The sequence below is a fragment of the Pseudopodoces humilis genome, chromosome 6 (assembly GCF_049639895.1).
Source record: "Pseudopodoces humilis isolate 2021_Gansu_Grassland_sample_001 chromosome 6, ASM4963989v1, whole genome shotgun sequence".
NCBI lineage: Eukaryota > Metazoa > Chordata > Aves > Passeriformes > Paridae > Pseudopodoces > Pseudopodoces humilis.
The window spans coordinates 46,826,658-46,938,849 of record NC_142205.1 but is presented as its reverse complement, the minus strand read 5'-3'; the positions used below and the strand labels follow the sequence as shown (position 1 = coordinate 46,938,849).

Sequence of the window (112,192 nt, the reverse complement as noted above, 5' to 3'; positions counted from 1 at the left end):
AAAAGGAGGCAAAAAACTAGGAGAGAAGATATATACCTGGCAGGAAAGTTTTTCTGAAATTTCTATCTGTAAAATGTCTCAGTAAAAATGAATCATTACTTCATGAGCACTGTGATCATGTGTCCTTATCACAAATCTTTCTTTCTTGTAATATTTTTCTGCCCTAAACAGTTCTAATCATCTAATCTAATCTAATCAAGCTTCCTGCCAATATCAAATGGTTTATTTAATATAGAATCCAATCAGATAAGTTGTATGACTGTTAAAAATTGTTATGAATATACTGTGTCTATGTGGAACACATTTGTACTCTTGTAGCTGCTATAAGGATTAGAGTGTTATCTCTAAGGATAACTGTGTTATCTCAAAATATTGATTGCAAGACCATATGTCATTTTTATACCTGCATTTTGAAGCACAATTCCAAAGGAAGTTTGCCTAAGATTGTAACATTTCAAGTATTACCTTTTATAAAAGGTGATACTTGTTTCACAGTGCACCCTTTCTGGTCTGCAGCAGGAGAAAAGACTGGGGTATTTAAGCTATGAATTACCTGGTTATCTAAGGTGATGGCTAAGATAAAGAAGTCTTTTGGAAGAGGAGATGAGAACTTAAAGAATATTAAGAACTAACCTATGCAGGCATTTTCACCCAAAGCAGGTAGTGAAATTGTAGGAGGAAGTCCTGTCAAATTGATCAGATAGACTTCTAATAATTTGAAATTTAAAAGTGAATTGCATTTATATACTGGTTTTTAATCAATAAATGTGCTACCTTGTAAATAAATAGAGTTCATATTTTAGTTCTTTTGCAGCTCACTAAGTCTTTACCTTCATGTCTATGTGTCCCCAAAGAACTGAAACATAGCCCCAAATGTTAAATTCTTCTTGAAAGTGCACTTAAACAGCAACAACAAAAAGCCTGAAGAGCCAACAACATGCACAGGAGTCAGATTGTTGAACTGTATGTTCAGTTTCAGAGGGGACCACTAAAGTTTGTACCTCACAATGCAAACACAAATGAAGCACCTGGACTCTTCAGACTCCAGAAGCTTAACACATACCAGGCCCAGTGGACAGGGAGCAAACAGATCAATCTGGTAAGTGTCCAAAAGACAGACTGACCTGGTTTGTGGCAGCATGAACTGCTGTGTTACATTGTGTCTCATTTGGTCATGACAGGTGAGCCTGCAGTTTTTTCAACACTTCCAAATCTTTATAAAGGTGATGTCTGTATATGGCCTATGAAATCCACAGTTCAATATGTATTCACTTACAAGTTAATTCCCACAAAGGACTCCGGTAATGTTCAACAGAATGCCTAATAGTAATTAGAGAAATCTTACGAGATTTATTTACTGTAGTGAATAATTTATCATATTAACATTATTACCCAGAGTTGGCTTTAATGACATAAAATACACTCATGCAGGAAAAAGAATATTTCAACAGTGTGCTTTTGTTCTCTAGAAAACTGCGCTGCAGAACAATTTTTCAAGATGTTACAGGAGAATGAAAAAAAAAAGCTCACAGTAATTTGAAAAAAAGAGAACATTTGAATAGGAGGAATATTTGAATGGGAAGCAAAATGGAAGAAGTTAAATAAGTAGAAAACAAAGAAAGCTTTGAATTCGTAAAGCAAGATGTACCTCTGGCAGAATCATATCTGTATTCATATCCAAATTTTCCTTTATACAAAGCCTCCCATCTTGTTAGTCTGTAAATAAAAGCAGATGATCAATATTAAATTACTTGAAATACAGGCATTCATATACAGTCATCCTTTCAAGAAAATTGTTCTTCCTGAGCTAATTTTAGAGACAAACATCAGTGCTCCATAAACATCACCTCAACACTTCCAGTGTTTACATATTCACTGATGATTAAACATCCTAGTTGTTTTGGCTAGGAAAAACGGTTACATCAAGGTTTAGCTTGCCACATGTAAACACTGTCTATATATCTCAATTAGCAGTTAGTAGAGTGCTACCTAAATTCAATCTACTGTACAGAGTGGCAGAAGCATGAGGATTAGTTGGTTAGGTTCTAAGCCAAAAGGCTTCTATGTAGACTTTTGATTTCCATAACTTACCTGAATAATTACACCCTGAAGTAAGGCAGCGTTAAAATCTTTCTCTGTAGGAACTGGTCAACAGAGTGTAGAGGATGATCTTACTAGAACAAGGCAGAGCATTGCCACAGAATTGTTTTATGCATATTTCAACAAACTTTTTAGTTAGTGGGGGGGAAGGTTTGAAGAATTTTGTCGCAGAAAGGTAACTTGCAATGATCAGGGGAAGGATCATGATGGGAAATACACATTTCTTGTTTATGTTACTGTTTATGATTTCAGTCTCCTCCAATTAACCAAAAATATAGCTCGGGCAGAGACGAGACTTAGATTTCTAACTGAATCATTCTAATTTTGCTTAATAAGCTTTTCTTTATCCTCTAGAGCATCTTTACTGCTTTATTAAAATTCTTTTATTTAAGAATAAATAGTATCTTCCCAGCAAACTTGTTAGACTTAGTTTTAACTCACATTGATTGTAGTTGCTTAGCTTGGTAAAGTTCTTACTTGACTTCATCCAGAACATGATTTCAAAGCTGGCTACCTGCTGTGGGGGAGGCTCCATTTGATCCTTAGCCTTTCTGCTCAGTCCCTTTGATCTGGTCAAACTGACCTGTCCCATAAAATTAATTAAATTCTTGCTGCTACTCAACATTCACCTTACCTAATGTGCCAGTAACCATCTCCATTCCATTGCATTATAAATATTTGTCTATACATACAGCTTTGCAATAGAGTTAGAACGACCAGTCCCCACTGTGGGGAGACAGGATTGACCAGCAGAAGTTCTTGTTTCTGAGCCTGGTTTACATAGTGGATGTTCAGTCCTGTTGGTTTGGTTTTTTTCTGTTTTGAATTGGTAGAGCTAAAAATGAATGAGGGGGCCTTTGTGGAACCTGTCATTATGGCACTCAGTGAAAATTACACCAGATGAAAGCCCAGAGTAACTATTACAGGAAACCACTTAAGAACTACTCTGTGTATATTTACACAGCAGTCTATAAAATTTTATTCAGATCTGAAATATGAGTATGACTTTCATAATCTTCCTGTATAATTTGAAAGCATAGAAGTACAGTTTAATGTATCTTTTTTAGCTCAGAAAACACATCCTTTTCAGAGAAGTTTTTAGCTTTCTTGGGACATTTCCCAGAGTTATTACTAAGGAGGTATGGGTTAACCTGTCAAAAACAGAAGAGAAGAAAGGAAAAAGCATGGATAAGCAACTTACAAACCTGTCTTTAAACAACTGTGTCTGGGTATATCAGGGAACTGTAGAATCTGAACTTTGCATTAAACCAAACTATATAACCAGTCATTTCTTTTTACACTGTGTAGTGAGAGGGCTCAAACCAAAAGGTTGGCTGAAAAATCTTTCCTAAAGAAGAATAATTTGTTCGACATGTAGAACACAAACTTCTCACAGACTTTCCCCTGCACTTTAAACAATGCAAGCTTTTCAGGTTATTTATTCTGAAAAATATAGTTGAGTTCCATCAGGTGGTTTTTCATGGCCTCACACCACATAAGCTTCACAGCTCAAAGAACAAAACGAGCAAGCATATTGTAGCAAGATGATACAGTAATGTATCTTCCGACTGAAGTAAAACATGAGATCCATGGTCTCCATACACTGTAACCCACACCCTCCTCCCACAATCCATGCTCCTTAGAGTCTATACAGTTTGGCAGACTGGGATAATGTCCTTTACTCCCCACTTCAGGCTCACCCTTTCCATCTAAGACTATAATTTTCAGGCCACTGGCTTGAAAGGCTCTTTTGTAGACCTAACATTTATAGTAACTCGCGTGATCCATCTATACAAGCCAGTCCTCTATTCAGAATCTGTAATCTCTCACTTCATATTTGAAGCCCTTGATTCACTGTGATTGAAAATGAAACTTTGAAGCAAAGTGCATTCTTTGGCAATGAGGAAATCCACAGGCTTCGGGCCCTTTTGATCCATCTGACTGGTGCCTAGCAAAGCAGAGGCCTTCTTCCATCTTAATAGCTATGTACCTGAAATAGCAGACATGGTACCCACTGACCTCCTATTTACATTTCAGGACATTAACCAAAGAAACCAACCATCAGGAGACATGGTGTTCAAAGATGTAGAATAAGCTTCTGCATCTCCTTGAATATGAGAAAAGAAGGCATCAGACCAGGAGAGCTTCCTTTTCATATTCTCTGGCTTCAGGAGAGACAGCTCCCCATCTCTGGCTAAGGTTTGTACCAATCATGTTAACAGGGTAAGACAAAGTAAGGCAAATATATGAGAGTCAGAACCTAGTAGAAAATATTAAGGCCTTCCATATTACCAGATAATGGTCAAAATTTAAACACATGATTTTTAGAAATTCTAACTTGACATGCTTTCTTTACTAAGCACAAATCAGATTTCTTTGGAGTCATCACTGGGAATGCTAAGTGGCATCATTTACAGTGGGAATCACAAAGAAAAATCCAGTTCTCTATGCAAGGAGCAGAAGTTTGGATTCATTCTTGAAAATTTTGCAGCTCTCCCTTTTTCATTCCTTTCTACAGCATAAGGCAAACAATGAAATCATTGTTTCATCCTAGAATAGCATGTTTATATTAGTTTGAGATATATGTTGTAAGAATCTAAATGAAAAGTTTTACTGTTAAAATAGGCAGTTTCAGATGTCTGAGCTCTGCAGTGGTCTGTCAACACAGCAGAATTTAATTTTAAATATCTGCTATGGAGTAAGATTTGTACCATATGTACTTCAGCTGATGAGAATACCCTAATCTTCACTTTCACTCATGCTCTTTGGAAATTCTGACAAGATTCTCCAGAATGCTGGTCAGTCAGAACACTGCACGTCTTTCCTGTTTTGGTGTAGATACAGGAAAAAATATTGCATGTTAATTACGAAATGTTTTTGAGAAGGTTAAGATAATATAAACAACGGAAAAAAGTATTACTTTTTAAGAGCATAGCATATGATAGTGAAGAATGACTCAGACCAAACTAGTAATTGTCAGGGTAAATCACAGTGACTTCTAGTAACAACGACTAGGAAAACCAGGCATTTCAGCAATTAAGTGAGATACAGTTATGGCAAGGCTCCTCCTTCTACTCCCCAGTTTAGCTACAACCCCTGTGAATTTGCTGACCACTAGGCACACAGACAAGTGAGCTCTGTATAGTTGCTTCAGGCACCCCAGCTCTGCTCCTACTGGCATATTACTCCTTACAAAGCTTATTTTTGTAATGACAAAAATTTTTATGAATCTGTTTCTTTGCCTGAAATGCTGACCTGAATAGCAGCTAAGTGAATGAGGTAATTATTGCATCATATTACTAAAGATTAGCAAATGTAGTATGGAAGAGGAGAGGAACTAAATAAACTATAACCCTAATAAGATGACTTTAATATTATGAAGGGTTTAAAAACACACAGCATGGGAAAAAACAATTAACACATCCATGTAAATGGAAATTTGAAACAGTGAAGGATAAAAAATCACTTTCTGACAAACAGACTATGAGAGATCTTGGCCTTCTACCAGATAAAAACAATTCCTTTTTTTCCAGTTTACCTTATTAAACCATTTATACATTAGCCCATCAAAAATTAGCCCACAGTGGGAGAAAAGCTTTACTGTGAGAGAAAATAATAATTTAGAGGAAGGAAATTAACTGAAATCATATCAAAATTACAGAGAAAACCACAAATTCCTCAGTGTTTGACTGACTCTATTTTCACAAAGATTCAATCTCTTGCATTGAAAGGGAAAGTGCATGTTCAGAGGAAAGTTACCAACAGAATTTTCTAGGATTAGCTTGGAGACTAAAAATAGCAGATAGTATCATGGCTAATTTTGGTACAGTGTAAGTGTGTGCTTATGACATTTTCTGATGACAAAGTCTGGAGACAGTGTCAAACTAGAAAAGGCTTGGAATATCATGCAGGTCATTGAACTTCAGTTACTGAAAGGAGATGAGGTTAGAGTGTACAAAGTTCACGGTTGTGGACTTGGAATTAATAACAGGAATTTTCTTTTACCAGATGATAGTTCATAGTTTAGAAAAGATAATTATGTAAAAAACCTAGCATATACATCTGTTGCAGCAAAACTATATACTACAAGGGAGATGAAGCTATGAAACCCACCTCTATAAAGGATTTATCTTAGTTTATAACCTTATTTCATTTATCTTGTTACCTTCATTTCATTACATTATTCAGGTTATTTAATGAAAATCTGTGAAAATGTGTATTATTTCTCTCCAGTTATACTGGGTTAGATAAAGGAGGGTAAGAGAAACCCTGAAAGGAAAGATACTTGAAGTATCACTTTGCCAGCATGAAACCATCTGAGGAAATTGCCATGAAAATTCATCACAGAGATTAAAAAAGTTTCCAATTAAGCGCTGCAACAGCTTCCCAACAGGAGTATGGGGGCAAAAACCCCAAATCTTTTTCAAGACAAAAGCTTGGTAAATTTACAAATGAGACTGTATGACCTGTTTAACTGCTGCAGGGAAGGAACTAGGCTCCATCGTCCATGAAATATTTTCTGATCCTGTGTTCTGTTTAGAAATGAAGCAGATGAGAAGGCTTAAGCAACGGAGGAAGCACAAGGAAAAAAAAAAAAACAAAAAAACCCAAACAAAATAAAAAACCAGTCCAAACAGAAAGGAACAAAATTTAAATGAAATGCAGCTGTGATCTGATCACCTGGACCTAGGTTAGTTGGCAAAAAGGCAAACTCTCTTACTTGGAATTTTGGAAAATGTTCCTATTCTGCTTCTTTCACAGCATAACCTGCTACTCTTCCAACTATAGTTCTGGGATGTTTCCAAAGCTGTTAAGAGAGATACATTTTTGTCTTCTCTTAGCAGTTCTACTTTTGTTTCAGACACAGCCAATGAGGACCTGTTTTCACTATACTGATAGTGCAGAGCCAAAACCTACTCGGTGAGTGTCTTGTATACCTCGAACTCCCCCAGTCTGCTCCCCAGGGATATTCCCTATGTAGCAACAGTTTGCAAGTCCTATACCAAGCCTGCGTGGCAGCACGGAGAGGAGATCCTGTAATTTATGTACCCATTACATCTTTCCACAGCTGCACAAGTCTGAAGGTTTTGTTTGCCCCAAAGCTTAGTTTTTTTTGCCAAGAAGTGCAGATAGTCCAATAAAATGTAATTTATAAACCTTGCCTTGTGCACTGAGTAAACAACAGGGCAAAGTCGAGACCTAAAAGCAGTTCTCAAATACACCCCTTTTTTAACAGAAGCAATTTTCAGGTAATTCCTGGCAAAATTTTCACCCTCGGCCTTGGGCTCTGAATTTTGGTGCCCTTATTTGCCTGGGTGCTCGCCGCTGGCTGCGGTGCTGGCAGCTGGCACAGTTGCGCTGCCAGTTGCGCTGGATTCATCCCCTTCCAACAGCCATGCCCTCACAGGAGTGACTTCCCCTCGGACGGCCTTTCCTCCGTCTTCCCAGTCCAAGATACGCAGAACTCCTTTGGGTCGGTGCCTGGCTCGGGCAGCGGCTCAGAGGGCACAGCTCTGGCCGAACTCGGGGCTCGGCGGCCTCCCCTCGCTGCGCTGCCGGCCCGATCCCATCGCCCCCGGCCCCCTTTGGGCGGCCCCGCGGCGGCTGCTGCGGCAGGGCCGGGCAGAGGGACTGGGGCTCTGCCGGGGCCGCAGCCTGTGTCCTGCCCTTCCCGGGGCTCCGCCGGGGCCGCAGCCTGTGTCCTGCCCTTCCCGGGGCTCCGCCGGGGCCGCGGCCTGTGCCCTGCCCTGCCCTGGCACCAGCGGGGCCGCGGCCTGTGCCCGGCCCTGCCCGGGGAGGCCTGCGCTGCTGAACGAGAGTGAGTGGCAATGCCAGCGCCTCAGGAATGAGAACCTTCCCCCTCCCCTCTAATCGCTAGTTAAACCCTCCAACTCAAAGCTGAGTTACTCGTTCTCCCCTCGAAAGATCGGCTAGTTTATCCACAACTCCTCTCTGTGTGTTCCTGCAACTTGTGCTTTTCCACAAAACTATTTCACTGCAAGGTCATGGCTTATAAACTCTTCGGGTGGTCTCCTCAGGCAGCCAAATGCGCAGGCCGCACATTTATTTTAAGGAGAAATGGGAAAAGCATTTGATTACAAAGGATGCTCAAGCTGGCCTCTTTAATTTTGATTCCTTCCCACTTGAAGCTATAAATACAGCTGAAGATTACAAAGGGTTATAAAGTAAATACCAAAAGACAACATTTACAATTTTACACACAGCTACACCCTAAACCCATAATATAAGGAAATCTGTCCAAAACTTTGAAGTGCTGTTATAGTTTGTTATATGACAAAACAGTGGAATTTCTATGTATTTATTTAGCCACCTGCCACTCCCTCACCAAGTTTTCAAATCCATTTGTCTGCTATATAGCTAAACAGTATTAAGGGGAATTGTATTTTCAAGTTATTTGGATTACAAAAACAGTAACCAAAAGCAAATTCATACTAATGAGTATTTTTGACTTGTACTTGCATGAAAAAATTAAAATACGCTTGTAATCTAATTTTTTTTTTTTTTTTTTTTTTGGTGGGGAGAGAGAAAGCTTTGGTCTGATACATCTATTTTCTCCCTTTCTCCTTTTCTCCTCACACAGAATGTTATTCCTATGACTCTAGAAAAAAAAAAATAAAGTAATTTAGACCTCAGGTCCCATTGAATAAACAAATCAAGACACAAACAAGACAGACTAGTAGTACTTCTGCTCATTTGGGAGCACATTGAAGGCAGCAGTTGATACAGATGATCTAATTTAACCAAATGATACAATAAAGCAAAACTGAAGATTAGGAAGATTCCTTTCCTTTCCTTTTTTCTTTCCTTTTTCATTTTCTTTCCTTTTTTCTTTCCTTTTTCATTTTCTTTCCTTTTTCCTTTCCTTTCCTTTCCTTTCCTTTCCTTTCCTTTCCTTTCCTTTCCTTTCCTTTCCTTTCCTTTCCTTTCCTTTCCTTTCCTTTCCTTTCCTTTTCCCTTTCCTTTCCTTTCCTTTTCCTTCCCTTCCCTTCCTTCCCTTCCCTTCCCTTCCCTTCCTTCCCTTCCCTTCCCCTTCCCTTCCCTTCCCTTCCCTTCCCTTCCCTTCCCTTCCCTTCCCTTCCCTTCCCTTCCCTTCCCTTCCCTTCCCTTCCCTTCCCTTCCCTTCCCTCCTTCCCTTCCCTTCCCTTCCCTTCCCTTCCCTTCCCTTCCCTTCCCTTCCCTTCCCTTCCCTTCCCTTCCCTTCCCTTCCCTTCCCTTCCCTTCCCTTCCCTTCCCTTCCCTTCCCTTCCCTTCCCTTCCCTTCCTTCCCTTCCCTTCCCTTCCCTTCCCTTCCCTTCCCTTCCCTTCCCTTCCCTTCCCTTCCCTTTCCCCTTCCTTCCCTTCCCTTCCCTTCCCTTCCCTTCCCTTCCCTTCCCTTCCCTTCCCTTCCCTTCCCTTCCCTTCCCTTCCCTTCCCTTCCCTTCCCTTCCCTTCCCTTCCCTTCCCTTCCCTTCCCTTCCCTTCCCTTCCCTTCCCTTCCCTTCCCTTCCCTTCCCTTCCCTTCCCTTCCCTTCCCTTCCCTTCCCTTCCCTTCCCTTCCCTTCCCTTCCCTTCCCTTCCCTTCCCTTCCCTTCCCTTCCCTTCCCTTCCCTTCCCTTCCCTTCCCTTCCCTTCCCTTCCCTTCCCTTCCCTTCCCTTCCCTTCCCTTCCCTTCCCTTCCCTTCCCTTCCCTTCCCTTCCCTTCCCTTCCCTTCCCTTCTTTCCTTTCCTCTCCCAGACTGTACCATATAATGTCTTCCAAAACCAGATGCTAGTAATGCAGCTGATAGGATTATATTAGCAGACCAGATTTCTGTTGTTGCTGTGTTAGGAAATTGTCGGGTTGCCTACTTTTGTGTTTTAATCTGTTTTTTTCCACAGTGTATCTCATTTGCAGTTCTCTGTGATGTTCCCAACCTAAGCAGAGTTGCACTCTTGGTTAAGATAAACATCCTACATTGTGACTTCACTTTAGCACATTATCAGCATATTTACCTCAATATGAGGTAAATCTTAGAGCTCTTCCAGTGTACTTTGGTCTACTGAAGTTTATGGAAACACCTTAATGAATCTGAATTATCTCAGCAAGGTGCTGGCTGAAGGATGCCTGTTTCTCATACAAATGGTAAAGTTTTCCAGCAGGAGAGAACTTGATATTTACTGTGTGACACAGCTTTTCTTCTTTGCTACATTTATAAGAAAACTTTTCGGTTTATTATGGAAAGCTTGAGTAGAATCCACTGAAGTCATGTGTAGCTTGGCTGCTAAGGATTTGAGGAAAGCTAAAAGGAAAGTTTGGCTTAAACACTGGATTGCAGTGGTGTGTTCTTGGAACAAGAACAAAAATATTTTGCTATTAAATGAAAATATTTTAATTACAGGAGAAACCACACTGAGTTTTTGATGCCTGTTTGAAGGCTTGTGTCTACAGAAATGCACTTACAGTAAAATTCAAATGTTTCCATCAGAAGGTTACTATGGATGTAAAGGAATTCTTAGTGCAAATAATTCTACTGTATTATATGAATTCTTCCTAATATTAGTAGAAGCCGTGTTGTTGCATTTCAAACAGTTCAGAGAATTACTCTCTTTTCTCTGCAGGTAAACTTTGTACTATGAATCTAAAAATTACTAAAATCTTAGTGCAATGTGCATAGGTATGTGGCACCATTGATAGACATGTCCTGCAGACATCCCCGTATGTCATGGGATTTTTTAAAAAGGAGGTATTTATAGGCAAGGTAACCTGAATTTTAGTGTTTCTGCAGTGGAAAATTGCAGCTCATGAAAAGCACACGAATTGTCTCTTCTTCAGTTTTAGAAAAGAAGGGAGCAATACTAAATCAGTTTAAACCACTAAACTAACTGCAATTACTCAAATAATTTACTGAGATTATTCACGAGCCTGAGTGTGGGTGCTTGTGAATGTGCCCTAGGATGTACCATACCTATCAGGAATTCCCAACTCTCAGTTGCCAAGGAAGAGAGTAGAATTTTCCAATAGTATGGCTCTCTCTATACCATGAATATATTAAACTCAACACTGAATTAATGGAATTGTGGCATGCTACTAATACTGCATATCAGATCACCATCTAAAATCATTGAGAATATTTGAGTTTTAATAAATGTAACTATGAAGATGAAACAAAGATGGCCCTCTATGGAGCTCAAAGAAAGACTTCAGGAACAATACTGTCCTTATGTCTTGCAATGTTCCTTATTAGATGCCTGAAGAAGGTATTTTTGGAATGTAATATTCCTCCAAATACTGAGCCTGCCTAAAAACTTCTCAGCTTGGTAATCGGTGTAGCTAAAATATTATTTATGTGCACACTGAACCACTTTAAAAACAGCCAAGAGAAATGTTTTGTGTTGAAAAACACCACTGACAGCAATCCAGATCCTAAGAGCCCCCTCTCAATACCAAAAATTTAGTGGGTGCTACGGACTATGAGGAAAATGTAGGACTGAATTCAAAATGAGAGACTGTTTGCTACTAATTTCAGTGCCAGATTATTTTAATTTGAAGCTGTTCCTCATTGCCTCTTTCAGGACAAAGAAAATAAACTACTTTTGACATGTTCTTCAGAAAACCCAGATCTGTCTGATAGGGTAAGTTTCATCTCATTTAACTTTGCTTGGGAATATATCAGAACTAAGCTAGTTGCCTGCTCTTCTGCTATAGTTATAAGAAAGAGAAGAGAAATTATTTATCTGAGTTGCTTTTGAATGGCATGTGTTAATTTCAGTCTTTTTACATTGGGTAGGAAAAGCCTTACAGTAAATACCAACATTTTCGGAAGCCAGACCAGACAAGATAAATTTCACATTCTGCAATATGGCTGCATCTCCTTCATATGAAGAATAATAATTTTGGAACACAGCTTTAATCCTTCAAGAGTTAGCTGCATGAATGTCTGTATATATATATATAAATATTTAAAATAAATAACAAATATTTAATAACTATATATTTAGGAGTTTATAATGAAGAATATGTAGAACCAGGCAATCCAAGGGAAGTTTGCAATAGGGCATTCAAGTCAAATAATAAACCATAATAATTTGAACAAGGTTGATCTATTTTTATCTTTATAATTGTGATCTGTCTAAAGGCAAGTTACATAGGAGTTTATGAAGTAACTGAAAAATAGGGGGCTTTGTATTGTAATAATTAACATAAATTTTATTAGTCTCTTTCTTCCTTGCAGGTCTTTCCAGACATGCTTCACTAAAATGGAGGGTGAGTAAAAACAGCTGGGTTTCGTACAGAGTAGTGAATGAAAATCAAGCACTCTATGTCCAGTATGTAATCCATTCACTAGTTGAACGGTGCAGCTTTAATTATAGTAAAAATTAATTATAGTAACAATTCATAATTATATGAATTGTATGTTAAAGCAGTAGAGAGGGTTGTGTTATTGCTCCACAATACCTAACAGGAAAGTAAAGAAAAAACAACAAACCTCCAAAAGAATGGAACAGTACAGGCTATGCTTGCAAAGTCTAAAAACTAAAAGACTCTCCATAGCACAAATTGAAATCCTGAGAAGTTAATGGTGTTAAGACATTTTGAGAAACACTATTAAATTCAGCTGGTTTTACAGCTTTATCACGTAATCCCTTTACCATTGTCACAGAGTAGTAGTGTTTTATAAGTAAGATTATGTGATACATTTAACTTAATTCTAATACAATGTTTTACATGCTGTAGAAAGTGAACAGAAAAATTTGCATATTGGTAACTAAGGTCACAAACTTTGAAGAGATCTGGAGAGATATCTGCAGTTTTAAAGAGAAACTCAAACTAGATTGAAATGAACTAGCTCAGCTACTGGAAACAGCGTAGCCATGGCAGCAAGCAGTTCATGTCAGCTGTAAAAGCTGCCTATAAAGGTAGGTAAATATTTGGACAACTTGTTGGCACAGTCTTCTTGTGCTACAACAGCTACACTGCTTTGGCTATTTTATGTGCCACTCAGGATGACCTCAGCATACGGAAACGGCATCATTATACCTGCTGGCAGCTCAATACCTTGCTCAATAGGCTTGGAAACACTCATGAAAAGAACAACAGATTTAAAACTCTACCAGTTCTTTATGAGTATCTGTGTAGCAATCTCTTCATCAAGAGAGACTAACAGATGCTTTTTCCTAGTCTTGAGCTGTCAGTGCCTTTTTCCTCTCCAGTACTCAAGTATCTGCCATTATAAAGTGATAACAATTACCAGGGTATTCAAATAATATTACCAGTTCTTGTATCTGTTTCCTATAAACAATTAATTTTACATATTCATTTCATTGTTCAGATGAACTCTTCACAAACTTTTTTTTGTTTCTGCACTGTTAAACCGAGGAGCCCCAGAATGTTGGCTTTGGCCAGTACTGTTTCAGAGTGCCCATTGAAAGCTTGATTCCATTTCTTTCAAAAATTTCAAACCTGAATCATTTCATTGAGTTGCATTACAGTACAGCCCCTGTTCAGGGGAATATACAGGTGGTAAGATATCCTCCAATGTGTTGAAGGGTGTTAATCTCAAGGCTCTAGGACTAGTCATTTATTATCCACATGTTTTTTTTTCCTGCCCTGAGAGGACATAACTTCTGAGACAAAGGCATAGACCATTAAGGTACCTTCTGAGCCCTGTCATCTAAACTTATTTTGCACCACTGCTTTTATATTCAGTGGCTGAGGGTAGTTTTTACATGGTGACTGAGATATTACTAGCAACTAAATGATTGTTAGAAGTCACTATAGTTAAGCCAGCTGACCTCACAATTCTACTGCCCTTAAAATGGATTTCACTAAAGGTATTTTTCTAGAATCTGATTTGGTTTAGACATGAATAATTTAAAGAGCTCTTTTACAAGACACCACAGAAGATCAATACAGATATAAACATACCCACTGCTGCATATGCCAGCTACTGCACAATGCCATAGTGTTCCTTTTGCAGAACAAATTCCAAACATTTGCACCAATTCAATACAGATTATTTTCTTTAAATCATACAAGTTATCCATTAATTAAATAGTTAACATTGAATTTTTTCTTTTCTTTTTCTTCTAATTATAACGTTAGATAGAAGAAGAAAAGAAAAAGTTGCTTTTCAATGCTCTGCTTAGGAAAAAAATAATGGTATCCTTTTTTCGGGGTTTATTTCTATTTTAAGTCTCTGTAAATATGCTACTAGTTAAAACCTATATTTTCATAGTGAGGGTAGCAAGACGCTTGACACATACTTTGTCATATTTATGCTTTCATGTACTTATGCACAAGAGAAAATTGAACATGAGGAAATGTGGTTATTTAGATGGCCTACACTTACTTGGCTCAAATGGCTTATTTGGTTACAAACAGGCAGCAAAATGCATAGGAAAGCCTTTGTCTGTTAATAACCAAGTTCTACAAAGTACATTGATTAGTCTTTATACTTTGTGATTAGACTTCAAAAATTAATGTTGGTAGAAAGATTATAGATGGCTCTGTCTAGAATTATTTGGATCTGAAGTTCTACATATGAGATTTAAGTTTTATAACTTAAGCAACTCACCTAAGCAGAATACAGTGATGCCCTGGTATTTAACCAGAAAATTTAATTGACATTAATAGCTAACTGGAATCTAACTAATTGATCTTAAAAAATGGGCAGAAACCAGTGTAAATGGTTAGGTGCCATTAACAGCAACATCTTAAGATTGATTACATTTACCACACACATTCATGTTTTTTACTGTGAAACCTCACAATCTGTTTCTAGAACATGTATATGCAGTTTACCACCCATCACTACAAACTAATATCATAGGAATGATTTGCCTTGTTCCAGAAATAGCATGTAGATATATTTTTAAATGTTTAAAAGTTCAGAGAAAAAAAATATTTGACTAGTCCAGCTTTGACAGTGGGTTGGATTGCATGACCTCCAGAGATGCCTTTTAACCTCTGCTACAATTAAAAGAGAGCTCTGTGGCCTAAATTACCTTATGGCTCAATCATGCAGAAAGATGAAAACACCTTAGGCCGGAAAATTTATAAGAGAAATGAATACTCCATACAAATTTATGTTTTTGTTACCATGTGTACTATTTTAAAATCTGTTCTCCAGACTAACTTGTTTAAAATATATTCTCTAATCTGTCTGTAGCTGAGCTGCTCTGTATTAATTCTAAAAAAAGCATTTCTCATGGAAAGCTTGACCCAGAGTTAATTTTAGAGGTGCTAGCAAATGCTGCTGTTATAAAGCCTTTTTTCCTGTTTATGGTAAGAATGATCTCCTCTTTTTCTCGTACTTATTATCTTGCCAAAACCAGAGGTCATTAACAAGGTGAATCACTGTTTTTTCAGTGCTGCTGTCAATGTAATTTTTAGAAATATCCACAACTGCTGTACAATACAAGTTTTTAGACGGAAAGAAGCATTATTTTAATCCATGGGTTTTTTTCCATTACTGTTATTGATGTTTGTACTTGGTGTAAGGGATGTCAAGGTGTTTTTTAAATTTTTATATATTTATTTATAAACCATACAGAGATATTGTTGAAACACAGAGGTCCCTACAGTTTCCCTTATACAGTTAATTTCTGTAAACTGAGAAAGGGTTTCTAAAAGCTGTAATGATTGAAACTCATGCACAAGTGTCCATCCATTAGGGCTTAGGATACTATTGTCCCATGTCTTATATCATGCCATGTTCCGTGGCCCATGTCTTAGCTGAACTAACATTAGCACTACTTACAACACAAGTAATATACTTGTATATTATAAAAACTCTTTAGTATATGCTTATTAATGGCCTGGGAAGTCAAAAAATATATAAACTTTATTCTCCTAGTCAGAAATACAAGTACAGACATACAGCCAGTTTTCCAGATCTTCACTTCTAGATAATTTTAAATTATTAAAATACTCAAAAGTATTTTAAAAAATGGACAGATCAATGGGAAGAAAAATTAGGGGGCAGGTCCTCCCCAAAAAATATGTATAAACTTATTTGAGAGTTTCAAAATACAGTCACAACTGATCAAAATCTTTGATAGAGGAGGCTGGTCACAGGTCCCTGGTAACTGGGCTGTCAAAAACCAGTGAAAATACATAAAAGCTATAATTAGAAGCAGCTTGCCAGACATTGCAAAGCAGACCTAGAAATAGAATTCCAGTCTTACATTTAAAAATCCTAAGACAAATACTAGATTTCTAGTGTTGCCTATCTTCTATGAAGTTTGGGATTTTATTTTTTTGGCAGGCTAAAAAAGTTTAGCATTTAGCACTGTGGGCTTGTGTGGCCTTCTTTCCTTCCGTAATATTCTTGGAATAATATTATAATATAGTCACGTTAATAGGATTACTCCAGCACTTGGTGATTCTGAAGTTTCTTCTCATACTTTAAATACCAGAGGCATGATCTGTCTCACACCTGTGCTAGCACACACACAGACACTCCCGCTATCCCAGTATGTTTTCATTCTGAGCTTATTTCATGTTTCCAAGATTTATTTATTCTAGATGCACTAGATTTCCCACTGATAAAAATTAGTGTGATGTTTGCTTGTGGTATATAGATGAATGAGCTGAAGTCAAGAAAACCTCATCCTCTTTCTGATATGCAGCTGAATGTTGGAGAAGTCAATACTGTACAATCCCATTTTTATCTAGTTACTGGGAAAATCACACATACTTACTTTCCTTTTACTTGAAGAGACCACGGGTACTGCAGGTTTTCCAGTGGGGCTAGAAAAGTCCTTGGCTGGAGTTATTTCTATGAGATGATCAACATAGCTGCTTTTGGTTCAGGCAAACACGTTAAAAAGCTTCATCTTTTCATTAATTACATTTGGTCATTAACTTACTAGGGATGTTATTGTCAGGGCAGTAGCTGCCACCATTTTCTCATTGTTATTTGATCAGAAAGAAGTACTACTCTCCAGTCAGAGTACAATACATGCTTTGCTTTTCTTTGTACTCTGAAAGGAAGCTAAGGATCCTCATATTTCTGGTTTCAGTATAGTTCCTTCTTCAAAGCCTATTACACTGTGGATTTTTAATGCTTTGATACTTTTTATGCCTATCCTGAACTGGCACAACAATGCTAAATCAGCTTGGTGCATAATTAATCAGTATCAATTATATTCATACTAGATACAAGATTCCCATCAACATCATATTGCTGAATATAGTTCCATTTCCATCTTACTTTCTATTGCCTTTCCTAGTGTGTGCAAACTTGGAGACATCTATATTTACAACTCTTTGTGATTTATTTATAAGAGCAGAACAAGAATCTAGACTCTTAACAATGAAGATATCACAGAGGTCTGCCTGTGTATAAACACCTAAAGTCAAGACTGTGCTATTGTGTCTTCCATTGAGACATTTCATTGAAAACTATCAGCCTCCTCATCTGTTCTGAGATCTGCCCCTCTTCTCAAGCTAGACACTTGAGAAGATGCTTCATCCTTTTTCTTATCAGATAGGAAGGACCCTTCTCCCTGTATTATAACTCACTCTTTCTGCATCTTCCTCCAAATCAACTTAAAAACATGAATCAAAGGAAAAGACACTTTAGAACATGCTTTTATGACAGTAAATGTACATTTGGCAGGACATAACAATACCTGGATCCCTTGGCTTCATGCCGTCAGAAGCCATCTAATCATATCTGTGTGATGATACGTAGAAACTGGCAGAAAAGCTTGTACTTTTCAGTCTAAAAAAATCATCCATTAAACAACATTTTCTCAACTGTGGCCTTTGCGCTGAATCTCTTGGCCACCACTTTAATAACTGACACCAGGGCATTTTGCTTCCAAGTAAGAATAAGCACCAAATTACTTTTGAATACATTTCAAATACAGTGGAACAAAAGTATACATATGTCTTTTTACTAAACTCATTTATCTTTTTGGTCCAGTGAAAAAGAAGACATGTTAAAGCCCTGCTAATACACAGCATGTCAAAGAAGCATGTCATATTTGAAATTCAGAATTGATATATGAGTCAGTTCTGTCTTTTGCTTCTTTACCTTTGAGGTTCATGACTCATTCACTTACTTGAAGTAAAGTTCACTTAAATGATAGCTGTCAGAATGTCTTTAGCCATTATTTCACAGTCAGACTTTATTCTACAGTCTTACACAAAATAATAGCAGAATTTCTTTTGAGGCTATTTTGTCCACCTTTTGGTATTTTTCCTCAAACTTTTTTAAAGCCTTAGAGAAATAGGCATAGGATTGTATTAAGGTCTTACATAATTGAGGAGCATCACATCTTCTGCGCAAGAAAAATGCACCAAAAGCAGCAATCTTTTGGTTTTAAGTGCATAACTTCATTAAAATTTACTTGTTGGTTGTTGGTCTTTTTACTTAAAAGGAGAAAATGCATATCCTGTTATGCTAGGCAGAAAGGAAACAAAAGGAAACGTCCTCAGGTTGCACCAGAGGAGGTTTAGCTTAGATATTAGAAAAAAAAAAAAATAATGGAAAGGGTTGTAAAGCATTGGAAAAGACTTCCCAGGAAAATGGTGGAGGCATCATCCCTGGAAGTGTTCCAAAAATGTGTGGATGTGGTGCTTGAGGACATGGTTTAATGGTCAACATGGTGGTGGTGCTGGGTGGACGATTGGACTTGATGATCTTAGAGGTCTTTTCCAAATTTAATGATTCTGTTCTTCTCCTTTGGAAGGTAAGTTGATAAGCAGCTAAGACAGAAGGATGCTTTGCTCCTCTCTGTCCTTTTCCCAGCTTTTACTGATATTGCCTCTGTGCCTCTCTTGAAGCTTCTTGCATTGCCTGCTATCAGAGCCAGGACAGAAGATTAGACAGGAGGTTACCATATTATGTTAGAGCTATCCATGTGTTTCATACTGAATTCATCTGAATTCATCTGAATTCATCTGAATTTACATTCAGATGATGACAGCAGTCACTTTTTTTTTAAAGTAGGCCACCTGTCCCTCATGCAATTGTGTCAGCTGCTTAGGTTTAAAAATAATTTTTGCTAAAAAAGAAGTCCTCATATTAATAGAATCTTCAAATGTAAGATAATGATACAAAAATTATATTGCTCCTAAGCTTCAATGGGGAGGGGGGTAGATCTTAGCAGTTTTGTATTGCTCATTCATGTTCCAGTCTTACTTCCTTTTCCCTCTACTTTTTTTCTCCTTTTCCAGATGAATCAGATAAAAAATTTCCATCATAGAAAAAGCACACACAGAGAGACAGAGATAATCTATTGATCTGTTCAGCTACTGTTCAGTTTATATTAAAATTTATGGGTTTCTGTTTTGTATTACTGGGGAAAAGCCCTATAAATTTTTGTTGAAGAGGATGTCTAGTAGTCAGAGGCTTAGCCCAACTCTTCAGAATATGGGCCTGCTGCAAAAAAAAAGTCCCAAGGATGAGAAATTAATAGAAAGTTACATGGGAAAGATGGGATCAGAGGAGTTAGAGAGGAAAGCTATTCAGGAGCATGAAGAGAAGATACAGTAGATAAGACTGAGTAGCAAAAAAAATGGGATAATTCACCTGTCAGTTGACTTTGTGACAGTTGTTACAGCGCAGCAGTCTTGTCTTATTTTTCATGCATTTATTATCATATCCAGAAATCCTTGTGATGTTACAGAAAAGCTTTAATAAGCCTTTTTAGCTGCCTAGCATCATTCTTCTGATCTTCTAGTTGTTTCCAAAAGTGTTACTTCTTTTCCGAAGTAGACTGAGAATATTTCCCATACTTCTGCTTGATGCAGCTTCATAGAATCATAGAATGGTTTGACTTGGAAGGAGATCTTGAAGATCCCTGTGGACAGGGACACTTTCAATTAGACCAGGTTGCTCAGAGCCCCATCCAACCTGGTCTTGAACACCTCCAGGGATGGGGCATCCACATCTTCCCTGGGAAACCTGTTCCAGTGCTTCACCACCCTCACAGTACAGATTTCTTTTCCTAATATCTAAATTAAACATACTCTGTTTCAATTTAAACCCATTCACCCTTGTCCTTTCACTACATGCACTTGTAAATAATCTTGCCTCATCTTTTCTGTAAGTTTCTTTCAGGTACTGGAAGGCAACAATTAGGTCATTGTCACTCTGAAAACTCAGTTTTTCGATCTTGTTGACATAGTTTCTAAAAACTTTCCCAGAACAGTGACTGTAAACATAGATATGTATACATTCTTTCTGATACACATCTTCTGATGGACATCTCTCACGGCCAGTGTGGTTGGGAAGGTGTTAACCTGACTATCCAATCCCTGGCTGTGGTCAGAAGCTTATAAATACTGAGGGAAAAAATAAAGTGCACTCCTTCTTCCAGCACACCTCGGGCTGCATCCATGTGACTCATTTCGTGTCCAACAGCAACAGGTCATCTCTAAGCCTTCTCATTTCCAGACTGAAGAATCCCAGTTCTCTCAGCCTTTCCTTGCTGGAGAGGTGCTCCATTCCTCTGATAACTTAGTGGCCTCATCAGGACTCACTCCAAACACTCCATATCCTTCCTGTGCTGGGAACCCCAGAGCTGGTGGAGCCCTGCAGGTGGGGTCTCACCAGAGCAGAGCAGAGGGGCAGAATCTCCTCCCTGGCCCTGCTGCCCACGCTGCTCTGGATGCAGCTCAGGACAGGTTTGGCTCTCTGGGCTGGGAGTGCCCATGGCTGGATCGTGTCCATCCTGCACCCACCAGCACCCCCAGGTCCTTCTCAGCAGGGCTGCTCTCTGTCTGTCCATCCCCAGCCTGTGCTGGTACCAGGGGTTGTCCCAACCCAGCACATGGTCTTGTTAAATCTCATGAGATTCCCACAGGCCCACTTCTGGATCCTGTCTAGGTCCCTCTGGTTGGTATCCTATCCTTCAGGCGTGTCAGCAGCATCACTCAGTGTCATCCACTTTCCTAGAATCACCTTGCATGCATATAGAGATGATAAATTAGAATTTATTTTCCCATTTCCTCCCTACAGCCTCTGTCAAGGAAGTACCTCCACTCTTCCTATTTCTGCCAAAGCCTTGCTTCATACAAGAAAAGCATTTATTGAAATGCCACAGTGGTGTATAGAAACCTCTCTGAAGCTGGAGACAGTAATTTTAGAGGCACGTATTTTAGACAGAAAATCAATTTTTTGCTTCAGTTTTTAAAGAAACTGAACCAAGATCTCTTATTTCACAGCTTCTAAGGCATGTCTGATTTAATACAGTTTGAATACTTAAAGAATTACCAAAATCAAACAAGAAAACACCCCCGTCTTTCTCCTGCTCTGTCCCATTCCTAGCTATGTTAGGAAAAAAATTCTTCCCTGTGAGGGTGGTAAAACACTGAACAAGTTGCCCAGGGAAGCTGTGGATGCCCCATCCCTGGGTGGGGCTTTGAGCAACCTGGTCTAGTGGAAGGTGTCCCTGGCCACAGCAGGGGTGTTGGACCTTGATCTTTAAGGTCCCTTCCAACCCCAAACCATTCTATGATTTTATGATTCTATGATCCCACAATATATCCAAAATAAAAAAATAGGATAACTTTGAGGTACAGATTTTCTGCTTATGAAAGCGAAATAGTGAGGGAAAGTAAAAAGTTTCTTTTAACTTACTGCTTTGTTAAAAAAATCTGTAGTCTAAATCAGTTTGGGTTTTTTTCCCCACAAGCTCTTTAGCAGGGAGAATAATTCCACAAAGCTTCTTTTTTTTTTTTTTTTTTTTCCTCTGAAACTATCCAGGGACGTTCTCAATAACACATAAGCCCTTGAAAAAATAGTTTAAAAAGCTAAATATCTCTGCCTAGCTGGTGGTTATGAAAACAGCTAATATAGCAATTTTTGAGGAATGTAAACTGTGTAAAGCACCAAGGTTAGGCAAACGGGAGACAATAATCACGGATTTGTAAGTCTCGGGGACGCGAAAGAGAGTGGCTGGAGGAAGAAGCATCTGCTGTCTCCCGAGCCGCCTCCACGCTGGACTCCGCTGGGAGCGGAGCAGGAGGCGGCGGCGGGCGCTGCGTGCCGAGCCCAGGCGGGCACCTGCGGGGCGGGCGGGCTCCCGCTGCCATTGGCCTGGCGCCGCTTCCCGCCTCCTTTGAAAGCTCGGGAAGGGCGGGCGGCAGCCGTGCCTCGGCAGTGGGGCAGCGGGGCCGGGCCGGGCCGGGCCAGGCGGGCACGGGAGCGCTGGGCCGGCGCAGGAGGCCGCAGGTAACCCCGGGCGGCCGGCGGGGAGCGCTTCCCCCGGCTTTTCCCTCGTGGGGACTGGGCTGAGCGAGCGTCTGTGGGCTTTCTTTGCTTGAGGGCTCTTCGTGCAAGCTGGTAGCGCTAAAGCGATGTCTGTGTGCTTAGTATGGCAGTGCTTGGCTTGGCAAGCACTGTGCTTTATAGTAAGTAGTAGTCTTCCTTTTTTATTTGGTTTTGTTTTTAATTATTTTTGAGGGGTTGACCTGTTAAGGTAGGCTTTAAGCAGCTGAGCTTGTGCTTGATCCATCTGTGGCAATTTATAAACTTGTTTCTTAAGGCTCCAGCCTCTCCAGTAGTAGGGCAGGACTGTGTACTTTGGAACTGGTGCTTATAAAGGAGTGATGGAAAAACTTGTCTTATGATTTCTATAGTGGCTTATCTTTTCATCCACTTCTTCGGTTCCCAAAAAATAGTGACATTAATGGTGAGCTTACAAAGTAAGATTTCTCCTTGTTCTAAAGCCCTTGATGATGAAAAATAACTAGTGAATGAATCAAAAATAATAATCTGGAGGCCTAGAATTCATGTCATTGCTGAAATGCATCTAATTCAAAAACTGCGGAACTTATTTTTGTTAGGGGGTGTTTAAAGATTGATGAAGAATGTCTTCATGGTATAATCTACTTACATTGGGCTTTAGTGTTTTACTCTTTCATAATTGGGTGGGAATAATAAATCATTCTGGAGTTACTCCATCTGTTTTAAGGTAGAAGTATCAACTAGCACCTTCACAGATATAATGGGGCTGCCATGAGAACCAGGTTACAGAACAGAATGTTAGACCTGAATAGGAGGAGTTTACAGGATTATCCTAATTTATATGCTACCTGAAGAAAAGGCAAGGAAGAATTATAAGTGACTATAATTATACTGAAGTGTGTCATACACTCACATAAAATATGTATGTTTTCATCTGCTCTTAACACAGCTGCAATAAAGGCTACAAATGTACGTGAGCTCCTTAGAACATGTGTGCTCATACCCTTAATTAGTTCTGAAACTACTTAGGCTGAGCACAGGTACATAGTTTTTGCCTATCAAGTTTCTGCACAGAATTCTGCTATGGCTTGACTACACACAAAAAAACGCTTGCTTTTTTTTTTTTTTTTGTAGTAGTACTGTTTTTTCTGTCTATAAACTGCCAAGTCAGCTTGAACTAGAAATTTCTGTATGGTTCTTGGTTCTCCCCACTACAAACCCAATCTTGCAGCTTCAGTTCTCCCATGGTAGAATTAAGCAGGATTCTGGTGGTAGCTGCTTCTGAAAACTGCTAGAGTGTCTCTTTGGAAATAGTCAGAATTTTAATGCACAAGCTGGCTGTGTTTGTTTATAGAATTACTGTTTCCAATAATATCCCTGCTGATCTCATGAAAGGGGGGAAAAAAGTAAACAGTAATGAAAAAGATGCTGGGTTTGTTCCAAGTGAAAGGAACAGTAATTTTTTTTCCCCCTCAAAACTCTGTTTCTGTACTCTCCCTCTCGTCTGCCTCCCTGGGAGGTGAAGGGGAATGGGACTTGTATGTGAGTCTCACCATGGAATTCTCGTCTGTGTGTGCAAGGTTTCTTTTTCCTCAAAATAACTTATCATTTTGTAAGTCTTCTTGTCTCTCACATAATTCCTGTCTGAAAATAATCTTCTGAAGTTAGTTTAGTTTAAAGTAAAGATCAAGAGATGTGCTGCTATTTCCTCTGGCAAGTTTTGTGACTTCACAAATTTGCTGCTTGCTTTCACAAGGTTTGTTGTTATGCAGGACTTGCAAACAGTTCTTATCAGATTAAAGACCCTCTCCTGCAAGCTGTTCCTCACAGATCCACCTCTGAGCTCTACGCTTCAACCTTTCCTCTGCATGGATGGGCTTGTGGGGTTGGGTGTGAAGTGTAGCCTTGAACAGTCAGAAAATGTACTGCTATTTTTTACTGACTCAAATGCAGTGCTTCAGAGATTATTATTTAAGAGTAATGCTAGTGTTTCAGTTTACTGATCTATCTAAATAATTTGGAAAAATGCCAGTAAAGTTTCCAGTCTTTGCTCTTAACCTTTCTTCAGTGGCTTTTTTTTAGTATGGAAAACTAGGGGAGGCCTCTGTTTAGCCTTTGCTGTACCTATATGTATTTTTGCCTGTAGTTACTTTTTTTTTACACTTGCATTGCTATTTCTACTCTTGATCTGTTACTCTGTCTGTTATCCTCTCTGCATAACAGGTTGAAGTATGATATGATTCTGCAAAGGCATGCATGTGATTGTGTATGCAATAAGGCATAGGTAGGTATCTTTGTAATCAGTTAAAAACAAATTCCCTTCCCATGTTACCTTTTTTTTTAACCTTCAGATTTTATTTTAAAGGATGCATTACTCACTTAGGAGAATTGGAGGGAGGGATCACAGTGGCAGGAAAGAGAGCTGTGGGGTTCCAGCAGCTGTCTTTGGCTCAGCACTACAGGTGTGTATTTGCATTCACCTAGCAACAGGAATAGCAGTACCCTTGCTGAATTGTTTATCTTGTTATAAGAGACTGTTTGCATTAAGCCTGCAGGAGATAAAACTTGGAAATCCTGGCATTCTGTCTGTAGCAGTGCCCTGGCTGTCACTATTGGACCAGGGTAGTTTCTCTGTCCCACAGAAATCTGAGAGTGCGGAAAATTTTTCCACTCTGTGCTGGAATAAAGCAGATTCTCTCTTCCCTTCCCCCAAGCTTTTGTGGAAAAAAACAAAGTGTGAGCAACCCAAGCAGAATAGCCAATAGCTGGGTGAAGGGGGCTTTCCAGGGGTGTGACGAACAGAGGGTCAGGTGCCTTCCTCGAACCCGGGGTTGTGTGCCGGGCCGGCGCTGTCATGTGCCCGCTGGGCGCTGCAGCCGGGTGAGTGTGGCAGGACAGGTGTGTATCGGCCAGAGCGAGTTTCGGTGAGGATGAGTAGACACCTTCTTCCCCCTCCCTTCCTCCCCCGCCAATCACGTGTTTCTTACACTGGAAAACTCCCAACAAAATCTGGCTGCTACGTAATGATGGGGGAACTCTTCTGAAAACAAAAGAGGGAGGGGGGCGAAAAAATACCCCTCCACCCACCGCAAAAAAAAAAAAAAAAAAAATAAAGCCAAACAAAGCCCCACCAAAAAAAACCAAAACCCCGGGGAAAGGCAGGTCTAGAGGAAGGGACTTGAGAAGCAGGGGCTTTCAGTGACAGTCATCCGTCATGTGAGCAGTTGGGGAAATCAAATCCCCCGGCAAAACCGGGAAGCCCGTCGCTGCGGAGGGCGGCGGCTCTCGGCTGTGGCCTGGCTGCGGGGGCGGCCCCGGCACCTGTCCCCGTGCTGGCTGCCGGGGCGGGCGGTGCCCTTCCCGTAGCAGGCGTTCCAGTGGGGCAGGGGAACCCTCCTTTCCCGGACTAACGTGGCCCTTGCCCGGCGGTGAGCCGTGCGAGGGAAGGAGCAGGCGGGCTCGGGGCGGGGGGAGCCCGGCCCCGCCGAGTCCCCGCGGCCCCGGCAGAGGCGCGCGCCGGGGCGGTGCGGGCGCGCGGCCCCGCCGGGAGGGGGCGGCGGGCGGCGCGCGCGCAGAGGCGCGCGTCGGTGGGGCCGCGCGGGCGGGCGGGCCCGGCACCTTGCGCGGCGGGCGGGGGCTCCGAGAGGTCCGGCCGGTCCGGCCGGCCCTGCCCCGGACAGCGGCGGCAGCGCCGGGGTGAGTCACGGCTTGGAAATGGAGTGGGCGGGCGTGCGCGTAGCAGAATGAATGATGTCAGGGAGAACCGCGGCGGGCATGAGGCTCGCGGCAAACACGGCGGCGGCCGCAACCCCGAACGAACGCTGCCCCCGGCGCCCCCCGGCCCGGAGCCGCCCTCCAGCGGGAGAGCCCTTCCAGCTGCGGCACTGCTGAGGCAGGAAACCTCCGCGAGAAGTGTCGCCTCCGCCGACGCCCTTAACGCCCGTCCCTTTCGCCGGGAAGGAGAAGACGCTGAGGTTGGGAGAGGAGAAAATTGCAGGGGAAGGTAGAGGTTGTGGCAAACTTTCTAGCTGCTTCTGCGTGCTGCTGCCTCACTGGTGGGAGTGTCTGCCCATTGGAACTGCAGAGCCCAAACCTAAGAGCCCTCAGGCTCCAAAAAAGACTTCCAGCCGCCTTTGGAGGAGGAACTGCCAGCAGTGCAAGCTTTTGCATATACAGCAGAGTAGGTAAGTTGGGAACGGCATAGGTGGATTAAAACCGTGGCATACCACAGGTACCGGCTTGGAGAGCCTCTTTTTCGCAGAAGACCTATGTGTGTCAGCTGGATAGAGACTGGGAAGAGCAATTCTGCACTTGTGGTCTCTTCCATTTCTAGACTTTGAGACCCCTCTAGCTAGGGAGGGCACCTGCTGTTTTGATTTCTCTTGCCAATAGGTGATTTACAGAATATACCTAGTTTGCGAGTAAAAATCTATAGTTTTGGTGTGGGCAATGTGTACATACCCCTTAGAGCGGTACCACATACCTAGCTGCTCAGGAGGGGACTTCAAAATGTGGGATTTCTCAGGAAGATAGAGTATTATAAGACTCGTAAGGGTGTTGTAAAGGTGTTTTGTTATAGGTGTTTTTTTTTTCCTTGTTGCATGTCTGATCTGTTCAAGCCACTCTTAAACTTCCTGAAGTGCTGCTGAACTAAACTTCTTGACTTAGTGGCAGGTTGCATTTCTTTTAATGTTGTATGGTTTCTGGAGTAAATTTAGCTTAAAATTCCTGTGAAAAGTAGTTAATGCATAATCTTCTGGCAGGGTGATAAAACTAGGATACAATGTAGAACAGCTGTTGATCAGTTTAGTCAATTTCTAAACAAATTATTTTGTTTGATTTGAATACCTTAGGAAGGCAGGTGATCTGTCCTCACACCACTTGACAGCTATTAATTTATGCAATATTAATTATACAAGTGAATGGTTCTGTAGAACTATTAGTATAAACTGAGGAGGTGCATGGTACTTCCTCCGAGACAGCAGGCCTTACAGGCGTTTTGGCAGGCTTCACTTTAAACCACATTTATTAAATGGTTTGTCTAAAATCAATTTCCTTTTTTCATTATGTTTAGTGTAGTTGCTTAGGTGTATTATTATTTGACAAGGCAGGTTTTTTGAGGCTCTATAGCCTTAAATACTTAATTGCTGTGAAACCAGTAACTTTTATTCCTTGTTTTGCCCTAACTTAAATAATCTAGTGCTTAATTTGCTAGAAAGGTCAATGTGCTTGCTCCCATATTTCTTTCCTTTTAGGCTGTTTGTTCAAAATCAGACATGGATTATCACTTTCTACTGAAAACCATGTACTTGTTTCTGTCCTTTAGAAAAATACTCCAGTGTACCCTGTTTAGTATGTCAGTCTTAGAGGGTGTTAGACAAATCAAGTGGTGATCGGGAGAAACTTCAGGTGAAAATGTAAAGAGACAATGATAGTAAGCTGATAAAGGCCCTTAATAAGGTAGATTTCTATGCTGTCCTTGAAGCAAATTTATACAATGGAGAAATAACAACTTGAAGAAAGCAGGTTTTTTTGGGGTTTTATAAATCTCAATATAGAATGCCTCTACCTCCAAATTTTAAATATTGAGCCGTGGATGGCATGTTGTTAAGCACTTACTTTTCAGCATTGTAAAAGTGTGTTTTAGTTGTAATACTGTAAGATGAAACATTAAGTTCTGAATTAATTTCTAAGTAGAGATCAGAAATGTTATATCAGGGATACAGTATAGTGAAAAACTGAAGATGCCCTTATCAATGCAGAAAACTCAGTCCACACACAAACCTCCCTGTCTCTGGAAGAGCTGAATAAGAGACTTAATCTTGGGGATTTTTAATTCTGAAAACTGGAGTTCTTTATTTACATTATATGAGTATAACATAATAAAGGTATGAAGACTAAAAAGTAGTGTATTGATTTTAACGGATTAACAGAATAAGTATTTAAACAAATGATGGATTTAAAAGATGAGTAGCCCTTTTTAAGGAGCAGAAAATGTAGGGTTTTTTTTAAGAAATGGCTCTTTACACTGTAGTCTCCTGGAACAGAAGTAGACTTTGAAGATACAGACATCTGTAATAAAATTGCCTGCATCTTCTGTTTGGATTTTTTTTTTCTGATTTTGGTGGGTTGTTGGCCTACGATGTTATTTGATACTGTTTGTGGCGAGTGGACAATACAGATGTTGTGACATATTATTTAGTATGGCTATGGTATTGCACTACTCCGGATAGATGCTGTGAAGATTAATGTAACACTAGGTCCACTGTCTTCAGCGATCTCTCCCTGCTGGGAGAATTGTTTGTACCATGGACACCACTGTCCCCAAAGATGCTGCGCACACTAAGAATGTCAGGCATCCAGGCACCACTGTCCCAGCAGATGCTGAAGACCTTAAGAGCTGCTAATGGGAAAGTTTTATGTAACACAGATAGCTCTGTCTTATCTTTCAAACAGAAAGCCTATTCTGGATATTTCTTAACTATCCTGAAATCCAGCTGTTCTGGCGAGGCTCCAGAATGTTAATAACCACAAGTGACTCCTGTATGAGGATGCTTGCTTAAGTTAACACTAACAGTTTTCACTGTTTTTCTTCCCAGAACAGATCTTGTGGGGATATGGGTGATGCAGAGAATGAAGCACTTCTTACCAATATAATTGGTTTTGGAAGTTTGTGGCTGTTGATAAGAATTTTAATAGAACTAAAATATATAGTAAAAGTTGAAGCAGCCTTAGGGAAATATGGTACTTACCCTCTAGCTAACATACTTGCAGTATCTGTAAAACAAGGGGACTACTGTGCCTTGAGGTCATGCTTGTGGTTGCTGAGTACAACTTCCTGATTTACCATGTGTCAGGTGGGTCCTGCTTGCAATCTGATGGCATTTAAAAATGTTAGAGTCTAATCTTTTGTACAAATGAAGAAACAGTTTGTCAGAGTATCTGAGGCTGTTGAGGTGGTCATTGCAAGTAGAATGGTTCTTAATGAACCAGTGTTTGGGTCTAGATCCTCGGAGAAAATAATGAGCATCATTAATCAGGAGAACTTCACTGCATTCATTCTGATGAGAATTTTATAGCAAAAAAGCATGTGTTCAAGATTTGACTACTTATTTTTTCCATAAAAAATAGTTTCTCCAAAATGTAACTCTAGAATGGGAGAACGTCCTATTAATTTGAACAAAAAGTCAGGTGTCACTTGCCCTTGCTGTCACTTACCCTCCCCAGTTGATAGAGGTTAGCTTTCAACTGCCATGTATAAATTTCAAGGACATCTCACTTATTCTTGATAAAGTTTGTGTACAAAATGAAGTTGCTGATATTAGTAGACCTGTAAGAATTCCAGAGTTTGAGTTTTGCAGTCACACATTGCAATGTCTTCCTGTTCCTGGCTTTTCACCTGGCCTATAGAGTTCATATCTTTCTGCTCTGTCCTGTAGTCTTCTGTTTCTTTTTCTTTATATGAAGAGATTTTCGCAGGCGGAATCTTACTAGGATCCTTTGCCACGTAGTAAGCTTTGTATTAAACTTTGCAGTGTTGTTATGTCTGTGGTTACTGATGTAAATTAGGATTAGGGTTGTACACCTGTTCTTCCTTGGGGAACTGCTGAGCCTCTTGGGCACAGCACTGAATGTTTTCAAAAGTTGCATCAGCTTAATTTGGTTGATTTAAGCTGAACTGGTGCAGAGCACTTAGGAATATGTTTGCTTAAGAATGGCTAAATTTAAAATAAATTCCCTCTGGATTATTTTTTATTTAGCTGTAATCTAAAATCTTAAATGGAACATATAGAGTTGGATTCAGTTTTTCAGATAAGATGTAAGCATATAATGGCTGAAACTAGGTAAAAAGTTTGAAGTACAAATGATGATTAACTGTATCTTCAATCACACTAATATTACTCTGATGGTGGAAGAGATGGATATCACAAAAGAAATCAATGGAAGTGAACAAAAAGCCCCGGGGAGCTATTTATATTTAAGGTGTTTTTTCTAATTCCCCATCTGAGAATTTGCAAACTGCCTGCATCAGTTTATGATCACTGGTTTTCAAGGGTCCCCAGGCAATTGGTCATGCTCTTAGTGAAATGTTTCAGAGGCCGGTTTACCTGTTAGCTGTCATAAACCAGTATGGCCCATGTAAAATTTCGTAACATCCTTGTGTTTGGGAAAGATCTTTTTACCTAGACTGCCTATTGATATCTTAGGCCTGTGTCAGTCCTTGCTGCTACTGTAAGCTTAAGCTTTCGCTTTCACAGAGTGAAGTTTTAAGTACTAATATGGACTAAATCCATAGAAGTAAAAAAGCCCGCTATTAGTACATTTATTCTGACTAATTATTATATTATTTCTGTCTTCATGCAAGTTCTGATAGTAAAGAGTTTTTAACTGGAGTTTGTGTTTGTAGTGTGTAACTTAGAGAAGAGTGGGTTTCTTGTTTTGCTTGATCATACATCTAGGATCATAGTTCATGCCTCTAATGCTAGAACTTAAATTTGTTAATTTGTTGGGGTTTTTTTGGTTGGTTGCTTTTGGTTGTGGTTTGTTTTGTTGTTTTTTAAAACCTGTGTTAACTATAAAATAAATATGAGGCTTTAGTCCTATCAGAGTGCAGAAGTCTGTCCAGCCTCAAAGAACAGGCCTCTTGGATCTTGTAAGACCTAGCTTAAAGCCCAAAGCAAATGGTAATTTTTTCCATTTACTGAAGTATTATTACAAGTATTTCGGCATATGTTACCTCCCCAGAAAATCTTTAATAGAACACTTGTGTCTGTAAAAGTCCTTTATTAAGAAGTCACCTGCTCTCACTACTTGTTTTGTTGTGTTGAAATATGTTTGCATATTCTAATTTTTCTCTTTTTAGAGTGTGTATTTTGCTTAGCCTCCTCAGATCTTAGATTGTTGTGTGGTGAGTGCCGAATGACTCCTCACAGTTCATTTCAGCCGTGTGAAATGTACATAACAGTGACAAAATGTTTACTTATGCACACACCCAAGTTCCTGCTTATGTTCACTCTAGTGCTGGACAGTTGGTTAGTGGAGCAGAGCTAAATAAAGAGGCAGTCTCCAGACTTTTTTTTCCAGTTTCAGCTATGCTATGCTTATGTCGTATCCAAGAAATGGAATTCAACTCTGCATGCTCCATTTAATATTCCAGACTACTGCTAAATCAGAAATAATGAGACAGTCTCCTTATTAAGGTGACATAATTTGCTGGAGAGAAGCAGCAGTAGAGAAGGTCATGCCTCATAGTCATTAATTCTCTCTTTTATCTGGAGGGCACGATATAATCCTTTAGCTTGTTGATAGCTCTAGTGTGCTTCTACAGTAATTAGTTTATTTGATTATTTTAACTTCTTTTTTACTTCCCCACATCAACCTTGTAAATGGGAAACTGAACTTGCTGTCTGTAGTTGCTTTATGCCAAATATCACTGCCCATGTCTTGGTTTGAGACTGAACACAGGCTCTACTGGAACAAAGTGTTCCCATCACTGCAGTCACTTAAAAAGGACGTCTTAAAACCTGTGATGCTGTGTTACTGTATTAACAGTGCTAAAACAACACTTAATGTAGAATTGTTTCATTTTCTGATAGGTATTCTGGTTCAGATTTATATACTACAATTTCAGTAAAATATCAAAAGCATTTAAACTGAAATTCTGAAAGCCCTGTTTTGTTTTGGTGGGATTTTTTTTTTGTGTAATACTGAGAGGTACTACTTCTAATGACTCCAATTTGGATTTGTTCATAGGTGCTGTTTTTTTTTCTGGTAACTTTTTCAGGAGTGTATAGAAACTATCAATATGTTGTAGCTTAAAAAGTTAACTTGTGTTACTTTTAGTTCCTGTGTATTAGGAGCCTGACAGAAGTCCTACCACAGCTTGGGGTTTCTTCTGTTTTCATAATACTATACTAATCTGTAAGGATGCAAGGTAATAGTTCCTTACAATACCAACCAGTCTCAGAACCACAAGCTTGTCTTAATTTGATTTTACTCAGATTTTCTATGTTAGTTTGAGTGTCACTTGTCAAGAGTTCATTCTTGTCTTCTGGCATATCATCTTGGTCTTTTAGAGGCTAAAACTTGTCTCTAATTTATAAGTAAAAATTAATACACTTGATTAAGCTGCTGTTACTGAAATGCAGATGCTTTTTTTCACGGAATTGTTTGCAAATTGCTTTGAAAGCATGTGTATGCTTTGCGTGCAGCTATGGGGAATGATCTTGACATTTTTGGGGGGAAAAAAAAAAATCAGCTCCATCTGGAAAATGTGCCAGAAAGCTAAAGGCTGTCCTCCAAAGTGAAATTGTTTATTTCCATTCTGAGACAGCACATTAGCTGAAATGGTTTGAGTCCTGCTATTGACTATTAAAAGTGCTCATGCACTAACATAGAAAAACAACACTCTGATGTTTTTGTTTTCCTAGAAATTTAGCTTTCATGGTGGACTTGAGTCTTGAGAGGAAGGGCTGTGGCATCCTGTTTGGCATTGGAGCAAGAAGTATTAAAGGCATTGTTCCTTCCAAGGTGCCATAGTTAACTTAGAAGTTAATTTGGAAGTTAATGCAACTTGTTAAAAAGTTTAGCATTATGAGTTTAAACTTCTGTCCACTGCTGTGATAGTATCCTGAATTTTCAGATTATTTAGAATTCATCTTTTTAGAAATAACTATGACTTGGAAACTGAATACTACACTTGCTACACAGTTGAATGGCAAGTGTTTTCCAATGAGAAAAGCATTCTTTTTGGCCTTTTTGTTTTCTGAAGTATGGGCATTAGCTTCTTCCATGCGGGTCTTAAATAAATGGCTCAGCTATTTCCATATGTGCAAACAGGCAAAAGTGTGAAGATACGCAACATTTCTTTGTTGTTCTGTTTGGAACAAACTGTATAAAGTAGGGTGGACTAATATGTATCTCTCTGGTAAAGTCAGTAACATGTGCTGATTTTTAAAAGTTAAGATGGATGAAATAAACCTCAGCTGACCAAAACCATCACAAGGCACAGTACCTCAAATAGCAATGCTCAGATAGTTGGGCTAAATAATTATGCTTCTTGCTCTAAAAATATTCTCCTTGATATTAAGTGTTTGGGGTTATTTTAAAGCATAATTTTACATATTGCAGGTAGTTTATGCTTTCTTGTGTACATTACTTCCTAGTCACTGGACAATCTGAAAAAGGTGCATGGTTTTGTTTTACTATGCAGAATGAATGTTTCCATAAAAAGTTTCTTATTTGGGGTTTTTTTCCCCTTAATTTGTACTAAGATAAAGTTTAATATAAACTCTTAAACATCATAGTTTGACTAATCTGTTTGCTTGTCTGACATTTGAAAAGCTCAGAACTGAATGACTGGATTTAAAATGGGGTACTATTCCCCTTCAAAGGTCTGTAGGGCAGAGAAGGGTGTCAGGAAAGCAGAAGCTCTCTGTTCTGTTATGCTGTAGTAAGGGCAAACACTAGAACGACGTTATTTTACCTTACCTGTTACTCGTTCTGAGTGTGCATGCATATGTACTTTCTTCCTGTTCTCCCTCTGCCTCCCATAATAGTAGAATCAGGAACAAAGCTTTTAGCACTGCAAGCCTTTCTAGAACGTGTGACAGAGGCAACACAGCTTAGTCAAAATTTGACTGTGATGTGTGCAACATGCAGATCAAGTTTGTTCTTACCAAAGTCTCTATTGCAGTTACAAGGACAGCTACTAGAGGAATATTGTATTTAGGCTTCCATAATTTGCTTGGAGAACCCTTACCTTGATTAATTTTCCATAGATCTATTCTGAAGGTGCTTCTGATTTTAATGGTTTGTATTGCTTAGCAGGTTTTAGACTGATACTGTATAGCTTATGATTTGGTCATGCATTGATGAGAATGTGGTATGAAAAATGTCCTGACACATGCGTTTATAGTGATATTCTGTAGTGTTTCCAGTTAGAATCGGAGCAGAAGGCTTTCTCCTTTCATCAAAAGCCTTATAAACTGCAGGATGGTATTTTTAGTGTTATGTATTTGTCATAGTGTGATTTGGAGTAAAAGACAATATTAGTGGACAGAAAATGTATTGTTATTTAGGATGACGTTTTTATCTTGTCACTATTATGACTGTTTTATAACACTGTTTCTACACCTCTCATTTCTTTTTGTGGGTCCTGTAGATGTAAGATAGCTAAGAAGTCTGAGAGGACCTTGGTGTCTGTTTACCTCTTAGCCAGGCAGCACCCACAGAGTGATTGCCCATGAGATACATTTGTGGATAACCAAGCTGTTTGTCAAATAGATTTTTATGCTGGTACATATCAAAGAGCATGTAGCTTTTTACCTAACAGTTACTAAGAGTCTGTGGGTGTCTGAGCCCCTTGTCTTGTGTTTTTCTATCTCCTGTATATGTTAAGAAAGTGGTTTGTATAGTTAGACTGAATAGTACCTGTTCCAGTAAGGTTTTTTATTTGGTGCTTATTGGAAGGTTTGTTTTGTTTGTTTTTTCAATTGCCTGCTGTGAAGTAGCTCAAATGTTGAGGCTTAGTGGCAGTTCAAGTTCTTCTTGGAAAGTGTCTCAGTATGTGTCTGTGAATATTCAGTGTTCTGGTGTCTGAATATGCCAAAGGAATTTTACTTCAAGTTTTTATCCTGGACAGTTCAGATGATTGCCCTGACTGCCTCCTTGCAAAATAAGAGATCAGTTTGTGCTCTTGCCCCATAGAAGGAGAATTGAACAAGTGTCAGTTCTGTCTAAATCTGCTTTTTCGATCTTACTGTCAGACATGAGGGAACTTTGGGAAGCCAAGAGCTTTCTCTGAGCAGTCCTTTTTAGATTAGGGTAGTTACTCATGCTGTTGGAATGAAACTATTAAACTTCAATATTTAACTTGTTTGAGTGTGTTCTGTAAAGCTGTCCCAGGAATATAGGAAAATGTAGGCTTTGGCAGGTGTCTTCATTCTAAAGATGTGGCATTTCTCTTCTGCATAAGACCCGTACATCTGAGTATTCAATACTTAAGGCAGCTCACAGTGTGCATTATCTGAAAAGGCAATCAGATTTGTTCGAAGGTTGGACTTATTTTTTTGGTTGATTTGTTTAGGCTTTGCTGGACTACAACACTTTTGTGTATAAAACTTGTTTTTCTTGTGTTCTTTGGCTTGCATGAGATATGGAGCTCATCTGGAAAGTTTCAAGGAATAATATATCTGCTGTAGGGCATAGATTCTCTTCTGAAGGCCTTAAACTGAAGTTCTAACTCAATTTGTGTCTTATGCTAGAACAGTATTTTGCATTCCTTGTGTTAAAAGACTTCTTTAAAACAGTTGTTTTACTTTTTTTCTAGTTAAAGTATTGGGAAGGAGAGAAAACAGATCTGCTCTGGGATTTCAGATAAATTTCTTCTGTTCTTTACCAACAAAACTTACCAATGTATGAGTAACTTATGATCCATTATTTCTGTTTATACATATGTACAGTCCGGATAACTGCACTTCATGTGGTTCAATGAAATTAATGCTGACCTGTCATATAAGTTAAACATGCATGGCCTAGACTGTTTGCATGAATTTAAATAATTACTTCTTCTGCACTGGGAGTGGAACAGCTTAACATTGACTGGAATGTGCTAGTATCCCCACCTGACTTTTGCTTCCAGATAAATAAAATACACCTTTCTGGGTGCCAGCTTTTATAGCCTGTCCAGAACCATCCCCATCTTTGTACGTTGTCTTGATAAAGCAGTGTTAAGAGCTGGGATTGGTATGGAATGTTTCAGGCTATCTTGGTCCAGCTGTCACTAACATCCTAGCACACCTCATGTGTTATGGTTGTCGCCTAATGAAAAGTGGATTTTTTGATTTCTTCCTAATTTGCTTGCATGAGTCTAGAAGGCTGCTGCCTCTCTCCTCTGCAGACCTGTAATTGCTTCTGTGGGGGTGTTTCTTGTTCTACAGTGTCTGTCATGCAAGGTGTGGCATTCATGTGTTTAATATTGCCCTTGTCATGTGAGTGTTTTGTGCTTCAGTTGTGCACCTTTGAAATGGTGAAGTTACCCACCTTTTAAAGTACCGCTCAAGTGCAACTGGTGTGGGGACCTTCTAGGATAAATCCCTATGAGACTTCATTTCCTTTGCTGTATCTCTAGAATAGATACAGGGTATGAATTTAGGGTATTCTTGGTGCCACTGATACTTGGATATGCCGACCTACTCCTGGCAAGATGATACTCACCCAGAGGATTGTTGAGAGCAAAGACACCTGCAGTGGCTCTAGCTGCAAAATGGCCATGCAGGAGCAGTTCTGCAACAGCTGATTTTAGTAGAGGCTGTGTTGTGCAAGCCCTTGTCCTGGCCTGCATATTTAACTCGGTAAATACCTTAAAAAGTGGCCTGGCTTGCTGTAGTGCTATGTTAATGAAAGCTCTTGAAATCCAAGCCACTATTGTCTTGATTTTAAGCTGTGCTCTAGACAATTTTTTCAGATCATGCCCATTTGTCCTAAACTTAGGAGGTTACTTATGAAGCCAGTATGTGATCTGTCCTTGCTGATAGATGCAGATCTCTTGACATATTTGGTATTTTGGAGGAAAACTTGTGCAGGAACACAGCAGAAATAGTAATATGTAATAAGATAGTGTCCTCCTTCATGGAAAAAGACAGTTGGTAGACCAGAATAATAGTTTTTACTGTGCCCTAATTTTGCCAAGTTCTTCATTCTCTGCTTTTAAAACTGGTTGACACTATTTCCATTTGAACACTTAATTCTGTCCTTAGATTTTTGTTACCAATTGTGTGGAATTAGTTGATTCAGCACTTACTTACTGTGACCATGTATATGTATATATATACTGTAGACCATGGCTACTTAGCACACATTCACACCATCACTAGTCTCAGGAGGTCTAGGGATGACTGACTTTTTCCTGAACAGTTTTGTCAGCTGCAGTTCTGACTTGGAAACAGTTTACAGAATCTTTTTGGCCCTCCATTTTCAGCCAGTCTACATGGCACCTCTTTGGCCTCCCTTTTCCCAAATCAATGTGTTTGTAGACATCTGCTGGAAATTGGGGTAAGAATGCCATAAAATGCTTTTTGGATAATTTTTAGAAAATACTTTCTATTTTAAAGTGAGCTGTACAGCTCTAGAACCTTACATGAAAATGTGACCAAGAATTATGATGCATGTTTGTAAATCACTTTTTCCAAATGTCCTTCCTGAAATGTCTTTCTTGATCACAAGTTCTATATTTCCCCTGGCCCAACATTTTTCATGGACAGTAAGACAGAGGTGAGAAGTGGTCCTAGTTACCAGCCTGTGGGATTTTTTTCCTGTGGAAATAATATCTTGACTCAAAATTTAAAGTGACAGTAATGTTACTTAAAGAAATGAAAAATAAATGATGCTCAGTGCAGCACACTGTGCTGCTGGTATGAATACCATTTAGCAGGCAGTTTGATTGGCCAGCTTGTATTTCCACTTGACATTCAGTCTTGATTGGTTTGAGTGATCATTTGCTTGCCTTTGCTTCTGAAGATAACAGGTTCAGTGATGACCAGAAGCCTTCCCTGAGTACAATACATGGCTTAAGGCGTGGAAGTTGCTACTTGAGGTACATGGATACAGTGTAATATAAATCATTCTGTGTAGATTGAGAGTCACCTCACTACTTTCACACCAGATTTTACCAACTGGTAGTATAAGATCAATGTAATTTCAGTCATTAATTTAATTTGTACCTTTTTAGTTATGCTGTGTGTGCATGGGCAAGATGTAGGTTTTCCAAAGCAGTTGGGTGACATTACAATGAAAGACTCTAATGATGACTTTTTAGGAGCAATGCTGAAGATGCTATTCAGCTGTTTTCTTGCAAAAATAGTTTTACTCTTATATTTTTAGTAAGTGGGAATTTGAACATCACCAACTTCCTTATTTAAATCCTTTCTGACTAAGTTGGTTCTTTAAATCCTTTTTAAAAGCTTTTAAAAAAGCAATAGAATTCTCAAACTATTAGGGCAAGATGGGGAAGACAAATAAATTAAAGTACTCATGTGAACCGTAAAAGCCTCTGCTGAGTCTCATGAGCAGCTTGGCATAAAGGAATTTCATTACTGTCCTGGTGTTCAGTACAGGATTGTTCTTACCAAAGGCTGCAGTTCAGCAGGGAATAATGAAGAGAGGTTTGAATTATTTTGGAGATGTTTAGATAGGTTCTTAAATAGTAGCTCTGTGAGGGGCAGTAAAAACACATTAATAGGATTCTTGGCCTCTTTTTCTGACCTCTAGGGTGAGGCTGAAATGGAGATTGTGAAAGGTATTACAGAAAGGTTTTAGATTATAGTTGTTACTATTTTCCACTGCTGCCCACTGTTACCATCCTTTCAGAAAATTTATTTAACAATGATAGCCTGTGTTGTGGGGAGATAGCTTGCCAGGCAGGAGAAGTGATTATCCTAAGGAAACAAGTGTTCTGTTCGTCAGTTTGTGGCAGAAACAAAAATTAAGAAGGAAGTGTTGAAGTGCATAGTACTTAAGTGCTTAGTATTTGAAGTTAAACAGTGTATTTTCTGAATTAAATAATATAAAAAGGAAATGTTTTTTCTTGCCAGTATAATGTGGAAAGTATTTTCTTCTATTAATAGAAAGCTTTGAGCTAATGGAATACTTGTTCAAGTTTAAAGAAAACCATGGGACTGCATTGGAAGCTTAGATTGTGATGCCTTTTTTTAAGTATGTAGTGCTTCAGGTTGGTGCATGAACTTCAGTGAGAAACCCAGTTACATATAGAAAGCTTGATATAATTTTGGTTAGTGCAAACTGGACGCTAGTATATTATGGAAAAGTTACTTTCTGCTGTTCTAATCCCGTAAGTAAACACTGTGGTAATTGCTGAAATTGCTCAGTAATCTTAACTTCTTGGTGTTAGAATTAAATTTACTGGGTTTTAATTCTGAAAGTGTGTCAACAAAAGCTGATGTGGGGGGAAGTGGGAAGGAAGCATCTAGTATGTGAGCTGGATGTAGGTTTGGATGTCTGAGCCTGTAAACAAACAGCTTGAATGAGGGGTCTGTGTATTCCCCATCTCTATTTGACTGGGGGTGCTGATTGTGATGCATTAGCCTTAGGCAGTTGCTGCTTGGTGGTAGGCCTGGCAAGAAGGTAAAGGGGAAGACCAAAATAGGGACTACATCATGTTTCCTGGTGAGTTTTAGTCACTCTGTTTACTGTGAGTGGTAGATGATGTATTATGTCACCATCATCCCTCTTAACTAATATTCATAAAGCTTTCCAGGCAACTACATCAACAACAACAGTTGAGCAAGCTGAAAACTGTTCATAGAGAAGAGAGGAGAAGCAAGTCATTGATTCTTTCCTGACCAGTTTTAACAGTGTGGTGTGCTAGACTTGTATTGTTGGCATAAAGAGTAAAACATTGGTCAGAATACCATCAGACAAAGGGGTGTGGGTGTGCAGATATTGCTGTTTTTGAAAGGGGATGTTTTTGCTGCTTGAGCCTCTGAACACAGCAAGTGTTGCTGCTGTGTCCTGAGTCACAATTTGTAATGTGCCACATGAACTGAGGGATATGTGAAACCAGCTTATGGTATAATACTAATTAGTTTTAAATATGCCCCGTCCTAAGAACTCATGTGGGGTGAGGATTACAGTCCTATGCTTTGCAAGGATATTGTCTGTTTCGGTCTTTTTAAAAATGTGAGCTATGAGGTAGGAGCCTCTGTACACCTCAGTGCTAAAGTAGCTTTTCTCTGGATTGTGTAACTTTTATATGTATTGCTGCTGATACTGTAAAACGCTCTGCAGATTTAAGCAACTACTGTCCTCTCACTTTAAACTTCCAGGAGGAGGGTTCTTGCTGCAGAAAATGAACAGATGTTCTCATAAATGTTCTCTTATTTTGGAGTTGGTATGGCTGCTTTTTGGAAGTAACAGGGGAAAGATTTGACAGGCATTATCTGTTTAATAATTATTCAAATACTCTTAGGGTATATCACTGATAAATTTACAAAGTGTGTAGCTTCCTCTTCTAGCTGCCCGATGGCTGATAAGCTGTAGCACAGTCACTTTAAAGCACACATTAGTCACTGTGACTCCTCACCGCCCTTTACTGAAAGTGGTGACTAATCTCTGGGTCTGACTTTCCATTATGAAGTGCAACCTTTACCCTCAGTAACTAGGTGGAAGATTTCACAAAATAGTCTAAAGCATTCCTGCCTCCTGTGCTGGTCCCTCATACCTCACAGCCAGTGTTTGCAACTTCTGTGTCAGCTAGAAAAGATTTGAGGCATCAGATGAGCTGCTGGGCTCTTAACAAATCCTTAGACTTTGCTGTCTCTTTAGAGAAGAATCTTGCTCTGGGTAGTGGCTCTTTAGCAGTATCTGTGAAGCTCTAGCAGAATGAAAGGAGTTAGCAATGAGAAGCCAGCCTGCACATAAAAGCCTGATCCAGAGGCTTATTTTAGCACTCGTTTTTGGCATTATTTTGTCTGATGAGACTGAGGTAGTACAGTGACTTCCATACTTTGTACAGTGTTTATAGTGGTCTTTTCTAATGAATGAAGGTTATGAGCCAAATGTTTTTTGCAATGTTACAAAATATGCAGTGATAGAGAACCCTTTTTGCCTTTATTCAAAAGTAGCTGATTCAGAGCTTAAATATCACTTCAGGTTAACAGACCTTTCTGGGCAGATCTGAAATACTGAAACAGTCTCATTTTGGAGAGTATGGGTTAAGCAGGAAGAAGCCTTAATCTTGTATTTCTGGTATAAAGAAGTTGCAAAGGAGTCTTTAGGCTTTAGACTTTAATGTTGGAATGTTAATACTTCTTTTGGCTCTGTTGAAAAGGGATTTAGCAGTGTGCATTGACAGTGAAGGCAGCCAACACTGTCCTGAGCTGTATTTAATAGGAGCATAGGAAGCAAATTGTTATTTGTAGGGAAATGATTGTTCCTTTCTGCTCAGTACTACTTAGCTGTGTCTAGAATACTGTATCTGGTTTTTGGTCCTTGATCCAGGCAAAACATGAACTGGTAGCAAGCCCAGCAGAAGGACCATCAGGGTGGTGAGGAGGCTGGAGCACAGGCCTGGGAGGGGAGCCTGGGGGAGCCTGGGTTGCTTCAGCATGAAGAAGAGAAGTCTCAGAGGCACCCGACTGCAGCAGCCCCTTCATGCCTACAAGGATGTCATCAGGAACACTGGGGCCAGGCTCTTCACAGCAGTGGGAAGATGAGATACAAAGGCTGTAGCTTTTAATAAGAAGTAGATACAAAGCCACTAGGTTTAACAATTAAAAAATAAACAAGACACCAAAACAACAAAAATAACAGTCCAGCTTTCACTATGAGAACAACCATGCAGTGAAACAGGCTGCATGGGGAGGTTGTGCATCTTTGAGGCATTAAAAGTACAGCTGGATTGAAACCCTGAGTCATTGCTGATCCTGGCCAGAGGCCCAGAGACCTCCTGAGGTTTCTTCGAACCTGAATGATTCTGTTCATTCTGCTGGTTCTACAGATGTATGACTGACCATTCTCAAAACTCTTTTTTTTTTTTTTTTAGGAAAGACTGTTAACCTGCAAACAAAACTGACCTTGTCATGTAGGTGTGGATTATTTCTGGAATGAGTTACAGTAGCACTAAAAGATAAGAAATATTTGACAGCTATTGTGATCTTGTTTCTTGAAAGATAATGGTAATAATAATCACAAAGAAAATCTAGCCACGTCATGGTGTCACCTTCAAAGGACATCAGCCTCTTAATTACCAAATACAGTCCTTTGGAGCCTGGGGACCAAACATTTCAAGAGTTTGAAGATGCCTTCATGCAGTTAACGCAAACCTACTCAGCAGTGTTCAAAATGTAAAAGAGCTTAAAGATACTTTTTTCCTTGCTTGCTTAGTTACTGGCAACAGGTTGGATGGGGCTTTGAGGACTTGGTCTAGTGGAATGCATCCCTGCTCAAGGCGGGAGGGTTGGAACTAGATGATCTTTAAGGTAGCTTTCAACCCAAACCATTCTGCAGTGCTACAGATGGAGGTTTTTTTGTGCTTTTTGGGACATAGTGTTTCAGAAACATGACACTGCTGCATTGACACACCAGATAATGAATTACTAGGAAAACAGAACCTAACAAACACTTTACTATTAAGAGGTATGAAGAAACAGAATTCCAGAGGACTGGTAAAACTTGGTTTGTATAAATGGATAATTTGTAACTCTGAAGCTTTTGCCCTCTATTTAGGGAAGTGTAGGGACTTAGTTCTTAAAGACGTTTTCTGTTCATATATTAGTAATTACAAATGAGGGACTTGCAAGGTAGAGGGAGTAACTGTTCTGTTTCTACTGCTGGTAAGAATTTTATATGGCATAAGTAGTTAACTTTTTATAAAAAGCATTAACATTTATTGCAAGTGATAATGTGATGATAATGAATGGATTAATTCTGTAATCCAGCTTTGTTTTACTTGCAGTTCTTTACCATCACAGCAGTTGTCTTTTGGAGGTTTTCAGTGGTGATGGGTTTCTTTTTTCTCCCTTCTAGCAGTCCACATGCTGTCAGATGTACATAATAGCCTGGAAGAAGGGATACTATACAAATTAACTGAGACCTGGAATGCTTTTAAAAATAAAAATTAAAGAGAAATCCCTAAAAGCAAGTTTTTATTCACTGCTGTCTAGATAACATCAGTAACCTTGCTTCTTTTTTAGTTCTAGTTCCACAGGTAGTCCTGAAAATTTAACTGACCAAAATGCAAGGTATCTAACAATTTTTTCCCAGTAACTGTGATAAAATATATTAAAATGTTCTCTCATGTTACTTCAAATTGTACTTTGTTTACAGACCCTTTTTCTGCAGCAACCAAATACAAGAATACAGCTGTATCAAATGTTTGAGACAGCCTTAACAAAAGTGTATTATGCTTCAAAATAGTACTGTCAGAAATCTTTTCCATTTTGTATATGAAGGTATAGTTTCTCTTAATGTCAGAATAGATCAGTTTCAATGGTATGGATGCTCTTGTTCAAATAGTATTGAAACAGCAGGTTAAAAGCTGCTTATTTTAAAACCTTTGCAAATTGTATAGTGCAAACTATTCAGTCCTTCATAAATTATAGAAATGAAAATATTATGAGAAATGTTGAAGTTCCAATACTGGATGAGAAATACCAGTTGGGAGCTAACTTTATGTGAAAGTGACCTTTAGATGAAAATCGGATGACTAACAAGCTAAATAAAACTCCATGTTATTCTTAAGTTCTAGCATAAAGAGCCAAATGCAGACATGCTTTCTGATGCTTGCCTCAAAGCCGTGCCCCCCCATCAACTATTTTCTTTCAAAAGACAGTCAAGTGGGGATGCAGAAAACTAAGGGAGCTGTTTGCATGGGAACAGGCAGGAGCTCAGGATAAAATATTAGGATCATCTTCTTTTAGAGTCTTTTTACTTAAGATTTTCTTTGAAATATGTTGTTCCTTGAGACAGCTGTGATTTCTGCTGTGAAGCTGCTGGTTAAGAAGCTCTGCTTCTTCATGAGGTAACATTTATTTTTAGAAGGTATAGAAGTGGTTCCAAAAAAAAAACTTGTTCCTAAAACTTGTAGGTATCCCTTATAAGAATTTTATTTATCCTTTTGGGTTATTTGGCCAGTTTTTTGTGAGTTTGAGACCTCCCCAGTAGCTGGTCTTTCATATCTAGGTGTTGGCAAGATGGCCAGATCTAAGAATTGCTGCCTAGATGCTGAAGAATTCTAAGGCCTTCTACCAGGCAGTTTGTGGGCATCTTCTGGTTTTGATATGAGGATGTTTTGGATTTGACAACAAAATCAAACGGATATTTATCTAAAGGATCGTAAGGACAACATGAAGCTAAAAGGAACTACACCCCTTATGGGTATGTGAATGGATATTTGAATTGGGGACAGGAACTTGGCAGAAGAACCTGTGTACTTCTGAGGAGTTCCTTTTACAGCTAGTAGCAGAGTATGATGAGGCTGTTGGTGCTCTGTATCTGTCACTTCTCTGGCCAGTCAGATTGGCAGCAAGTGACTGAGAGCTTCAAGAGGGACTTTTGTCTTTTTCATCAATAGGGTTGCTAATTTCTTTTAGAATATGGGAGAAAGAGGTTGAAAAGGTACTATAAAAGGAAGCACTTACCTTCTTACAGATCACTCATCTGATGATATGTAGCACCTTTAATTATCAATGTAAACAAACTTTTGGCCACAGTAAGCACTCTGCTTGAAATAATCTTGATGAGCCATCAGAAGTGGTAGATCAATATGCTTTACAATCCATACTTTTAAGTACCAGGAAGGAACACAACTTTCTTCTGCAAGCTGTAGCTATAATTGTTTTGCTTAATAAGTTAATATGAGAACATGAGCACCACTCTGCTTTTTAGGTTCTTAGGTTATTGTTCATCTGTACTTCAGATACTTTTTTATCTTTAAGGCTTACTTGGATGTCATTAATCATCTGAAAGTAAGATCTTTCACTTATATAACCAGGCACACTAGGTTAGGTGTTTGTGGGGAAGAGAAGGAAATACCAAAGGTAGTTTGCTCTCAGTAAATGCTTAATTCTAATAATGTTTCAACTGCACAGGATGTAAAATTTACCAGGTTTTGCTGATTGCTGCCTCAGTGACTGCTATATGTAACATAATGGTGAGAAGTGAAGTCTTGACTTAGTAGATGAATGTTAGGTATATGCATTCCCAAACATAAGCAATTAGGTTCAGATTTTTTTCTCTACTGTCACTAAAATGTTCTGTCTTATGCTTAACTTTAGTAGGCAGGAGGAATAGAAGTGTGTGTGTGTGTGTTAAGAAGAAGACTTGTGAAAGCTAAAATATTATTCTGGTATAGTTTTGAGTAAGGCTGTTGCTTTTGTAGATGCTCTAAAAGGGTATTTTTAGTTGTAGGAAGCATCAGAGAAGTTGCTGCCTGGCTGATGGGTTAAACATGCCCTTTTCTTAGAGATGCAGAGATCACAATATGATTGGTAAGAGGGAGAAAAAGCATCAAAAATCACCACTTGTTTTCTTGGGTGTTTGTTGTTTGTGTGTGTTGTGTGTGGATAGTTATAATACGCTTGTTGACCAGGTATTTAGAAAAGGTCAACCAATGACAATGGATTTCAGAAGCACTGCTGGGGGATAAATTTAGAAATGCTTCTCAGCTATTTCAGTATTATTTGTATGAATCTCATTTTTCACATCTGAACTTTTATCTCTTCTCTTTTTTGGTGGTTGGAGCAGCACCCAGAAAATCAATTGGATTTATGTGCTGACTGTGTTAAATGTCTTCTCTGTTTGGGTGGGATGAGGCTGGAGGGACCAAAATACAATCACTTGACTTTCCAGGCTCTTTTTGATTTAGATTGTCCTCTAAGCAGGTTGCATGTTCTTAAGCCAAGTCCTGTGGTGTATGGTTAGGGAGACTGTCAGCTCTAGCTGCCATCATGATGACTTAATTGTACGCAAAGCATGGCAGACTGGCAGCCTGTGTTGGCATGCAGAGACTTGAGGGGGCTGCAGTACTGAATTCCTCTTGCATGAACCACTAAAATAAAAGAGAATCACAATTTACTGTAGATGGGGAGCAATTTATACATGGTAATACTATTTTTGCCATAGGAGCCAAACAGAAAAATAGGTTACCTGGGTTTTTTTTTTAGCTTACAAAACTTTTATGAATTAGCAAATGCAGCCTGAAATAAATCCTGAGTAATAATGACTCTTTCTATTTGTTCCTGCTTAAAAACCATCAAAATAGATTTTTTTCTCAAAGTAGCTAAAGGACAAGCACAGGTTCATTTGTCGTCTGTTCTGTGTGTAGTGTACCAAAACTAAGAATTGAATCCTAGGGGTATATGTCTCAGTTATCTGAAATTTCAGACATTTAATGGGTATTACAGTGGCTATGTAAATGCATTTTTGACTTGATGGAATACTCATTTAGATCTAATATTTAATGTAGCTATCTATTGAGTAGATTTTCTAGATGAATCTAAATTAATTTATGCCCTACAAAATCAAATCCTGTACTGCCCTTCTGTTTTTTGTCCTGTCACCTGAACTGACAAGATTTGTCTGATCTATATGGACAACCAATATTATCTGTAGCAACCCTATGGTCAAAACCAGGATATTTTGCATGGAATATCTCTAAGTAGTAAAATTCAATGTTGCTGCAAGTATGGATTAGCCTTATTTCTGATAACTAATAAAGCAAGTGATGTCATGATCATTAAAGTCTGTGGATCTTGTCCTTTAAAAAAAACCCTAAGCCTAAGCTGGTACTAGTTCTTAAACTGGTATGAGATTTTTTGAGTAGGAGTCAGCTTGAATTATTTCACAGTGATTTGCCTTTTGACTGTGTTTGTAAGTAGACTTGGATGGAATTTAAATACTTAAAATTGCGTATTCTGAGAATATTTTGTTCCCTGTCACATTACTAGTTAATGAAGGTTCTCAGTATCTGTTTTGGGGTTTTTTTGCAGATGATTCAGCTCTAGAAGAAAGATTTGTCTTCACAAATTCCTTTGGAAGCACAATGGATGCATTTTAGAGTTCTACAAAAGTCATCTAGGAACAAGAACATTGGACTTTAAGGAATAACGGTTCAGAGAGCCCAGAAATTGGTCAAAAATAAAGCCTCTTTGGCCATACAGCTTGGAAATGAATACCATTGAGACAGCAAAGCTTGAGGAGCATATGGAGGGTCAGCCAAATGAGACTTCTAGTGGCTACTCTCGACCTACTCTCTCAGTCAGTGAAGAGAACAAAAATGGCACTAGCAAACCAAAGGGCTTGTCTAATGGCTTGCGAAAAACATCGAAGAAGTATCCCGATTACATCCAGATTGCTATGCCTGCTGAATCTAGGAACAAATTTCCTCTGGAATGGTGGAAAACAGGCATTGCCTTTGTCTATGCTCTCTTCAACTTGATTTTAACAACTGTCATGATCACTGTGGTCCATGAGAGAGTACCTCCAAAGGAGCTAAGCCCTCCCTTGCCTGACAAATTTTTTGATTACATTGATCGTGTGAAATGGGCTTTTTCTGTATCAGAAATTAATGGAATGATACTACTTGGATTATGGATATTCCAGTGGTTGTTTCTTAGATACAAGTAAGTTAGCAATGTTTTTTTTTCTCTGCTGTATGTTTATGTTGGTCAGTTTGAATAGAAGAAATTCTACGGTAAGATCCGTAACAATATTGTAGAATAGGACTGGCAGGAAAATAGCAAGGGATGCCTTGTTTACAGAATGTTCTAGTGTCCATGCCAGGTATGAAAATACTAGTTTTCTGATTATTGAATGTTTTTGAATTCTGGATTTCTGGCAATTATATTGTAGTAGTCAAATTTATTCTGAGGTTGGGCTTTTCAAAGTGTGTTTACTGACCTGGGGATGTTTAAACTGAGGAAGTTGTGATGATGTAAGAAAATCTCATCCAAATCTGGGGAAGAACCCACTGTCCTCTACAGCTAAATAGAAGTGTGTCTTTATTTGCTTAAATTCTCCTGTGTCTTTATTTGCTTAAACTATATATATTTAAGTCAAGAATGCAGTTATACTATGGGACTATAAAGAAAAGGTCAGAGTTAAGGAAAACTGCCTGACCCCACCTGTAAGTTAAACTGAAGCCATATTAAATTGGTGGGAGTTTCACACTATAAGAAGCTAACAAGACTAAAAGCTGAAGAGGGGTGTTTTAATATTTGATTCAGAGAAGTGTATGGTGAATAGCTGGGATGAAGCTGCTCTTTCATTTTAAGGATTTAACTATCTAATGAAGCTAGAGCTCTGTAACTGTTGAATATCCTGCATGTAAACTTTGCACTCTGTTTCCTCCCTTTCCTTACTTTCAGATCTATAGTGGGACGCAGGTTCTTTTTTATAATAGGAACTTTGTATCTATACCGCTGTATTACCATGTACGTTACCACCTTACCTGTGCCTGGAATGCATTTTCAGTGTGCGCCAAAGGTAAGAGTCTTTGCCTCTTGCTTCTTGCCTTAGTCTCTGCATCAGTCCTGATGGCTCCTTAGAACAAATAGAAGATAATGTATCAGGTATTACTGAATACACAAATTACTTTCAGTTGATGTCTTCAGAAACATAGGTAGTGGTAAACCAAAACTCATGTGATAATAGAGCCTCAAGTTGCTAATACAGTTGCGTGCTCCCTTTCAGAGCATCTTAGGTTGAAATAGTGCTGCTACTAAATCAATCAACCTGCTTCTGAGGCTCAAGCTAATCACTCTTACTACGGTAGCAATATTTTTTCTTATATAGTAGGATACCCAAGGTCAATATTGTAATTGATAGGCTGATATGCAAGCTTGTGTTGATGTATCCCTTTAAGAACACACACTGTTATGTGCTTTGCCTGGTTTCTCACACGATTAGGTCAAGAGCTATTGCAATACCTGAAGTCAGCTGCCTGTCTCTGCTTCCAGCCTGCAAAATGTACAGGAATGTGACTTAAACAAGTTCAGCTGAGTAAATGAACGGATACATACAGAAACATGGATATGCTGATAGTTTTATAAAAATATTTTTAAAATTTAATGACACCAGTTAAGTGGTGACATAAAGGAGCTGTTACTCCCACTTAAGATTACTAATAAAAAGCTAAAATTCCTCAGAATAAACTCTGTTGTGTTGGCTGTACTGAAAAAAAAGTACTGCCAACTTAGTGGGGGGATAATTTGTCACCTCTTGGATAAGATTTCCAGTCTTGAGTTACAGCATCATGGCTGTTGTCTTCTATGTTGAGACAACTTAGGGATATAGTGGATGAATTACTTCTCTTATGAATCAGTGTCTATTTGAAAATGCCTTAACTGCTGCTATTGTAAAGATTTAATGGTTTTGTTCTAATAGCTTGGGGAATGACTATGTAGTAGAATATAGTACTGAGGAATGAGAAAAGGTAATCAAAGGAAAATGTAAATCTCTCTGCTGAAAGTGCATTTTGCTAGCATTAAACCAGGATGAATTGCTTGAACTCTGAAAAAACACTTGATGGTAACATTTCTGGATTTTTTTTGTCATATATGAATATTTTTCTGATTATGGAACATAGTTATATATACAGTTATCTATTTTTCTTGGGGTTTTTTCCTAGACAATTTAAAACAGCTAGATAAAACTGCCTAGTATCTATGAGAAATCAAAAGCTGGTCCTAATACATGCTTTGAAAATGTGCATCCTCCAAATATGAGTTAAGTCCTGACTGAGTTTGTAACTAAATCTAAAATGAAGTGAGTTGGAGGTTTTTATTCAGTGGAAATACTGGTCAGCTCTGAACAGAATAACAGAATAATTGTTAATGCAAGGTTTTTAATGGGTTTTGTTCATTCTGTCAACTGCTGTCATGAGAGATCTGACCTTAAAAACTTTTAATGTTTACCTCTCAGTATATTCTGCATCTCCTTCTCATATGATGCATATTTTAAAATAGCCTGGGAAAGCATAGACAGAATGCTAGTGTTACCAAACTGATCTTTGTCATTTGTCAACTTTGAAATGTGTGTTTATTTGTTTAAGAGTAAACTGTAAATAATTTCTCCTTTTATCCCTTGCTCTCTGACTCTACATGTTTTTGGGAAAGAAGTTTACTTGAGTCATGGTATATCTCAAAATTTATTTTCTACTTCTTTCTGGTGTTACAGTTGAATGGGGACTCTCAGGCAAAGGTTCAGAGAATCCTGCGACTGATTTCTGGTGGTGGTCTATCCATAACTGGATCACACATCCTGTGTGGAGACTTCCTGTTTAGTGGACACACTGTAGTATTAACGCTGGTCTATCTGTTCATCAAAGAGTGTAAGTGATTGTATTTCAATGCACTTTCTTGTTCACATTCATTGTACTGTGAAAAAAAATTACAAAAGTACATGTAGAACTACTGCCCTCCAAAAATTACTAGTCAGTTCTATGCAGACTGTATTTATATGGATTTGAAACACAAATTGAGTGGAAATGGAACTGTGGCTGTAGTCAAATCAAAATGATTAAGGTTGGAAGGGACCACTGTAGGTTATCTAAGCACAACCTTTCTGCTCAGAGTTCCATAGAGGACATTGCACAGGATTGTGTCCAGACAGATCTTGAATATTTCCACTGAAGGAGACTTCACAGCCTCTCTGGGCAATCTATTCCAGTGCATGGTCACCTGCACAATAAACAAGTTCTTCCCACATTTAGATAGAACTTCCTGTGCTTCATTTCCTGCTTGATGCCTCTTGTCCTATTGCTTGGCACCAATGAGAAGGGTCTGATTCTGTTCTCTGGACACCTTCCATTCAGATATTTAGACACACTGATAAGGTTTCCTCTCACACTTCTCCAGTCTAAGCAGGCCTGTTTTCCTCTCTTCTTCCTCATAAGAGAGGTGCCCAGTTTCCTAATCATCCTCATAGTCCTCCACTGGACTTGCTCCACATCTGTCTTGTACAGGGAGCCTGGAACTCCAGATGTGCCTCACTGGGCTGAGTAGAGTGTCAGGACTACCTCTGTGAAGCTGCTGGCAATGATCTTATGTATACACCAGGCTGCACTGCCCTTCTTGGCTATGAGGGCACTGCCTATGGACAGCTTGGCCACCAGGAGCCCCAGGTTCTTCTCAGCAGAGCTGCTTTACAGCAGGTTGGCCCCCATCCTGTATTGGTGCACCAAGTTTTTAGTTTGCAAGTGCAGGACCCTGAACTTGCCCTTGCTGAGTTTCTGAGAAGGTTCTGCTCTGCCCATCCCTTCAGTGTGTGAGTTCTTCTGAAGGGCAGCACAGTGCCACTCCTCTGAGCTTTGCATCCTCAGCAGACTTGCTGAGGATGAACTCTATTCCTTCATCTAAGTTGTTGATGAGTAAGTTAAACAATACTGGGCCCAATATGAACCTTTGAGTTGCACTAAACTGTGACACTGGTTAAAAACCCTTCAAGCCCTGCCATTCAGCCAGTTCTCAGTCCACCCTCACTAACTGTCCAGCCTTGCCTGTGAGGTTATCATGGGAGACAGTGTCAGAAGTCTTGCTTGAAGTTCACATAGACAACATCGGTTGTCTCATGTTATCTATCCAGCCAGTTGTCCACATTTTAAAGGCAATTAGGCTGGTTAAGCATGACTTCCCTATGGTGAATCCATGCTGACTACTCCTGATCACTCTCTTGTCTTCCACATGCTTAGTGATGGCCTCAAGGGTGAGCTGTTGCATCACCTTCCTAGAGATTGTGATAAGGCTAAGTGTGTTGTGGGCTTTAATTAAGGGCCAAATGTGGCTAAATATGTCACCTCTATCTTTATGTAAGTGTTTATTGCTTGATTGAAACAAGATAGCTTTTCATCATTTGTTGACAGGTTATTTAAATTTTGGATGGAACAGGCTGTAATAATTGTGCACACTAGCTCTGTGCAGGTTAGCTGCAGGGGTTGTAGGGAATTTTGTGGCTTGAACACAGCATCATTGCACACTTATACTTCATTCAGAAGCAAAATTACTTTTCTCAGGTGTATTGCTTATTAGTTCCTGTGAGCAATGGAAAGCTAATTCATGCTCTTTGGATGTCTTGTGCTCAAGTCTCCTACATAATGCTTCTTGTAGTTGATGAGAATTTGACAGTCATGCAGAAGATGATGGTTATGGTTTCCCCATTGGCTTTATATTGCTGTGGGGCATGGGAGGAAAAAAAACTGTGCTGCACCCAAAGCATCTATTGAAGTGTTAGAGAATTTAGCACTGACTTCTAAATCTAATATATGGTAAGCAGTGCTTCTATCCTGGGAGATTGGACACTCATGAATATGTAGTGGGGAGTTCCCTTCTCAGTTCAGGTGTTTGGAGTTGGAATCTTGCCTCCTGTTGTTGTATCTCAAATTATACAAATGCTAGCTTGGCTTATGGGAACGTGTAATTCTCACTGAAACAAAAATAAGACTAACCAGCATTAGTTTGATGCCTTCCATTTTTTTAAAATGATGAGGGAACAAGGTGCTGCAGTACTGCATTCTGCCTTACACAAAAACCGAAGTATAAAAGGACCTCTTGAATAGTCCTTGATAGACTGCAAATTGCAGATTTGAGATGTTCTTTGAACAGAAATTTAAGATGCTGATTATAGTCTGATGGTTCTTAGACCTAGTTCTTCCCTGTGATGTGAATATTACTAAAGGAATGGCATTTGTAACTCATCAAAATTACCAGAGCAATATTAAAAAAGTAGTCTAATAACAGAGCTATTGTTTGCCTTGTTTTGTCCCTTACCTTGTATTTTAATGCTATTCACCTACTCAATTGTTCCAGGACAGATGAAGACAACCCAGTATTTTCTGGGCTAGTTTCTTCTGTACTTTATACTATAAGGGATTGGAGCAATTTTATCATACAAATTTTTGTAATAAGCTCTTTGACTGCTGCCTAATTGTTAGGCATATATTTCTCTGATATTGTGCTCTATAAGTGAGAAATGTATAGCTTTCCTTTTTTTCACCTCCCATATGATGATCAAAATGTTGTCTGAACTAGGGCATAAGCCCTAAAATTGCTCTGAATTAGAGGCTGCTTATGGCAGTCTTTTTTGCTCTTTTGTTAACATCTTTGGTATAAGATTCTGAGGTTTTTATGCTTAGTGGAGTTTTTGCTCTGCTCTTCTCTTCCTTTCATACTCTGCCATTTTTTCACTTATTCTCTGCACACCACATTTTTCACCGGAATAGTTATTGATATTTTTAGTACTTTTAGCCGTGGTATGTCTGTCTTGCTCACTGCTGTTTTCATCAATTTCTTGAGATTGCTTGGCTTCTTATCTTAAAAAAAAAAAAAAAAAAAAAAATCAGTAGGTGGATATCTGTCTTCAGTGTTTTGGGGAAAGTTAAGAGGATTTATTGTTTTGACACACCAAAAAGTGACGACCCTACAGTTATTATTACAGCCTCTGAGATCCTACTGGGTAGGCTTGTTGAGATCAGTAACATTTCTGCTGGTATTGTGTGTAAGTAAAGGCTGATCATTGCCCCACAAGGCAAGAGATGCCAAAACCTCCTACTTTGAGTGAAAAGAAGCCAGTTAGGCTGTCAGAAGTTATGAATGGTCACTGTGACACTCAGGGCGTTTTTTCAATGGGGAAAGAAGTACAGGAGAACTTTTCCACTGAAGTGACTGAAATGCATTGAGTGGCTTCGCTCCCATTTGTTAAATCTTTCATTAAAGAGTATAAATTCACATAATTCCTTTTCTGTACAATGTATTTTGTTTCACAGAACTGAGGCTTCATGCAAATTAATTAAAACCTAAGAATTAAAATTAGTGTCTTTTTCTGTTTAATTTGTGATCTCCGCTCAGGTTGTATCAGAGACTTGAGCTTACTTGAATATAGACTGTGAAAAGAAAAAATTAAATACACGCAAGTTAATGAACCAAAGTGTATGTTTTACCTCAATTTTTCACTGCACCCCAAATTCCTAGAACTTGTTTAACTGGAAGACTTAATCAGATTAGAAAATGGCTGGCAGTGTTGTCTAACCCATCTTGTGCTCACTTTAAAGTAAGAAGACCTCAGTAAATTTGTATAATTAATTACGTAGATTCATCAAAGTCAATCAGGAGGTCTGTACCAGTGTGATATGAGTTATGTTTTCAAATTTAGTAGCCTTAAATTAATTTCATCTTTTCCCCTTCATTTTGTGGAATGTTAGAGTAATAGAGATAACTTTTTGCTGTGCTTCTTCCCTGTCACCTCCCTGTCTCACAGATTCACCGCGTCATTTCTGGTGGTATCACTTAATCTGCTGGCTGATGAGTGCTGCTGGCATCATTTGTATCCTGGTAGCTCACGAACACTATACCGTAGATGTCATCATTGCCTACTATATCACCACGCGGCTCTTCTGGTGGTACCACTCAATGGCTAATGAAAAGGTAAGTGGCAAATACCTTCACAATCAATGTGTAGCCTGCATTTGTTAAAATTGCCTAAAGGTAAAAGTTAGTTCTTAATTTCAGAATAAAAATAGATGTTCCATATTGAAGTTTAAACAGAATTGGCAAGGAGTTTCACTTCATTGTTATTTAAGAAATCAATATTTATTTGTCTTAAAAATATTTTTTTAGCTTTTGAGGTTTTAATGTTGTAGTTGATGTATAGAATATCCCTTCTTTGTCTCAGCTTATGAATAAACAGTAGTTGAGTAATAAAATTTCTGGCCAACTGAAATTAACTAGACAGTCCTACAGTTCTAGTGACAATTCTTGTGTAAATGTCATTAAGAGTACACTGTTCAGAAGGCTGCTGCTGCTGTTGTTTCAACAGCACTTTCAAGTAGAAACATAGCTCTTAAGCCCATTTAATCTAATTCTCAACTGTTATTCATCAGTATAAACACAACATGCCTGAAAGCATTCATATTAAAAATGGCTTGAGTGCTTTGTTGCCCCAAATTTTGCACAGCAACAAAGTATCCCTTTGTGGTCAAGATGCTCAGTTTGTAGTATGCATTTGGACTATAATGTCTATCTGAATTCTGTGTTTTCTAGGCTAAATATTCAGTCTCTGCAGAAATGCATGCAAATGCATTGCATTTTTGTTGTTGTCTTGACTCAATATAATTGAGTGTAAGCCTTTAAACTGACAGTTGCCTTTTCCTCTTTACATGCTTGCACCAATACAGACTCTAAAGGTGTCTTCGCAGACGAATTTTCTCTCTCGAGCATGGTGGTATCCAATATTTTATTTCTTCGAGAAGAATGTGCAAGGCTCTGTTCCTTGCAGTTTTTCCTGGCCAATATCTTGGCCTCCCAGCTGCTTCAAATCTTCATGCAAAAAGTATTCACGGGTTCAGAAGACAGGAGAGGACAATGAAAAATCTACCTGAAGAAAAAAAGGAAAGCATCTGCTCTGTTTTTTTCATTTTTGGTCTGTTTTTTATTTTTTTTTTACCAAAACATTAATGCTGTAACCAAAGTTCTTAAGAAGACTGTAACTGAAGAAGTGGACCAAGTTTCTGTGCAATTGATGGAAAGACAATTGTAGATATGTATTTCATTTCAGAGGTTTTCCTCTCATCAGGCTGTACAGACCTATTCTACTCTTCAGTGCTAATGAAATACACCACTGATGGGATTTTTTAATTAAAGAAAAAATGGAGCAGGACTTTGCTTTATTAACGAGATAGAGGTGCCAAAGACCACAGTAACACTTCCATTACTATCACTCATCCACAGAAGCACCCAAAAGTCTCATCTTCAGAGCTCTGGAGTGCGTAAGGGCAAAAACATGCTAAAATGTAAAGGCACGATATTGGTGTACTGAGGTTTATAAAAAAATAACACAATTGTGGGAAGTGGTTTGTTGCATTATTCTTGCTAATGAAGGTAAGGCCTTTGTGTGACTGGTACAGCTGTGAAAGCAAGTCTGACTTCTTTTACACACTGTGGGTATGAATATCTTATGACCCTAAAATACTACTTACCACCATTAACTCCCATGTATTCTACTAAATACCAATTTTTACATTTTTATTAGTAATTTTATATTTAAATAGTTGTGCTACCTGATGAAATTGTGAATTAGAAAAAGCTGCTAACATCAGAGCTCAAGGAGCCTAAAATTTTATTTTTAGTAAGGGGACACAGTTTCAACATCTAAATTTTGAATTGCAGCTGGCCTCATGTATATAGCTATACAGTGCCTGGCAGTGTGTATAGATGCATATATACACAAAAGCACACATCTTAAACTAAACTATTTACTGGGAAGAGTGATCATAGAGTTGATGCAGGCAAAAGTTGTACAGCTCTCACCTGCTTGAGGAATGCAAGGCCAGGTCCAAAATGGGGCTATGTTTAAAATAAACATTTTAATTTTAGTAGCAATCTTATGCTGAAGCTATGTAGCAGGTTTGCTTGTGAGCCATAGTTCTCCATTGAATTTCTTTTTTTTTTTTTCTTTTACCTCTTGACACATGTTTCTGTGACTTACTTTAAAAAAAGCAAACAACCAAACAAAAAAGTGCTAAGGTGAAATATCTACAACAGCAGCATTTCTTCAATTGCAACCTAAAATAATTTCATATTAAATGACACTGTGGTGGAACTTAAATGTAGATTCCCTTTTTTCCAAGGGTTTCAGTCCAGCTAAAATGGCTATTTAAACAAGTTGGCTGATAATGGGGAAAATTACCATGAGGTGAACATTTAACAAAACCACAGATTAACAGCTACCTGTTTCTTGTTGGTTTATGTTGTTTTGTATTGTTGTAAAAGCAAAGTAGAAAATTAGCACACCATGTTTAGCCTTTTATATTCTGTATTAATTTCTGCAGTTAACTCAATATTCAGATCTTCACTAAAACCTAATGAAAATACAAAACTGCATTAAGTGTTGAGGTGGTACTAATATAAATGAAATGCTGCATATTTTAAGAATGTCTTGAACTGAGTGACAAGTGTGAACACAATTTAATAGTGACAACTTATTTTTAAAAAGTCCAGTTAAAGTTGTAAAATTAAATACAGAGTATTCAAGTATAATAACTTTCAGTTAAGGGGATCATTGCTCTGAGTTGTACATGAGACTATTTTTGAAGTGCATTTCAAATATTTTTGTGCATTATCAAAATAATACAATAAAAAGTGTTCCTTTCAATACATTTTTGGAAAAACTTAGTTATAAAAGAAATTCTGATGTTTGGTTTTGTTATTTCAAATGAGCTCAGTAGACTCTGATAATGTGCCCCTGAAGTTGTGTGTGTATGGACAGATCTGTGCTTTCATTTGCTTGCTTCTAGCAGACCATGAAGAGCTAAAAAGCCAGTATCAAAAAACTTTTGAATCTTTTTTCTCTGTCATATAAATGAATGTGTTCCAACACCAGTCAGATCTCCCAAGATACCTGTTATATCAGTACTACTTCATAGATAATTTTTTCAGCTAAAATCTAAGCTTTGTGATACCTTAAATATGGTCATGTTAATCCACTTGTAGTAATATCTTTTAGGAGTTATGAATGGATTTCATTAGTGGTCAGCGTGCCTTGGAAATAGCATGATGAAAAGCATTACCTCAGGAGCTTAAGCAGTGTTTTTCATCTGGTGGCTGCAAAATAAACACTTTGATAGTCTAGATATATCTAATTGTCTGCATAACCACCACCATGCCTCGGTGGGATTTCTGTAATAGATCTGCAAAGCAAGCTTTCTTCACGCAGGACAAGGTGTTTGGAGTTTTTTACTTGTTCTTGCTTCTGAAAGAAAAAAATGTGAAAATTTATAAAATAGAGCCAAGTAAAGACTGCTTATGTTGGCCTGTGTGAGCTTTCATTTTACTGCTGAATTTGATAGAGACTTCTATTGTAATACAGAAGGAAAGTCTAAGTAGCAGCTCTAGCTCAAAATACTTGATTCCTGTTCTGGCTCAGTCCTCCCTTAAGTGCTTAATATTTATCCATTGTATGAATGCTCTCAAAGGGGTATGTGTGTGTTTGTTTAATTAGCAGAAAACCCCAGTTCTCTACACAAAATAGCTTTTAATTGCTTTTAAAAACTTAGATGGTAAAACTGTATTTGATGACTCTTTAGACCTATATGTAAGGTGATAAAAAGGGGTAAGTAATGGTATATTCTAGTTCTTACTGCTATGGTAGTTTATCCAATACAACACACAACTTCTACATAAAAATTACTAAATTTAACATCTTGGTGATCATAGTACACAAACAGCATGAAGCTTAAAGTATAGTTTCATCCTATGAGGCAAGAGATTGTAGGCCTGAGCAAAGTCCAGGTTTCTCCTTTTTACCTACTGCCATCAAGTGATTCTGTGTTATTTGGTCAGTATGTGCCCAATACTTTCCAGTGGGTCACTATTTTTTCCTAGTTACAGTAATATTTCTCAGATGCCACATGAGCTGCCCTTTTACTGTGTCTATAACATGCTCCTCTCGACTGAAGAGCATTTACATGTTGAACTTACAGATGCTTAATGAAAAAATCCACTACATTTGTACACCTGACCTATCAGTATGACTTAAATGTTGTGATGGGCTTTCTTAAAATGCCGAATGTAAATTTAAATCTGGATTTAAAACGCTACCTTGAGCATTTAAAGAAATGTGCTAAGCGGTCATGCTACCGATGCTTAGTTCTAGTGCCAGAAATTACTAATGTCTACTTGGAAAGCGCTGTAAATGGACTCCTTTTTCGGTACGTGCTTAGCACTCCCTCGTGGACATGAATGGTACTAACTGTTAGTCATCCTTCGCTGCTGCTTTCTTGAAAAGATCGCCACAGGCGGCGTAGTAGCAAAAATAGCTGTGCTAAACATTGCTATGAGCCCTAGTACTGGATTTGCTGCCCTCCTTAAAATAAACAGTTGGGAGAGAAGGAAACTACAAAAAAAAATTATGTTAAAATACACTGCCATCATGTAATAGAGAAATAAAGCTCAGCAACAGAGACAGAACTGGGAAGTCTTTAAAAGACATGAGAGACCATTCTCTTTATTGGATTATTGCAAATCCACTTACCAGGGTCTTAAATCAGAATCTGTTCAATCTCTGGCTTTCTCCTATCAGTAGTATGTGGCTAGACAGTTTATGCTAAGTTATTTGGTACTAACCCAAATTCTTTTTCTCATTTCATTAGATGGGATTTACTGTTCTAGAGACAGATCCATTAACTTCAGTGCAAGGTGAAGCCTTTCCATTAACTTTAAATGAACTTTCCCATAGCTGCTTGTTGGTTTTTATATTTGTTTGTGGGAATTTTTTTCTTTGTTAGTGGGCTTTTTATTTTTTGTGGGGTTTTTTTTAATCCATAAACCTTGGATCTTAAAGATGGGGTAATTTTGAAAATGGGTCCAAGCTGCCAGATGGACTGCAACCGTTTTGCCTTACTGGCAGATCTAATAGCTGTCAAGCTCCGTTGTTATCTTGATATTTTTACAATACATGTGTTTTGGACTTACTTAGAACTCTTATATGTGCATACAAAATTAGTGATGCTATAAGACTGAACACTTCTGTATTGAAGTGTTCTGTTCCAGGCATTGTAAAATCAATGTCTTAAATTCAGTTACTGAGAATAGGGATCTTAAAAGTAAATACTCCTATTAGGCTTCATTCAAATATTGGCTGTTTAAGTGCACATGAGAAAAATATCCTAGTATGCCATTAAAGTAACTTTGCTTATAAGTAAGCCTTCGTGTGCCACTTTATAAAGCTTCTTAGAATCCAGGCAGAAGTGCTGTGAAACAGAGAATAGAGACATGGGCATTTGTTGTAGTATTTGTAAGGAAAAGGAAGGAGGATGAAAATGCTGAAGTAGATGGTGATGATATATTGCTTTTTGCATGAAATTTAGCTAAAACTACACCTAACTTCTAAGAAGTGTAGATTTAAATTGTGTAACAGTTCTGCAAAAAAAACCCCAGACCTATAAGGAAGCATCAGTATTAAGCACATCATTCTATGGTACAGCTGTGTATCTGTGCTGGCTCTCATCTGTAAGTTAAACTACAAGAACAAAACCTAACTCAGTGAGAGATGCTTGGAGATTAAAATACTTAAATATTATTAGCACTTTTTTATAAGTTGTTGCTACATGCTGCTACTAATAGTTTCTAAAACAAGAACAAAGTACTGCAATGCTTAAACCATACTGAAGCTTTTTTTCTAGCTGGCTTCAGTTTCCATGGATTTAACCATATGATTAAATCTTATTAACCTAGAAAGCAGCACATGAGAATCTCAGGCCAGATACAAGTAGCTCATTTATTGCAGGGAAACTTTCCAGTTCTGAACTCATCTTTCCTAACTAAACACTCAATGCCTGAATGATCTTTAAAGATGAAGGAGCAATACTGTGCAGTCTCTAATGTGTATATGAAATACTGGTGTTGAGGATTCCTTCTTTCTGCTATAAACCAGTGATTAAAAACCCACGTAAGTTTGACTTGCTTTCAGTGAAATTTTTTTTAATTTCTAAGGACTTGCAGTTGAGCAAATAGCTAGCTAGTTTTCTGTGGCTCTTGGCTGTGTACTAACCTTTAAGATGCAAGCTAGGGAGGAGAGGGCAGACCACTTCTTACTAGGTGGAACAGTATGTGACTTTTTGAATTAAAACTGTGTTGTCTGCATGTTACATGCAGTCTTATTTGTACTACAGTTGACAAAAGTTGCTGTATTATGCTATTATAGTTACTGTTTGAACTTCTTCAAATGATTCTGTAGTGGCTGACCCAGTTCTTCTGGATGAAAAGTGATTGTTTTTGTCCTTTACTTGCTGTCTGTATGGTTAAACATAACTGAGTTTAGTTCTGGTAAATGTCAATGGAAAAATTGCAGATCCCTTGGAATATAGTACCTAAGGTGTTTTAAGGTATCTGTGCATGGGTTTCTTCTAGGAAAAATACTCTTTTTTCAAGCTGTGCCTAAATAATAATGTCAGCTCTTGCATTTTCTCTCAGCATATGGTCTTTAGGAGGTTAGCACTGGGGGACATTGCAAAGAATTACTACAGAATAATCTCCGTTGTGCCAACTGAGATCAATTTTCAGAAAGTATCTTTGCTGAAATATGTTTGAAGATGACTTTTGGGGATTTTTTTTGTTTGTTTTTTTAATTAAGAGGAAAAGTGGTCAGAAATGAGTCCGAAATAAAAGCATCTCAAGCAGTTGGGGCCAGGCACCATGCAGGCACATGGGTGTGGAAAGAGGTTTCTCTGGCATAAGCAATATTGGATTCAGTACACAGTGGCTTCCCTTGGAAGGCAAACCAGGTTGTACCTGTACAGTACAGACGGCTGTGAGCCATTTTTACCTATCCTTTTGAGCTTCTTTTGGACTGACAGTGCAGTACTAAAGGTGGCAGTAGCTAAAAAATGAAGATCACTTGAATTCAAAACTATAAATGGGGCTGAAAAGGCATATCTCTGTAAAACCAATCATCAGAGAACTGCATTCCAACTCAATGGAGAATACAGTTGGGTGTTACTTCAGCTGTGTGAGTTGCTTTCTAAATGTGCTGTTTGCTTTCTTATTTTTTTTATTCATTGAAGATGGCAGGTGGGTTGAGAATACCAAGAGGAAATTTATCTCCCTGCTTACTTTTACTTCTACCATTGAAGTGTTTGTGTATGAATCTTAAACAATATTACTGAACTTCAACCCCTCTTATATTTTGAGAAACTTAGCAGTGCTTTGTGACTTCTGTAAAATCTGGGCTTGCATTCTACTTTTTTTCAGTTTGTTGCCACTCAAAATGCTGCTTATGCTGAAGCCTGTGCTGCTTTAGACTCCTGTCTAACTACATCTGATTCTACTAATTGTCTTTTCTAAATGGCTCAATACAGAAGAGTAAGATATACATTTGAGAAAGCCTCATAATTAAGCCGAAAGGCATTCTTGTCAGACAAATCTTTGCACAATTAGTACTTGAAAATAATTTCAGGTTTCAAAACCTAACATGCTAGGGCATACTTATTTTGCCTCAGGAATCAATTCTTGCATCTTAAATGTTTAGCACACTTGTTTGTGTTTATTTTTGTGAATCAGAGAGATGTGTGAGATGTGAAAAAGGTTCTGCTAGCTTTTGAGGTCAGGGTTATACTTTCAGGAACCTGAAAGTAAAAGCAGCAATAATGTTATGATGGCTGTGGTTCTCATGCTTTCCATGTGACTTTGAAAACACTCAAGACTTCCCTAAAAACAGTGCAGGACCTCACTTTGTCTGCAACATGGTTTCATCTTTGTCAGCTGACAGCTTTTCTTGCATGACTTCTCCTAGGTTGGATCCTGTGTATCCATAGTTCTGTATGTTAGTTGGAGCTGTATATCCAACCTTGGAAAAACTAAGCAAGATAAAGACATTGTCTGCTGGGGAGCCCTACATGGTAATATATGAATGCTGTAAAATGTGTACTATAAGAAGCTGATAGATAAGATGGCATTGTTCAGTAGCTTTAGGGTCCAGTTTTGCAAACACCACGCAGCAGACTACTGCAATACCAAATCGAGAAACCTTTGGTAGTGTAGTTTCTACTGATCTTTGCAAACTGGGTGTCATTTTTATATGAATTCTTCACAATTAGAGTAGGCTTTTACGTTGTAAAACTTTCAGGCTGAGACTTTATAGCTGATACTTTGTTAGGTAACTGAGTGTTATGGTTTGCTGTATGTGTGCAAGAGATACTAGAGCTAGAGTTGTGATTTGTGCTGCAGTTTGTTCACTGTGTTAAACCCAAACCAAAACCAACTATTGCACTAGCTGTACTTTAAAAAAAGCAATAACAGGAGCATCTTGTAGCTTTTCTCTCCAGAGGTGCTGTCTGTCATGATCACTTCACTGTCAACTGTGAATTTGGTAAAAACATGCTTAAAGAAATTATCCTATGTGGTTTATTTGGCACATACAAGTTGACGTTTTTTATGGTCAGCCTGTGTACTGATGAATACAGCTGGACTATTTACATAACCACCCACATCTTTAAAAATCAAAAATGTTATATCCATTTATGGTGCTAATGATCTCCAATATTATAAAGAGCTGGTATTCTCTTATTACACATGAACACTAAGGAAAGCTGTTGTGACACCTTTTCAATAAACAAAATTTCTCTACATTTTAAGCCTGTTCCAAATGCTTTTTTATATACATAAATGACTTTTCTATTTTTTTTATATAAAAACTACAAAAAAGTTAGTATTTTAATGCAGGAAAATACTCAGCATGTATATTGTTCTAAATTACATGTCCAATTCTAAATTTTCTGTCCAATTTAAACATTTTAGGGTAGCTAGTCTTCTGAAACTCAGATTAAAATGAAGGAATTGTACTAAGGATTAAGGGACAGACTAGTAGTTTAAAGAAAATCATTCTCTGGTTTCATCATCAGTGTTGAAGCCTTGGAGACAGAGGTGGAGGATGTGAGATGGACAAAGATGTATTAGGAGGACACTGATTATGCAGTGTAGATGCATATTATGCTGAAACTTTAAAAAAACTCAACTTGTGATGGACATGACCATGTAACTACCTAAAGAACAGAGGTAAAACAACGTAATTGTCAAAGCAGTTCACAGTAGGACATTATAATAACAGGTGAAAGAACCTTAAACTAGATTGTTTAGATTGTGAAACAACAGTAATTTTCTAGCTTTGTTTAAAAGCTTCACAAGCAATTTTTTCTGAAGATGAAAAACTATCTTGTGCCTTCTGTTGCAGAAGCTATTGTTGCCTTACCCCATCCCCGCCTTTGGTTGTGATTTTATTGTATATAATGGACAGTGCACTTCCAGATGTTTCAGAGAGGCATTTTTGGGCAGCAGTAACTTACACTTTCTATCCACAGAGAATACGGAGCCTTTGATTCTTATTAAAGGCCCCTTACTTGGGAGCTTACACTTGTGAAAGTACCTGCCTGTGACAGGTGTGTCAATCCTGCTGTAGTCAGCTCTTAAATGAGCATGATGCCCTTAATTCATCTGGACACGTGACTGTGCGGAGCGGGTGACATGTCCAGGTGCACTGGTGGCACTGCAGCATACTCCTCTGCTCTGAAGTGGTTGTACCCTAAGTTGCTGTCCTTCATATAATAAATTCTCTTAAATCACTTCCACCTAGTACTTCAAGTAAATGGCCTTCTCTAAGATCTATTTGATGGAACTTCAGTGTCAGTGCGAAGAATATTCCATGTTTAGAGTAACTTAATTTGAAGCAGAAACAAGCCTACCATCTAGGATGGAACCAGGGCTAGGTGGGGATTTTGTTGTGTGAAGGTAGATAGTCTAATAACAGTAGTCTGGATTGTCTTCCTACTTGTCTCAGTGCCTGCTTTAATAGTAGGACACTTGGAAAAGCCAAAGATTGAACAAAGTCACCCATAATAGTCAGAAGCCACATTGAAATATAACTTTCCTATCTTAATTACTAGATGCTTCAGAGAAAATGGACTATATTTTTTTTTAATTTACAAAAAAAGGTGCAATACTTCCAGAAATGTTAGGAGGCAAATGGCTGCGTGTTTCAGTACCCTGCAAAAACAAAACTGTGAGCATGTGACATGCACTTGGCCAAAAGTGGGTTTTTTTAGCTTTAGCTGCTGTGTTACAGAAACATGTTTCAGTGCACTAGTGTAACTCAGAACTTTCAAATATTTTCAATGTGCTTTTGATGAGGAGAATGTTTTTTATGAATAAAGTGCCTGTGGAAATAAAAATACAAAAGTTGCCTGCAAGCTCAAATAAACCATATAAAACCACAACCTGTAGTTGAAGAGAATGGGTGTTAAGTTAGAAGCTGCAGAGAACAACTGGTCAACAGTCCTAAGCATTGATAAGATTCAAAGATTGAGAGAATATGTTGCTTTTGAGAGTTTACTGTGTTTATTAAACTTCCAATGCTTCTGCTTGGGCCTTAATGCTGTAACTTGGTTATCTTTAAGGAAAAATTATTTCCTTTTAACTATTTTACTTTTAATGCTTGCTTTCATGATAGTCTTTACTCTGATGGGGACTTTTGTTTGCTTGTTACATAGAGCTATTTTTTGACCTGTTAAAAGTAGAGTCACTAAATGCTTTGATTCTTCAGTTAGGGGTAGAAGAATTTGAAGAAAGGTTCTTCCTTAAGTGCAGAATTAAAGGGGGTGTGGTTTTTATTACACTGATAGAACTGAAGAGAGGATTTTAATGGAAAGTTCTATAGTGCTAAAACTTATATATGTACTTACCTGGAGTATGCAGAATATTATTAAAATACTTGGATATGTTTTGCCTTTAATTTCATGCTTTAAAAAGAGGCTATTTGGTTCTAATTTAAATAGGATAAAAATCTGATTTTAATGTTGCAAAAACTATTATTTTAACTTGAAATATCCACTTATGTACTGGTCTGTTAGGGCCAAAATAAAATTTTGAAATTAATCTCATTTTTATCAAAACTAATGTGCAATTTAATCTCTGGACACCCTAGAATTTGCCATATGCCACTGAAACGAATCTTTCAACTGCATACATAGGGAAGGAAGGCATTATTTTTTTTTATCTAGTTTAGCTTCTTGACTAGACCAGGAAGGAAGTGAGGCTCGATTACTGTTGTACAAAGAAAATAGGCAAAAAACAGTAATGTGTTTCAGCTGTGCTGAATACCTTAGCTTCTTATTTTCCCACTACAGAACCTAAACTTTTCTGGAGACTCAGATTTAAAAAAATCTTTAGTTCAGCTAAATTTTCACCTGTTTTTACATGTTTTTTCTAGTAGATGCATTTTATTGGTATACATTGTAATTAGCCACTGAATTTCTGCCAAATATAGATGAAATAAAAGCTGAATTCTGTTTTGCCAGTATAAATTTGTTCTTAGTTTTTCTCTTTTGTTTAATCCATTGCTGGTAAAATGTCCACTTGTTGTTTATATTAAAGAGACAGTTGCCTTAATTGCTCAGAGGAAAACTGACCTTGACCATTTAAAGCTTTATGTATTTCTGAAATTGCTGTAACTTCTGTATAATTGCAATAAAATCTTTTTAATACAGTTCAGCCACTATTTTTATGAGCAGCTTGTCGCAATCTCTACTAAATGTACAACTGTTTAAAAAAAAAATTTAACAACACCCTTTTTAGTGGATAAGCACCCTTTATTCTGTGCATTTTTTATTTTGGGGGGATCACTTTAAAGAAGGAGCACTGTGGGAAAAACATGAATACTTTTCTCTGGTAGTGACGTGATATCAAGAGCACTTACAAAACCCACTGGTGCTGCAGCAAATTATTGGGAATACCAGACAGTGGCATTTTTCAATGTCTAATAACCTCTCTGGGAGTTAATTTTTACATTGCTGATCAGCTGGGAAATGTGCACCGAAGTGTGTACTGGAGGGAGAGGGAAATTACCCTAAAAACCAGTTCTGGGTGGGTTTGGGGAATGGGGGTGTTTGTGTGTGTTTTGGGTTTTTGTGTGTGTTTGAGGATTTTTATTGCCATTTCTATTTGAGGGAAGAGAGGAGAGCTCCACACCTTTTTCCTCTAAAATTTATGTGCCCCTCTTCAAAGCCTCTCTGTGCTGTTCTGTATTTTGCCAAGGAGGGGAACCTAGAGCTGTGACATAGTTCCAGGTTCGGCCTTGGCTCTGGAACCAGAGGAAAAAGGATCGTCTCAATTTCCCTTCTCAACCGCTAAAAAAAATAGATATTTTTGTAAGGAGCGCTTGAAAGCAAGTCCTGTGGGGGAGTGGAGTCTTGTTGTTTTTACACGAGGAGGACATGTGGGCTAATGTTTAATCCTTTATGAACTTGGGCTCTGTCACTCTTGTCGGGGCCCGGCCCCGCTCCCGCCCACAGGCCCGGCGGGACGGGGTCAGGGCTCCGCCGGCCTCGCCTCCCGCCCGCCCCCGCCATCTTAAACCGCTACGCGCCGGCAGCGAGGCCGGGCCGGCGGCGCCGCTGCCCGGGGAGATGGCGGGGCCGAGCGCGGAACCTTGGACGTGGCTGCTGCGGCCGCCCACGGCCACCGAGCTGCTGCTGGTGGCCCTGTGCTGGCTCGGCTGCTACTGGCTGCTGCGGCGGTGGCCGCGGGCGCTGTCGGGGCTGCCGCCGGGCCCCGCTCCCTGGCCGCTCGTGGGTAACTTCGGCTTCGCCCTTCTGCCGCCTCCGCTGCTGCGCAGGTGGGCGGTGGATGTGAAGGGCGAGCGGCTCTCCCCTGCCTTCTCGCCCCACGTCTTCCTCACCGGCCTCACCAAGACGTACGGCAGCGTCTTCCGGCTCTTCGTGGGCAGCCGCCCATTAATCATCCTCAACACCTTCGGGGCGGTGCGGGAGGCGCTGGTGCAGAAGGCGGAGGTGTTCAGCGACCGGCCCTCCGTGCCCATCGTCCTCATGATCACCCACCACAAGGGTAAGCGCCCGGGGGCCCCCGGGTCCCGCTCGGGGCGCTGCCGCACGGCCCGTGACGGCCAGGGTGATGATGCTTAGGAGCGATACCGAGCGGGAGTTGCTCGGGACCGTGGCTGCTCTGCCGAAATTTATAAATAACTCCCACGAATTGCGGACTGAACTATTTACTTGCTTTTTGCTCCCCGCCTGTGCCTCTCGCCCCGCTGCTGACAGTAAGCACTCAGAGAGAAACTCGCCCTGCCTTGAGGTGCAGCATCCCTGGGAAGCTGGCAGTGCTGCGCCGAGCATCTCTGGGTGACCGAAATGCCTGGTCCCTTTAGCTCGGTGTACAGTAAAGGGACCTGAGGAGCTGCTGAGCAAGCTGGGGTGGTTTAGACTGGGGAAGAGGAGGCTCAGGGGAGACCTTATCTCTCTCTCCAGCTGCCTGAAAGGGGCTTATAGCCGGCGTCGGTCTCCTGGGTAATAAAGGAAAGGACAAGAGGAAATGGCCTCAAGTTGTGCCAGAGGAAGTTTAGGTTGGGCATTAGGAGGAATTTCTTCACGGGAAGGGTGGTTAGTAGAACGGACCGCACAGGGAGATGGTGGAATCACCGTCCCTGGAGGTGTTTATGGAAAGGCTGGATGTGGCACTCAGTGCCATGGTCCCTTTGGTGTGTTCAGTCAAGGGTTAGAATCAATATCAGAGGTCTTTTCCACCCTCCTTGTTTCTGTAAGTGGCATTTGTGCAGGGGGTTAGGGCACAGCTGGTCACCAGGGGCTTTCTGATTTTGGCTTTGTGAGGGGAAGAAATTTTGAGTACTTGGCCAGTGGTAGGAAACTGAGCACTCCCCCAGTTCTTACCAAGGTAGCGGTCGGTGGCAGAGATCAGGCTTCTGTAGAGTCCCATGGCTGCTGCACTGCCTGCGTGCAAGCTGCTGTTGCTGAGATACTTGCAAATGTGTTGTTCTGCTTGTCAAAACCTACTGAGTATATTTGGGTTTGGTTCTCTTTTTTTTTTAGGAATCCAAAGGAGAGTTACTAGCTTTTGCAGGAAAAAGGCATGAAGAGTTTAAACACATGCTGGCAATACTGCAGATAGAATTTGTTCATGTTTAGTTTTTAGGTCATTACTGATCTCAGTGTTTATGGAAATATACTTACCCTTTTTTGGTGTAGGAAGTGTACCCCAGAAGGCTTGTTAATGTGGCAGCCTGTTGTGAAACTTACCTTTTTTATTATTTTTTCCAAGGCTAGGGATATGTGTTTTTTGAGTGCATGAAACATTTATCTCTTTTTTTTTTTTTTTTTTCTTTCCCTATACCAGAATTGCTCTGGTAAAAAAAAGAAGTGAGGGACCAAGATCATATTTATTAAAATGCTATCATGTGCCATTGCTGAAATCAGTTTAAAGAATAAAAAAATAAATGATGAATTGTGTTGGTTTAATGATATTGTTCCAAGACAGATCCTACTGGCACGTTGTTATCACATGTGAGTATTTTTAGGTACAGTACTTCAGTGAGAACTGGAGGAGGAAAGGGGAAGTGAAGTTAGATAATTTTAGCAGTGCTGTAAAACCTCATGTTCAGGCTCATGGCAGATTTGTTTCTCCTTGAATGCTGTGAATTTCATATGTTTCTTGTTCTCTGTCAGGCTTTTTTGAATATGGTGAAGCAAAGAGTAGCTAGGGCAATTGGTAGCTTCCACCAGTGGGTGCTCCAGGAGAGCTGGAGGTACCAGGAGCCTGTTGTCCATAGCCAGACCATGCTGCAGCCAAGCCCAGGGACGGTGCCTGTCTGTGTTGTGCTGTGGCAGGGACATTGTGTTGCTCTAGGTTTGGTTTTATCTGGAAGATGACCATAGCTGTGCTCAGGCATGAGGACTGCAGCGTCAGGACTGCCTGGTGGTCCATAAAACATCCCCAGCTGTTCCACAGTGCTCATGTTAGCAGCACACTGAATTGCCACACATGTGGGAGCACTGTAGAGTGAAGCTCAGGGCTGGTGTGTTCTGAGTGCACAGAGGGAGAAGTCAGTGAATATGGGTGGTGGGGCCACTGCCCCCCACAAGCTGGCTTTCCAACTCCAGTGGAAGTTACAGATGCTGTCCCTCTCTGGCTTGGGTTTAGTTGTGGCATGAGGAGATGACTGAGCCTCTGGGATGCTGCATTTATGCTAACAAGTGTTGCTTTTTTCGTGTCTGGTTCATGGGGGAGGTAGGTGGGTTACAGCACTCACACTGGAGGCCTCTTAAGATTGGTTTGGGAGATAATTTCAGGAGTTCATGGGTGCGATGTGGCTGCAGGTCAGGGCAGTGGCAACTGTGTTAGTATGTACTAGGAAAGGAAACAATAAAGGCAGGATGATGGGTAACTTCAGATCTACCACTCAAAATTTGAGTTCTACTGCTCTGGGAGCTTTAGTGTCCATTTTGGGTTCCTGCATGTCCTTGGGTTCTTTGGAGTCCTTTGTTCAGTAAGTGAGCTATTGTGGTATGAACTTACAGAGCTGTTTTCTTGTAAGCTACATTTGCTGGTGTAGTTTTGTCTCTACCTTGAGTTGCCCTGCCAGGTATGGTATGGAAGAAAGAGGGGCTTATTTCAGCTGTGTGGCTCTATTGCATGTAAGATGCAAATAAAATAATTGTGCTGGGGGGAGAGCAGATAGAAGTATCAGAAATGGCAAATACTACATTTTAGCAAGTTGATTAGCAAGTGAGGGAGTATCCTTCTTGGCTGGATAGAAAGTGCCATAAGAACTTAAGAGAGAAGGTAGTAGTCATTTCTTAATTCTTAATTAATCATCACATATGTCTGCAGAAAGAGAAATAGTAGACTGTTGAGAAACAAGGCATTTCCGAAGTCTAATTTTAGTATTTTAGTTTTTTGTATTCTATAGCTGCAAGACGTAGCAAAGTACATGGAGTCAGAGTGGTTGTCTGCCTTTATAGCCCTGCCCTGTGCATATCCACATGTGGACATCTGATAATACAGAAGTTGAATGTTATTAAATGTCATGACTGCTGTGTTCCTGGTATTGTAGCAGCACTAGAGCTAGCAGTAAGAAATGGGGGGGATGGAGGAGAGTAAGTAAGCCTTTGCCAGAACTTGCTTCTTGTGAGGATTTGAATTTTTTTTCATGTAAAAGTGGGGAATAAAATGAACTCTTGGGTTTTGTGAGTTTGTTGGTTGTATTGAAAGGATTTCATTATCAGCTTATAGAAATCAGACCTCTGTAGTGAGCATGAAGTCCTGGTTATTGCTGCTTCAGAATTTATTACTGTGTGTCATTCAGGTTGTTTTTGTTGTTGTTATTTGTTTTGTTTGCTTTAATTTGTTTGCAGGGGAGGTTGTTTTTGTTGTTTGGGTTTTTGGGTTTTTTTTTTGAGAGTAGAGATGTCTGTGCTGAGTAATTTGGCTTTTTAGGGCAGACAGATTTTCTTTAAAATCATCAAAGGACTATTCCATATTTGTAGTTTGGTAGGGATGCAGTTGAGAGTTTGCTTTCTTCTCTTACCTCTGTTGTTCTATCTTTATGCTCCTCATCTTCCTTAATCTGTCTCCTATGTCATTCTTTCCCAAGTTACAAATCATTTATTGGTATTCTGCAGCATTTTGGGGTTCAGGGGACATCGGAAAACACCCATGCCCTCTGCAGGACTGCTGGAGAGGCTCACTGGATGTGGGGAGGTGGGTTGTTGGTGTTAGCTTTTTCTAGGCACGTATCTTCTACATTCAAGACAATAGGACTGTTTTCTTTTATGAAAGTATTTGGATCCGAAAACTAATTTTCCGAACAATAAAAAAGGGATGAGTCTGTGGATGAATAGCTTGTTTTGGAGATATTTATTGTGGAATAGAAAAAAGTGATAACTTGGTTTTCTTCCAAGAAATCCATGTTTCATTCACAACCCAGCCACAAACCCTGGAAACCAAAGTTGGTTCTTGGCCAAATTCAGCCCCAAATAGTCCTGTTTTTTCACCTAACCTACTTGAGGACACCAGTGCTAACAGGAAACAGTTGAGAGAGGAAATCTGGAAAGTTTTTGGTTCTGTTTTTCAAGGGCCAGGAAGTGAGCATTTGAATAGATTGTCTGAGGAATGTCTTCATGTAGAGAAGATGAAATTCAGCTGATTCTGAACTTTTCCTGACTCTTCCTAATGTTCTTGTTTAGGATGTCTGAAGCTAGGTCATGTGTTTGGATTCTCTTAGAATTAAGAGCTAGGAACATCAACTTGTAATAGAAATGTAAGTAGTGTTAAGTGTTGAAACATGGTGCATCTTCTAGTACTTACGTACTGTTTCTATTTTCTTATGGCCACTTCTCCTTTTAACTTCAACCTTAAGGTTTGCAGCTGACAGAAGAATTGATGATGCCTTTACAAAGGAACTTTCTGTTTTCAGGAAAGAAAAAAAAAAGTGGTGTGAACTAGGTCACATTTGATGACTAAACTTCCTCAGGTTAACCACGGACTGCATTAGAAGTCACTGGTTGTGTATTTGTTACCCTGTGGTGTCTTTGGTGTGGTCTTTCAAATCAATTTAAGAGATGTTTCTGTTTGAAAGTGAGTAATAGGGATTTAATTTAAATGGTGTTTCATAATGACACAATCATGCAGAACAAGTGCCTAGGGGCATGAAAACTGTTGAGATGCAAATCAAGCAGGGTTTTGCCAAGTGTCTCTGAACTTGTCTTCACCTTCCCAGTTTTCTTGCACTGAGTATCCTGTATTTTTATTATAACTTAAAGATAAAGCTCGCTTGTAATAGGCACACTTGCAAAAAGTATTGAGAATTTTGTGTAGCACAAAGGGGAAAAAATGCAAATCTGTGTTTTAATGTCTTCTGTTATGCCTTGCTGAGAAGTTCATGTCTCAGGACACTGGGGAGAAAAGGTTGTATCTAACATATGGCCCAGATTAACTGTTCCCTCTTCTCCATCTATTTGTGTCTTGCAAAGTCTAATGAAACTAGTGATGTAACTTGAATATTCATTTCAGTGATGAGGAACAGGAGGGACAGGATTTCCAAAAGCTATAATGAAGAACCTTGTGGTTTTCCTTTAGCTCCTAGACAGGTGTGTGGGAGAGACTTGCTGTGTATCATTTTATTCTCTTTTGGCTCTTGGGTGGCAGGCATATTTAATTATTTCTAATTGAAAATTGGGCATTTTTGTTTCAGTCTCCCTTTTTCTTTCAGGTGTTATTTTTGCACCTTATGGCCCTGTCTGGAAGCAACAGAGGAAATTCTCTCTCTCAACACTGCGTCATTTTGGAGTAGGGAGACACAGCTTAGAGCCTAAAATCATTGAGGAGCTGAACTTTATAAAGGAGGAAATGCTGAAGCATGGAAAGGAGTCATTTAATCCCTTCCCAATCATTCGCAACGCAGTGTCCAACGTTATCTGTTCCATGGCCTTTGGCAAGCGTTTTAACTACGAAGATGATGAGTTCAAGATGATGCTGAAGAACATGGCCCGCGCCCTGGAGCTGAGTGTGAACAGCTACATGATCCTGGTCAACATCTGCCCTTGGCTCTACTACCTTCCCTTTGGGCCTTTCCGGGAACTGCGGCAAACTGAGTTAGACATTACTGCTTTCCTGAAGAGAATTATTGCCCAACACAGGGATACACTGGATGCAGCAAATCCCAGGGACTTCATTGATATGTACTTCATCCATGCGGAAGAAGAGAAGAACAACAAGGAGAGCAGTTTTAATGACGATTACCTGTTTTTTATCATTGGTGATCTCTTCATTGCAGGCACAGATACTACTTCCAACACATTGCTGTGGTGCCTGCTCTACATGTCTCTTTACCCTGAAGTACAAGGTAAGATTGCTTTTATTCTAGCTTATTTATTCCAGACTATAAAGCTCCAGATGGATGCTCAGAAACAGAAGCCAGCAGCGACAGTGAAAAAATCATTTGGGTTGCCAGTGGGTTGTGTTGTATGTATGATTTGAAAGGCTGGTATGTAATCAGGCATTGTCTATCCTGCTGTTTGGTGATGATTTCTGGGTTAGTGCTATATATATAAAGTGCTAAATGGCCCTTTGATCCATGAATTTCTTCTGGTTTGGGACAACTTTATTTTTCCCAAGCGATTCCAGAGAACTTTAGCATGTTTGAAAAACTTGGGCAGTTGTGACATTCCAGGCATATAGTAGTGATATGAGATGTGTGAAGACCATAGTGCTAAGGTCTGCTTTTATGGCTCTCTGGGCAGGCAGGTTCTTGGGCCTGGGAACAGAGTCTGGGGAAGTGAAACACTACCAACTGTAGAGGAAGATCAAATCAGAGACAGCTTAAGCAAGCTGGACTTTCACAAATGCACAGCACTAGCTGCCCATGTCATTAGAGGGCCTCTTCTCATCAGTCTTGACTGCTCTTGGCAGTCGGGTGAGTTGCTGATGGTCAGGGGTAGGGGGAACAAAACCAGAGGCAGAACAGATTGGTCTTGTTCAGTGTTAGGGAAGGAGACTGAGGGGAAACCTTATGCTCTACAGCTATCTGATCAAAAGGTGCTAAGAAGATGGAGGTGTGCAGTGGAAGGAAAGGAAGCAGTGGAAACAACCTACAGCAATAAAATTCTGATCAGATGCTAGAAAAAGAAATTGCCCTGTGAACATGGCAAAGGAGTGACATGGATTGCCAGAGTTAACAGAATATCTGGGTTTGCAATTTTTCAAAACTAAGTGGGTCATGACTGGTAGTAGTCTCATCTACCCTGAGTTGGATCTGTTTGGAAAAATCTCTTTAAATAGGTCAGGATCATAGCTTATTGCACAAAGTCAACCAAACTGTTGACCAAAGATTGCAAAATAGGGCACCAGTTCAGTACATGGGAGAGAGAGTTCACTGGAGACAAATCTAAAGTAAACCTTTATTGCATAGGTTTATTGTTCTGTTTTTAATTCCGTGTGTTATCACTGCTTGACTTGATATGCAATTACATGGATTAGATATATTCTTAATTACACAAATGGAATCTAGAAGAGTTTTGTGTTTGTTTTTTGAACCTCTTTTCCTTCTGCCTGGTACTGTATGTGTATACTGCTGATCTCTAACAGTTTTATTACCTCTCTCTCTGATTCCCCCTTACACTGTGGCTCTTGTCAAGTAATCTAAATATGCTCAGTAGTCCAGACTGTATCTGGATTTTAGTATCTCATTCCTTATATCCTGATTGCCTTGGAGTTATGTATGGGCCTCTTTTTTTTTATTATTCCTGGTAATACGTTTCTTTTCAATGTATTTCCTCCTTAGAGAAAGTACCTGAATTGTGTATCTTTTACAAGTAGCAAAAGTTACTTGCAGGCATGGAAAGGCAAACTGAGGGCTATCAGAGTACTTTTCTCCTTAGAAAATGGTTTTGCTTTTTACAGGGAAATAGAGAATGATGTGGATGGACAACATGTCGTTCTAATTAGGAACGGCGAAAAGAACGACATAGACTCTCAAGGGAGTCAGAACAAGAGAATTCTCTAGTTTATTACTTCAGGCCTGTTTTATAGACAGATACGTGGAAAGTACAGAAAGGAAACTCTTATTGGTTAGCAAATCAACACATCACCATCATTGGTCAGTGGGTTACAACACCCCCTGACCTTCTCTTGCAAGGAAAACAAGAGGACAGACAAACAGCACCTGGCAGTTGTTTTCTGTCTCTGAGGATTGTTTTGAAATCCTCCTATGAATTTCCCAGGCTAGCTCTCAGGCAGGACTGAGACCCCATGGGGCCTGCAGCCTGCTCCAAAGCTAGCATCCACAACAACATGGTGAAGCCATGGGGATTATTTGGTGTGTTCTGTTCCCTGACTTTGTTTTGGTCCTTGACTTCTGAAGATCTGTGAGATTTTTAAATATATGAAAAGTAGTGGAGCACTTCAAATAACATGCTGTTGCAGAGACTGCTGAAATTTACATTTTGCAGCTGGTAATGTGAGCAGCAGTTTGGCTGCTCTCTGTATAGTTCCTCATGTTTTTAGAATGAATAAATGAGTTGTTCACAATGAAGCATTAGTGTGATGTTTGGTACGAGACAGTCTCCTTAATTTGTAAATTTTTTTCTTTATATATTGAAAACTTTATGTGGTTAGATTACTGTGGACATGCATGCCTGGATATAGGGCTATGATATGTCCCTAGTAAAAGTAGCAAAGCTCCACAAAGAAGGTCCTGGAGAGCCCCGCCGTCAGCACATCTGCTGTACTTTTTGTGTTCTTTAACGTTCCTCATGCATGAGTTTTTCTTCTGGAACAAACCCAGTAGGTGGCAGCAGCGGCTCGTTACACACAATTCAAGCAGCACTTTGGGTTGCTGCTCGGGAAACTGGGACAGTTTTTTTACATTGAACTTTTTCTTGTATCACTGCTAAGGAGAGAAAAGAGCAAAAAGTCATTCTATAAGCATCCTGGTTGGAAAAGGCAAGCAGGACAACCACGAAGCATGCAGGATATAAAGGGTAAAAAATGAAAACTGGCTTTTATTATTTTTGAAAGTTAAAAAGTTTTAAAAGTTAGTTTTGAAGTCTCCTCTTTAAGGATTGTCTTTTGTTGTGTAGCCAGATTGCAAGTTACCTGCAAGAAAAGGCACATCATCCTTTATGTATGTAGATGAAGCAAATCCTGAATCTTAGAAACTTCTATGAAGAGAATTACTTGTATGCTGAGCCTTCAGTGAAATGAAAGGAGCAAACAACTTGATGTTTTTTGCTTCCCATGAATGAGAAAGTAGATAATATCATGACCTTTTTTCTCTTTTTCTCTTTTTTGCAATTTTTTTTTCTTTGCAGAAGGGCTGTGTGGGAAAGGAGCATCTGCTGTTGCCTTTGGGGGAAATGGGAAATAGCTGAGTTTAGGTTCTGTGAGTAGAAAGTCAGAAATGGCAAGAACGAGTTAAATGGCTTCAATGCTTGCAGTAACAGCTCCAGAATTCCTGCTCCAGAATGAAGTATCTAAAGCAGCTGCATGAAAAGCTTTCCCGTTTTCATGCTCAGGCACACACTATACGCAGTTCTCTTACTGTTAAAGTTTTTAATTGCAGAACAGAAGCTTGATATTTTCGTCATTCAAATTACCGTATAATTAAACCCCTAAAGTAAGATTATGGATATGTTTGGAGTAGCAACAGGAATTCTCCTGTACTTTTCCAGTACTGAAGTGCTAGCAATGTCTGTCATCTTTACTCTTTAGTAGCTTTACTCTTGACTGTTGTCGAGATTGTGCTTGGTCATTTTCTTCTTAGCTGAGTCTGTTCCTAAGGCTAATGTTGGCATACCTATTTCAGCTAGGAATCACATCTTGAAGTGATTTTTGAGAAATCTATGTAAACAGTGAAGCAAGTCCTGTCAGATAAAATTTAAATTATGTCTTCTCATGTATTATGTCTTTTGACTTCTTTATTTCTCTTGCTCCCTTGTAACAGAGAAAGTTCATGCAGAAATCGAAGCAGTTCTAGGACGTGACAAAGTTCCCTCTCTTGCTTACAAGGCTCAGATGCCCTTCACAGAGGCAACCATTATGGAAGTGCAGAGGATGACTGCGGTCGTTCCCCTTTCTATTCCTCGAATGGCCTCAGAAACAGCTGGTAAGCATTTCTAGAGACTTGTTACTACAGCTTTCCTCTGGGGCTGGAGATCTGATGGGACATCTAGTGATAATTTAAAAAAACCTCACTTACTCATTTACAAAGACCTGTAAAATAAATATATAAAATGTCCTTTACAGGGAGCAGGAGGCCTTGACATAGTTCTCTATGTAAGCAGCATGTCTGGCCTGACGTCCAGCAGTTTTTCTAATCTCAAGTGATTTCCTCTCTGTACAATTCCTCAATACAGCTTATATTGACTAATGTGCTTAGTCAGAGTTGGCAGCTGAGACTCCACCTTCGTACCTGAAACAACAGAGCTGGTCTTGGCATTCTGAAACAGAGGTCTGAAAACATCAGTTCAGAGTAATTGGTTTGCTAAAGGCTTATACCGTAGACTTCCACAAGTACAGAAAACATTCAGAAATACCCGCTTCCAATTCATCTAAGTGTTTTTGTAAACATAGCAGAGCACTGGTCCAAGTCAGTGTGAGAGAGCAATACTTGGCTTTTAAACCTGTTATTGAACTGATCTGCCTTTTTAAATGCTCTGATTTGCAGGAGAGTGAGGTGCAACAAGCTGAAATGAGACTAGTAATTTCAAAATCCTCATGCCACAACAGTTCAAAATCCATCCTTTGACTGTGGTGGGGCTCTGTGACAGCACAGGAGCAGGAGGAAAGTGGGTTACAGCATTTGGGGTGCTGCAGAGTGCATTTCTGACAATTGCTGCTTCCTTCTCTTTGTAGAAGCTGTTGGTGTAGATTGGTGTCTTTCCAGCTGCTCAGGCTTATGGGATTCTGACTCAAGCAGGGTAGCTGAGATCACCTTTGCCTTCAGCTTTTGCTACATTTGCAGCCCACAGCTAGGGATTGATATAATTTTTTGTGATGTTCTCTTGTTGTCTTTTTACTGGTGTTTTTCCCATGTTTCCTTCTAGCAACTTACCATATCTCTGTCTCTGTTTTTGTTTAAAGTGCTTCAGGGATATACTATTCCTAAGGGTAGTGTGATTGTGCCCAACCTGTGGTCAGTACACAGAGATCCTAACATTTGGGAGAAGCCAGATGAATTTCAACCATCAAGATTTCTGGATGAAAATGGCCATCTAATAAAAAAAGAGTCATTCATTCCTTTTGGAATGGGTAAGATTATCCACATGAAGTCATTAGCTGGATGGGTGGGTGGTGGTGTTTCAAGTGTAGGGCCTTGGGGGAGAGAGATGTAAAAGTTGCACATAGGACCAATTATAGAAGTAGATTTATTGTCACAGCAAAATGCTGCAAAATGGTTTGGGTTCCTAAATAGGCAGTCACCAGACAGAAATTATGAATTGTCCTTTGATACTACTTTTGCTGTGGATGTAAATATTGATTATATGAACTCGTAGAGCTGAGCAAGGCTTAGACTCAAATACAGGAGGCCAAAACTTCAGAGTTCATAGCTTAGTAGTAGCTGGAGCCTTTTTTGGACTATGGTAGTGCAGGAATTATGTGTGTGCTAACAAATAGGTCAACTGTATAAAGCCAATAATACCTCTCTTCTAACTGTTCTTTAGGTAAACGTGTGTGCATGGGAGAGCAATTGGCAAAAATGGAGCTGTTCTTGATTTTTTCAAGTCTTATGCAAAGTTTTACCTTTATGTACCCGGAAAATGCTGCAAAACCATCCATGGAGGGAAGGTTTGGTCTAACTTTAGCTCCATGTCCATTCAACATAATAGCTTTGAAGAAGTGATACAGTGTCAAAAAAAAAAGATTAAGTAAAGAAATACTGCACTTTTAAAATACAGCTTTTTTATTATTATTATTATTTTCAGCTTATTTTGTTACTTCCTTTCCAGAAAAAAACCAAACAACCCAATTGTGTAGGCTTTCCTAGTCAGTGAGAATGATCCATTTAGACTTCTGGAAAGAGATTTTTTTGTCCATTGTTGCATTCCACAAATGAACTGACAGCATAGTTTTTAATTTGATATTAAAACTTGGTGAGCTTAACCTCTGTCTATTACTGTCTGTTAGTCAAATGTTGATTATGGGAGAATGGTCCAAAACATTTGTTACTGTTCTTGCAAATAGTAATTGTAAAAAATCGTGAAAGCAGCACATAAACATTTCATTTACCAAAGGAGTGAAGCACATCATGTAATATTAGAAGTATTAATGAATGAGAGATTGTTAGCATTTTCTGTGAAAAAAAAGATTGTAACTGAGCTTAAATAAGTGTGTATATTTTTTGGAAATTACCAAATGACATTACTTTTAACCTTGGAGGATTCTTTTTTGCAAGTAACTTATAGGTGTAGTAGATTGGATCCAAAAATCCTTGAGATTCAGGGCTCACTATAAAAGAGCAGGTACCAAGTCTTAAAAACCACAGTTTGAGGCCAAATGAATCCTTGAATATGCCATATTCTCAACATGAAATGAATCTGCAGCATCTGGATGCAGAATGTTTTCTCTCAGAATACAAATGAGAGTGGAATTCTCTAACAAGAAACATCAGATGCTTTTCTTTCTGGTGCCAAACATATTCAAGACATCTGTGCTGCCTTTTGACATTCATTGTTTCCCTCATGGCAGCAGCGGCTGCAGGCTGGAAGGGACCAGTGGCTGCTCACCGGGGAAAACACTACGTGTGTAGTCCTGAAGTCGAGGTTGGCACTCAGGTTTTTCATCCGCAGGCAGTGTGGACGGTACTGCCACAACCTCTGGCTTTGGGAACTGGAGTCTTCAAATATGGCATCACTGCAGCAGTACAGGTGAAGGCCTTATACATTTACCATGCAACAGGAGGAAACTGACAAACTTGAGGTTTGAATATAATGACTCTCTCTTTGTTATCTTTCATACAGAGTAAAAATATCTGTAGTTCATACAGTGTTAGTGTATCAGTATGCTGAATCTTAGTGCTGTTAACCACTGTCAAAGCAGCTGCCAAGGAAACCTCATGTTAATTGTTTCAGAGCAGGGCACTCGGTCTTGCTGTGTATTTCAAACATGGAAAGTGACCTTTGGGGAAGTATGCAACAACTAACCTTTAAATAGGTGTTCCTAATCATTCTTAAATTGCTTTGCACTTCTTTTGATCTATCAGAATTTCATATCACATTAAGTTCTTATATACTCTTCTAAAGATGTTTTTTTCCCCCTCACTGGATATCTAGAGAATACCCAGAGCTCTCCCAATGTCTAATCTCCTAATTGAATGTAATTTAGAATTGGGTATTCCATAGCAGAAACAAAACCTAAATTGCAAAAGAAGAGATAACTTTTCAGTTTTAAATTCATGTCTGGTTTTGTCACTTTTAACATTGAAATTTTAAAAGCCAGGTAGTGCCTAATGAAGACTGTAAGATAGTTATTTTTCATTTAAATTAAGGTTTTCTGTTACCTGTTCTGAATAACAGAGTGCCTTAATTTCTGAATTGTGTATTTGGTTGGTCAAGTATCCCACTGTTTGTGTGTGAACTTTCAATTCTTAATTAGGTTAACTTTGAACTATACAGGCTTGTGGGTTTGGGGTTTTTTTTGTATGAAGTTTTTGAAAACTTAGCACAATAAAAAGTTGAGTTTGGTACCAATGCCAGCGAATTTGCTCTAAAACCTGACAGTACTGGAGAATTAAGCACTTTAATTTAATTTTTTATTTTCCAATGTATAAATAGATTCTGTAGAATTGGGATTTTTGTCTGGAAATCCTAAAATTATGCTTGAGAAGCTAAAATTAAGTGCTGATAATATTTATCTTTCTGTTTAAATGCCTCTTTAAACAACATAATGATGTTGGTGTGCAACTGATCACTTGTACAAAATACCTGTCCTTTTAATCAGTGAGGACACATTTGAAAAGCACTTTAGTATCTTTTTTTACAGATTCCAAAGAAGATGCAATTCACACAATCCCCTGGTATGTGAAACTGTACATATTTGTGCTTGTTTTGCCTGCTGAGTTTAGTTTAAAATGTCACCTTTGAAAACTATCCTTTGAAAATAATCCTTCTATAAATACTACTTTGAGAATGTGTTTTTTGGTGATACCTGTAATCAAATGCTGCAATGTGTGACAAGCTAAAATTACTGATGAGAAGTTCCAATCACATCAAGGTGTGCTAGAATACAGGACGCTGTTGGAAATGACAATAAAGACCTGCCTTTCGTACCTTCCAGGTGCACTGAAATTTTCACAGGATAGCATGAAAATAGCTAAACAATAGCATAAAAGCAACAAAATCTTTGTGGTTTTCAAAGTGTATTGCCGTCTTAGGCAAACTGTAAGGAGTGGTAGCAGATTTCATTTGTGTTTGTAAATGTGTATCTTCCCCCTGTCTTTTTTAGCAGAGGAAGCATCTCAAATGCCTTGTTGAAAAATATATGTTCATATAAGTGGGTGTCTGTTTCTGAATGCTGAAAATACCTTTATTTCTAAAATTACTTTGCTTCATTGTGGTTTTTATTTTGAATAAAGTAATTCCCAAGGAAGTGTTTCACAGCTTTGCATAGTCATTTCAATGAGTTCCACTTACTGACTTAAACTTGTGGTGTTTGGCATCTTACATCTTGCAGAAAAAAATTCTGAGTGAGAAAACGTTAAAAATTTGGATGATGAGTGAAGGGGATGGGGAAACAAAGTGAAATTAGGAAAATAACTTTGCCAGGCATGTTATGACCAAATGATAGAAAGAGTATGTTTTAAAAACACTGTTACTTAGAATAAAAGAAGAGGGAAGTGTAGGGATGGGGGAGATAAAAGAGCAAATGTATTGTCAGCAGGAGGAGAGGTGCAGTCTGCAGGAAAGAAAACCCAGGCAGAAGCTGAGGTCTATTTTTTTTTGTACTCCTGGTATGGAGGGATGCAGAGGGCAGAGAGGGAAAGGGGTACCAAGGGGGAGCCTGGGGGAGAGAGCAAAGAGCCCCCAAGTGGTTTCAGGGGAAAGCAGGAGATCTCTCTGGAAGAGGGGGGCGCTGAGCAGGAGCCAACTGAAGTGTTTGTGAGGAAGGGGTGGGTATCAGCACTGGTGTTAACCAGGAGCTGGGCACTCAGGAGCAACATCTGTAGGTGGAAATCTTGTGTCTTATACCCTGGAGTTAGGTTGCAGGTTACTTGGCATGCTGCTATTTTTATTTTTTTTTTCCAAGGGAAATTAATTAATTACCACTCAGCTGTCATTTGTATACCCAAAGATCATTAAGGGTGAGTCTCTGGGTAAAGCTGTTTCCACAGCCCCTTCCTTGCTCTTGCCTAATCCAGGTGAACTTTTTCAGTAGGTTTGTGGTACAAAGTGCAGAAAAACGTGAATACAACACGTTATTTGAATAAAATAAGCTGCTTAATGTTTACCCCAATGCTGACTCAAGTAGTAATTGCTGTGTTGTCAGCTGCTGCTGAAGTGCAGGTCTTTCTGGTGATTAATTAGATGAAAAATCAGGGCTGACTGCATCTGATCAGCAGGGCTGATATGATTCAGCTGTTAGTGTTTATAACTGAAGAAATGTTTTGTTGTGTTTGTTTTATTATATTTTTTTTATTCTATATCTTGTGTTAACCTGGAAATAAAGTCCCCTTCTAGTCAGGAAACAGTTGTGGAGAGAGAGCTTCTAATGATGTGAATAGGAAGGACACTGAGGTGCTGGAGCATGTCCAGGGAAGGGGAAAGAAGCTGGGGAAGGGTCTGGAGCAGGAGTCCTGTGAGGAGCGGCTGAAGGGAGCAGGGAGTGTTGGGCCGGAGGAGAAGAGGCTCAGGGGAGACCTTACTGCTTTCTACAACTTCCTGACAATAGCGGATAGCCAAATGGGGTCGGCCTCTTGTCCCACATTACCAGTGACAGGATGAGAGGACACAGCCTTAAGCTGTACCGGGAGAGGTTCAGGTTGAAGTCTGTGTTCACAGAGAGGGGGATTTCACGTTGGAACGGGCTGCCTGGCCTGGGAAGGTGGTGGAGTCACCGTCCCTGAATGTGTTTAACAAAGACTGGCTGGGCCATACGGTGCCATGGTGGTGTCTGGTCGTGGGTTGGACTCGATGGTCTCGGAGGTCTTTGGAAGATTATTGATTCTGTGAGCCTGAGCAGGGGCAGCGCGGTGACCTCAGCGGCGAAGGGCGAGCATCAGCACCAGCCGGGGGCTTGCGGGCAGTGCTGGCCTTGGCCTTGCTGCTTGGCTCTTAAGGAATCAGAGGTTGCGGAGGTGAAAGACCCAACGCGCCTCTCCCTTGGTCGGGCAGCCGGGACCGGGCAGCCTGGACCTTCCCCCGGGGCGGAGCGCGGTCCTCGCCCCGCCCGGCCCGGCCCGGCCCCGCCTGTCCCGGCCCCGCCGCTCGCTCCGTGCCTTCGCCATGGCCTTCGCCACCCGCTCCTTCGTGCGCGCCGCCTCCTCCGACGCCGCCACGGCGGCCGCCAAGAAGCTGCTCATCAAGCATGTCACCATCATCGGCGGCGGCCTCATGGGTGCCGGCATCGCCCAGGTGAGCGCGCTGCGGCGGCCCGGCCGCGCGGCGGGGGAGGCGGGGCGCCATGGCGGCCGCGGGGCGGCCGGGCCCGCAGAGTGCTCGGGGCCGCGGGCCGAGCCCTGTGGGCAGAGCGGCCCTTCCCGGGCTGCTGCTCCTGCGGCCCCTGCTCGGCTCTTCGCTCGGAGCTGAGCCCGGCCGTGGTGCTGCGCCCTGCGCCGTCCCCGGCGGGAAGGGGCGAGCGGTCTGCTGGCGGACCAGCATTAATAAAAGCCCCAACAAAACAAAACAACCTACCTAGCGCTTTTCGGAATGTGTTACAGTCCATGGTGAAACTCCTTGGCGCTTGCCTTGCCGGGCTGTTTGTGTGGGAAGCAGCGGCTCCCTGGCTCCCGGCCGCTCCCTGCGCTCCGCTGCCAGGCTGCTGCGGGTTTGGGCTCGGCTGCTGCCGGGGCGGGGTACAAAGTATTGCTGCTCCCTGCTTGCTCAGCTCTCACACTTCTCTTACTGATGGGTTGGTGAAAAGAACCAAGGCTGGTAGTTTAAATTGTTTAAAGTGGTTCTTAAGACAACGCGTGGACTAATTGTAAACAGACGGTAGGTAATGATATGTAGAAAACGTTGGTTGGAAGGAAGATTTTTCTAACTTGCCAAGGCAAGTTAGATCAAGTGGCATTTTAGACATTTTATCAGAATGCAGCGGCTAAAATGAGCATTTAGTTGTCGGTCTAAGAATTATGAAGTGGGTAATATTTAAAAAGGACTTACTTTCCCCGAGTTTAATCTCAGGCCTTTGACTTTTAAGTTCACCTTTAACTTGATAGCTTTGGGAAATGAAACTGAAGAGTTCTTTCAGTGATTGAAAATTTCGGCACTTAGTTAATTCTGAGAAAGAACCTGTTGCCCAGGATACCAGGGTAGTTCACAAACTTCACAAAGAATAGGGGGAGTAGCCAAACGTCCAAGCAGAAACTGACAGTGAGACTGGAGCTGGAGCTCATGAATAGCAATTCTCCATTTCAATGAATTTATAGGTTTGCTTCTCAGAACTAAAGATTTCTTACATTCCTGGCAAATCTCTAGCAGAAGGAAAAGAGAGGCATTTTTTTTTTCTTTGGCTAAGAAAATAGTTGTTCATTCACTTTTTTGATAAAAGCACTCCTCTGTATTGTGGTACTAGAGCTTGAGGTTTCCACTGAAGAACCATCAAAGAACAACGTAGAAAAAAGTTGTTCTTGTGTTTTAGGAAGATCCACACTAAGCAAAGCATATAATTTTCTAGGTAAGTGTTCTCCTTGACTGCACATTTTCAGAGAGCGGCTTGTCAAGAGAAACATGTCTGGTATTTGACAGTAACAGGGGTTGCAGGCCTCTACTACTGTTAAGGATCCAGGATTGTTTTGCTCACCATCTCCCCCCAGTTTATCAATCCAAAATTATCTCAAAGCAGAGGTCATTATAACACTGAGTGGTGTCTCCCCTATACCCTATTAATTAAGCTGCTTTTCATCCCTTTTTGGGCACTTAAAAAATTGCGTCTCCTCTTCTGTTGGTTTTTCATACTGTCTGGTGAAGCAAACCTCTGCGAAACTGTAAAGTAGAGGTTTACAGAATTTTTGATTCTGCCCTGTGAAAAGCACTTCAGTATGAGAAAAGCATTAACTGACTCCCCAGCACTTGTTTTTTCTTATTTAGCACTGGATAGTAGAATTTAGGCAAGTGTGTGTTTGAGTTGCAGGGAAAGGGTATGATCTTGTCTCATTTTATTCTTTCCTGTCCATGTAAATGTGGTGGGAAATGGGTGATGTTAATTTTTCTAGGATTTTTCACCAGCTGATCAGTGATGGTGTCATAAATGGATCCTCAGTGAAGCACCCCTTAAAAATGTGTTTGGTAATGATTTTTCATCTGAAGATTAAAGAGTCTTGCTTCACTGTTAGAGGTGATCAGCAACAGATGAAGTGTTAGGAGCAGAAGTACAAACTTGGTTTAAGTGGTTTTTATGGAATGGCCATAGTGAAAATAAAAAAAACAAGTTGGATAAAGAAATGTCTGTCTGCAGACTGACGCCTTGTTAAAGCTCTACTGCTGCTGCCCAGAGACAGTCTGGCATTTCTTTATTTGCTGGGTCAGTGAGGCAAATTGAATGAGAGTATCACCATGCTTCATGAGGTATCTGTACCTTCCATTTCAACTAGCTTTGAAGTAAGTGTTGAGCATGAGTCTTTAGTCATCAGATGTAAGATTAAATGCAAGGTAAAAGATTGCAGAAGGGAATCTCTGAAGTTGAGTGACTTTAAAACCATCAGTGGAACCGTGTTTTAATATCTATTTTACAGAGTTACTAAATCACAGCTCTGTTAGTTCAAGCATTCTGCAAGTGAAGATAGGCTGTTGCTAACTAACAAGAGGAGCATAAATAGTGAAGTAACAGATAACGAGCAGCTGATCTTTAATATGCTGATGCAGTGTGAGACAATGATGCTACATGTTCGAAATCAAGTTAAATACCACCCAAATACCAACCAAAAAGGCAATCCAGTCGTGCTGTGTGTAGCTGAGCCAGTGTTTGCACCAAGTGCATAGTAAGGAGACTTTGCAGCCATTCCTGTCTGCGTGGAATCCTGGAGTGGCAAACGTTCACTGCTGCTCCCAGCTCCACTGTCACCCTCCTGTTGTTGCAGGGACATGCTCATGGCTGCACAGCAGAGCTGTGTTTTGGGGACACAGGGCTGGCCATCCCTTGTGCCACCTGCTCACCCTGCCAGCGTTCCAGTTTTGGTCTCCACAGCCCTTTTTCCTTACAAGATCCAAAGCTCTCAGCTAAATCCCTTGTCCCTTTCAAGATGGCTTTCAAACACTTTCAAAGTGTTTATTCTGTAGCCACGGCCACAGAATCTAGATGCCTTCAGACACACTGCAGACAGTGTGAGGGAAAAAGAAATTTATTTTTCCTTTTCTCTCAAGTTGTTTGAGACCTTTATCCCTTCAGCATCACCCCAACTGTATACAGGCTTTTATGATTTTTCTATCTAGTGTCTTTTTAGCTCTCTTTTGCTTAAATGCCTGGTGTGTTGTCTGTCAACACAAATCAATATGGTTGGGGTTTTTTTTGTGACATTGATGTTGAATTTTTATTTGTTTTTAACTTTCAGGTTGCAGCAGCCAGTGGTCACACTGTGGTGTTAGTTGACCAGTCAGATGAAATCCTTAAAAAGTCTACTAAAGGAATTGAAGAGAGTTTGAAGAGAGTGACAAAGAAGAAATTTGCAGATAAGCCTGAGGTTGACACCTTCTTCTTTATTCCTCTAGGAAAACTTGGAAGAATTAAAACTGCCATATTGAAGTTATGATATTGCAGTTATGCATTATAGAGCACGTTATTATGTTTGCTTAAAAAGAAAACCTTTTTCCCGGTGTGCTCAAGAACCTGGCCTTTCAGTTTGTTGTGTGTTTTTGGTTTTTTTTAATTTAGGGAGATTGAAAGATGTCTTACATAATTTTCTTTCCTTAATAAACTTCAGTTTTAAAAATGTAAAGATTTAAACCAACTTGGCAATCTTTTAAAACAGATGCTAAGTGTGAAATGGAGTCAAATTATTCATCGTAACTTAAAAGCAAGCAGCCTTTGAGTGCTTACTTGGGAATGCACCCATTTTGTCGAAAAGCAAATAGTAACAAAATTGTCTTAATACCTGAGTAAGGAGTCTTTTATTTTTTAAATTTTTTTTTCCTCCTAACACTTGGGCACAGGATTACTGCAAAGGAAATGAGAGTGCAAGTGACGCATGTATAACTTGGCACTGGGATTGCTGAGTAAGGCTTGGGTACAGCAGGCCACTGTGGAGCATTTGATGAGTCTAACTTTGTATCCTAAGGGTTACTTGTTGCTGTGCTTGTTTCTCTAAATTACACATAAAATGCATTTCTTCTTTTGATACATATTAACATATGCAATGTATTCTGATACTGATGGCTGCCTGAAAAGGATGCAGACAAAGGTAATGAAAAGGGCTTGTTTGCAGGAGTCTGGAAGTGCCAGAATAAGTCGAGCATACATACATAATTATAGGGGAGCCTTTTAATCCAAAAGCAAACTATCCGCATGATACTTGCACTTTTTGTATGGCATTATATTCTACCATGTAGGGCCTTTTTTTTATTTGCACTATGTCTCCATTTACCCTTGGCTAAAAGTCTTGCATTTCTTTCTGATTTCTGCCCTCACAAAATATGTAAGCAGATATAATAGTGAGAAAACATTTTTTCCCCACTTTTTCACTGAAACTATAGCTACTGATTGGCCAGCCAGGTGATCGCTCAGACTCTTGTGCTAAAGGTCGGACTTCAGCAAAAGGTCTTCCTAAAAGAAGGAGTTTAAAGGCCTTCTATTTGCTTCCAAACAGATTTGATTGGCTAGGAAGATCTTGTCAGTGGAGAGCATTGTACCTCTGCACACTTAGAACTTTTTCATTAATTTGGAAATGTGGCAGACTGCCTGCATTTTGGGGGGGGGTCAAAAACACCAGGGCACATAAGGGGATTCTCATGTAAAAGTAAATTAAATTACTGTAAATAGACATTACAGCTGCTTGAAAATGTTTCAGGCTGGTGTTGAATTTATTAAGAAGACCTTGAAGAACCTCACAACAAGCACAGATGCAGCATCAGTGGTCCACAGCACGGATTTGGTGATAGAAGCCATTGTGGAGAACCTGGAAGTTAAAAATGAACTGTTCAAGACACTGGATAAATTTGCTCCAGAGTATGTGTATTTTTCCTGTTACATTTTGAAACTTAGACTATTTTATTTTCTGTTTTTATACTTACAGTTAGTTTCCTATTTTCTTAGCTGTTTTGTTTAAAAATGAGTTTTGCTGTCTTAGACTAGCTCCAGACTATCATGTTGGTGTGGAAGAGTTGTGCCAGGTGCATATGTTACAAACATTTTGGGGTGTGTTGCATCGCTTCACTTGCTTGTTGCATTGCTTCATTTGTTGTTCCAGGTATATTTAGTCATTAAGATTGCCCATATACTTGGCAAGTTCAAATCTAAGTCCAACTATAAATGCAGAACAGTAGAATTAACTTGTTTCAGTACACATGGGTTACTGTTAATGGTGTGTTCCCATACTTAAATATGGAAGTGGGATGATAAAGTATTTGTTTCCAGCAAACCTAACATAAACAAGTGTTAAGACATCTCAGCTCAATAATGTCTTAAGTGAACTAACTTTACTTTGAATTACAAGAGTTAGGAAACAGCCATTGCTGATTATTGTGTGTGGTGTAAAAGAGTGAATCATATTTTATGAAGCACTCATTCAGTTACTTACAGTCCCCAGAAATGTCTTTGAACTATATTTGATAATTATTGGAAGCTACTGTTGAATTGTATCCAATCCCAAAAATGCTGTTAAGGTGAGCATGCAGCCTCAGAAATTTGAGCCTTGTAATTGATGAGTCAGGATCACAAGACCTTGACTGCTTGCAGGTTGAGATTTTAACTAGTGCAGGAAAATCTGGGGATATTGGCTAAGAGGTATTCTAGACTGTCTAACCTGTCAGCTGGGCAAGCTGTGCCTTGAATATCATGTCAAGGGAGAAAAGGTGTTATCATTAGTTGACTTCAGCCTGGGGGGATTTTCAGGCTTTCTCATACTAATTAGTAATTAAAATTACCTGGTCATTTTGAAAGCAGTAAATGATCACAAGCAGCCATGTGCTGAGCACAGGGTAACTTGCCATTACCCTGACACACAAAAGTAAGTAGCTGCCTTCCACATTTACGAGAGTACTTTGTTATGGTTGGATTGTGCCTATTCTGTACAAACAGACCATTGGTTGCCCGAGTATTTAATGAGCAACTTGGAGTGTACTAAATGGTAAACTGTCTAAAACCAGTCAGCGAGGAAATGTGGGCATGGGGACATGAAGCCTCACTTAAAAATTTGTATGTTTGTAACATCTGAGGCTATTTTTTTGTCAGACTGAGCTGTTTGTTAGCACAGGTGCTGTAAAACATCAAATTTTACATCACAGTGTTAAAAGGTAGTACTGGGAGTTGTTCAAATATGCTCCTGCCCACTGCAAAAGGGATGATTTTCCAGGGTTGGGAAAAACAGCTAAGACAAGAAGCCTTCCTTTTTAAGAGGATGTTTGAAAATTATTATAAACATACAGATATCTTATGTGTAGGATAAAGGAAAGTGAAATGAATGACAAAGAAAATGGGTTGCAGTGTAGAAAGTCTAAATGAAAAACTGGTAAAAGAGTGACACTTAGTAGTCAAGTCTTTAACATTAAAGCTTTGGATACAAAAGGCAATTTGTAACTGTGAGAGTATAGAGTTGCAGATTGTATGCCTAGTGTGGGAAAGACTGAAACCTGTAGTGAGTGTTTATCCATGTGTTAGAAGGAAGCAGTAGGCTTTCCTCATCCCACATGGCACTGTGTTGGAATTGAAAGACCTCGCTGTCAGTGCAAACATTCTACAGTCTTTTCTAAGACTAAACAGTTCAAAATTTATAAACCTATTGTATGGACTAACTGTTGTGTCAGCTCAGTAGGGGTGGTAGACTTGTGGTTAATTGGTAACAAAGAAAGGATTTGTTTAAAGACAGCTTTGAGTCTCAGGAGGAGCTTTGCTTCTGAGGGGCTCTGAGCACTGATGGCCCTCTAAAGTGTGGGTTACAGGCAGAGGCCAGGAAACACCAGGTTGCTGTGGAGGGAGGACTTGGCTTCATTCAAATCTCAGGACTTACCACAGGGGTGGATGATAGCAGGTGGAAATGTGAGCAACTATGTATTACAGTTGTTCTGACAAGATGATGAATTCTGTCTATGAAATACAAAGTGTGTGAAACCCTGCATTTTCTTCGTGTTAGATTTCATGTCTCATGTGTTTCCTCAGCTGCAACATGTGTGTGCTTGTTCATCTCCCATTTTTGCACTGTGAAGACATCTCCAAGGAAAATAAATAAGTCTGTGAACTGCAAAAAACTAAAATATTACATTGAAAAAGCATAGCACAATTAACTTAATTACTCTTCCTTTTCTTATAAAATAACTGTAATTCCTCTGACAGTGGATCTATACATGTAGGGGATGGAAAGCTATTATTTTATTGACAGAAGGTGTATTTGTGAGTGGGCAGCGAATTTCTCTTAAGTGTTCAAATCCAATGTAATAAGCCTCAAAGCACCTTGGAAACTCAGGGTATTTCTCATCTGGTGAGACAGTGGATGCTGTTTCTTGGGTGCCATTAGTCTGAGAACATACTGGTTTGTGTTCTTGGAGCTTTGCAAAATGCAGAAGGCAGAATTGTGCGTTCTATTCCTCTCAGTATTATACTCACCATATTTGCTATTTATTCCTGTGTTACTTGGACATTATCTTTGATGCAGAGCACAGCATTGCTACCCACTCTTCAGTTTTGTTTTTCTTTTCTTGAATGGAGTCAGTCTTGCATTTCCATTTTGAAAAAGGTCAGGCTAGGATTTTTGTAGATGCTGCAGCACTTTTCCAAACAGAGTCATAAGGAATATGACAAAAGAACTTTTGGGTATCCACTTTAAGAACTTTTCTGTACTTGCTTTTTGGATTTTTCTGGCATGTAGGAAATGCCCATCAATGTTCCTTGGTCTAGGATTTACCTTTAGATGTGGAAACTCAGCTTGGACCTGGCCAGTGTTTTTCAGCTGTTGACTGTGTTAGAATGAATGTGTTATAAAACTGTTAAAAAAAGAAGTGTTTTTCAGTGTTTGCTCTGTAAGGCAGCTGGACTGTAAGAGTTGGATTTATTGGAAATATTTATTAGTGTTTCTATTGTTGGGCTCTGCTTTCGACATCTTTCCTGGAGCCACTAGATGGCACCAAGAGAAAGCACTCTGGGGCTGGAAAAGCCATTTCTATGGCTTCACTATTACTGGCTTCCCAAAACCTCCCAACTCTGCTGTCACCTGAAGCGAGGATTGTGTAAGTCTAAGCCACAGAGGCATGAAAATTCTTTTTTAAACTCAACTGAAGTTGGTCAGAGAAGAAAGTGTAACTCAAATGCACTTGTTCACAGTGCAAAATCAATGCTTTCTTCCAAGGCTTTCTATTGTGTGAGGCTACAGAAGAGGTAGTAGTGTGAGGTAAAATATCTTAAGTGAACTCAGATATAAACTTAGAAGTGATTACATTTCACAAATCAATGTGCTTCTTTTTTACATGAATATTTTTATTTTTATATGCAGTGGCAAATTTTTGGTGACAGTGACTTTTGTATGCTCTGACCTTGCAAGGTCAAAACTATGAAATGCAGAATGCTTCTTTTAGTACATCACCTCATAACAGTTTAAGGCCACTTTATGCTGGGGAGATAATAAAAGAATATTTGTAAGTAGAGTAAACAGGAATTTTCAGGATTTTTTATTTCCTTCACTATAACAAAAAAGAAAACATAATAAAAATGGAAAACAAAGTGGGTGTTGTTGTCTTGAAATGTTTTCTTGAATGCCACTATAAGATGTCCCAATGACTTGGACATAACTTTTCTGAAAGCTCTGTTGTAAAGCTTAGTTACATCTTAGTACAATGTCAGCAAAATATCAATGTAGCTAAACATTTGCTGAGTCCAGTAGGATAACTTTTTGATGGGATAGTAGGATGCAGCCCAAAATGAAAGGTAGGTTTTAATCTCTAATTTAGTTTCTGTTGATTTGAAGAAAAAGCCATTTCTGTAAGTTTTTGGTGTGATAGCAGGGCTATTGAGGTTTTGAGATATTTCTGGGAGGAAAAACCCAAACAAGCAAAAACCTCAAACCATTATGATTTGCAGTTAGTTAATCTGGTTTATGTCTGGAAAAAGACTTCACATATATCTTAAAGTTCTTGGCATTTTGTGTATCCTTTGCAGTGTCCTGTTCATGACAGGTCTTAAATTTTCTCTGGTTTTTTTTTTCCATCAAATCTTTGCTCTGGTGGTAGGTTTGCTCATTATGTCTATCATTGATAATTTTAAATCAAAGTAAATTGCAAATTTTCTGTAAGACTCTAAAGTGCATTTTTGACATGGCATATGATTTATTTGCCAATATATTTACCATTTATTTACCAATAAATGTGTAAATGTGTTTACAACAAATAAAAATACCCTTAGGTTTCCAGGGTTGCTGAAGGAATTATGTAGAATGGATTTGGGCAGTTAAATAAAATTATCTACTTGCACAGTCCTTTTTCTCCAGTACCTAACAAAAGTATTCAATATAATTCCTCAAGAATCAGAAAGTCAAGTGGTTTTTGCAGTGGTTATTTAATCATTGCTGTACTTAGACCTCAGCAAAAGGACCGTGATAAACTGCAGGGATATTTCTGAGAATTCTTGGATGGTTAGCCAATGGATGTCTACTTATGTTTAATGCCTTGGTCTTCTACTGTCCTTTATGCAGTCTATATATTTCTTATTTCCAGGCATACGATATTTGCAAGCAACACTTCATCCCTGCAAATCACAAAGATGGCAAACGCAACCACCAGGCAGGACCGATTTGGTGGTCTCCATTTCTTCAATCCTGTGCCTATGATGAAGCTCGTGGAGGTGAGTGTCTTATGAGCACACCTTACAGGGGCTGTTACCATCGTGTTCCATCATAGTAGCAACTGCAGTGCAATTGACTGCAGTGGGGATTTCAGTTAGATTGACAGAGCAGATCTGAGTTTGCAGCTGTTCTGATGTGGAATTTTCTACCTCTAGTGATTGGAGGGTGCTGCAGTCTCGTTGAGGGGCGGGTTTGAGAGGCAGAGTTAACTCCTTCATTCTCAAAGCTCCTGACTTCTCCACTGAGCTGCCAGCAGAGGTGCTGTTTATAGCCATCATTTCAAGCAGGGAGGCTTATTCATAAGAAGTACTGATACCAGTGTAGAAATCAATAGAAAATGTCAGGAGATGAAATCATATTGCCTTGTTAGTTTTGGAACAAAGTTAGTCACGTTTTTTTCAATGTTTCCAGCGCTACAGGCTGGGGAAGAGGGGCTGGAAATCTGACCAGGGGAAAAGGATCTGGGTGTTCTGGCTGATAGCTGCTGGACATGAGCCAGGGTGTGCCCAAGTGGCCAGTGCCATCCTGCCTTGTGTCAAAAATAGTGTGGCCAGCAGGACCAGGGCAGTGACTGTCCCTCTGTACTCAGCACTGGTGAGGCCACAGCTCGAATGCTGTGTCCAGTTCTGGGCCTACAAAAAAGACATTGAAGTGCTGGAGCTGGTCCGGAGAAAAGAAACAGAGCTGGTGAAGAGTCCAGAGAGTAACGCACATGAGGAGCAGCTGAGGGAGGTGGGATTGTTTAGCTTGAGAAAAGGAGGTCAAGGAGAAACCTTATCACTCTCTAAAATTACCTGAGAGGAGGTGGAGTAGCTGTTAGAACCAGTTATATCAGGAACTATGGCTGTTTAAATGGTTCTCTAGAGTGATGTCTTTGTCTTTCCCAAGACAACAGAGACTATGTAGTTTTTAATTTTTTTGTTTTGATGTGCTATAATCTCTTAAGTGTGCTTTCAAAGTATGGTTCCTTTCACCATCCATCCATGGTAAAATTCCCATCAAGTGGCTGAGTGGGAAAGTGTCTTAAAGAAATACAATATTGCAAAATGGTGTGTCTATGTGTAAAACAGTGTTTTGTGTCTGTTACATATCTATCCACTAAAGCTGTTGTTTTGCAAAACGTTTCCTGAATTTCTGGAAGAGTGTTCTGGATTACATTGCTGTAAAGGGGAAATGAGATTCTGCTCATAAGTATGCTTATGCTCTACCTTCCCTGTACCCAGGTTATCAAGACTCCAATGACCAGCCAGAAGACTTTTGAATCACTTGTGGATTTCAGTAAAGCAGTAGGAAAGAGTCCTGTCAGTTGTAAGGTGGGTATGTTTTGATAGAATAGTGTTCAGAGGGTCTGTCCTTGTAGACTGTTAATTTTAAGGTGGTAGGTTTTAGTAGATGTATGAGCACTTCAAGAATTTCCATTCTACTTATTATCCAGTTTGTCTTCATAATTAAAAGCAATTTGACAAACACCCACATTTGCCACAAATTCTTCAAAGTCCAGTGACTCTAGATATCTTGTCTAGAGCAGCAAAACTCACAGGTATCAGGGCTTACTGTTACAGTCTTTTTTTCAAGTCCTGTAGAAGCACAGACAGGAGAGCTTAAGCAGGAGCTCATCTTTAGCCATGCCAGACACAAGGCTTCTGCCTCTTGTACTGTGAGGCAGTTGGCTGAATCCTCCATGGTGTGTGCTCACTGCAAGTTTTTCTTAACACTGCAGTAACTAGATGCGTATTAATCTTAATTTCTTCTCAGCTTTGGGTTTTTTTCTCTAGAGAAACACCCTACTTCAAAAGCACACTTCTTCTGAATCCATTAAGCTGTGGTCTGGATAGCTTTATGCAAGCTACTGCTTTGAGTTTCACAGCCCCCAGGAGACAGTTGATCATAAAAAGAAGGGCCTGCAATCCGGTAGTTACCGGATTAATTAATTCAGCTTCTGGATGCTGAACTCTAATTCTGGCTATGTTCTCTAAATTCTGGCTAAATTGTTCTGTGACCTCAGTTGACTTTTTTTCTATTTCTGTCACAGTTTAGTACTATGCAATGTGTAGAATATGGGATGAATTGTCATAAATTAGCTTGGATAGAAAATAGTGCAGTATTCTCACTCATTAATTTTTTTTTTTTTAATTCTTGCTTATAGAGGAAACGTTGCTTGTGAGTCTCTGGATTAAATATTTAGATAAAATGGAACCAATAATAAATACCTGAAACAGTAGTAATATACCAAACAATACTATATTTGCAAAACTCTTTCTCTTGTGTCTGATTGACTGATTGTGCTTTTGATTGATGCTTGTGCAAAAGAAGTTTTGTATTCAGTTGTTACCTTCTGACAGCATGTGTCTTACCTTTTCATTGTTGATGTTGATGTTTGCTGTTAAAATGATCCTAACTCTCAATAGTATGTATCACCAGTGAGCAGTGGGGGAAGAAGCAGACTATTTAGTCAGGAGTGCTTCTGGTAGTGGACACACACACAAAAAAAACCTGTTAGGGAAGAACTGATTTTCTCCTAACCTTCAGGATATTGTATCAATAGACTTTTGATAAAGAAAATCTAATGATTCTAAAGTCTAAAGAAAATATTAAATTGTTTTGAGCTAATTGCTTTTGGCTTGTAGTAGTCTTCTTGTTCTCAGTCATGACGACTGTTTATGTGCCGTTCCTTGTCTGAATTTCATAATGTTTTATGCCTTAATACTGAGTGGATAAATGAGATGAAAAATACAGTTCTGGGAGCAGCTTAAGTAATGATACAATAAGTATCTTCATCCACTTATATTACTTGTCATGTTGCATCTGAGTGTAGTTCTGGTAAAGACTGTTTACTTAGAATCCCTTTTTTATTTTTCATAGGATACTCCAGGGTTTATTGTAAACCGTCTCTTGGTGCCATATATGATGGAAGCTGTTCGACTTTTTGAGAGAGGTACTTGGTGGGATATTGACATCAAGGGATGTTGACATATAGCACTACTAAAAGTTACATTGCTTCAGAAAAGCCTTGAGATTCCCTCAAAAATTTCAGACATTAAAGGCTGGAAGTGAATAGAGAATGTTAAATATGAGCCAGCATGTATAGCTAGCCTTGCCTTCACTTTGAAATGTCAGGTTATGCAGAGTTTGAAGGTACTTGTGTGTGAAATTCCTGGTGGTGGAAAATGTTTCTGGCTTGGAGGTGACAAGGTGAGTGTAGTGCCATTGTAAAAATATCCTCTGCCACCTGTTCAGGAACTTTCCTCTCTCTGTGCTGGACACATTGATAAAAGTGATTGAAAGTCCCATAGTTACCGCTAGTAAAGTTCTCCTGAGTTCACTTATGTGGGGCTTGTGAGATAAACCAGTTTTGAGGTCAGTGGTGTAGCAGTGTCACACTATGGTACTGGCACAGAAGTGATTAGAGCTCAGCTACTGCCACATAAAACTTCCTGTTCCCCTTCTGTGGTGATTTTTAGACATAGGTTCTTCAGGAACTCCAGTGTCACTGCTGGTCTCTTTTACATTAATATGTAGGTAAAAATAACCATGAATCCCCAAAAAACCACTGAATTTTTCAAAGCATTGAAGCTTGTTTTGAAAAGAAGCAATAACGAATGTAGTGGATAAAGATGAAATTACAGACTATAATTGCTTTTATTTCAAGTGCTCTGCTTGTAGCTCTGTGCTACTAAGAATGTCATTTGAAACATTTTGTTTTTGAAATCACTGCTTTTTTACAGATGAAAGCACTCCATTTTCAGGATTCCACCAAATATGCTTTAAATATTAAAATTCTCTTTTAAAGCACATGGAAGAGATGGTTTGATTTCCAAAAAAAAAAAAAAAATAAAATAAAACAACACTACTTGTTTATCCATCAACAGATGTACCTAATTACATCTCAAAGGAAGAAAAGAGCAAATTTAGTGACTTGAAAGGCAAAGGCATGAATGCGAGGGGGCATTGTTCTTTTAGAAAAAGTCAGTTTTAAATAAAGTGTATGGGTGTTTCAGTGTGTTTAAAAGAGGTGCCTTTGTTAAGTGACATGTATCATTGTGCATATTTCAGGAGACAACAGAACTTTTAATTAAATGCAGAAGAAAACAGTCAGTTTATATGTTAAAACGGACTGCTTTTGCCTAAGCAAAACAATATTTTGATTTATCTTTATTCTTTTTGTATTTTCTCCCACAATATGATGTTTCCAAACTTGCTAAAGCTCATTTGTGACTTTTTAACTCTAATGAAATCTATTTAAAAAGATAGTTGATGTATTGGGAGGGCTGATGGCTATCTTTTAATTCCTATGTTCCAGTGAATCAGGTTAAGTTTTTATCATTTGTCTTTGTAAATGATATAAATCATCCTTTGTGTTTATTCTCAGAGTAGACACTTGAGCCAGACTGTCATCTACATGAAATTTTGTCTCTTTTCTGGTAACCCCAAGCACTGAAATGCCATTTTATTGGGCTAGTCCTCGAGATTTTATTTATACAAAATCTTACTCTGTTAAATGTGCAGTTTTGCATAAGCAATGTACTTTTAGTATATTAACAATGACTTAAATGGGGCATATTGTAAATATTAATGTATAGTGGTCTGTACTGCTCTGTCCTTAGTGGAAAAACTAAAAAGCAGTCAGCTACGTTTCTATGGAAGTCTGCCTTATTCTAGGAGAGACTAGAATGAACTACGGATATAGCCCTTGTTTGCCCTTTTACTATTTTTTATTGCATTGTAATGAAATTGTCGGGTGGCCAAGTCCCAAGTTTGACAAAGTGGGACAAATCTGTTGAGAGAACAAGTCTGTATACCTGCATCAACTGCAAATGAGCTGAGGATTTAACTGTGTTTGAATTTGGGGAACTGAAATTACATTGGAGTTAGGTAAGGCTACTCTCTGCAGCTTCTCAGAAATAAAATGTGGCTTAAAAAAACTTTGTCAGCTTTAAAGAGTAAAAGGAGGTATATATAAATTATTACTTCATACAGAACTGCCACTGAAGTTGTTACATTTACAAGAGATTTTGTAAATTTATTTCTAGGGTTCTCTGATCTTAGGTGTATAAATTGCACAGGCTGTGTCTACCAAGCTGCTGGACACCGTGAATGCCTGTACGCATTGAGCACAGAGGTTACTTAACAAGTACCTCTGGGGCTTGTATAACTTCATCCTTTTTATAGCTTCTGCAGAGAAAATGTGCTGGCTTTCTCAAAATATGAGTTAAAGGTATGGAGTAGAGGTGCATCTGCTTTGATGACAGTCTGAAATACGTATTCCCAGCTAAAGAATGATGATAAAGTTAACTGTGACAATGTGGCAGCGCAGGATTTGTGTTTTTATTGGCACAGACTGAAGTAGAAGTAACAAATTTCTGATAATTTTGATTATTTCTTTTTAAATAATTTTGGAATTAATGAATTCTACTGTGCCTCCACAGTCATTTCAGGTTTCAGATCCCAACAGATACCCTCTGCTGATAGGTGTTGCAGCTAAGCATGTTACTCAGCTGCTCCTGCTCCCCTCTCCATGCTTGCTGCATATCACTTGTGTTCTGGCAGATGTAGTGTAAGGGTAGCGCTGTCCTGTGCATCATTCAAAAGCTGCTGCTGACCTCATGAAGCTGAAATTGAGTTGTTTCCTTACTTACCCTGTTCTGCTGCCTCTAAAAGAAGCTCTTGTGTCTTCATAATGACCAGTTCTTCCTTTAGTTGTTCTGATAGGGTCAGCATGGTAGCTGCGGCTCCACCAGTAGTGCAGTGCTCTGTACTGAAATGCAAGAGGAAAATGGAAAACAGGCCTGCAGGGCTTGCTTTTTTTTCCCTTTTTTTTTGTGAGAGTTTCAGCTTTATGCTCCAGCATGTGTATGCTGACTCCAGTTTTTGAGGCTGTGAAACATAGAGAGATTTCTGTGAAGAGCTGCACCAGGGTGAAATAACACCCTGTTAATTATTTATAAGTGGTACCAAGGAGATGCGGAATCTTTTCAGTTCATCAAACTGTCAATCTTTTCTCTAGGAGATGCATCAAAGGAAGATATTGATGTTGCTATGAAGCTTGGGGCTGGCTATCCCATGGGTCCATTTGAACTGCTGGACTATGTTGGGTTGGATACCAGTAAATACATTATAGATGGTACTGCATGCTTCTTTTTTTCTGCTTTTCCACTTTTTAGCTAAATTGTAGATGTTCTAATGCAAATGTGACTCTTAATTATTTAAACTGAACATTTATGGTATAGCATTTGAACTGTTGAGGAGAAAGGAGATAGGATTCAGCTCAGAATGCTGTGTGAGTACAGCATTTGTACTGCAAGCCTGTACCTTTTGTACATGGGGACAGAACAGTGGTGGCTTTGCTGACTTCATCAAGTGCTATTGGAAAATAATAATAATATTAACATTAATATTTGTACTTTATATAACTAAAATGAATCAGTGGGAATAGTGATATGTACCGGAGGTGAGGAATTCTATGAAAAGCAACAAATGTTGAGACTCCCTATCCTTTTTCTACCAGCCATATTTTCTTTCTTAATTAATAGGAAACCCAGTAAATATCTCAAAAGACGTAAGTGAGCCATCTCCCTGTCACTTCAGTTAGAAAGTGGGTGAATGTTAATATAGTAACAAAAACATAGATAATTGGTGATGGCTTGTTGATGGTTGTTGTGTTCTTCTGAATGAGCAGCTTAAGCGTTCTCTGAGGCAGAATGTCACTTTGACGGCATTTTCAGCAGAACCTCTTTTGCTTTTAGTCAGTACTGTGGAGTAAGGTTATATTGTTCTAAGTGACCATGTGTTTCACAGGTAGAAATTAATCTTTGAATTTCTTTGCACTTGAATTTCTTTTCAGCAAAGCCTTTATTTTATTTCCTTGTACTTAACTATGTTTCAAAAGTTCTCCATAATTGTTTTAAAAAATCCTTGGTGGTGGTGATTATGAGGTGTTTGGAGTTCACTGAGCCTGAAGGCTAATTGTTAGTTTTGTGCATAATCATAAATACTGATCTGGGCTTTATGAAGCTGTACTACAGGGTCTCAGAGAGCCTAGAATAAGTTCAGTTTTCTGACCTTCAAATATTTTTCTAAGGAGATGCAGATCTCTGTTATCTTTGCATATAAACAGAACTGTTACTAATTCATCCACTTCCCTTCCTTTCCAGGATGGCATTCATTAGAGCCCAACAATCCTCTTTTTGCACCCAGCCCACTCCTGAATAAACTGGTAGAAGAAAAGAAGCTGGGTAAAAAGACTGGAGAAGGATTTTACAAATACAAATGAACTCCAGACCTCAAAAAGTGTTAAACTATCTGTATATGCTCTTCAGCATTGCCATAATACAGGTGTTTTAACCTTCCCAAGGGTGGCACAAGCTGCATTTAGAACGTAAGCCACTTGTGAACTGAGTGATTGCACTAGTTAACTATGGTCAAAGCTTGATTTGGTAGCTTGGTTTTTTTTTTGTAATTCCAAAAAGCTTTCTATGTACAGTGCCTTCATGAAATGCTGATTTTTCTCACGTGCAGTACAGAATGACAAGTGAATTTATGTATTTGAAACGTTGATGGGGAAAATCATAAAAATAACCTCACTTTCTTAAAAATAAAATTTTCAACAATTCTCTGTTGAGTGTGAGGGCTTGCAATTGTGTCTTGGATGGAGCCCACAGGGTGGCAGTCTCTTCCCGTGCTGGCAAATGCAGCCTGGAAAGGCGGTGAGTCGTTTCGTTAGGATTTTTCTTAAGTGTACCACTAATCTGTAGATGTAAATTACAGTGCCTTGAACAATGTTTTGAAGGACATATTTAAAAATAAATAAAGAATCCCACAATGGCAGGCTGCTCCCCGAACAGAAGGTTCCCAATAAAGCATTTGAAAGCAGAGTTCATGATTTGCATTGGGGTTTTCTAGCATTTTCTAACAGTGGTTGAAAGCCTACTTTTTCTATGTGCTGTAGAAACATAATGAAGATTTCCAGGTGATTTCTGTTCTCAGGGGCATAAGTTAGGATGCTGGTGAAGGCTTCTGAATATTTCTAGAGTCCTGTAAATTGGTTGTATCTAAAGCATCATTTTTACACAATCCACTACTACTGTAGTTGAGTACCTACAGGACTGCAACTGGGAGCTTGTGCTGTGTAAACAAATAAGTGTGTCTGGCTGTGTGAGGCACTTTCTGTTTTGGAACTTCATTTCCTTGGGGCTTAGCAGAGCTGAATTTGTCCATGGTGGGAGTGCATCAAATCCTGTCTTTTCTCCAAGTATTCAGAGCAGGTGGGCATGAGGATTGGTGTTCCAGTTCAACTCAGTAGTAGCGTTCTTTTACTTTCTGTACTTGGTCCTTATATATATATATTTTCGTTACAGGAATTATGAATAATTATTTAATGCCAAGTTGTCTCTCCCTCCTCCATCATCTAATTCAGATTGCATATAAAGAAACTGAGGCTGACAGGTTAATTCCTGGCACATGATCACATAAGAAATCTCTGAGTAGAGATTAAAATGTTTGGTTTATTGGATCCTGGTCCTTAATTACGTATCATCTAATTTTGAGCCACTTGTCTGGAAAAAAAAGTGTTAAAGAAAAGAAACAGTGCTATAAACAGTCTCTTTCTTTTACTAATATAGTGTTAAACTGACTTGGTTTTACTGAAATACACTCCACTTCTTACATATGAAGTCAGTTTCACTGAAGATTCTTATTGCCAGTAGCTCAGTTGAGTGACTTTTAAATACTGCAGGATGAAGTTAGCTTCAGTAGCACAGTTTTCAGTAGTAATTGAAAATGGGAATATATATGACTCCTGTGTCTTAAAAAATGCTATTTGTTTTGTACAAAAAACATTTAGGTAGAAGTAACTTGCTACTGCTCCCTTTACTTGGATGATGATCTTTAATTTGGAAAGGGGAAGGTTCATAGCAAGGCATAGGCTATTTAATGTTAAATGTGCAAAATATTTTTCACTACTAAACATGATATTTTAGAAAAAATAAATTTTCTCTAAAACAGTGTTTTCCTTTCAGGAGGTCTAACAGGTACAGTATGTGTATATGTAATAATATAGGATTAATTAATAATTAATAAAATAGAAGAAATCTGAAAAAGAGGCATTTGTGAGCTGGACTTGCTATTTGAGAAGAGACTTCTTTATTTTTTAGCAGAATAGGCCCTGTGGACATACTTTAATGGTGGATGGGGATAGTTTATTTTATCAGCACATGGAATGCTGTGCCAGGATGAGTAGAGATGAGGTAAAAGGTGAAAACTTCAAATGTTCCCTCTTAAATCTAGATCAGAATGCAGAGTGGTAATTGAATGACTGTAGTCACTGAAACAAGGTAAGCCTTTTGCTCCTCAATGGAGAGGCATGGAGAATGTAGAAGTCCCTTTTAAAGGAGAAAAATTAGGAAATTAGCCAGAAGTAGGATATTAAGTAGTCACTCCTGAATTTTACAAGAATTTCTACAGCTTTGATAGGTTTAAGATTTCTAGAGAGCTTAAAGAATATGTAACGAAATAAAAGAATTGTCTGTTACCGCCTTTTCCTCAGTAAAGATTATTTCCCATCCCTTGCTGTGGCTGTGACCTGAAGCAGAGGTTCATCTTCCATTGCACAGTGTTGATGAAGGGGAATCTCCTGCTGGTCAGTACCTCAGACTGGCATGCAGGACATTAGACCTGCTGTCACCACTCAGCTCTCCTTGAATTTTCATCATTAGTGGAAAAGAGATTGTAGAAAAAAAGGAGGGATAGAAGAGAAAGGAGGGAAGGGTGTTTGGTTTCCCTCACTGCCTACTTTTAAAACCTTTAGTCTTTATTATCCTTTCTTTCAGCAGACCTCAGATTTAGAGTATTTGCCGCACTTTGGTCAAAGCTTTGGGATGTACGCTTGGCACAGATCGAGGGCAGCTTGACAGCCAACAGCTGAGGAGTCGGACGTAAGCCCAGCGACTGCAGCTGGGACGATGGCTCCAGATTCAGCATCTGGGTCATTTCAGCTGCCAAATGTGCTCCATCTGTGGTCAACCTAGCTGCTGACACGGCAGGGGAGAAAACGGGAGCACAGCAAGTTTTAAACAGGGACTTGAAAGCAGAATCTTAATTGGACAGAGGAGGGTGCTCTGCAGGAGTGGTTTATGGAGTATAAAATGCAAGAGGTGGCAGTAAAGTTTGATCTGAAGAGGAGTTAAGTGCATAGAATTGATTGATTGATTCAGCAACTGGCTAAAATAACTTGGAAAGGTGTCTTTTTTTCTTTCATAGATGGGTTGTATTTGTCCCCCAAGCCATCTGACCCAAGGAATTCTGAGGTGACAATGCAAATATTCTTCAAAAACCAATTAGCAGGAGTTAACTCCAGCATCTGGCATGAGCTCTTCAGAGCCATGAGATCCATTACTACCAGCCCTGTACTTCAGCAGTGAATCAGGTCTCTGAAAAGCAATGAGATTCCTTTGTGGTTTGGGTTTGTGTCCTTAGTGTCGTATTTGGTGGCTTCTTCTGTGGATGGGGCTCTTACACACCTTCAGATATCTGTGAAACTTTTGAGATTCATCAACCACTCTCTTCTGGAGACCCATTTACTATAAATTAGTGAATGTTTATCAGGGCAAAGAAGCAAAAAATAAGAAATTTTCTGTATGAAGCTGAAGTGTAGTGAGATACAATTGTCTTGTTAAATCTGTCTCTATCTGTTGCTAGAATGAGAAGGGCATCTGAAAAAGAAGTGTTTTGTTTGCCTGTCCAAAAGGTGATTTTGGTGTGGAAAGGTCTTGTATGTTCCTGACTTTGGCCAGGCTTTGGTCAGTAAAGTCTGCAAGTGAGTTAGGTGTAAGCTAGTGCAATGCAGTGTATTCCTGTGGCCAGATATGGTGCTAGGGGTGGGTGCTAGAGGATGGAGGTGCTAGCAGACATTCTCTGTTTAATGCATGCTCGTTATTCTTGCAGATAGAGAAAGCCCTTTTATACTACCAAGTGACTTTAAAGATGTGGGCAAACTGCACACAGCTTCTGTAGTTTGTAGAGACCAACTTTTCACTTTTCCTAAAAATTTTCTGCTGACAGTTTTGGAGCCAATTTTTCCTAGAGCAGCACCTGTAGCTGTGATGCTATGTTCTTCCTTTTCTAACTAGTACCACAGCAGTGACCCACATTTCAATATTTTTATTCACTACAGTTTGTAACCATGTGAGCAATTTTAAAACTGACCTGAATAATGCTTTTTCCCTGTGCTTTTTGGAAGAGCTGAGACCAGGAGCAAAAGCAGATGCTGTGATTCTTTTGAGAGCTAGATCTTTTCATGTGATATGTTCCTTCAGTAGCTTTCCCTGTTCTTCACAGCCAGAGGGATGTGCTTCTACTGATTTCTGTTAGAGAAGGGTTAAGTAGAGCCATAGTCTGTTAACTGTAAAGATGATTTGTAGAATGATCTGCCTTGAGCTTTATCATCTTCTCAAAAGTTCACATCAAAACTGAAATCACTCTTTATGTACCATTATCCATTATTTATATACCATTATTTATATACCACTATCCAGTACACTTGTTTGTTTATAAATGCAATGCTATGCAGAGTATTAAATGAAATGTATGAGGTCACAGAAGAGTCTGTGATTATGTCAGGTGTTACTGATAATACATTAGATTTAGATTTGTATGGCTAAGGAGCAACTTTGCACTTGTTCAATTCACTCTTTTATTCCCCTAGAGGTTTTCTATTTGGTTTTCCATAAATTGCAAATAACTCACGGCAGTGCATTGTTTTCAGAGAATCCAGCACCATAAAGCTCTAATGCTGGCTGGAAGATTTGGTTGCTTCTGGGGCAGGAATAATACAAAACATCCAACCTAGTTATTAAAGGAGCCATTTCTTCTGTCATGTGGTGGCATGAGGCATCACAGTGAGGCATAAGGCCAAGCTTTGTTTCCAGCCTGGGGTCAGAGGCTGCAAGTTGGCCACGGCACAGGAGGATATTTTAGCACAAGGCTTGTGCTTGGCGGGCACTAAGGAACTTGTCGCTTACTTTGGCTGTCCTGTGCTGCCAGATAACAGGATTTTTTCCTAGCCTGTTGTTTGCTGCTGCTTTGCTTTGTGCATCTCTGTCCTGCCTGGTAACAGCTTCTATTCTGGTCCATTTTTTCTGCCAGCAACCACTTCTAGGGTGGTTTTCTGTAAATGGAGAAACCCTTACAGTATTCTCTAGTTAAAGAATGCAAGTTTTTTGTCATTAGTAACTTAAACCCCCCATTTGGAGTCTTGGCTTCAGCAACAAAAATGTTGTGGATTAACCACTTTCACCAGCAAGAGGCTTTCTGATGAGCTGTGGGAAGAAGTGTATGCTTGGTGGTAGGTCTACAGTAAACAGCTGGAATTTGCATGTGGTGAATTAGCACCAAATAAAACCCCCTTTTTTTATTCTTAATTATCCTTGCATACTCAAATGGACCTATTAAACTTTTGTGCAATAGAGATTAATAAAACCACACATTTACAGTAAGTGGATCTTTGTTGGGCACAGGCTGACATTTCTCTGCTCTGTTGGTGGTAGGACCTGTGTAGGTAACATATAATCCAAGGAAGGGACCTCTCTGATCCCTGATTCCTTGGCAGTCAGTGGTGCCCTGACTTGGGTTGGAGCACTGCTGTCATTGGAAGGAAGCCCTTGCTCCAATTCAGAATCTTCACCTACTTTACACTGTCTTTATTTGGGACCTGCTGCTTTGACTCCTACACAGCCACAAGCATAAGCAGGTGTAAGATACACGGCATTTGTATTTCACAGGCTTTTTAGTTGGTTTTCTCTAAAGAGGCTGTGAAAGGTAAACTGTTTCTGACAACTGCATTATTTCTCTGAATATGTCAAGAGGGCTAATGGGTTCCTTACAGCTGATGTTGCAATTCTTTCTTCATTGCAATTTAGGGTGAAATTTCTAAAAGCCTTTTATTTCAGTTGGAAGCCTAGTGATGTTTTCCAGAATGTCTAAACAGATGAGGCATCTAGCTTCCTATGATTTCTTCTCAGCACTGAAATCCATCTCAGAACTTGAAAAAAGTATTTCTTGAAGAATCTAATTTTTGGGGGTCTTAGTTTATTTTTAAATCTTGATCCTTATTTCCAAAACAATGGGAAATATTAGAAAAGAACTGGAATGGACTTTAATGGCAAGTTCTCCCACCTCCCTTCAGTTTTTGAGACAATGTGAAAGAAAATAGCCACTTGCATACTTTTCTTCCTCTGTTTCCTCTTTGTCTACTTTATTGAACACAATTACTTGCAGGAACAAAATTTTGGTCTTGCTAATTAGTAATTTCATACAGTAGCAATCAGACTGTGCTTCTAGCAGCCTGAAAAAAGTACTGCCTCCTGATTTCTTCATCCTTTCCTTTCACTTTTTGAGTCAAAGGGTTATCCCATCTGCTTAAGGCTGGATTTCTGAGTGCTTCTGTGACATCAGTGTCAGAGAGTGAGCAGTGGACACCCAAATGTTTTAAGTGCCTTAAAAGACTTCTGTGAGTCCTTTGAGGAGGAGCATGGTTGAAATAGACTGCAGGGAAATAGTTCATTGAGAGGGAGCTGATTTGAATGAGGCTGTGGTACTTATAGGAAAATAGCAGTGTGTGAAGTGTTAGATTGAGGATGAGCATTTCAATAGCTTTATTTAAAGTAAGAGACAGAAGATACTTGGATAATTTAATTTATTTAGTACTAGAGAGATGAGACTTTTAAAATGGTAAATTTTTCTTTTCATAGGAGAGAATATGGGGGGACAGGGAGAAGATGCTATGAATTTCACATAAGTGTTTTTCCTGATACCATTTCTTATTGCTTTAAACAAAAGCATTACTTCAAACTGAGGAAGAAGTCTTTCTCTTTCGAAGAGACTTAGCATCTTATTTTTGGCCAAGACTGAAAGCTATTGTTGCCTAAGTTGACGCTTAACTAGCAAATCTATGAACTGAAGCCAGTATTGTTCCTTGGGTCTAAATTTGTAAGGACATTTGGTTGTCATAGATTAAAAGATGAACATATAGTTTACCTCAAAGGCAGAGTTGTATTCTATTTGCACATTTTTACAGCTGAAATCATTGCTTAGCCTATTGACATGTGATATTTGAAGTAGCAGTGGAAGGGGAGAATAATGGCAAACAATGATGAGTATGTCAAATGATCGTATGATTGGCACTATCTTCACACACAGGCTTATTGGTTTTTAACAAAGGGCAGAGCTTTTCCAAGTGGTAGATATTTCTAACAAGGAGGAAAGTTTCCACTGAAAACTGTGATTTTGAAAAATTGCTTTTATTGTGTTTTTAGGAAATGAACTGTTTCAGTGACAGATAAGACTGGGCTTAGCTACTGGTGGTATCCGTTTGACTTAGAATTTCATGTCATTCATATTATGAGAGTAGAGCTAGTCCACAGGCACATAGCTCAACTTGCAACGGATTTATATTGAAATTGGGAAATAAAATCTAAAAATCAATCTAAAAGGAGTGCCATATTCTCTGCTTTCTGCATGCAAGGAAGTTGTTCTGGAGAACTTGCTGAATCTGCTGGGGAATGGAGAGAGAAGTAATGAAGTTTGGTATTTGGCAGCTGGAAATCCAGCATTTGTTAGAGGATTTTAGATACCTTTGACTAGAAGTTATTTCAAGGTATGAATTAGCAAGGACATCCTTCAACCCAAATAATGTATGCTGCAAAGAATGTGGCAGGCTTTTCTATCCTTGTTAGGAGTCATCTTCTGCCAATCATTTAATTTAAATATTGGCCAATGTCTAAAAGAAACTGGATGAAATCTGGTAAAGGGACAGGTGAGAAAGTCCTGCCTAGTGTTCATTTTTCAGCTGGGAGTGATGAGTAGTTGGAACTGGTATTAGCAGTTTTCCATTTCATCTTTTCTGTGAGCTATTACATTTGCTTAGTTACACCCTCAGCCTAAGCGTGGGTCTCTCTACACTTCCCTGGGGTCATGGTAGGGTAGATGTTACAACAGCAGTAGTGCTCAATAGAAAATAGTTCAGATGAAATTCTTAAATCCGTGCCCATCAGCTTTCTCTGTGCTTTGTTCTCTCTATTCTGTCTGGGTTTCCTTGCCATTGCCTCTGAAAGTGAGCTAACTCCTGCCCAAAAATGGCAAAGGGTCAAGCTAGTGAGACAACAGCTGGAGTAAGGTGATCTGAAGAATTCTTTGAATTTTGGTTGATAAATACAGTATATTCCATGTTTATATAATTGTGTGGTAGCTATTATGATAACTATACCTGCAGTGTAGCTGTGTGCTTCTGATTTAAAATGTCCCTTAATTCTTCTGTCTGTGGTTTACATGAGTTACATATGATTGCATCTGATCCTCACAACATACCTGGGAGCTAAGGAAGTACCATCCTTCAGATGTGCTTGGGGAACAGATATGCAGGGAAATCCTTCCTTCACTTGTCTAGAAAATAGTCTTTCTCCCTTTTCTACTTTCAAATTGTATTTGTTTCCAAGCTGGACAGAATGAAAATATATAAAGTGTTAGACCTGTGCTAGATTTAAGTCCATTTTTTTCGGTTCATTGGAAACCCAGCATTAGGTCATTGGAAAATGGGGACTGCTTCTGAGTGGGTGAGAGCAGTTAGCAAAGCTGCTCCGTCAGCAGGGAATTCTTAATGCCAATATGGACAGCCAAGAGCAGAGGAGTCAGTCAAATACAAGAGAGAAGGGGAAGGAAGGAGGAGCCCTGGAGTAGAAGTGAAATCAAATATACTAGAGGAAGTAGGGAATAAACTACTTGAATATTGAGTAACAGCTTGCAATTCAGTTTCAGTATGTAATTTCAGTAAATTCACACTTACTAAACAATTAAATATGGGTAGTCACTACTTTAGAGTACCAGTGCAGGCAGAATTAGACTGCTCAGTGATTAATTAAGTGCTGTGAGTGGTTTGATTTCTGGGCCAGTTATACCAGTCCCACTCAAAGGGAAACTTTGATCATATGTGAAATCTGCCTTTAAAAATTTGAATTTTAAAACAGTGGCTAAAACCATTTATGCTTTTATTTGTTGAGAGTTATTAGATTAGGGTGTTTTGATTGTGAATTCTTTCAGGTTATTGTCATAAAAAGTTGAGTACAGTTTGAAGTATCAGGTCTTTATGGGAAAAAAGCAGTGGCTGTTCTGTCACATGATTTGTTTGCAAATATGATTACTGCCTATTAATTTAGGATTAATAGAGTGTAGAATGAAAGAAGTTCTTGCTGCTGATGTTAATCATGACAAAATTAAACATTTCACAGAGAAAAGTAAAAAGGAAACTTATTTCAGGGTAGCAAAAGCAGCAACTAGAATGTAAGAATCTTGTCCATCTCGGACTTTTTTCAGTCAAGGGATGTAGTTACTGCCATGTTGTGTTGTGTACTGTCTCCTCTTTTGTTACCCAGCACTTTGCTTTCACAGGCAGGTGCCAAGAAAAACTAAACTTTCTATAGCATTTTGCTTTGTCAAGATCTGAGCGCTTGCTTCTGTGGCTTTTTCTCTCCGTCTTAAAAGACAGAGACGTCCTAACTCAGTTGAATAGATATCCAGTCGGAGTCTTTTAGCCACTTTTCTTAGCTGTAGGAAATTTGTACAAATTCAAACAAAAAATTAAAAGAATGGCCTCTCCAAATAACTCTTCTGATCATCCTTAAGTTTTGGAGTATATTGTTTTTCTTATTCTGCTGAAGATTTTATTATGTCGCTTACCTTTTCTCAGCACAGTAGACCGTACAGACCACTTTTTGATTGAGTTGGTCTTCTAGTATGGAGAAGAGATTTTCTGGTTCATGCTGATTTTTCCATAGCTGACAGGTTAATGAACCTGTTGCTTATTTGTATGTGATGGGTTTCTGGAAGGTGGGATGGATGAGTTTATCAAAATGTAGTTTGTAGAACATCATTCACAAGAAGAAAACATTGGTTTTCTAAGGTTCCCAGACCAGGTATGCAGTGACTGTTATCTCAGCCAAGCAGACATCTGTGATTCAGTGAAGGCATGGCTGTTGCAGAAGGAATGTCCCAGCCAAAGAGAAGGCACCATTTAAAACCCATGGTGATTTTAAATGGCATTAAATGGCACCATTTAAAAAAACATGAAGGTATGACTATTTATCTGGGAGGATGGGGAGCGGTATTTCAGTTCCTGTTTTGACCTGGCCAAAACCTGATGATTAAGATATATGCCTATTCCTGGCATATGTTCCTTTTCCAGGGATGATGCCCATTTGCTTGCTTGGCTTTCAAAACCTGAGCTTCATATCTATGAGGAGAATCAAAGGGTAAATTCATACATTAATCCAGAGTTTCTGATGTGTCGTGGAGAAATGAATGTGTTTGACCATACTTTCTAGGTTTTTGGTTTCATCTTGGAATGTGTTTATAGCCAGCCATTTTCCTGTTACAGCTTCTCTTTTGGCTGGCTGACTTTTCAGCCCAGTAGTTTTTCACTGACCTGAATTAGGAGAAATGTATTCATAGCTGGCAGACTTCTGCCTATTTGTGGACTTACTTCGTTCCCCTATAACGTTCTACTTTGTGTCAGGTCCTTATTCTGGAGGAGAGGCTTGCTTGCATGTTAGTCCCATTGCAAATGAAAGGAAAAAACTGCAGTTGCCTAATGGGAGAGGTTACAGGGCATATCTTAAGTCTCAGTAGTGTCCTTCATTTTCTGCCAGTCTTGCTTTAGCCTAATTAGCTGCCACGTAGATCAGAGTGGGAGGCCACCAGGAAATAGAATGGTTTCTTCAAAGCCTTGTGCACTGTGGTGGTTTCAAAGGAGTGCAGACAACTGATGCTGTGGATTCTGCTGTCCTAGAGCCTGGAGCAAGGATTGGGTCCTTAAGGTCCTACATTCACTGCAAATTGAGCCAGCCATCAAGCTAACCCTTGTACAATTAAGTTACTGCCTTTTCTGTTGCCTAATCCAAAGCGGAAACTACAACAGAAGATAATTCAGTAGAGCTGGTGAGCCCCTATAAGCACAACTAGTGAATCTGTCATCACTTGCTGCATAAGAAGCCAAAGTTAGCTGAAGCATTGTTCTTTTATGTAACACAGGGAAAATGGCTCTGGTCCAGGTGATCCAGAAGCCTGAGGAGACAGACCATCCTGTGATGTTGGCCTGATTCGCTGTAAATAGTCCTGGCTCAACTCCCCTCTTCTGAGTCCGCTGTTTTTGGTGAGGGGAGGGGGAAGGCTGTGTTTCCTAGGTACTGGGAAAGCCCTGTTTATGAACTAGACTACCCATGCTGTGATCCATGCAAGAACTGCTTTTAGTACATGCACAGAACCAAGTGTGGGGGCAGAGAGTGGTTTGTGAGTGCTTGTACAGAAGTGTCTGGATAATTAACTCAGCCATTAGGTAGGAGCATTTAAATCTTTGAAGATGTTTTCTGTGGGAAATACAGGATAATCATCTCCTCAGGCACCCAAAAGAGACAAGGTTAGAATCTGATGTCTGCCCAAATTGCACATCAGGAATTTAGGTGCTGGTTTTGAGTCTCACCTGGAATAATTTGTTCCATGTCACAAGGATTTAAACCTAATCTTACTGCCAGGTAGCACTATCATCACTTGGGTGTCTTTACTAGCTCATCTGTCTCCACTGACAAGCTGGCACAGTACAGTGAGGGCTCTTTTGGTCCTACAGGAACAAATGCCAATTAGCAGGGGAAGGCAGGAGTGGACACAGACCCAAGTCACAGGGGGTATTCCAGGATAGCAGGGTTATTCTGTTTTCAGGTGCTCTCATGGCAGCATTCTAACCCTTGCATTTTAGTTAACCTTTCCCATAGCTGTATGTGAAAGGTCTTTGATCCATCAATGAGCCCAACACATGGTGCTTGTTCACTGTATGTTAACAGAAGAAATACTATTTTTAGCTCCCAAATTATTATTCCTTACTATTAGGGCTGAAAGACCTTTCAACCTTAAGGCAGGCAACTTCACAACGGTGTATTGGGGACAATGTGCTACATGAAGCTGACACTTCCATTGGGAACAATTTTTTTCAGAATGGGTAAATGGCTTTTTAAATAGCCATTAAAAAATCTAAACAAAGTAGTCATGTTTTATAAAGTTCTAAAAAGAACTGTTGTCTTTGGAACATGTAATTTGCAGATCTCACTGCAGTAATCCTTGATTTAGAACAATTACAGCACTAAGTACTTGCCTTTTTTCCCCTTTAAAAAACAAAACCAAACCCCAAACCAAAAGCCAGACAGGTTTCCAGCAAAGGCTGGGATAATTGAATGGAAACATAGCCAAGTCTTGCAAAACTCCAGTATACAGTTGCTATTCTCTCAAGAGATATTTTCTCCTGCCATCTGAGAGCCTGGTCACTTGTTTTTCTTTTTCTTTTTTTTTTTTTTAAACGTAATCACTAGTTGCTAGAAATAAAT

General features: G+C 39.3%; 3 protein-coding genes across 4 annotated transcripts; all 3 read left to right on the top strand.

The window, feature by feature from the left end:
• The first annotated feature begins 22,182 nt into the window (after positions 1–22,182).
• On the top strand, positions 22,183–62,919 carry SGMS2 (sphingomyelin synthase 2). 2 transcript variants are annotated; one of them, XM_088056336.1, is made up of 6 exons: positions 22,183–22,268; positions 46,790–47,422; positions 48,167–48,284; positions 49,977–50,130; positions 54,051–54,217; positions 54,967–62,919. In XM_088056336.1, the coding sequence occupies exons 2-6, from the start codon at positions 46,968–46,970 to the stop codon at positions 55,168–55,170; spliced, it is 1,098 nt and encodes a 365-aa protein (XP_087912462.1). In that variant the 5' UTR covers positions 22,183–22,268; positions 46,790–46,967; the 3' UTR covers positions 55,171–62,919. The 2 variants fall into 2 exon arrangements, with proteins under 2 accessions (XP_087912462.1, XP_005517560.1); XM_005517503.3 differs by lacking the exon at positions 22,183–22,268 and adding an exon at positions 26,006–26,467.
• Positions 62,920–66,727: 3,808 nt separating this feature from the next.
• Positions 66,728–81,229, top strand: CYP2U1 (cytochrome P450 family 2 subfamily U member 1). The gene is made up of 5 exons (XM_005517977.3): positions 66,728–67,180; positions 72,357–72,989; positions 76,587–76,748; positions 77,726–77,893; positions 78,307–81,229. The coding sequence occupies exons 1-5, from the start codon at positions 66,742–66,744 to the stop codon at positions 78,483–78,485; spliced, it is 1,581 nt and encodes a 526-aa protein (XP_005518034.2). The 5' UTR covers positions 66,728–66,741; the 3' UTR covers positions 78,486–81,229.
• A 1,794-nt stretch (positions 81,230–83,023) lies between these two features.
• HADH (hydroxyacyl-CoA dehydrogenase) lies at positions 83,024–100,389 on the top strand. The gene is made up of 8 exons (XM_005517505.3): positions 83,024–83,211; positions 86,349–86,477; positions 87,801–87,958; positions 92,650–92,776; positions 94,001–94,090; positions 95,640–95,712; positions 98,782–98,898; positions 99,929–100,389. The coding sequence occupies exons 1-8, from the start codon at positions 83,083–83,085 to the stop codon at positions 100,045–100,047; spliced, it is 942 nt and encodes a 313-aa protein (XP_005517562.1). The 5' UTR covers positions 83,024–83,082; the 3' UTR covers positions 100,048–100,389.
• The last annotated feature ends 11,803 nt before the right edge of the window (positions 100,390–112,192 follow it).

Bases quoted from the DNA above. Each gene is read 5' to 3' on its own strand.
- SGMS2 (XM_088056336.1), top strand. From the start codon at position 46,968: ATGAATACCATTGAGACAGCAAAGCTTGAGGAGCATATGGAGGGTCAG. The intron at 47,423-48,166 runs GTAAGTTAGCAA...CCTTACTTTCAG, and splicing joins TGGTTGTTTCTTAGATACAA to ATCTATAGTGGGACGCAGGT. The intron at 50,131-54,050 runs GTAAGTGATTGT...CCTGTCTCACAG, and splicing joins CTATCTGTTCATCAAAGAGT to ATTCACCGCGTCATTTCTGG.
- CYP2U1 (XM_005517977.3), top strand. From the start codon at position 66,742: ATGGCGGGGCCGAGCGCGGAACCTTGGACGTGGCTGCTGCGGCCGCCC. The intron at 76,749-77,725 runs GTAAGCATTTCT...TTTTGTTTAAAG, and splicing joins AATGGCCTCAGAAACAGCTG to TGCTTCAGGGATATACTATT. The intron at 77,894-78,306 runs GTAAGATTATCC...ACTGTTCTTTAG, and splicing joins ATTCATTCCTTTTGGAATGG to GTAAACGTGTGTGCATGGGA.
- HADH (XM_005517505.3), top strand. From the start codon at position 83,083: ATGGCCTTCGCCACCCGCTCCTTCGTGCGCGCCGCCTCCTCCGACGCC. The intron at 95,713-98,781 runs GTACTTGGTGGG...TCTTTTCTCTAG, and splicing joins TGTTCGACTTTTTGAGAGAG to GAGATGCATCAAAGGAAGAT. The intron at 98,899-99,928 runs GTACTGCATGCT...CTTCCTTTCCAG, and splicing joins CAGTAAATACATTATAGATG to GATGGCATTCATTAGAGCCC.